The following is a 144,179-nucleotide window of genomic DNA, read 5'->3' as shown; positions in this document are numbered from 1 at the left end:
GCTCTTCACAACAGGTGGCCCAAGTATTGGAGCTTCAGTTTCAGCATCAGTCTTACCAATGAATATTCAGGATTGATTTTGTTTAGGATTGACTGGCTTGATCTGTTTGCAGTCCAAGTAATTCAAAAGCATCAGTTCTTCAGCGCTCAGCCTTCTTTATGGTCCAAATCTCACATCCATACATGACTACTGGAAAAAACATAGCTTGACTAGACGGACCTTTGTTGGCAAAGTAATGTCTCTGCTTTTTAATATGCTGTCAAAGTTTGTCATAGCTTTTCTTTCAAGAGCAAATGTCTTTTAATGACATGACTGCAGTCATCATTTGCAGTGATTTTGGAGCCCAAGAAAATAAAATCATCACTGCTTCCACTTTTTCCCCTTCTGTTTGCTATGAAGTGGTGGGATTTCATGCCATAATCTTAGTTTTTTGAATGTTGAGTTTAAGGACAGCTTTTTCACCCTCCTGTTTCCCCCTCATTAAGTGACTCTCTAGTTCCTCTTCATGTTCTCCCATTAGAGTGTTATCATCTGCATATATGAGGTTGTTGATATTTCTCCTGACAGTCTTGACTCCAGCTTTTGATTCACCAGCAAGGCATCTTGCAAAACATATGCTACATAAAAGTTTTAAATAAGCAGAATGACAATATATAGCCTTGTACACTTTTCTCAATTTTGAATCAGTCAGTTGTTCCATGTCTGGTTCTAACTGTTGCTTCTTATACCACATATTGGTTTCTCAGGAGACAGGTAAGGTGGTTTGGTAATCCAGTCACTTGGAGAACTTTCCACAGTTTGTTGTGATCCAAACAAAGGCTTCGGTATAGTCAATGAAGCAGAAGTACACGTTTTTGTGGAATCTCCTTGCTTTTTCCATGATCCGGTGAATGTCAGCAATTAGATCTCAGGTTTCTGTCTTTTCTAAACCCAGATTGTATATCTGGAAGTTTTTGGTGTATGTACTGCTAAAGTCTAACTTGAAGAATTTTGAACATTACCTTGCTTGCATGTGAAATGAGTTCAAGTGTATGGTAGTTTGAACAGTATTTGGCATTCCTGGCTTTGGGGTTGGAATGAAAATTGACATTTTCCAGTCCTGTGGCCACCACTGAGTTTTCCAAATTTGCTGACATATTGAGTGCAGTAAATTAACAGTATCAGCTTTTAGTATTTTAAACAGCTTAGCTGAATCCCATCCCTTCTACCAGCTTTGTTCATAGTTATGCTTCCTAAGGCCCAACTTGAGTTCACACTCCAAGACATCTGGTTCTAGGTGAGTAACCACATCATCATGATTATTTGGGTCATGAAGACCTTTTTTTGTACAGTTCTTTGTATTCTTGGCACCTGTTCTTAATCACCTTTGTTTCTATTAAATCACTATTATTTCTGTCCTTTAACATGTCTATCCTTGTATTCTTGCCCACAGTAGTAGATATAATGGTCATCTGAATTAAATTTGCCTTTTCTCATATATTTTAGTTCACTGATTCCTAAGATGGCAGTATTAAATCTTGCCATCTCCTGCTTGGCCATGTCTAATTTACTTTGATTCATGGACCTATGGATTCATGTTCCTATGCAATATTGTTCTTTACAGCATCAAACTTTACTTTCACTACCAGGTACATCCACAACTGAGCATAGTTTCAGTATTGATCCAGCCTCTTCATTTGTTTTTCTGGAGCTATGAATTACTGCCCTCAACTCTTCCCCAGTAACATGTTGGACATCTTCTGAACTGAGGGGGCTTATTTTCCACATTTTGTCATAACTCTCCACTATGACTCATTCATCTGGGGTGGCCCTGTATGAAATGTATCATAGATTCACTGAGTTATGCAATCCTCTTGGTGCAACAAATTTGTGAACTATGATCTGGAATCACCATGTAATGTCAATAAATATAGTTCTTTCTTTGTCATAACCCCTCTGGGCACCAAGGAATTGGTTCTCATTTGAAGGCAAAGGGATTCGGGATAGGGTTTTTCATAAGTTGACTGAGTATACAATTCATTGTTCAAACTGCATGCCATTTGAGAGTGCAATATAGCCAATAAACAGGAAGAAACTGAGACTGTAAATATAATGAGGACATATCCAAGTTATGAGCATCCCTCAACATTGAAAACGAAGACTTCCCTATAAGCGGGGTAGTTTGGGTTCAGGTGATCTAGGACATTGGTTCAGTGTTACTGTGTATTTCACTGTGTATACACAGTGTTACTGTGTATTACATTAACAGTGAGAAAACAGAAAGAGAAATTAAGGAAACAATACCATTCACCATGGCAACAAAAAGAATAAAATACTTAGGAGTATATCTACCTAAAGAAAGAAAAGACCTATACATAGAAAACTATAAATATACCTATAGAGGTAGAAAGGGAGAGGAGATTCCAAGAAAAGCATCTAACATGCCTCCTTATCACAGGTTAACTGTGATCAGAGATGACTTGTGTGTCTTTACTTCCCTTCCACAAGTTTATACTGGCAAATCAAAGATGCTGTGAGATAACTTTGTTGGATTTGACATGAACTTCAAGTGCCTAATTTGGAGGAACAAAACTGGACATTGTTTCTCTTTTTTCTATTCCTATTATACAGAATGTGTTTTATCTCAAGGTCATAAGCTTGTCTATGAGTAAATTGTCTAGGAAAGCATGTCGAGGAAAATTGTCTCAAAAAGGACTTTTAGAGAAGATAAAATTTCAAGAAAATATCTTGCTTTGTTAATGTATAAGAAAAAGTATTTAAAAATTGCAAAAGTGAAATCTTTTACTAAAGGTCCCTCAACTAATGTGAAGAATATTTAATAAATTATTTCTATGGAAAGCCTGTTAAAAATCAAAGCATTCTAACATTTCCACCATGATGTAAGGAATTTTGCTTGATTTCATCATAATTTGACAACACTTCTTTAGGGATTTAAGGCAAACTTAATGCCAACATAAAAATATCCATTCCATTCACACTGCTATTATGAATGAAAGGTCCTAGGCCTACCTCATTTTCATTATTTTTATCTGTAGAATATTCTTTGACTCTTATTACCAAAATTATAATTGCACCTCTTCTTTTTATGCCAAATGATAACATGGTACACTATAACATACCCATTTTATGCTAAACAATTCTACTTACAGCTTAAAGATTTTAAAATCCTGATTCTTTTGATCCTTGCCTCCACTGAAAGAAGTCATGTTCGGTTCTGCTTCCACTAAAATAAGTTTGTTCACTTTCCCAAGTTTTATATATAGGTGGTTCAGCATTCACCTAACTAGAGATTAAAGATGTAAACTGTTTACCTTCACAACTATGTAAATAACTCCCTTATTTGAGTTCATGGTATTTGGCTCAAGTACCCACTGATTTTTGTCATTGCTAAATCTACTGACTTTCATCAGCACTCACCAGAATTAACTGAAAACTTTGGCACCCAGATCATTATTAAATTAAATAATGATGCTTTAATGTTTGAATTAAATGCTTTAATTAACTGATTAATGCTTTAATTAAATAATGATGCTTTAATCATTTAATGCTTTAATTATTAATTAAATTAAATAGTAATGTTTTAATTAAAGTTATATCATTATATGTGTTGATGTCATTGGTTATATGATTGACCATAAAACACCAGAATCTCAGAATTTCTAATTATCTCAACCTCATATGTCTTACTCTGTATAGTTTTCTATAACCAAGTCACCATCTTAGATTTTGTCACTATCTGTATCTGCTCTGTGTTAGTAAAAATTTGATTTACCCCTAACATTTTTCTCTTTGGGTGTAGCAAATATAAATGTTATTATTTTTCCCATTATGTTTGTAATAATTGGAAGGTGATTTTTTTCTTCCTAATTACAGACTACCATTCTTTACCTCTTTACCTAACTCTCTACCATCTTTACCACCATCTTTACTTCCATCTTTACATCTTCTGCTACATCTGTCTGACACTCATGTTACTAAAGTCCTTTCATTTATCAAATTATTCTATTATCAAATCCCGTAAGCCCCATATAACTTTTTTTTTAACTCAGGAGGGAACTTGTGCTGGGTCTGCTTGCCTCCCATGAACACAATTCTACATCCTTTCTTCTATATTATTTTTTATAAAGTACTAATAAAGTATGAGGTCCCAGAGTTATATATATATAGTACTTTCCTAAACCCTGGACTGTATTAGATGATTTATTATAAAAGAAACTCAATTTCACTCCCAAAATTAAAGTAACTTGTTTTATTCTTCTTTACTCCTAACAAAGAAACCATGAAAAATATAAGTTTTTTTTACCTTTGTAATGGTTGTTCACAATTGGATGCTTTCATCTATACTTTATTAATTGAATTTAAGTTTTTGATTTGGGATGTGTGTGTAAGGGTTCATGTAAGCATGTACCATTGTGTGTGTCTGTATGTGCAACCACAGTGTGAAAACATTAACAGATTAAAATAAATAAAACTACTATAATTTAATATTATGGTCCTAAGTGGGCTTTATCCCAGGAATGCAAGGATTCTTTAATATCCACAAATCAATCAATGTAATATACCACATTAACAAATTGAAAGATAAAAACCATAAGATTATCTCAACAGATGCAGAAAAAGCCTTTGACAAAATTCAAAATATATTTATGATAAAAACTCTCCAGAGAGCAGCATTTCCCCTAAAATGAGGAACAAGACAAGGGTGCTCACTCTCACCACTACTATTCAACATAGTTTTGGAAGTGTTGGCCACAGCAATCAGAGCAGAAAAAGAAATAAAAGGCATCCAGATAGGAAAAGAAGAAGTAAAATTTTCACTGTTTGCAGATGACATGATCCTCTACATAGAAAACCCTAAAGACTCTACCAGAAAATTACTAGAGCCAATCAATGAACAGAGTAAAGTGGCAGGATATAAAATTAACACACAGAAATCCCTTGCATTCCTATACATTAACAGTGAGAAAACAGAAAGAGAAATTAAGGAAACAATACCATTCACCTTGGCAACAAAAAGAATAAAATACTTAGGAGTATATCTACCTAAAGAAAGAAAAGACCTATACATAGAAAACTATAAAATACTGATGAAAGAAATCAAAGAGTACACAAATAGATGGAGAAATATACAGTCTTCATGGATTGAAAGAATCAATACTGTGAAAATGAGTATACTATCCAAAGCGATCTATAGATTCGATGTAATCCCTATCAAGCTACCCACAGTATTCTTCACAGAACTGGAACAAATAATTTCACAATTTGTATGGAAACACAAAAAGTCTCGAATAGCTAAAGCAATCTTGAGAAAGAAGAATGGAACTGGAGGAATCAACCTGCCTGACTTCAGACTCTACTACAAAGCCACAGTCATCAAGACAGTATGGTACTGGCACAAAGACAGAAATATAGATCAATGGAACAGAATAGAAAGCCCAGAGATCAATCCACGAACCTATGGACACCTCATCTTTGACAAAGGAGGCAAGGATATACAATGGAAAAAAGACAACCTCTTTAACAAGTGGTGCTGAGGAAACTGGTCAACCACGTGTATAAGAATGAAACTAGAACACTTTCTAACACCATACACAAAAATAAGCTCAAAATGGATTAAAGATCGAAATGTAAGAACAAAAACTACAAAACTCCTAGAGAAGAACATAGGGAAAACACTCTCTGACATAAATCACAGCAGGATCCTCTATGACCTACCTCCCAGAATATTGGAAATAAAAGCAAAAATAAACAAATGGGACCTAATGAAAATTAAAAGCTTTTGCACAACAAAGGAAACTATAAGCAAGGTGAAAAGACAGCCTTCAGAATGGGAGGAAATAATAGCAAATGAAGCAACAGACAAAGGATTAATCTCAAAAATATACAAGCAACCCCTGAAGCTCAATGCCAGAAAAATAAATGGCCCAATCAAAAAATGGGCCAAAGATCTAAACAGACATTTCTCCAAAGAAGACATACAGATGGCTAACAAACACATGAAAAGATGCTCAACATCGCTCATTATCAGAGAAATGCAAATCAAAATCACAACGAGGTACCATTACATGCCAGTCAGAATGGCTGCTATCCAAAAGTCTATAAGCAATAAATGCTGGAGAGGGTGTGGAGGAAAGGGAACCCTCTTACACTGTTGGTGGGAATGCAAACTAGTACAGCCACTATGGAGAACAGTGTGGAGATTCCTTAAAAAACTGGAAATAGAACTGCCACATGACCCAGCAATCCCATTACTGGTCATACACACCGAGGAAATCAGAACTGAAAGAGACACGTGTACCCCAATGTTCATCACAGCATTGTTTATAATAGCCAGGACATGGAAGCAACCTAGATGCCCATCGGCAGACTAATGGATAAGGAAGCTATGGTACACATACACAATGGAATATTACTCAGCCATTAAAAAGAATATGTTTGAATAAGTTCTAATGAGATGGATGAAACTGGAGCCCATTATACAGAGTGAAGTAAGCCAGTAGATAAACACCAATCCAGTATACTAATGCATATATATGGAATTTAGAAAGATGGTAATGATAACCCTATATGCAAGACAGAAAAAGAGACACAGATGTATAGAACAAACTTTTGGACTCTAAGGGATAAGGCAAGGGTGGGATGATCTGAGAGAACAGCATTGAAGCTTGTATATTATCAAGTGTGAAACAGATCACCAGCCCAGGTTGGATGCATGAGACAAGTGCTCGGGGCTGGTGCACTGGGATGACCCAGAGGGATGGATGGGGAGGGAGGGGGGAGGGGATTTCAGGATGGGGAAAACATGTAAATCCATGGCTGATTCATGTCAATGTATGGCAAAAACCACTACAATATTGTAAAGTAATTAGCCTCCAACTAATAAAAATAAATGAAAAAAATAATAATAATATTATGGTCCTTTAAAAAAAAAACATATCTATAAGTTGCTATAGTAATGTTATAGCAGGAGGAATGGTCCTGTTTGGTACACTGGGGGAAATCTCAGAATAGGTACAATTTTAACCAGAACTTGTATGATGATAAAATAACTAATATCTATGTGAGAGAAAACTATAAACAAAATCAGGGAATGAGAGGACATCTGGCAGCCTCTTGTTATCCATTGAGTCTTTATTTTTATATATTTATTTTTAAATTAATTTATTTACTGTAATTGGAAGATAATACTTTACAACATTGTGATGGTTTTTGCCATACATCAACATGAATTTGCCATAGGTATACATGTGTCCCCCCAATCCTAAACCTCCTTCCCACCTCTCTCCCTACCCTTTTCCTCTAAGTTGTCCTGAGCACCAACTTTGGGTGCTTCATGCATCAAACTCACACTGGTCATATATTTTACATATGGTATTGTATATCTTTCAAAGCTATTCTCTCACCTTGAATCTTCACTCTTGTCATTCAGAATTCTCTCCCTTTTCACTTTCACACTAAACCCCTGTAGGCCTGAGTAAGAAAGCATTGAGGATATTTGCAGATAATTAAATGAAGGCAGTTGGCAGCTAAAGATGAGTTTCCAAATAACTGTTGGAGTTAAATTGGACAAAGACTTAAATGTGCCTTTAGATTTCATTCTAGAAGAAGTATAAGTATGTCTTTTAGAAGGAAAAACTAACATCTGGCATGTGGCATGTGGTATGCTAGATGTTCTCTGACCAATAACCAGAGAAATTTTCACCTTCTTGATCTGTGTACTATATTTATAATAATGAAATCTAAAATAGTATTAGTTGTCCAGGTTGGCATGTTACATACTTGTCTGACACAGAACACACAGGATGTAAGATTTCTGATATTTCTTATCTTAAAATCTTATCATTTTTATCACTATATATTTGCATAGTTTTTATTTATTGATATGGAAATTTAATTTACTTTGTTATATTTCATCTTTTGGTTTCCATTTTAACCAAGACAAAATAACTCAGGTTAATTACTTTATTCAATATTTTCATGCTGCTGCTGCTGCTAAGTCAATTCAGTCATGTCTGACTCCGTGCGACCCCATAGACAGCAGCCCACCAGGCTCCCCCGTCCCTGGGATTCTCAAGGCAAGAACACTGGAGTGGGTTGCCATTTCCTTCTCCAATTTGTGAAAGTGAAAAGAGAAAGGGAAGTCGCTCAGTCGTGTCCAACTCGTAGCCACCCGATGGACTGCAGCCTACCAGGCTCCTCTGTCCATAGGATTTTCCAGGCAAGAGTACTGGAGAGGGGTGCCATTGCCTTCTCTGCAATATTTTCATAGACATCTACTAATACTGAAGGACAGTCATAAACACTGGTCTTTTGGTATTATAGCTTTTCACCCTACCAATTTGTGACATTTGTCTCTTCCTATGAGACTGGCAGTAGACATTCCTCATCACTATAAGCTACACTTTCTAAACTCTTCTGCATATTTTTAATTCTAGAAAAATTAATTGATGGTGAACGTTAGGATCCAACTCAAAACTTTCCAACTGATTTTTAAGGTTGTAATGCCTTACAGTAGTTTTAAGGACAATGTGGCTTTGAACTATTTTCTATATACCCTCAGAGCTGCCTGTGTAATACTTTTGCTCCAAATTTCTCTTCTTTCCAATCATTGAATAGAAACATTTTCCTGTTGTTTTTTTTTCACCCTTGTTCTGCTGTTCATTTATAGTCATTGTCATTCTCTTCATATTTCAGTTATTATTTATAATCCATGGGGTCCATAATCCTCATGAAATTTCTACTTATCCTCCCGAATGAGAAGCAATTTCACTCACTTTTGAAATATATACTTGGTGGTGGTGGTGGTCTTAGTGACTTAGTCACTAAGTCGTGTCCCACTCTTGAGACCCCACAGACTGTAGCCCACCAGGTTCCTCTGCCCATGGGACTTTCCAGGCAAGAATACTGGAGTGGATTGCCATTTCCTTCTCCATACATACCTATTACATCTATGAAATTATAAATAGAATGAATATTATATATATATATAATTCTATACAAAGATTTTTCAATTTTAGGCAGGTTTGATTACATATAAATATAAAACAAAAATTTTCAAATCTATTGAATTAATACATTTTAAACCTCTTGAAAATCCAATATTTCCATGATCATCATGTGGTAATTATTACTCTTTAATAAGAGGGAAAAAATTTCTAATGTCATAATTAGAAAGCCTGACCTGGACTGTGTTATGTTTAATAACATAATCAATGATGTGGTCATATCATAGAAAACATCATATTTACAATTTTATATATTTAAATTTTATATTAAATATAATAGACAATGCTTTCAGTGAAAGTAAGAGTCTACAAAGGTAAAATAAAGTGAGATAATGAGAGTATTAAAAAACTACATAGTAGAATCTCTTTTTCCAGTCTCATTGCACTTACCAAACATCCTATTATTTTTCCCACCTAACTTGCTCACTCTTCACTGCCTTTGTACTTGTTTCCTTGCTTGATTCTATACTTTGAATCTCTACATGATTCTGTCATTCTCTTGAAGTCATTGACTAAATACTTCCTTATCATACTTCCTAAATACCACCTCTATCATTCTCCACTCATGTCTCTCATTTGTTTGTCCTATAGTAGTACTTTTCACTATCTAACACAGTACATTAGCAAACACCCTCTTCCAACAACACAAGAGAAAACTCTACACATGAATATCACCAGATGGTCAACACCAAAATCAGATTGATTATATTCTTTGCAGCCAAAGATGGAGAAGTTCTATACAGTCAGCAAAAAAAAAAAAAAAAAAGACTAGAAACTGACTGTGGCTCAGATCATGAACTCCTTATTGCCAAATTCAGACTTAAATTGAAGAAAGTAGGGAAAACCACTAACCCATTCAGGTATGACCTAAATCAAATCCCTTATGATTACACAGTGAAAGTGACAAATAGATTCAAAGGATTAGATCTGATAGACAAGAGTGCCTGAAGAACTATGGACAGAGGTTCGTGACATTGTAAAAGGGTCAGTGATCAAGACCATCTCCAAGAAAAAGAAATGCAAAAAGGCAAAATGGTTGTCTGATGAGGCCTTACAAATAACTGAGAAAAGAAGAAAAGCTAAGAGCAAAGGAGAAATGGAAAGACATACCCATTTGAATACAGAGTTCAAAAGATAGCAAGGAGAGAGAAGAAAGCCTTCAGGAGTGATCAATGCAAGGAAATAGAGAAAAATAATGCAATGGGAAAGACTAGAGATCTCCAAGAAAATTAGAGATACCAGGGGACTATTTCATGCAAAGATGAACACAATTAAGGACAGAAATGGTATGGACCGAATAGAAGCAGAAGATATTAAGAGGTGCAAAGAATACCAGAAGAACTATACAAAAAGGATCTTCATGACCCAGATAACCACGATGGTGTGATCACTCACCTAGAGGCAAACATCCTGGAATGCTAAGTCAAATGGCCCTTAGAAAGCATCACTATGAACAAAGCTGGTGGAGGTGATGCTATTTCAAACCCAAAAAGATGATGTTGTGAAAGTATTGCACTCAATATGCCAGCAAATTTGGAAAGCTCAGCAGTGGCCACAGCACTGGAAAAGGTCGGTTTTCATTCCAGTTCCAAAGAAAGGCAATGCCAGAGAATATTCAACAACTGCACACTTGCATACATCTCACATGCTAGCAAAGTAATTCTCAAAATTCTCCAAACCAGGCTTCAACAGTACGTGAACCGTGAACTTCCAGATAATCAAGCTGGATTTAGAAAAGACAGAGGAGCCAGACATCAAATTGCCAACATCTGTTGGATCATGGAGAAGCAAGAGAGTTCCAGAAAAACTTCTATTTCTGCTTTTTTGACTACAGTAAAAACCTTTGACTGTGTGGATCACAACAAACTCTGAAAAATTCTTCAAGAGGTGGGAATACCAGACCACCTTACCTGCCTCCTGAGAAATTTGTATGCAGGTCAAGAAGCAACAGAACTAGACATGGAACAAAAGACTGTTTCCAAATCGGGAAAGGAGTATGTCAAGGCTGTATATTGTCACCTGGCTTATTTAGCTTATATGCAGAGTATTTCATGTGAAATCCTGGGCTGGATGAAGAACAAGCTGGAATCAATATTGCTGGGAGAAATACTAATAACCTCAGATACGCAGGTGATAACACCCTTATGGCAGAAAATGAAGAAGAACTAAAGAGCCTCTTGATCAAAGTGAAAGAGGAGAGTGAAAAGGTTGGCTTAAAATTCAGTATTCAGAAAACGAAGATCATGGCATACGGTCCCACCACTTCATGGCAAATAGATGGGGAAACAATGGAAACAGTGACAGACTTTATTTTCTTGGGCTCCAAAATCACTGCATATGATGACTACAGCCATGAAACTAAAAGACACCTTGGAAAAAAAGCTATGACCAACGTAGACAGCATATTAAAAAGCAGAGACATTACTTTGCCAACAAAGGTTCATCTAGTCAAAACTACGGTTTTTCCAGTAGTTGAGTACAGATGTGAGAGTTGGGCTATAAAGAAAGCTGAGCACAAAAGAATTGATGCTTTTGAACTGTGGTGTTGGAGAAGACTCTTGAGAGTCCTTTGGACTGCAAGGAGATCCAACCAGCCCATCCTAAAGGAGATCAGTCCTGGGTGTTCATTGGAAGGACTGATGTGGAAGCTGAAACTCCAATACTTCGGTCACTGATGCGAAGAACTGACTCCTTGGAAAAGACCCTGATGCTGGGAAAGATTGAAGGTGGGAGGAAAAGGGAAAAACAGTAGATGAGATGGTTGGATGGGACCACCCACTCAATGGACCTGAGTTTGAGCAAGCTCCAGGAGTTGGTGATTAACAGGGAGGCCTGACATGCTGCAGTCCATGGGGTCGCAATGAGTCAGACACTACTGAGCACTGAACTGAACTGAAGCTTTGGGAGTTGGTAATGGGCAGGGAATCCATGGAGTCACAAAGAGCTGGACATGACTGAGCGACTGAACTGAACTGAACTGATTATCTTTACTGGAGAAAGAATCTGCTGCTAACAATATAATAGATATCTTCAAATAAAGATTCAGATTTGTTGTTCAGTCAATAAGTCGTGTATGACTATTTGTGACTTCATAGACGGCAGCAGACCAGGCTTCCCTGCCTTTCACTATCTCTCATAATTTGCTGAAATTCATGTCCATTAAGTCAGTAATGCTATCTAGTCATCTCATTCTCTGCTAACCTGTTCTCTTTTCTCCTTCAATCTTCCCCAGCATCAAGGCTTTTCCAGTGAGTTGACTCTTCATATCAGGTAGCCAAAATATTGGAATTTTCAGTGTTAGCAACAGTCCTTCCAATGAATATTCAGAGATAATTTCCTTTAGGGACGACTAGTTTGATCTCCTTGCAGTCCAGGGAATTACAAAGTCTTCAGCACCACTTTTGAAAGCTTCAGTTCTTAAGCATTCAATGTTCTTTATGGTCCAACTCTCACATCCATATTGACTACTGCTAAAACCATAGATTTGACTATACAGACTTTTTTCTGCAAACTAATGTCTCTGCTTTTTTAATATGCTGTCTAGGTTTGTCATAGCTTACCTTTCAAGGAGCAAGTGTCTCTTAATTTCATGGCTGCAGTCACCATCTGCAGTGATTTTGGAGCCCAAGAAAAAATCTGTCACTACTTCCACTTTTCCCCAATCTATTTGTCATGATATGATGAGACTGACTGCCGTGGTCTTAGTTTTTTGAGTGTTGAGTTTCAGGCTAGCCTTTTTACTCTCCTCTTTCACCCTCATCAAGAGGCTCTTTAGTTCCTCTTCACTTTCAGGCACTAGAGTGGTATCATCTGCATAAATAAGGTTGTTGATATTTCTCCCAGCAACCGTGTTTCCAATTTGTGATTCATCTAGCCTGGCATTTTGTATGATGTACTCTGCATGTGAGTTAAATAAACAGGGTGACAATATACAGCTTTGTCATACTCCTTTCCTGATTTTGAACCAGTCAGTTGTTTCATGTCCAGTTCTAACTGTTGCTTCTTGACTCACATATAGGTTTCTCAGGAGACAGATATTCTCATCTCTTTAAGAATTTTCCACAGTTTGTGGTGATCCACACAGTCAAAAGCTTTAGCATAATCAATGAAGTAGAAGTAGATAATTTTCTGAAATTCCCTTGCTTTCTCTATGATCCAACAAATGTTGACAATTTGAACTCTGATTCCTCTTTTAGAAATGTAGATTGTACATGTAGAAGTTCTCAGTTCATGTACTGGTAAAACCTATCTTGAAGATTTTTAGGCATAAGCTTAGTAGCATGTGAAATGAGCACAATTTTATGATAGTTTGAACATTCTTTGGCATTTCTGGCTTTGGAATTGACATGAAAACTGACTTTTTCTTGCTGATGTATTGAGTAAAGCACACTAACAGTGTCATCTTTTAGGATTTTAATAGCTCAACTTGAAATCCATTACCTCTTCTAGCTTTGTTCACAGCAATGCTTCCTATGGCCCACTTAACTTCGTAATCCAAAATGTCTTGCTCTAGGTGAGTGACCACATCATGGTTATCCAGGTCATGAAGCTCTTTTTCTGCATAGTTCTGCTTATTTTTGCCACCTCTTCTTAATCTCTTCTGCTTCTGTTTGATCTTTACCATTTCTATCCTTTATCATCCCTTTCTTTGCATGAAATGTTCTTTTGATCTCTCTAATTTTCTTAAAGAGATCTTTAGTCTTTCCCATTCTATTGTTTGTTACCACTTCTTTACATTGTTTACTTAATAAGACTTTCTTATCTCTCCTTGCTACTCTCTGGAACTCTGCATTCAGCTGGATATATCTTTCCCTTTCTTCCTTGCCTTTTACTTCTTTTCTTCCCTCATTTATTTGTAGCCTCCACATATAACCACTTAGACTTCTTGCATTTGTTTTTCTTTGAGATGGTTTTGGTTACTGCCTTCAGCATGATGTTACAAATCTCTGTCCATAATTCTTCAGGCACTCTGTTTACCATATCTAATCTCTTGAATCTATTCATCACCTCCACTGTATAATCATAAGAGGTTTGATTTAGGTCATACCTGAATGGCCTAGTGACTTTTCCTACTTTCTTCAGTTTAAGACTGAATTTTGTAAAAAGGTGCTGACGATCTGAGCTATAGTCAGCTCCAGGTCTTCTTTTTCTGACTGTATAGCTGTTCTCCATCTTTGGCTGCAAAGAACAAGACCAATCTGGTTTTGGTATTGACCATTTGTTGATGCCCATGTGTAGAGTCTTCTGTTGTCTTGTTGAAAAAGGGTATTTGCTATGAATAGAGTGTCCTCTTGATAAAACTCTCTTAGTCTTTATTCTACTTCGTTTTGCACTCCAAAGCCACATTTGCCTGTTATTGTAGGCACCTCTGGACCCCTACTTTTGCAGTCCAATACCTTATGTCCAAAAAATGGACATCTTTTCTGGCATTAGTTCCAGAAACTCTTGTAGGTTTTCATAGAACAGGTGAACTTCAGCTTCTTCAGCATCTGTGGTTGGGGCATAGACTGGGATTTCTGTGATGTTGAATGGTTTGCCTTGGTAATAAATTGAGATCATTCTATCACTTCTGAGACTATACACAAGTATCACATTTCAAACTTTTTTATTAACTATGAGGGCTACTCCATTTCTTCTAAAGGATTCTTGCCCACAGTAGTGGATATATGTATATATCTGGTTACTTGAAGATGTTGATGTTAACTACAAGATATGGATAAAGATGAATAAAATATTCTATGTATTTCCAAAGGTTGAAAGTATGAACAAATAAAAGTAAAATGAATAAATTTATTTTTGCTCAGAATAATAAAGAATATTTTAACATTCAGAGCTGACCAAAAATGAAAGGGTTTTCTCGAGTTAGAGAGTGGTATATTAACTGTTATCTGCACCATCTCTTCTCAGGGGTGTTATAAAAGTGATTAAACATGAAATAGAGATTATACTTGAAGACCCAAAACCTTCAATCTGGACTCCCTGTAAGTTCTATGAAAAATAAATTTTAAAATATTGAAGATATAAATCTGCACATGTAATATTTTTAGACTTAAACTCAAGAAAAAGGTTGAATTCTAAGTTTTTGTGATTTGACTTGCAGAATATCAGCAAATTTATAATTTTATTATTATTATTGAGATCAATTATAGCATATTAAGCAGAATGACTCAGACATTTTGTAATCATCCTTCCCAATCTGTAAATTTATATTATATAGTAATGACAGTTTATCCATTATTTCAGTTAAATTTATTTTATCTGTGTTCTTATGACTACTTTATAATAGATTGCTTTTCTTAACATTTTTTTAAAAGTTTATCAAGTAAATTTACTTTAGAAATAAGCAAAAACATTTAAATTAATTTTTTGTTAGGATATCCAAGTTATTTTAGAACATTATTCTCAAAGATTTGGATGATTTTTTATCAAAGTACAAACACTAATATACTTGATGTTTTTAAGCATTATTGTCAAGCTTTTGCAATAAAACTTTCAAAAATAGTCTGTTCTTCATGTTGTTTTCAGTTATGCTATTGACTGCATGAGTAGCTGAATCAATGATGCATAAATTCATCAAGTCAAGAAAGTCATAAATTCATCAAGTCAAAAAAAAAAACTCATTCATCAAAATCAATTGAAACCTGCTGACTCTATGAATGTTACTCTTATGAGAAGAAAACACATATCAAATTAAGCTGACTTTCTATAACATCTAGAAGAAAATTTAAGCAATTATTCACTCACTTAATCCTGTAGTATTGTTTTAGTCACAGTTTCACATAATTTTTGTTTCATTTTTATGTAAATTTATTTTAAAACATAAGCTCATATTTTGGATGCTTATATTTGGATGCATGGAGTAGTCAGAACTACTCTTCTGGTTTAGTTTGGAAAAAAGAAAAAAAAGTTTGACCAAGCAGCATCATTACTTCCTTGAAAAAATTCACATTTTCAGTGAAACTTTTATAAAACTGCTCAAATTACTTTAGGGGCATGCTGTTGAAATAGCTATTACTAGAATTCAAGATATTTCATTGATCTTATAGAGAGTAAATAAAGAGGTTAATTTAAAAATCCTATCTATGCCATAAAACAGAACACCCCCTAAGTTTGTTGTCTAAATCTTGCATCAGGATTGTAGATAAGATTTTAGAAGGCATTGCTTCTTTGTGTTGCTATGCTTAGAGTCATTCAAGCTATTCATTTGGTTTCTGAACTGGTCTAGAGATATAAGGACATCTTTATTCTTGCCTTGGCAAGGTCCTCTGGAAAACTAGCTTAAGTACAGCCTTCTTTTAGAACTTTCCCTCATGGACTCTCCATAGTGAACTAATTACTTTAATGACAGTTCAAGGTTCTAAAAATAATTCTTCCAAAATATGACACAAGACCCGCCAGTTGTTGTAAAGGCTAGAAATGGCATTACTTCTATGGTACTCTGATAGCTGGGAGTACTGCCCAGCTCATTTTGAATGGCAGGAGAAGTAGAACCGAGCTTTCAAAGAGAAGAGTATCAAGAATATTTGGTTATCTTTATTCTGATAGTGAACTGAGTTTTAATCCCTTGTTCAAATGTTCTTGAAGTTCCCTTTTATATTTAATCAGAAAATTAAGAAATACCTCTTTTTCTCTTTGCATGACTTTTAAAAATTCATACATATATATATATATGTATATATAGTCTCAGCAAATGTCAAAAGGAGATTTCATTTCAAATCCAATAGCTTGCAAACTCAGCAATTTCAGAAGAAAGTCAAGTTTGTCTAGAGCCTGCTTATGTTTCTAAATGACAAATTGCATTGTTTCTGGATTAGCTGAGACCTAGGTTCACTATTTCAATTTAACTTAGCCACCCAGCTTTCATAGTAAATTCTTGAGAATCCATAGAGTTTTATGATTCCTTTTGAATTCCTCACCAGGTTTCTTTGTAAAATATGACAAAACTTGTCAAACTTGTGAACCCAAAAGAATTGGCTGACTCTCAGCAGTTTTATGTTTAACTTGGAAGCTCACTTGGGCTTGGCTGAACATGAAATGTCAAGTTTAATGCGCTTGACTTAAAATGGTAAAGTTAAAGCAAATAAATCAATGCAAATTCAAGTAAGTTGGACACTGTGTGTTACTATTAAAGTCAATAACAGTTAAAATCAAGACCATCAGGAAATGAGGAACCAGCTCTAGAAAAATTTGTAAAATCAATGAAGTTCGTCCTCAAACTATATCTGAATGCTCTAAGTCTTGTTCTACTGTGATGCTGATTTGTTAAACAGTCATGCTTTCTCTCCTGTGGCTCTACAAGTCTCTTCACATCAACAACCTTTCCCTCAAATCTCTTCTGCTCTGTGAATATTCTGTACTTCTTTTCTATGCTGAAACTCACTTGAGTGTTGTTCCCCCCCCCACACACACACACTTAATTAATTGATTTACTTTTGGTTGCACTAAGTTTTCATTGCTGCTCATGGGCCTTCTCTAGTTGTGAAGAGTGGGGGCTACTCTTGGTTGCTTTTCTCAGACTTCTTATTGCAGTGACTTCTCTTGTTGCAGAGCACAGGCTCTAGACATATGTGCCTCAATAGTTGTGGCTTGTTGGCTTTAGGGCATACAGACTTCATTAGTTGCACAACAGGGTCTTCTTAGTTGTGCCTCGTGGGCCCTAGAGTATAGGTTAAGAAGTCATGCATGGATTTAGTTGCTCTGCAGCATATGCAAACTTCCCAGACCAGGAATTGAATCTATGTCCCCTGCATTGGTGGGATTCCTATCCACTGAACCACCAGGGAAGCCCTACTTGAGTTTTTATTATACCTATATATCTTTTATACATAAATATGCAAATACCATTAATTACATATATAATACTAACATATGTGATACATCATATATAGTACATAATAATATATAACAACATAGTACATGTTAATAACATGTAACATACATTCTATATGTTATATAGCATATTTAATATACTGTATATGCATTAAGTGATGTATGCTACTCTGATATACTGTCTGATATGTTGATTTTAATTTATGAAAAAGAAAAATAAACATACTTACTGAAAACAAAAATAACAGATTTTATACCAAGATATAAGATGAAAACAATAATGTGGTTGTTCATGGACCTCATAGTCAATTCCAAGAAAGAAACCATTCTATGTTTTTAGATAAGTATATATTATAAATTAATAATAAGAAACATTTTACATCTGTCTTGTTAAGGGAGAATGAAAGTGCCTTAAGCATGAAAAATAGAGAATTGCATTTGGTTACAATTTCTATTTGAGTAGGTCCAAGGTAAACCTGTCCCAAATTTGCACCTTTTGTATCATATGGCACATAAATGAATAGCTGAAGAAGTTGAAGATTAAAAAAAAAAAGACTAACCAGCAAGTTTTCCGAAGTAGGGAATTTTCAAATAGGAAAGAAGCATGGACTTTTGACAATGTTCTATGTTTGTTTGTTTGTTTAACACACTTTGTTCTCTTGTCTTCATAACCTCTCAACTTTGTTACCTCTGGAATTTCATCTTTGACCTAATTTATCTTTCTCAATGTAATTTTTTTTTAATTTTTTCTTTACAGCTATGCTAAAAAGTACTGTGTGGACAGATATAATCACAATATTACACTTGCCTCTAACTCAACCCAGAAAATAAAAACTGAGAGAAAATGTTTTCTTTTTTCATGATTTGAAAAATATTTAATGAAACAGTTACTCTCGATAAATGATTAAAAAATAAAAGTCCCTGGTCTGGTCAAATTCTCCTGTTTTATGAAGTCTCAGTAAGTAAAGCATAGAGTTTAGATTCATGCACAATATATCTTTGAACAAAATTATTTTACTTCTCTAACTCCTAGAAACAAATTATAAATCAGGAAATGTTATGTCTGTCAAAGAATAGCACAGCTTTCAATTGTTTAATCTAGATTAGAGAGGACCAGGGTGAGGATTAATATAAAATATAATTCAATCTTTCAAAAATACTACTAAAGTTACTCTTAATATTTATTTAACTCAATGTAGAATTAATACTACATCAGGAGAAAGAAAGTAAAATATGACATTTCAAAACCACAGTGAAACATCTAGATAGGTCATATTGTTATTGTCATACTGCAGATTCTCTTAGAATGATCATTCTAATTTTCTGAAGACAAAAACAAACAGAAAAACAGAAGCATAAGCATAATGGCACAGATTACACAATAATGGAAAATTGATATTTTAGGTACACCCTGGTGTGACAGTGAGAATGATGTATTCTAAAACCAAAGATAGATACAACCCTGCTTCTTATGTTATCCCTTCAAATACCTTATTTTTCTGCTTCCCATTTAGCCCACTCTGTTCCCATACATCATGAAGCTAAGTCAAATTCTTCTTATCATTGTAGATACAATATCTTTATTAGACAGAAGTATAAAAACATAAAATTAACTATAGCTTGGTACAAGAAATCATTGTTTGCTTTTTTATTTCATTGAGTTTTTATATCTTGATCCATCTTTCCTTATACCACAAAAATTAACAGAACTGCTTTTCAGCCCATATATCACTCACATTAGTGTTTCTTTAAATATCTTCTCTATTTATAGAAGTTCTGCTGAAAGACATAAAGGTTTGTCAGGAAGCATTTAACAAGAGGCTTCCTGTGTGCTGTTTTGGATCTGTCAGGAACCCTCTGGCCCTTATTAATTCCTAAGTATTCAGGAATTAAGAGGAGAGGCACACCTTTCCCAGGTCTTAGGAATCCAGGCATTTCTCATTACAGTGATTAAGTACCCTCTTCCTTCTTATGAAAAGGTGATTGTCTGCACCTCTCTTTTTGATAGGGATCATCTTATGTTTTGTAAGTCTGGAATTTTAATCTTTATCTTTGCTGAGAATAACCACCTTATAAGACAGTATATATGCCCACACCATGTTGATTAAAACACCTTTGCTCCATCAGAGCTTTGGTCCCCTTGTCTTTCATTCTTTCTTTCTATTCTTTCTTTCTCTATCTATTTCTGGCTAATTCCTTGGAGCGCGGAGGCCCACTGAGATCACTTTCTTGCCCAGACTTCTAAGACCCGCTCGAGAAGGCACACTGTGCCTTCACCCGCTGGAGAGGGCGCCTGGTACCTACGTGCAGCAGCGCGAGCCCTAAGAATAGGATTCTATTGGCTTTCTGCATAAACCAGGGGATAGCAGCCTCTTTCTCTCTCTTACTTTCTTATCGTCGACTCCAGACCACCAGGTTCCAGTCCATTAAAGGACCAACAAAGATTGAATTGCAAACACTTGTCATTGAAAGCCTTAAATATATAATATGATATGACTGATAATTAAGGTATTAACTATTCATATGCAAGCCATATATAAAAGGTTGAGTAAGGGTGTAATACAATTGCAGACCTTAACTCTCAATCAAGATGGACCCAGCACACCATCAAATTTTAAAACACGATAAAATTGCTTTATTTCATAAAATTATTGTGTATGTTTGGGTGTGCACATATTTATTGATGGAGAAAGCATCATCTTACAAATTTCTTCCTATTCTCTAAATAATTATTATCCTAAATACTCTTTTCCTCCTAGTGATGTGCATACAATATTTACTAACTTTAACCTATTGTTGACTATATGCTTATATAAAATTATGTATAATACCTCTTCCACATCTTAGTAAATGTATAGTTATAGTATGTAATGTATACTATAGCACACATAACTATAGTAAAGTATAGTTAACCACTATGTAACAACTGAGATGCATATATTAATATATATTATGCACACTTTGGCTTATCTTTATTGCACTCTGCACATGAAAATTGAAAGTAATTACTTTAGCAAATGACCATTGATATATTGAAGGGTTTATAAGTAGATTTAGTTTACTCCTAGGGGACGGGCCCAGGAGGCAGTTTTCAAAGGATGGGAGAGCAGTAAGAAACAGGATGATTCTAGGGACCATTCTTGTTGCTGTTGTTGTTTAGCTGCTAAGTCACATCTGACTCTTTATGACCCCATGGACTACAGCACCCCAGACTTTCTGACACTTGGCTATCTCCCAAAATTTACTCACACTCATGTCCATTGAGTCAGTGATGCTATCCAATCATCTCATCCTCTGTTGCCCCCTTCTCCTCCTGCCCTCAATATTTCCCAGCATTGGGGACTTTTCCAATGAGTCAGCTCTTCACATCAGGGGGCCAAAATATTAGAACTTCAGTATTTGTCATTCTAATGAAAATTCAGGGTTGAATTTCCTTTAGGATTGAATGGTTTGATCTCCTTGCAGTCCCAGGGATTCTCAAGAGTCTTCTCCAGAACCACAACTCAAAAGCATCAATTCTTCAGCACGCAGTCTTCTCTCTGGTCCAACTCTGACATCTGTACATGACTATTGGAAAAACCATAAGTTTGACTATACATACCTTTGTTGGCAAAGTGATGTCTCTGTTTTTAATGTGCTGTCTGGGATTTTAATAGTTTTTCTTCCAAGGTAAAGTATCTTTTAATTTCATAGCTGCAGTCATCAACCACAGTGATTTTGGAGACTAAGATGATAAAATCTGTCACTGTATCCACTTTCCACCCTTCTATTTGCCATAAAGTGATGGAACCAAATGCCATGATCTCAGTTGCTTTTTTTTTAACATTGAGTTTTAAGCAAGCTTTTTTACTCTCTTCTTTGACTTGCATATAGAGGCTAACTGTTAGTTCCTCTTCACTTTCTGCCATTAGAGTGTTATCATCTGCATTTCTGAGGTTGCTGATATTTCTTCCAGCAATCTTGATTCCAGTTTGTGACTCATCTGGCCTGGCATTTCACATTATATACTCTGCATGTAAGTTAAATAAGCAGGAAGACAATATACAGCTTTGACATACTTCTTTCCCAAATTTGAACCAGTCATTTGTTCTGTGTTGGATCTATTGCTTCTTGACTTGTGTACAAGTCTCTTAGGAGACAGGTAAGGAGGTCTGATAGTCACATCTCTAAGAATTTTCCACAGTTCGTTATGATTCACACAGTCAAAAACTTTAGCATAGACAATAAAGCAGAAGTAGATGTTTTTCTGGAATTCCCTGCCTTTCTCCATGATTCAACAAATGTTGGCAATTTGATCTCTGGTTCCTCCACCTTTTTGAAGCTCAACTTGTATACTTGGATGTTCTTAGTTCATGTACTGCTGAAACCTAGCTTGAATGATTTTGCACATTACCTTGGTAGCATGTGAAATGAGCACAATTTCAGGGAAGCTTGAACATTATTTGGCATTCCTTGCTTTGGGATTGGAACGGAAATTGACACTTTCCTGTCCTTTGGCCAATGCCAAGTTTTCTAAATTTCCTAAGTTTTAACAGCATCATATTTTAGAATTTTAATTAGCTCACCTGGAATTCCATCACCTCCACTAGCTTGTTTGAGGTAACACTTCCTAATGCTCATTTGACTTTAAACTCCATAATGTCTGGCTCTAAAAGAGTGACCACACCATCACGGTCATCCAAGTCATTATTGTTTTTGTATAGTTTTTCTTAATCTCTCTGTTTCTCTTAGATCCTTACCATTTCTGTCCTTTATTGTACCTATCCTTGCATTAAATTTTCTCTTGATACCTCCAATTTCTTGAAGAGACCTCTAGCCTTCCCCATTCTATTATTTTCCTCTATTTCTTTATATTGTTCACTTAAGGACTTATCTCTCCTTGCTCTTCTCTGGAATGCTGCATTCAGTTTGGTATATATTTCCTTTTCTCCCTTTCCATTTGCTTCTCTTCTTTCCTCAGCTATTTGGAAAGCCTCTTCAGGCAACTATTTTGCCTTCTTATATTTCCTTTTCTTTGAGATGATTTTGGTCACTGCCTCTTATAGAATGTTATGAACTACTATCCATCATTCTTCAGGCAGGATGTCTACCACATTTAATTCCTTGAATCATAGGCTAATGAACCATAACCTTATCATGGTGAAAGGTCTTGCATAGCTCAATGAAGCTCTGAGCCATGCCATGCAGGGCCACCCAAGATGGACGGGTCAGGTGGAGAGCTCTGACCAAACGTTGTCCACTGGAGGAGGGAATGACTTACCAGTCCAGTATTCTTGCCTCAGGAGCCCCATGAACAGTATGAAAAGGTAAAAAGATATGACACCGGGAGCCCCTCCAGGTTGGGAGGTGTCTAATATGCACCTGGGGAAGAGCAGAGAAATAACTCCAGAAAGAATGAAGAGGCTGGGTCAAAACTGAAGCTATACTCAGTTGTGGGTGTGTCTGGTGGTGATAGTAAAGTCTGATGCTGTGAAGAACAATATTGCACAGGAACCTGGAATGTTATATCAATGAATGAAGGTAAATTAGATGTGATCAAGGAGGAGATGGCAAGAGTGAACATCAGCATCTCAGGAATCAGTTAGCTAAAATGGACAGGAATGGACGAATTTAATTCAGATGACCATTATATCTACTACTATGGGCAAGAATCCCTTGGAAGAAATAAAGTAGCCCTCAAAGTCAGTAAAAGGGAAAAATTTAGTACTTGGATACAATCTCAAAAATAACAGAATGATCTTGGTTCATTTCCAAGGCAAAGTATTCAGTATCATACTAATTCAAATCTATGGCCCAACCACTAATGCTGAAGAAACTGAAGTTGAACCATACTGTGAAGACCTAGAAAACCTCCTAGAACTAACACCAAAAAAAAATAATAAATGAAGTCTTTTTTATCATTTCATATTACAATCCTCTCTTTTTATCACAGAGGATTGCAATCGCAAAGTAGGAAGTCAAGAGCTACCTACAATAATAGCCAAGCTTGGCCTTGGATTACAAAATGAAGCTGTGCAAAGGTTAACAGAGTTTTGCCAAGTGAACACACTGGTGATAGCAAACCCCTTCTTCCAATAACACATGTGATGACTCTACACAGGGACATCACCAGATGGTCAATACCAAAATCAGATTGGTTATATTTTTTGCAGCTAAAGATGGAGAAGCTTTTATATAGTCAGCAAAAACAAGACTTGGAGCTGACTATGGCTCAGATCATGAGCTCCTTACTGCAAAATTCAGTCTTAAATTGAAGAAACTAGGGAAAACCATTAGGCAATTCAGGTATGAAAGTGAAACTCACTCAGTAGTATCCAACTCTTTGCAACCACATGGACTATACAGTCCATGGAATTCTCCAGACCTACTGGAGTAGGTAGTTTTCCCTTCTCTAGGGGATCTTCCCAACCCAGAGGTCAACCCCAGATTTTCCACATTGCAAGCAAATTCTTTACCAGTTGAGCCACAAGGGAAGCCCATTCAGGTATGAGGTAATCAAATTGCAAATTTAAGCTTTCTTGATGTCATTGCTTCAAAGGGGCACTTTGTTTCTATTTACTGCCTGTCAGTACAGACTGTGGAGAAGGAAATGGCAACCCACTCCAGTACTCTTGCCTGGAAAATCCCATGGACAGAGGAGCCTGGTGGACTGCCATCTGTGGGTTCACACAGAGTCAGATACGACTGAAGCAACATAGCAGCAGCAGCAGCAGTACAGACTGTGCTTTTGAGCAAGGTTGAAGCATTTCCTTCACTACTAAACAGACAACCCTTGGTTTCAGGAAGTTTAGTGGAAAGTATTCATTCTAATGATGGGGAATTTTTTTAAAACCCTATGTACTTTGAATTTTTGTCTACCTAGACTCTATAATTCCATAATCCTTTTATACCTAAGAGCCCAAGTGGGAGCAAAATTACATATAAAGTCTCAGGACTGAATTCAGGATTCTGGGATTTTGAATTTACTATAATAACCAAGAATTTGGAATGACTAACTCCTGTTCAGCTTTTTTCCCCTATGTCTTCCACCCTCTATTGCTCAGCCTTTTTGTATTAAATTAGTTATTATCCATCAGCACTTTCCCTAGTCTGGATTACATAATGCAGAAGAATATTCATTCTATTATTACCAGCTTCAGGGACAAACATGAATATGGGATTTCCCTTCCAAGGGACCCATAAAATATTGCTTCTGTTATTATCTCTGTGTGGGCATTTGGATGTGAGGTATGCCATTTTCCCTCTATTTTATTCACAAGCACATTTCAAAATGCCAATCAAAATCACTAGAGAAATTGCTCCTATTTGGGGTGAAAATGATGGTCCCTGAAAGTACCTCAAATTTTTGGTCATGCTTCTCAATGACACATTTATATTTGTGTTTAATCAGGATAACAGTCTGTACTGCTGCTGCTGCTGCTATGTCGCTTCAGTCATATCCGACTCTGTGTGAACCCACAGACGGCAGCCCACCAGGCTCCTCCGTCCATGGGATTTTCCAGGCAAGAGTACTGGAGTGGGTTGCCATTTCCTTCTCCACAGTCTGTACTGACAGGCAGTAAATAGGATAACAACTGGTAGATCCAGTCTTTTTAGCAATTGAATTTAGGGTTTGTTCTGAAATACATCAGAAAATACATTTTAAAAGCTACATTAAATAATTGTTTTACATGTGATATGCCCCAATTACCTTATTGAAAATAGTTTTTTAATGTTTCAGATGGAAGTAGATTTTTCTGTTTGTTCCTATATTGTAAATTATTTAAAATAAAACTTTGGTACATTAATTATTAATAAAGAAAGCATTTCTTTTCCTTTACCAAAAACAATTTCCAATTATTTGAGATACAAGAATGGAATTAGAATTACATATGCATCCGAGATCCAATATCTTTTAGAGGAGGAAACAGAATAGCGGGTCTGAATGCTTAATTTTAACCAAAGAAAATTCTTCCTGATTTTTTTAATTTGCAGCCTTAGGAAAGTGTTGGACTTTCTTGGCTGTGTTTTTCTCTTGGGCAGAGAGAGCTTAAACCACACCAATTACTAAGTGTCAGGCACTGAATCAGCTCTCACTCAGTTAAAACTAGTTCCTTAACTCCCTTCCATCTCCTTCCACACACCCCGGTGTAATTGTGAAGATCATCCCAGGGACGGGGGAACCTGGTGGGCTGCCGTCTATAGGGTCGCACAGAGTCGGACATGACTGAAGCGAAGTAGCAGCAGCAGCAATGTTAACTATATTCAGACAAGAGTGTTTTATACTATCAGTGAAAGTGAAAATCGCTCAGTCATGTCCGACTCTTTGTGATCCCATGGACGTCCATGGAATTCTCTAGGCCAGAATACTAAAGTGTGCAGTCTTTTTCTTCTCCAGAGGATCTTCCCAACTCAGCAATCAAACCCAGGTCTCCCGCTTTGCAGACAGATTCTTTGCCAGCTGAGACACAAGGGAAGACCAAGAATACTAGAGGTGGTAGCCTATTCCTTCTCCAGTGGATTTTCCCCACACAGAAATCAAATTGGGGTCTCCTGAATTGCAGGCAGATTCTTTACCAACTGAGCTGTTAGGAAAGTCATTTATACTATCAGGTGCTATACAAATAAAAAAAGTTTATTCAATTCAAGCTTTTACATTAAATAGTTATCATATCCATTACAGAAACAGAATTAATTTTCAATTTACTAGCATGGATGTAAAAAGTATTCCATAACATTTATTAAATTAAAAACAAACAGCCTTTCTAATACAGAAGACACTTTTCCATTAGCCTTCACCATTTGTTATACATTTGAATGAATTTAATATCTGTATTAGTTAGTCTGTTTACATTTGAATACTTAATCTTAAGTGATTGAATCAAAATTGTTCATAAGAAGTTCTAAATACATAATTGTTCTTAGGTAAACTGTGGGAAATTCTTAAAGAGATGTGAATACCAGACCACCTGACTTGACTCCTGAGAAATGTGTATGCAGGTCAAGAAGCTAGCAGTTAGAACTGGACCTTGAAAGGTTGTTGCTGTACCATGAAAGACACTGGGATTCTTGGCCTCCAGAAGAGTTCAATCTGGGGCCAGAGATGAGGCTTGATCACTCAGAGCTTTTGTGTAATAAAGTTTTATTAAAGCATAAAAGAGATAGAGAAAGTTTCTGATGTAGACATCAGAAGGGGATAGAAAGAATACCTGCCTGCTAGTCTTCAGCTGGATGTTGTATAGTTACTAGCAGTCTGTTAATGAAAGAAAGGAATGTCTCAAAAACTCAGATAATGGCACCAGGTCCCTCACCCACAAGGTACATTTTGAGATAATCTTGGCACCAGGTGAATCATTCCAGGCCTTTAAACTATTGACTTGGATCTTGTATAAAGGCAGATTACCATACAAATAGTTTCATTTACATAGATTAGGAGAACAATGTATGAGAATAACATACTTGTTTGTCAAGTCAGTTCTGAGCCTTTAGGGAGAACAGACTTGAAGATAGAGTCTGGGGTAAATGCATAAGTACATTAACATAACTTAAGACAAACATTTCCATAAGAAAAATTTATTGGTTAGCTCAAAATTCCAGAAAAGTTAAGTTCAGGTGGAACCAGGTGTCATTATGGCAGCACTGTATTTTAAGAGAAACCTCTTTTTAAATTTGTATAGAGAAGGGGAGAAACTATGTCACTAATTTGTTTCCTACTGCCACTTTAGAGCGAGATAAAGAAAAAATGTCTGACTCTTGCAGCCTATTTCCTCCGTTTGGAGAGCCCTGGCCTTCCTGCCTTTTACCCTCTCAACATGGAACTAAAGACGGGTTCCAAATTGGGAAAGAAGTACATCAAGACTGTATGTTGTCAACCTGCTTATTTAACTTATATGCAGAGTACATCATGAGAAATGCTGGACTGGATGAAGCACAAGCTGGAATCAAGATTGCCAGCAGAAATATCAATAACCTCAGATATGCAGATGACACTATCCTTATGGCAGAAATCAAAGAACTAAAGAGCCTCTTGATGAAAGTAAAAGAAGAGAGTGAAAAAATTGGCTTAAAACTCAACATTCAGAAAACTAAGATCATGGCATCTGGTCCCATCACTTCATGGCAAATAGATGGGGGAACAATATAAACAGTGACAGACTTTATTTGGGGGGCTCCAAAATCACTGCAGATGGTGACTGCAGCCATGAAATTAAAAGACACTTGCTCCTTGGAAGAAAAGCTATGACCAACCTAGACAGCATATTAAAAAGCAGAGACATTACTTTGCCAACAAAGGTCCATCTAGTCAAAGCTTTGGTTTTTCTGGTAGTCATATATGGATGTGAGAGTTGGATGCACTGGGATGACCCAGAGGGATGGGATTGGGAAGGAGTTGGGAGGGGAGCTCAGGATGGGGAACACATGAACACCCGTGGTGGATTCATGCCAATGTATGGCAAAACCACTAAAATATTGTAAAGTAATCAGCCTCCAATTAAAATAAATAATTTTTTTTTAAAAACGGGAGACCTGAACACCAAAGAATTGATGCTTTTGAATTGTGGTGTTGGAGAAGACTCTTGAGAGTCCCTTAGACAGCAAGGAGATCCAACCAGACCATCCTAAAGGAAATCAGTCCTGAATATTCATCAGAAGGACTGATGTTGAAGCTGAAACTCCAATGCTTTGGCCACCTGATGTGAAGAACTGACTCATTTGAAAAGACCCTGATGCTGGGAAAGATTGAAGGCAGGAGGAAAAGGGGACGACAGAGGGTGAGATGTTTGGATAGCATCACCGACTCAATGGGCATGAGCTTGAGTACACTCCAGGAGTTGGTGATAGACAGAGAGGCCTGGCGTGCTTCTGTGCATGGCATCACAAAGAGTTGGACACAACAGCGACTGAACTGAACAGAACTGAAACTCACTATACCTATGAAAGAATCTGAAAAACACCATGAAATTCCCTGGCCTGTGTAAATTTTCCACTTGCGCAGAATTTTCCGTTTGCAAAATAAGGATAGAGAAATGTAAACGGAACGTCTATAGGTTTCCCAATAACTGCACAAACAAGCCTGCTGTTTTCCGGAACCAACTGACGTCAAGCACCTGTACTCACAGATAAGATGACCCCATATGATACACATTATGTTACTTTTATGTTACTCATTCACTGTACTGGATGTGCTAACGGTATACATTATGTTATTCATTCACTGTACTGGATGTGCTGACAATGTGACTTCTGCCTATAAAAGTCAGCTTACACTGCTATACGGTGCGACTCTGCCTCTGAGGAGACTAGAGTCGCCCGGCTTGCGCAAACCGACAATAAAGCCTCTTGCATATTGCATCTGCTGGACTGTTTATTGAGTCGCGGGAGCTCCTCTCCGGAACAGAGACCTGACGTTTGGGTCTTACACCTAGAAATGGTATGATTCACTAAAGTCATTTTGCACATAAGCTTTATAATTATCAAAGAGTAGAATGGAGTTCTACATTCAGAATAAAGCTATCAAGTGAATGTTTGTTAAGATTTTTCAGCTAGGGGTCAGCTGATTTGGGTCCAGAACCCAGACTATTGGCAATGAGCACAGTGCTTTTTCTCTCTTCCAATACTTCACAGAAGACATAGGCAAATAAAGTTATAAAATACTTTGAAAATCAAAACAAAATAAAAATGTCAAATAAAATAACACAATTGTGTATTTAGTTAACCTGAACTCATAACCCTACAATTCACATGTTATATGCGTTCACTTAGGATGTCTCAAAATGACCTCTAAAATGGGACATTAAAAACACATTTGAAATTCAGGTAAGACATACATTTTGTGCTTTTTTTTAATTTTATTTTATTTTTGATTGGAGGATAATTCTTTTATAATATTGTGATGTTTTCTTCCATACATCAATATGAATCAACTATAGGTATACATATTTTCCCTCCAAATATCTAGCCTACTTGGGGTTGAGAATTATTTAGATGTATAACAGGATATAAATATCATGAAAATGATAATTACTTAGAAAGACTTATGTGTAGAGCAGTAGTAAATTATTTTATGAAAGTTTGCTCTAGAGAGCTGAACTGTGAAGAACCATTCACAGAACTGAAGCCTCCTCAGATATCCACTTTGTCTTCTTGCATTTCTTTTTCTTTGGGATGCTTTTGGCCACTGCCTTCTGTAGAATGTGTCAAACTTCTATCCATAGTTTTTCAGGCACTCTTTCTACCAGACTACTTTTTGTTGTTCAGTTGTTGTTCAGTCATGTCCAAATCTTAGCCACCCCCATGAACTGCCGCATGCCAGGATTCCCTGTTCTTCACCATCTCCTGGAGCCTGCTCAAACTCATATCCATTGAGTTGGTGATGCCATCCAACCATCTTGTCCTCTCTTATCCCCTTCTCCTCCTGCCTTCAGTCTTTCCCAGCATCAGGGTCTTTACCAATGAGTTGGCTCTTCACATCAGGTGTCCCAAGTATTGGAGCTTCAGCCTCAGCATCAGTCTCTCCAGTGAATATTCAGGATTGATTCCTTTAGGATTGACTGTTTTGATCTCCTTGAAGTTCAAGTGTCTCTCAAGAGTCTTCTCCAACACCACAGTTCAAAGCATCAATTCTTCGGCCCTCAGGTTTCTTTATGGTCCAGCTCTCACATCCATACATGGACTACTGGGGAAAAAAAGATAGCTTTGATTATATGGACCTTTGTGAAGAATACAGCTATAGTTCATTCTGTGAAATGAGAAGCATATTTTTCTTATTAAAATGACAATTATTTGAAATGTTGTTGAAAACGAAGTAGTAATTATTTCTATTATGAATCAACAGTCCACAAAGGGTGTTCCTGATGATGCTTCCCACTGCCCATTTGGTCATCAATGCAAGATTCAAACAGGATCCTCTCTGGTGTACATAAGACCACTATACCAACATCATATTTTCTCTCATCTGTTGCTCAAGGCTCATTTGTTTTTGAAAGTCACATCACAGCCATCATAGAATCATTATGCCTAAGTATATTACAGAGGCACATGGAAAAATTATCACAAAAAGGCTTAAGGGATAAGATGAAATATTTTAAGCAGAGTTGGAAATAAGAGTTCAGGCAGAAAGGGTAGTGTGAGACATTTTAAGGACCAGAGAAGGACATGACTATCTTAAAATGGCAAATAAGGCAGTATTCTTATTACTTATATGACAGGAGGAAGCTTGAAGTTAAGTAGTTTGTCCACTGTTTCACAGACAGTAATTTGACATGTTCAGACTGAAGTTTGTTTTCTATAATACCTTATCTATTCTGTTTGAACCACTTCATCCTCTAAGATGTGTTATTGAAAGTTGCATCAAATCATTTGAGTATAATACTAAGGAGATTCATTAGGCATGTTACATTGACCTTTTAAATGAGGCTTATTTTACAAAATTTTATTTATTTATTTTTTTCTGGGGTTTTCTTTTTTTTTTTTTTTTTTAATATTATTTTATTAGTTGGAGGCCAATCACTTCACAAAATTTCAGTGGGTTTTGTCATACATTGACATGAATCAGTCATATAGTTACACGTATTCCCCATCCCGATCCCCCCTCCCACCTCCCTCTCCACCCGACTCCTCAGGGTCCTCCCAGTGCACCAGGCCCGAGCACTTGACTCATGCATCCCACCTGGGCTGGTGGTCTGTTTCACCATAGATAATATACATGCTGTTCTTTCAAAACATCTCACCCTCACGTTCTCCCCCAGAGTTCAAAATTCTGTTCTATACTTCTGTGTCTCTTTTTCTGTTTTGCATATAGGGTTATCGCTACCATCTATCTAAATTCCGTATATATGTGTTAGTATACTGTAATGTTCTTTATCTTCTGGCTTACTTCACTCTGTATAATGGGCTCCAGTTTCATCCATCTCATTAGAACTGATTCAAATGAATTCTTTTTAACGGCTGAGTAATATTCCATGGTGTATATGTACCACAGCTTCCTTATCCATTCATCTGCTGATGGGCATCTGGGTTGCTTCCATGTCCTGGCTATTATAAACAGTGCTGCGATGAACATTGGGGTGCACGTGTCTCTTTCAGATCTGGATTCCTCAGTGTGTATGCCCAGAAGTGGTATTGCTGGGTCATATGGCAGTTCTATTTCCAGTTTTTTAAGGAATCTCCACACTGTTTTCCATAGTGGCTGTACTAGTTTGCATTCCCACCAACAGTGTAAGAGGGTTCCCTTTCCTCCACACCCTCTCCAGCATTTATTGCTTGTAGACTTTTGGATAGCAGCCATCCTGACTGGCGTGTAATGGTACCTCATTGTGGTTTTGATTTGCATTTCTCTGATGATGAGTGATGTTGAGCATCTTTTCATGTGTTTGTTAGCCATCTGTATGTCTTCTTTGGAGAAATGTCTGTTTAGATTTTTGGCCCATTTTTTGATTGGGTCGTTTATTTTTCTGGAATTGAGCTTCAGGAGTTGCTTGTATATTTTTGAGATTAATCCTTTGTCTGTTTCCTCATTTGCTATTATTTTCTCCCAATCTGAGGGCTGTCTTTTCACCTTACTTATAGTTTCCTTTGTTGTGCAAAAGCTTTTAATTTTCATTAGGTCCCATTTGTTTATTTTTGCTTTTATTTCCAATATTCTGGGAGGTGGGTCATAGAAGATCTTGCTGTGATTTATGTCGGAGAGTGTTTTGCCTATGTTCTCCTCTAGGAGTTTTATAGTTTCTGGTCTTACATTTCGATCTTTAATCCATTTTGAGTTTATTTTTGTGTATGGTGTTAGGAAGTGTTCTAGTTTCATTCTTTTACAAGTGGTTGACCAGTTTTCCCAGCACCACTTGTTAAAGAGATTGTCTTTTTTCCATTGTATATCCTTGCCTCCTTTGTCAAAGATGAGGTGTCCATAGGTTCGTGGATTTATCTCTGGGCTTTCTATTCTGTTCCATTGATCTATATTTCTGTCTTTGTGCCAGTACCATACTGTCTTGATGACTGTGGCTTTGTAGTAGAGTCTGAAGTCAGGCAGGTTGATTCCTCCAGTTCCATTCTTCTTTCTCAAGATTACTTTGGCTATTCGAGGTTTTTTGTATTTCCATACAAATTGTGAAATTATTTGTTCTAGTTCTGTGAAAAATACCGTTGGTAGCTTGATAGGGATTGCATTGAATCTATAGATTGCTTTGGCTAGAATAGCCATTTTGACAATATTGATTCTTCCAATCCATGAACACGGTATGTTTCTCCATCTGTTTGTGTCCTCTTTGATTTTTTTCAGCAGTGTTTTATAGTTTTCTATGTATAGGTCTTTTGTTTCTTTAGGTAGATATACTCCTAAGTATTTTATTCTTTTTGTTGCAATGGTGAATGGTATTGTTTCCTTAATTTCTCTTTCTGTTTTTTCATTGTTAGTGTATAGGAATGCAAGGGATTTCTGTGTGTTAATTTTATATCCTGCAACTTTACTATATTCATTAATTAGCTCTAGTAATTTTCTGGAAGAGTCTTTAGGGTTTTCTATGTAGAGGATCATGTCATCTGCAAACAACGAGAGTTTCACTTCTTCTTTTCCTATCTGGATTCCTTTTATATCTTTTTCTGCTCTGATTGCTGTGGCCAAAACTTCCAACACTATGTTGAATAGTAGTGGTGAGAGTGGGCATCCTTGTCTTGTTCCTGATTTCAGAGGAAATGCTTTCAATTTTTCACCATTGAGGGTGATGCTTGCTGTGGGTTTGTCATATATAGCTTTTATTATGTTGAGGTATGTTCCTTCTATTCCTGCTTTCTGGAGAGTTTTAATCATAAATGAGTGTTGAATTTTGTCAAAGGCTTTCTCTGCATCTATTGAGATAATCATATGGTTTTTATCTTTCAATTTGTTAATGTGGTGTATTACATTGATTGATTTGCGGGAGACTTTAATACCCCACTCACAACTATGGATAGATCAACTAAACAGAAAATCAACAAGGAAACACAAACCTTAAATGATACAATGGACCAGCTAGACCTAATTGATATCTATAGGACATTTCACCCCAAAACAATCAACTTCACCTTTTTCTCAAGTGCACACGGAACCTTCTCCAGAATAGATCACATCCTGGGCCATAAATCTGGTCTTGGAAAATTCAAAAAAATTGAAATTATTCCAGTCATCTTTTCTGACCACAGTGCAGTAAGATTAGATCTCAATTACAGGAAAAAAATTGTTAAAAATTCCAACATGTGGAGGCTAAATAACACGCTTCTGAATAACCAACAAATCATAGAAGAAATCAAAAAAGAAATCAAAGTATGTATAGAAATAAATGAAAATGAAAACACAACAACCCAAAACCTATGGGACACTGTAAAAGCAGTGCTAAGGGGAAGGTTCATAGCATTACAGGCGCACATCAAGAAACAAGAAAAAAGCCAAATAAATAACCTAACTCTACACCTAAAGCAATTAGAGAAGGAAGAAATGAAGAACCCCAGGGTTAGCAGAAGGAAAGAAATCTTAAAAATTAGGGCAGAAATAAATGCAAACGAAACTAAAGAGACCATAGCAAAAATCAACAAAGCTAAAAGCTGGTTTTTTGAAAAAATAAACAAAATTGACAAACCATTAGCAAGACTCATTAAGAAACAAAGAGAGAAGAACCAAATTAACAAAATAAGAAATGAAAAGGGTGAGATCACAACAGACAACACTGAAATACAAAGGATCATAAGAGACTACTACCAGCAGCTCTATGCCAATAAAATGGACAACTTGGATGAAATGGACAAATTCTTAGAAAAGTATAACTTTCCAAAACTGAACCAGGAAGAAATAGAAGATCTTAACAGAGTCATCACAAGCAAGGAAATCGAAACTGTAATCAGAAATCTTCCAGCAAACAAAAGCCCAGGACCAGATGGCTTCACAGCTGAATTCTACCAAAAATTTAGAGAAGAGCTAACACCTATCTTACTCAAACTCTTCCAGAAAATTGCAGAAGAAGGTAAACTTCCAAACTCATTCTATGAGGCCACCATCACCCTAATTCCAAAACCAGACAAAGATGTCACAAAAAAAGAAAACTACAGGCCAATATCACTGATGAACATAGATGCAAAAATCCTTAACAAAATTCTAGCAAACAGAATCCAACAACATAATAAAAAAATCATACACCATGACCAAGTGGGCTTTATCCCAGGAATGCAAGGATTCTTTAATATCCGCAAATCAATCAACGTAATACACCACATTTACAAAACTTTAAAAGCAAAATCTGTCCTTTCTTTAGTTTCTCCAACTGCTTTATTTATTTATTTGAGTGGTAGTGGAGAAATATTTACCTACTTATTTTTTTATTTAATTAGGTAAACCATATACTGTGAAAACTATCATCTTAACTTTTGTATATGCATTCAATGGTATTATAAATTATATACACATATTGCACAGCAGAACTCTAAAAACATTTCAGGTCACATAACTGCAAATGTATGCCCATGAAGCATCATTTCCCTATTTCCCTTTCTCCCCAGCCCCTGGCAAACTGTCATTTGCTTTCTACAATTTCTATCAGTTTGTCTAGTTTAGATATCCCAATATAACTGGAATCATGCATTATTTGTTCTTCTGTGACTGGATTGTTTCTTTTTCATGTTCTCAAATTTCATCAATGTTTTAGTACATGAAAAGATTTTCTCCTTATTAAGTGATGAATAATATTCTGTTGTATATATACATATCTCATTTTCTTTATTTACTCATCTGCTGATGGACATTTAGTTTGTTTCAACATTTTCACTAATGTGAAGAATTGAAAAATGAGCACGAAAGTGTAAATAATTTTGACATCCTATTTTATTTATTTATGTATGTATTTATTTATTGTTAGTGGAGCATGATTATTTACAAAGTCGTGTTAGTTTCTGCTGTACAACAAAATGAATCAACTATATATATACATATATTCCCTCACCCTTGGAACTTCGTCCCAGCAAACCACCCATCCCATCCATCTAGGTCATCACAGAGCACCAAGCTGAACTGCTAGTGCTATACAGCAGGTGTCCACTAAATTCATCAAGGTTGTATATTTTCACCCTGTTTATTTAACTTATATGCCACATACATCATGAGAAATGCCAGGCTGGATGAAGCACAAGCTGGAATCAAGATTTCCAGGAGAAATATCAATAAACTCAGATATGCAGATGGCACCACCTTTATGGCACAAAGTGAAAAAAAACTGAAGAGCCTCTTGATTAAGGTGAAAGAGGAGAGTGAAAAAGATGGTTCAAAACTTGACATTCAAAAAGCAAAGATCATGACATTTGGTCCCGTCACTTCATGGCAAATTGATGGGGAAACAATGAAAATAGTGACAGATTTTATTTTCTTAAGCTCCCAAATCACTCCAGATGGTAACAGGAGCCATGAAATTAAAAGATGCTTGCTCCTTGGGAAAAAAAAACTATGACAAACCTAGATAGCATATTAAAAAGCAGAGAAATTATTTTGCAACAAAGGTCCATATACTCAAAGCTATGGTTTTACCAGTAGCCATGTATGGATGTGAGAGCTGGGACATAAAGAAAGCTGAGCACTGTAGAACTGATGCTTTTTAACTGTGGTGTTGGAGAAGACTCTTGAGAGACACTTGGACTTCAAGGAGACCAAACCAGTCAATCCTAAAAAAATAAACCTTGAATATTCATTGGAGGGACTGATGCTGAGACTGAAGCCCCAGTACTTTGGCCACCTGATGTGAAAAGCCAACTCATTGAACAAGATCCTGATACTGGGAAATACTGAAGGCAGGAGGAGAAGGGGATGACAGAGGACAAGATGGTTGAATGGCATCACCAACTCAAAGGATATGAGTTTGAGCAGGCTCCAGGAGATGGTGAACAGGGAAGCCTGGCATGCTACAATCCACGGGGTCACTAAGAGTTTGACACAACTGAGCAACTGAACAACAACAATTAGTCTGGTAGACAGAGTGCCTGAAAACCTATGGACAGAAGTTTGGAACATTGGACAGAAGTTTGAAACATTGTACAGAAGGTTGTGGCCAAAAACATCCCAAAGAAAAAGAAATGCAAGAAGACAAAGTGGGTATCTGAAGAGGCTAACAAACAGCTGAGGAAAGAAGAGAAGCAAAAGGAAAGGGATAAAGGAAAAAATATACCCAACTGAATGCAGATTTCCAGAGAATAGCAAGAAGAGATAAGATGGCCTTCTTAAAAGAACAATGTGAAGAAACAAACAGAACAGTATAATGGGAAAGACTAGAGATCTCTTCAGGAAAATTGGAGATATCAAGGGACTATTTCATGCAACAATGGGCATGGTAAAAGACAGAAATAGTAAGGGCCAAACAGAAGCAGAAAAGATTTAAAAGAAATGAATACCCAGCAGAACTATACAAGAAAGATCTTAATGACCTGAATAACCACAATGTTGTGGTCACTCACCTAGGGCCAGACATCCTAGAATGTGAACTCAGGTGTGATGTAGGGAACATTGCTAGGAACAAATGTAGTGGAAGTGAAGGAATTCCAGTTGAGCTTTTTACAATTTTAAAAGAAGTTGCTGTTAAAGTGCTGCACTCAATATGCCAGCAAATTTGGACTAGTCCATAGTGGCCACAGGATTGGAAAAGGTCAGTTTTCATGCAAATCCCAAAGAAGGGTAATGCCAAAGAGTTTTCAAACTACTGTATGTTCACACTCATTTCACATGCTATCAAAACTATTCTCAAAATTCTACAAGCTAGATTTTAGCAGTGTGTGAACTACAACTTCCAGATGTACACACTAATTTTCAAAAAGTCAGAGGAAACAGAACTCAAATTGCCAACATTTGTTAGATCATGAAAAAGACAAGAGAATACCAGAAAAACATGTATTTTTGCTTCATTGACTATACTGAAGCCTTTGACTGTGTTTATCATAACAAACTGTGGAAAATTCTTCAAGAGATGGGTGTATCAGACCGTATCTGCCTCTTGATAAACCTGTATGCAGGTTAAGAAACAATAGTTAGAACCATACATGGAACAACTGAATGGTTCAAAATTGGGAAAGGAGTACAAGGCTGCATACTGTCATCCAGTCTATTTAACTTATATGCAGAGTACATTATGTGAAACACTGTGTGAAGCATACGTTACGTGAATCATGAATCACAAGCTGGAATCAAGACTGCCAAGAGAAATATGAACAATCTCAGAGATGCAGTTGTTGGCAGAACATGAAGAGAAACTAAAGAGCCTCTTTATGGGGGTGAAAGACAGAATGAAAAAGCTGGCTTGAAGCTCAATATTAAGAAAACTAAGATCACAGCATCCAGTTCCATCACTTCAATGACAAATAGGAGAATAAATAGAAGAAGCAACAGATTTTATTTTCTTGAACTCCAAAATCACTGTGGACAGTGACTGCAGCCATGAAATAAAAGCCACTTGGTCCCTGGGAAAGAAAGTCATGACAAACTTAGACTTCATATTAAAAAGTAGAGACATCACTTTGATAACAAAATTTTACATAGTCAAGGCTATAGTTTTTCCAGGAGTCAAGTACGGATGTGAGATTTGTATCATAAAGACGGCTAAGCAACAAAGAACTGATGCCTTCAAATTACGGTGCTAGAGAAGACTCTTGAAAATTCTTTGGGCTGCAGGAGATCAAACCAACCAATCCTAAAGGAAATTAATGCTGTATATTCACTGGAAGGACTATTATTTATACTGAAGTTCCAATTCTTTGGCTGTCTGATACAAAGAACCAACTCATTGGAAAAATTCCTCATACTGTGAAAAATTTAAGGCAAATGAGTAGGCAGTGGCAGTGGAGGAGATGGCTAGAAAGCATCACTCACTCAATGGACATGAACTTGAACAAACTCTGGGAGATAGTGAAGGGCAGAGAAGCCTATCACGCTGCAGTACTAGATCGTAAAGAGTCAATCATGACTTAACAACTGAAGAACAACAATAATATGTAGAAATGTTTTGTAAGAAAAAAAGAAATTTGCTTTTTCATAATAGCAAAGAGTTGAATCAGAACTACATAACAAAACATGTACAAAATGTATTAAGTATTACAAGTTACACTTTTTATGAGTATAGATTAATAGCATGCTTATACAGTGATAATAATCCAGTTCTACTTGGTAACATGTTGTTCAGATTTGTAGTCTTTCTGTACTCACTCATCAAATTAGTTCATGGTTGTTTGTGTTAGGGCCTATATTAACTACCAAATAATTACCACCTACTCAATCACACTGAATTTCAGGCAGCCTGAAATCATCATTTAACCCAAGGAAATACAGTGAATAGATTCCTTGAGTTCTGATTATTTACATAATCTAGAAATTTGATGAGTTAATAATTTTACTTATTATATCATATTTGTTCATATTACTCTAATAAAAATCTTCCTAGTAATAAGAATAGAATTTCTACTTTTAGTAGAAATCAATCAATCACAAATCAAATGGCATTAGATATAGCTTCCAAAATCTGTTTCAAAAAGAAATAATTTTATATGTTGAAGAGATGAAGAAATCAAGTCTCAATAGTTCAATGTCTATTGTGATAATTTCCAGGCGATTTTAACACCAATATACTGACCTATTTTAACAAAATGGAGCCAGATAATTGAGACAATAATGAATAGAATGTCTCAGTTATTCCTATAATTGCTTCACCATTCACCCAGATCTCATTTTACAAAGGATAGGCTGGAAATAGAGTATTTTTTCTTTCAATATTACTTTTTCTATTTAGTGTTTTAACCACTTATAAAATTTGTTTATTAAAATTAAGAGAAAAAAATAAAATAAAATTAAGAGAACATAAAAAATGACAAGTATTCATAAAAGTATTAAGGGAATAATGTTGATATTTCCATTGTTTTTGTTTCTACTAAATGATATCACTGAGTGTCCTTCCAAAAAATTCTTTTTACCTACAAATGTTAGAGGGATTTATTAATGAAATCAGAGGGATATTAAAGCCTTAAAGTGTAACAGCAGAAAAATGTTCCTATACTTCTTTCCAAAGAAATATTTGGTTGAAACAACTGATGAAAATATTTAAAAGCAAATATGAGCAACATATTTAAGACCAAAATTCTCATTAATATGCAAACATCACATTGATGAAGCTGATGGAATATAGCCAAGATAGTAGATTCATGACTCATTTAAATGAATTAATATTGAATCAAATTTGCATTAGATTTGTCTTGGATATATTATGCCAAATGATGAATTATTGAATTTTTAATCTTTGAATATACTACTTCATTCCTGTCTAGGTGTAAACTTTAGAATTTCCTTAAGTGAGAGATTATCTAAAACATTAAATTTAAAGTTTACATTTTAGCTTAAGGTATGAGGTTATAGCTCAATTTACCTGTTTACTTTGACTGTCTTCCCAATAACAGTATTACCAGATAATTAGATCATACAACAGTCTGTAACTTTTGTTTAGTTCAGAACTGACCAAACTTTTTCAGTAAAAGACCAGATAGTACATATTTTAGGCTTTGAGGGTTATATTTTCTCTGTCTTTTGCTCTTACAAAAGCAGCTGTAGACAATGCTTAAACTAGTGAGCATGGAAATGTTCCAATAAAACTTTATTTCCAAACATTGTAGTTCAATTTTTTTGTGTAAATTTCTATGTATCTCAGTGGATGAAGAAACTGTCTTCAGTGTAGGGGATGGGGGAGTTGCAGGTTTGATCCCTGGGTCATGAAGATCCCCTAGAGGAGGACATGGCAATCCACTCCAGTATTCTTTTTTTTTTTTAATTGAAGGATAATTGCTTTACAGAATTTTGCTGTTTTCTGTCAAACTTCAATATGAATCAGCCATAGGCATACATATATCCCCTCCCTTTTGAAACTCCCTCCCATCTTACTCCCCATCCGACCCCTCTAGTTTGAATCAGAGTCCCTGTTTGAGTTTCCTGAGCCATACAGCAAATTCCTGTTGACTGTCTATTTTACACAAAGTAATGTAAGTTTCCATGTTACTCTTTCCATAAATTTCACCCTCTCCTCCCCTTTCCCCATGTCCATAATCTATTCTCTATGTCTGTTTCTCCATTGTTGCCCTATAAATAAATTCTTCAGTACCATTTTTCTAGATTCCATGTATATGTGTTAGAATACAGTATTTATCTTTCTCTTTCTGACTCATTTCACTCTGCATAATAAGTTCTAAGTTCATCCACCTCATTATAACTGATTCAAATGTGTTCCTTTTATGGCTAAGTAATATTCCATTGTGTATGTATACCACAACTTCTTTATCCATTCATCTGTCAATGGACATCCAAGTTGCTTCCATGTTCTAGCTACTGTAAATAGTGCTGCAGTAAACAATGGGATACATGTGTCTCTTTCAATTTTGGTTTCCTCAGGATATATGCCTAGGAGCACTCCAATATTCTTGACTGGAGAAGCCCATGGACAGAGAAGCCTGGCAGGCTATATACAGTCACAAAGAGTTGGATACAACTGAAGTGACTGAGCACACAGAATCCGAATGATTATCTTTTTTCAAAAAATAAAATAAAACTTTTCAAACCCATTCTTAACTCATGGAAGACATAAAAACAGGTAGAAGGCTGAATTTGGCTTTCAGACCATATTTTGCTAATCACTGATAGTTAATAAAACCATAGTTAGCTACTTTTAAGAACAGCACTCAAACATGGGCTTAATCACGTTGCAACACATACTTTTCTAGCATAAAGTGAAAGTTTCAAGAATTTTTTCTAACTTATCTAGTTATAAGATCACATTTTATTTTTCAGTTTTTGTTTCTTTTGCTTTTTATGCTGGTGTTAACATGACTGGCTGTATTGCAGGTCTAGAGCACCATCTAGAGATGAAAAGTTAAAATTGACATTAAAAAAATAAAGAGAATCAGTGTAGTTGGAGGATGACTTTGCAATTTACAATTAGTGTGCAAATTATATTTTCAAACGATCAGCTATAAGAAAGTCACACACTTTCCTAATTGAAAGCAAATACTGTTTAATGTTGATTCTCTGTGACTTTTCCAAAAATATATTGATTTGAACTGCTTCAGATTATAATTTTCATTCCATGAAAATAATTGTTAATGACTAGATTACTGTGTGTTTAATTATACACATAAAAACCTCTAACATTGAGTAGATATGTTTTTTTAAAAATCTCTTAAATACTATGCATATAAACATAAAAGTAAATCAAAATTAGCATGAACAATCTCTTCCCTTAGAACTTAAACCAGTTTATTCGTTATTCCCAATATACATTTTTCTTTCTTTTTTACACAAAACTAGAAGTATTTTCTATGTTCATGACTGCAGACACACTTCTGTCTCTCAGTTTGTGGCAGATGATGAAAGGATTGCAATCAGTCTATGGAGCTTAGTGCAATTTTCTTATTACATATATATCTTGATCCACATGATTTAGTAATACAGCTACAGTTCTATTGATTTATGTGAAAGTTAAGGAGCCAAGACTATTTTCCTAATTAAGTAGCTAATTAATAAAATGAATATTGCTATTTTAAAATAACATTTACAATGTATCAGACTGTAGTGAACCAAGAGCCTTTTCCAACTTTGACATTTCAATTTCATCATTTTTTTTAAAAACTATTCTGTGTCTCACAAAATTAGGGTAATAATAACTAATTTTTAGGAACATAGGTGACAGCATGAACACACCCTTTTTCTACAGTTATATTCTACAAGTGTGTGCTATTTTGTCTTAGTTATCGTCTTTAAAATTTTATATATATATCGTTTATTCTCCAACTAACCTCCAGAAAATCTACAAGTTAGAAAGTAGTGTTTTATCTCATACATGTGAAAATACATTATTGAGGTTATTTAAATAACAGAAATCCTGTGGACCTAATGGAAGCAGAAGATATTAAGAAGACGTGGAAATAATACACAGAAAAACTATGCAAAAAATATCTTCATGACCCAGATAACCACGATAGTGTGATCACTCACCTAGAGCCAGACATCTGGAATGTAAAGTCAAAGGGGCCTTAGGAAGCATCACTACGAACAAAGTTAGTGGATGTGATGGAATTCTAGATGAGCTATTTTAAATCCTAAAAGATGATGCTGTTAAAGTGCTGCACTCAAAATGCCAGCAAATTTGGAAAACTTCGCAGTGGCCAGGACAGTCAGTTGTCATTCCAGTTCCGAAGAAGGAAAATGCCACAGAATATACAAGCTGCCACACAATTGCACTCATCTCACACTCTAGCAAAGTAATGCTCAAAAGTCTCCAAGCCAGGCTTCAACAGTACATGAGCCATGACTTCCAAATGTTCAAACTGGACTTAGAAAAGGTAGAGGAACCAGAGATCAAGTTGCTGACATTCATCAGAACATGGAAAAAGGAAAGAAGTTCCAGAAAAACATCTACTTCTGCTTTATTGACTATGCTAAAGTCTTTGACTGTATGGATCATAACAAATTGTGGAAAATTTTTTAAAAGATGGGAATACCAGACCACCTTACCTGCCTCCTGAGAAACTGGTGTGCAGGCCAAAAAGCAATGGATAGAATCGCACATGGAACTATAGATTGGTTCCAAATTGGGAAAGGAGTACATCAAGGCTGTATATCGTCACCCTGCTTATTTAACTTATATGCAGAGTACAGGATGTGAAATGTCAGGCTGGATGAAGCACAAGCTGGAATCAAGATTGCTGGGAGAAATATAATAAGCTCAGATATGCAGATGACAACACCCTTATGTCAGAAAGCAAAGAGGAACTAAAGAGTCTCTTGATGAAGATGAAAGATGAAATATTTCTGTTGAAAATGTTGGCTTAAAACTCAACATCCAAAAAACTAAGATCACAGCATCAAGTCCCATCACTTCATGGCAAATAGATGGGGAAAGAGTGAAACTTCATTGTCTTGGGCTCCCAAATCACTGCAGATGATGACAGCAGCCATGAAATTAAAAAACACTTGCTCCTTGGAAGTAAAGCTATGACCAATCTAGACAGCATATTAAAAAGCAGAGACATTACTTTGACAACAAAGGTCCATCTAGTCAAAGCTATGGTTTTTCCAGTAGTCATGTATGCATGTGAAAGTTGAACTATAAGGAAAGCTGAGTGCTAAAAAAATGATGTCTTTGAACTGTGGTGTTGGAGAAGACTCTTGAGAGTCCTTTGGATTGCAAGGAGATCCAACCAGTCCATCCTAAAAGAAATCAGTCATGAGCATTCATTAGAAGGACTGATGCTGAAGCTGAAACTCCAATACTTTGGCCACCTGATGCAAAGAACTGATTAACTGGAAAACACCCTGATGCTGGGAAAGATTGAGGGCAGGAGGAGAAGGGGACAACAGAAGAGAAGATGGTTCGATGGCATCACTGACTCAATGAGCATGAGTTTGAGCAAGCTCTGGGAGTTGGTGATGGACAGGGAAACCTGGCATGCTGCAATCCATGAGGTCACAAAGAATTGGACTCAACCGAGTGACTAAACTGAACTGAACTGAACTGAAATATCAAACATGTAATTCAAACCCATATGTGTCTAGATTTGAAGCAAATTCTCTTTCCATTTTCAATTCTGGCTCCGCTGAGGTAAGATCAGAATCCTAATGAATGCATAGATAATAAATTGATTCTAGGAGAGTAAACACAAAAATTGGGAGTCAGACTTCTATCAATGAAAGCCCAGGAGATTATTACCATCAGCAAAATAAGTTTGGAAAAATTGCTAAAGCTTTCTAAAACATACATTACTTTTCTATAAAATAGGGATAGCAATTGTACATCAACTGTTTATTTTTAATATTAGTAGGGGAAATGTATGTAAAAGATTTATTATAATGCCTGGTACTTAAACAATATAACAATACTTTGAACTACTACTATGGAAAACAGAGTAGACCAGGGGTGATTTGATTATTTGGGCACAGTAAACCAAAGCTAGGATTGGTAGAGATGATTTATTTGATTGTATGACAGTTGATTTTATAAAGAAAGAAAACAGTTTTTTTCAGACAAAGACAATATTGAGATTATCCCACATTATTTGCTCCTGTCATTGATTAAAAATTTATACATAAATTTAAGAGGTAAGTTTTTTAAAAATCTTTTCAAATGACTGGATGTTTCTAATTTGACACATCAACAAGTTATCTTCATCTTCACCATGCTCTTCATTTTAACCTAAAACATACATGAAAATGTATACTTTTTACAGAATAAAATTTTCCTTTTTTTAGTATTTTTTTCTAAAAAACATACTGCAAGAGTTCTACCACTTGAAGACCTTTAAAACTTGAACCAGTGATGAGGTATGGCCAAGATGGTGGAGTAGGAAGACCCAGTCATCACCTCATTCCATGAGCACACAAAATGTTTACTTTGCACAGAGCAACTCTGTATGAGAACAAATTGATACTGGCATAAAATATTTTCCAAAGATATAAAGAAGGGACCACAGTGAGATTGTTAGGAAGAGCAAATATGAGTTATATTCAAGACTTGATCCCACAGGTGATAATCACAAATAAGAAGATAATTATTAGAGGACAGGTTCTATCCAAGGAGCAAAGGTTCTAAACCCACACTGTGCTTCCTAGCCTGGAAGTCCTTCAATGGCATGATAAACCCAGAACATCCAACTTTGAGTGACAGAGGGCCTTGTGGATGGGAGAGTTAAAAGACTTTAGGAAACAAACTCCATTATGAAAGGGCACTGACAAACTCTCATAAGATCTAAATCTTATCACACAGGCAGTACTTTGAAATAGGTCTAGTCATACCCACTTACTGATTGATTGAGGAGAGTCTCCCATAGATACGGGAGGCAACTGGAATTCACCAGGTACTTGAACATTGGTGGTAGCCATTTTGGGACATGGTGCTGACATATTTGATCATGACAGCACTGGTGCTGATGGTGAATTTTGGATTTCTTCTAGCCTATTAGTGCCAGGGGCTACTATGGACAACCAGTGGATGAGTACCAGGCCCAGGTCTCCCAGCCTGCATAGCCTGTCATCCTGGGATAAGCCATCAGGCTCAGAGAAAGATAGGGACTGGCATACAGCAGGACCAGGGCCAAGCCCTGCCTACCAGCATGCCCACTGCACTCAACCCTGCCATAACAGTAAGGCACATATAGCCTACAAAGGGAGTGTATAGCTCAGATGACCAGAGAGAGTGAGCTGCTGCACCTTCTAGGACATCTCCTACATAGTGCCACTTCTCCAAGATTAGGAAACCTAACCAACCAACCTAACGCATACAGATAAAAGCAGAGAACTAGGCAACATGAAGTGGAAGAATATGTTCCAAATAAAGGATAAGATAAAACCACAGATGATATAAGTGACATGGAGATAAGCTATCTAATCAATAAATAGTTAAAGGTAATGATCATAAGGATGCTCAGTGAACTCAGGAGAAGAATGAAGAAACACAATAAGGATTTTAACAAACAGAAAATATAAAGAAGAATCAAACAGAGCTGAAGAATATAGTAATTGAAATAAAAAATATGTTAGAAGGAATCAAAAGTAGATTCGATGATCAGACAAATACATTGACAAATGGGAATAAATAGTAGTGAAAATGACCCAAGATGGACAGAAGAAGGGGAAAAAAAATTTTTTTTATTTGAGGATAGATTAAGAGACCTATGTAAATACATCAATTGAGTTCTTATCATTTGAACTAACATTCAACTAGCATTCAAATGATAAGAATCCCAGAAGAAAAAGAAAAAAGAGGGAAGTGGGTAGATAATTTATTTGAAGAAATAACAGTTGCAAAATATCCTTACCTGGGAGGTTCATAAAAACAGATGACATCCAGGAAGCACAGAGTTCCAAGCAAGATAAATCCAAAGACATCCACACCAATTATATTATAATTAAAATGACAAAAATTAAAAATAGAGAACTGTAAAAATAACAAGGGAAAAGCAATTATCATTATACAAAAAACTCACATAAGACTCTCAGCTGACCTTTCAGCAGAAAATTTGCAGATCAGAAGGAATCAATATGATCAAAATTGTGAAAGGAAAAATCCTAAAATCAAGAATAATCTACCCAACAAGATTACCATTCAAATTTAAAGGTGAGATAAAAAGGTTAACAGACAAGCAAAGGATAAGAGTTTAGCACCTCTAAAGTGGGCTTGCAAGAAATATTAAAGGGATTTCTCTATGTAGGACAAAAGATCACAGCAACAAATATATAAAAATTACAAAAGGAAAAAAACTCATTTGCAAAAGCAAACAATAAAGGTAATTAATCTCCTGTATAATGATTAAAAATGTTAAAAGTAGTAAAATCATTTGTATGAAAAAGTAGTTAAATGATACACAAAACAAAAAGATATAAAATATGATATAAAAAATTAAATGTATGTGTGTGAAGTTAAAGTATAGGGATGTTAGCTTGTGTTCCAAAGGCATCCAAATAGGAAAGGAAGAAGTAAAACTGTCACTGTTTTCAGATGACATGATACTATACATAGCCACCAAAAATCTATTGAAATGATAAATGAAGAGCAAAATTGCAGGATACTAAATTAATATACATAATTTTTTTTTATATTTTTATATACTAAAAACAAACTAATGGAAAAAGAAATGAAGAAAACAATCTAATTTGCAACTGTATCTAAAAGAATGAAATTGCTAAGAATAGATTTAGCAAAGGAAATAAAAGACTTGCCTGAACTAGGAAAACAGTAAAACATTGTTGAAGGAAATTGAAGATAAAAACAAATGAAAAAATATACAGTGCTCCTTCATTGGAAGTTAATATTGTTAAAAGGACCTTTTTTCCTAAGGTAATCTACAAAGTCCATGTAATTTCTGTCAAAATATCCGTAGCATTTTCTTTCACTAAGAACAAACAATTCTAAAATTTATATGGAAAAACAAAGATATTGAGAAGTCAAAACATTCTTGTGAAAAAAGAATAAAGCTGAAGATGTCACACCTTGATTTATACTACAAAGCTACAGTAATCAAAATATCATGGTACTGCCAAAAAAAGTAGACACATAGATGACTGGAATAAAACAGATATCCCAGAAATAAACCCACAATTATATGATCAATCATTTTCTGGCACAAAAGGAAAGAATATACATGGAGGAAATAAATGGTGTTGGGAAAACCAGACAGCTACATACCTAAAAATAAACCTGAGTTACTTTCTGCTGTCATATGCAAAAACAAATTTTAAATGGGTTGAAGACTTAAATGTTAAGACCTGAAACTATAAAACTTCTAGAGAAAAACTTATGCAGTAATCTCTTTGAGATTGCTCTTAGAAATGATGCTTAGATTGATCTCCTCAGAAAAGGGTAACAAAACCCATAAAAACAAATGGGCCTACATCAAACTAAAAACTTTTTTCATAGTGAAGAAAACTATCAACAAAATGAAATTGTTGCCTACCAAATGGGAGAAGAGATTTGTAAACAGTGTATATGACAAAGGCTTGTTGTGGTTGTTCAGTTGCTAAGTCAAGTCTGACACTTTGTGACCCCATGGACTGCAGAATGCTGGGCTTCCCTGTACTTCATTATTTCCCAGAGTTTGCTAATATCCAAAATATACGACGAAGTCATACAACTCGATGTCAAAAAACCCACAAACACACTGATTGAAAACTGGCCAGAGGATTTGAATAGATATTTTCCTCCATGGAGAAATGCAGCTGGCCAAAAGACACACGAGAAGATGTCAACATCTCTAACCACAAGAAAAATGAAAATTAGAACTACATTGAGATATCACACCACATCTGTCAGAAATATTGTTGTTCAGTTGTTAAGCAGTACCCAACTCTTTGAGACCCCCATGAACAGCATCACCAGGCTTACTTGTCCCACACTGTCTCCCAGAGTGTGCCCAAGGTCATATCCATTGAGTCAGTGATGCTATCCAACTGTCTCATCCTCTGCCACCCTCATCTCCTTTTTCCTTCAACCTTTCCCAAATCAGTGTCTTTTCCAATGAGTCAAATGTTCACATCATGTGGCCAAAGTTTTGGAGCTTCAGCATCAGTCCTTCCAATGAATATTCAGAGTTGATTTCTTTAGAATTGACTGATTTTATCTCCTTGCTGTCCAAGAGACTCTCAAGAGTCTTCTCCAGCACCACACCATGAAAGTGTCAGTTCTTCAGCACTCAGCCTTCTTTATGGTTCAACGCTCACATCTGTACATGACTAATGGAAAGGCCAGAGATTTGACCATAGGGACGTTTGTCCACAAAGTGATGTCTCTGCTTTTTAATATGCTGTCTGGGTTTGCCCATAGATTTCTTCCAAGGAGCAAGGGTCTTCTAATTTCATGGCTGAAGTAACTATCCACAGTGATTTGGGATCCAAAGAAGAGAAAATCTGTTACTTCATCCACATTTCCTCCTTCTATTTGCCATGATGTGATGGGATTGGATGCCATGATCTTAGTTTTTTTAATTTTGAATTTTAAGCCAACTTTTTCACTCTCCTCTTTCAGTCTCACCAAGAGGCTCTTTAGTTCCTCTTTGCTTTCTGCCATTAGAGTAGTATCATCTGAACATTTGTGGTTGTTGATTTTTCTCCTGGCAATCTTGATTCCAGCTTGTACTTCATCTAGTCTGGCATTTCACATGATGTACCCTGCATAGAAGTTAAATAAACATGGTGACAATATACCGCCTTGCTATACTCCTTCCCAATTTTGACCCAGTCAGCTGTTCTATGTAAGGTTCTAATTATTGCTTCTTAATCTGCATTCAAGTTTCTGAGGAGATAGGTAAAATAATCTGGTATTCCCAATTCTTTAAAAATTTTCCACAGTTTGTTGTGATTCACACAGTCAAAGGCTTTAACATAGTTAATGAAGCAGAAGTGGATTATTTTTCTGGAATTCTCTTGCTTTTTCTATGATACAATGAATATTGGCAATTTGATCTCTGGTTCCTGAACCTTTTCTAAACCCAGCTTATACATCTGGAAGTTCTCGATTCAAGTACCACTGAAAGAAGGTAGCTTGAAGGATTTTGAGTATAACCTTACTAGCATGGGAAATGAGTGCAATTGTATTGCAGTTTGAACACTGTTTAGCACTATTCTTCTTTGGGATTGGGATGAACACTGACATTTTCCAGCCCTGCAGCAACTTCTGGGTTTTCCAAATTTGCTACCATATTGAGTGCAGCACTTTCACAGCATCATCCTTTAGGATTTGAAATAACTCAGCTGGAATTCCATCACCTCCACTACCTTTGCTCATAGTAATGCTTCCTAAGGCCCTCTTGACTTCACACTCCAGGATGTCTGTCTAGGTGAGTGACCCCACCATCATGGCTATCCTGGTTATAGGACCTTTTTTGTATAGATTTATTAATTCTTTTCACCTCTTTTTAATTTCTTTTGCCTCTGTGAGGTTCTTACCATTTCTGTTCCTTATTGTGTCTATCCTTGTATGAAATGTTCCTTTGATAGCTCTAATTTTCTCAAAGAGATCTCTAGTCTTTCCCATTCTATTGTTTTCCTCTATTTCCTTGCATTTTTCATTGAAGAAAACCTTGTTAACTCTCCTTGCCATTCTCTGGAACTCTGCATACAGTTGGGTATATCTTTCCCTTTCTCCTTTGCCTTTTCTTTCTCTTCTTTCTTCTGCTATTTATAAAGCCTACTTAGACAACCACTTTGCCTTCTTGCATTTCTTTTTCTTTAGGATGATTTTGGTCACTGCTTCCTGTCCAATGTTATGATTTTCTGCCCAGAGTTCTTCAGGCATTCCATCTACCAAATCTAATCCCTTGAATCTACTCATCACCTTCTTTGTATAATCATAAATGATTTGATTTAGGTCATATCTTAATGGCCTAGTGATTTTCCTTACTTTCTTAAGTTTATGACTGAATTTTGTAATAAGAAGTTCATGATTTGAGCCACAGTCTGCTCCACATCTTGTTTTTGGTGACTGTATAGAGTGTCTCCATCTTCAGTTGCAAATAATATATTCAATCTGATTTTGGTATTGACTATTGAAGATTTCCATGTGTAGAGTCATCTCTTGTGTTGTTGGAAAAGGGTTAGGAAAAAGGTTGTTGGAAGAGTGTGTTCCCTTGGCAAAACTTTGTTAGACTTTGCCCTGCTTCATGTTGAACTTCAAGGCCAATCTTGCCTGTTGCTCCAGTTATGTCTTGAATTCCTACTTTTGCATTCCAATCCCCTATGATGAAAATTGCATTTCTTTTTTGGCTTTGGTTCTAGAAAGTCTTATAGGTCTTCGAAGAACTGGTAACATCAGCTTCTTTGGAATCATTGGTTGGGGCACAGAGTTGAATTACTGTGATGTTGAATTGTGTATATACATATATATATTACATAAATTGTTTGCAGATAACATGATATATACATCAAATATTCTAAAGATGCTACCAAAAATCTACTAGAACTACTAAATGCATAGTATATATACATACACAATGAAATGTATTCAGCCATAAAATAATTGAAATCTTACCATTTGTGACAACATCAATGACCTAGAGACTATTACGGTAAGAGAAATAATTCAGGCAGAAAAAAACATATACCATATGATTTCCCTTACATATGGAATCAAACAACAAAAGAAAGAAACAAAAATAATGTAACAAAAGCAGACACAAAGAAAAGAGCAAATGGTACAGCACCACAGGGGAGAGCTGTTGGGGGGGGTGTATAAAATATGTAAAGTGGATGAAGAGGTAAAACTACCTCATATACAAATATACAATAAAGATATGAGTCACAGTGATAAAATTTACAGTACAGAAAATATAGTCAACAACATTAAAACAACTTTATATGGTAACAAATGGTAAGTTGACTTATGACAATGATACTTTTGTAATACATACAACTATGAAATTTCTATGTTGAGCACTTAAAACTAATATATTATTGCGAATCAGTTATTCTTAAATTTGAAAATGTAAATATTCTGAACCAGCATTTTAAACAGTGCCTTTCTTTTTTTTTGCCTTTTTTGCCCTTTTGTCTTTTTTGCCTTTCAACTACATTCATTAAATGCCCAGAATCCACATAGCAAGTGAGTAAGGGCTTTCAATTTCAGCAGTTCATTCTACCTTCTTGGTTTACAGAAGTTTTTCTAAATATGTAGATCACACAAATCATAATAAAAATTTTCTGTGTAATTTTATACTTACATATGCACAATCATATTAGTTATATAATCTGTAACCTTGGAGCAAATGTCTGAATTATATATAAAATTAGTTTAAAAAATATTTTTATAATCACAAAATAAATGACTCATAAAAAAATTAAATGAACAGCTAATTTTGTATTAGAGCTGGAAATTTCATGAGTATTTTTTTTTTTTTTTGGACAAATTTATTTCTGGCTATGTTATTGAATAGATGTGTGTTATTGAGATGGTAGAAGTAGGAAATCAGAAAGACATCATTTTAAATTCCTGATTTCTCACTTTTGAAGTTTATGGCCTTAAGTTAATCACAGTATATCTGAATCTCAGTTTTTGCACTTATATCTTGTATATATCTCATTTATTTAAATTTCTAATGTCAAATTGGAAGGCAAATTTAAATATTAAATTAGATATACTTAATGTTGAACAACAGAATGGGAAAGACTAGACATCTTTTCAAGAAAATTAGAGATACCAAGAGAACATTTCATGCAAAAATGGGCTCAATAAAGGACAGAAATGGTATGGACCTAACAGAAGCAGAAGATATTAAGAAGAGGTGGCAAGAACACACAGAAGAACTGTACAAAAAAGATCTTCATGACCCATATAATCACGATGGTGTGATCACTCACCTAGAGCCAGACATCCTGGAATGTGAAGTCAAGTGGGCCTTAGAAAGCATCACTATGAATAAAGCTAGTGGAGGTGATGGAATCCCAGTTGAGCTATTTCAAATTCTGAAAGATGATGCTGTGAAAGTGCTGCACTCAATATGCCAGCAAATTTGGAAAACTCAGCAGTGGCCACAGGACTGGAAAAGGCCCATTTTCATTCCAATCCCTAAGAAAGGCAATCTCAAAGAATGTTCAAACTACTGCACAATTGCACTCATCTCACAGGCTAGTAAAGTAATGCTCAAAACTCTCCAAGCTAGGCTTCAGCAATACATGAACCGAGAACGTCCAGATGTTCAAGCTTGTTTTAGAAAAGGCAGAGGAACCAGAGATCAAATTGCCAACATCCACTGGATCATCAAAAAAGCAAGAGAGTTCCAGAAAAACATCTCCTTCTGCTTTATTGACTATGTCAAAGCCTTTGACTGTGTGGATCACAATAAACTATGGAAAATTCTGAAAGATATGGGAATAACAGACCACCTGACCTGCCTCTTGAGAAACCTGTATCCAGGTCAGGAAGCAACAGTTAGAACTGGACATGGAACAACAGACTGGTTCCAAATAGGAAAAGGAGTATGTCAAGGGTGTATATTGTCACCCTGCTTATTTAACTTATATGCAGAGTACAGCATGAGAAACGCTGGGCTGGAAGAAGCACAAGCTGGAATCAAGATTGCTGGGAGAAATATCAATAACCTCAGATGTGCAGATGACAGCACCCTTAGGGCAGAAAGTAAATAGGGACTAAAAATTCTCTTGATGAAAGTGAAAGAGAAGAGTGAAAAAATTGGCTTAAAGGTCAGCATTCAGAAAACTAAGATCATGGCATCTGGTCCCATTACCTCATGGGAAATAGATGGGGAGACAGTGGAAACAGTGTCAGATTTTATTTTAGGGGGCTCCAAAATCACTGCGGATGGTGACTGCAGCCATGAAATTAAAAGACGCTTACTCCTTGGAAGGAAAGTTATGACCAACCTAGATAGCATATTAAAAAGCAGAGACATTACTTTGCCAACAAAGGTCTGTTTGGTCAAGGCTATGGTTTTTCCAGTGGTCATGTATGGATGTGAGACTTGGACTGTGAAGAAAGCTGAGCGCCGAAAAATTGATGCTTTTGAACTGTGGTGTTCGAGAAGACTCTTGAGAGTCCCTTGGACTGTGAGGAGATTCAACCAGTCCATCCTAAAGATCAGTCCTGGGTGTTCGTTGAAAGGACTGATACTGAAGCTGAAACTCCATTACTTTGGCCACCTCATGCGAAGAGTTGAGTCATTGGAAAAAACCCTGATGCTGGGAGGGATTGGGGGCAGGAGGAGAAGGGGACGACAGAGGATGAGATGGCTGGATGGCATCACCGACTCGCTGGACATGAGTTTGAATAAACTCCGGGAGTTGGTGAAGGACAGGGAGGTCTGGTGTGCTGCGATTCATGGGGTCGCAAAGAGTCAGACACGACTGAGCAACTGAATTGAACCGAACTGAATGTTTTTAAGGTCTACAGTTGTTCACCACTTAATTGAAGAATTTAAAAATAGCATCTGTTGATATAGAAAAGAGAAGAAATAATGATATGAAATAGTACTATGATAGGGAGAGTCAAAATAGATTCATAATATATCCTCGAATTTCTCTTAAAATACAATAAAGCTCTGAGGTTACAGTAGCAGTAAGAGATCGTGTGTGAGCAGAAGGGGGGGTATCTGGTGTACAAATCCTTAGAGATTGTGATTTAAATTAGGATTTTGAGAATTAAGACACAGTATCAAGAAAACTGGATTTTTTGTTGTTGTTGTTGTTAGCTACAAAATTTAAATACTTCAAGCAGAATATTCCTTAAAGTTTATAACAATGAATAAGACTGAAACTCTAAATGTTTATCATTTTTGTTTAATTACCACTGTAGAATATGGAAAAGGGATAAATCAATAAGAAAGAAATATTCTCCTATGAAACTTCTTATTTCTCTATTGCAAGCAAAGAGTAAAGGATCAGTTAACCATCTTTCCTTGCAAAATACAAATGGTTGAAGGATTCTTGACTTAGTGGTTACCAGGAGAATTCTATAGTTTTTTCTCCTAATAATTTGCAATTAATACATTAGAACTTCCTAATACTTAAAATATAAACCAGTGTCCAATGGATTAAAGATACACAAAGCCACCAGAAACTGATTCTTTAGTCTTTAAAATTGTAATTGGAATATAAATTGATTTAATATACCTATATTAAATAACTAAAAATAATTTATCTGTGATGGATATTTAGGAAATGGAAAATCACAGTCACACATGTCTGTAGTACTGACTGACAATTTCTAAGGATACAAGGTTTTTATCCAAAGCTTGGATACTGCTAATTCCAAATATATCACTTTTATGAAGAAATGAATATCAATCTAGATTATACAGTTGAAAATAAAATGGTCAAACCATGCTTTCTCTCAAGAAAATCAGTATAACGTATTGTATAAAAGCACTGATTCCTCTATCTGTTTACTTGAATTAAAACTCTGGCTCTTCCAACTTACCAACTATTTTACTAAGAATCACTTGACCTCGCTGCCTTCAGTTTCCTCATCTGTGAAATGAGGTTACCAATAGCTTCCTCATAGGATTACTAGGGGGGGTCAAATTAGATACTGCAAGTAAAGCATTTAAAATAGTGTTGTGTATGTAAATGTGCTTCCATATTAAGTATAGTTTGACTTTCCTATAGAATTCCTTTTGTTAATATTTATTTTACATTGGACTATAGCTGAATTTGGTATAGAAAATGGCAACCCACTCTAGCATTCTTACCTGGGAAATCCCACAGACAGAGGAGTTTAGAAGGCTACAGTCCATGGTGTCACAAAGAGTAGGACATGAATGAACACACCCACCCACGTAGTAGAATTATAATATTGTGTTAGTTTCAATTGCACAGCAAAAAGATTCAGTTTTACACTTATGTACATCTATTTTTTGTCAAATTTCTTTCCCATTTAGGTTATTACAGAATATTGAGCAGAGTCCCCTGTGCTGTGTAGTAGGTCCTTATTGGTTATCTATGTTAAATACAGTAGCGTGTATCCATCTCTGGAGGAGGGCATGGCAACACAATCCAGTATTCTTGCCTGCAGAATCCCCATGGACAAAGGAGCTTGGTGGATTACAGTCCATGGGGTCATAAAGAGTAGGACACAGCTGAGTGACTAAGCACAGCATAGCACAGTATATATTTGTCAAACTCAACTCCCAATTTATCCTTTCCTCCCCAGCCTATCTTTCTCCTTTTGAAACTTCAATTTTTCACAGCATCAGGGTCTTTTCCAATGAGTCAGTTCTTCACATCAGGTGGCCAAAGTATTGGAGTTTCAGCTTGAACATCAGTCCTTCCAATGAATAATCAGGACTAATTTCCTTTAGAATTGACTGGTCTGATCTCCTTGCACTCCAAGGTACTCTCAAGAGTTTTCTCCAACACCACAGCTCAAAAGCATCAGTTCTTTGACACTCAACCTTCTTTATGGTCCAACTCTCACATTCATACGTGACTACTGCAAAATCCATAGCTTTTTCTTGTCAACAAAGTAATGTCTCTGCTTTTTAATATGCTGCCTAGATTTGTCATAGCTTTTCTTCCAAGGAGCAACCATATTTAATTTCACAGCCGCAGTCACCATCTACAGTGATTTAGGAGCCCAAGAAAATAAACTCTGTCACTGTTTCCCCATCTATTTGCCATGAAGTGACAGGACTGGATGCCACGATCTTGGTTTTCTGAATGCTGAGTTTTGGGTTTTTTTTTTTTTTTTAATGCTGAATTTTAAGCTGGACTTCACTGGTGGTTCAGACAGTAAAGAATCTGCCTGCAATGCAGGAGACCTGTGCTTGATCCCTGGGTTGGGAAGATTGAGCAACTGAGCAACTTTCACTTTCAGTTTTAAGTCAGTTTTTTCACTCTCCTCTTTCATCTTCATCAAGAGGCTCTCTCATTCCTCTTCACTTTCTTCCATAAGGGTGGTGTCATCTTCATATCTGAGGTTATTGATATTTCTCCTGGCTATCTTGATTCGAGCTTGTGCTTCAATCCAGCCTGGCATTTTTCATATAATCTGCATAGAAGTTAAATAAGAAAAATGACAATTTTCAGCCTTGACTTACTCTTTTCAATTTTGCACCAGTCTGTTGCTCCATGTCTGGTTCTAACTGTTGCTTTTTGGCCTGCATACAGGTTTCTTAGGAGGCAGGTAACGTGGTTTGGTATTCCCATCTCTTTAAGAATTTTCCACAGTTTGTTGTGATCCACAGAGTCAAAGGCTTTAGCATAGTCAAAGAAGCAGAAGTAGATGTTTTTCTGAAATTCTCTTGCATTTTCTATGATCCAACAGATAGATATTGGCAATTTGATCTCTGGTTCTTTCTTTTTTAAGTCCAGCTAGAATATCAGGAAGTTCTCTATTCACGTACTATTGAAGCCTGACTTGGAGAATTTTGAGCATTACTTTGCTAGTGTGTGAAATGAGTGCAATTGTGTGGTATTTGAACATTCTTTGGCATTGCCCTTCTTTGGGATTGGAATGAAAACTGACCATTTCCAGTGCTGTGGCCACTGTTGAGTTTTCCAAATTTTATTGAGTGCAACACATTAACAGCATCATATTTTAGGATTTGAAATTGCTCAACTGGAATTCCATCACCCCCACTAACTTTGTTCATAGTGATGCTTCCTCAGGCCCTCTTGACTTTGCACTCCAAGATGTGTGGCTCTAGATGAGTAATTACATCATCCTGGTTATCTGGGTCATTCAAATACCTCTTTTTTTTTTTTTTTTCTTCTATTTTTTCTGTGTATTCTTGCCACCTCTTCTTAATATCTTCTGCTTCTGTTAGGTCCATACCTTTTCTGTCCTTTTTTGGATCTATCTTTGCATTACATGTTTCCTTTGTATCTCTGCTTTTCTTGAAGTGATCTCTAGTATTCCCCATTCTATTTTTTTCCTCTATTTCTTTGCATTGTTCTTTTATTTTTTATATTTAAATTAATTTATTTCTTTAAATTGAAGGTTAATTACTTTAAATATTGTGGTGGCTTAAGAAGGCTTTCCAAAAAATGTGAGGAAAATTCTTAAAGAAATGGGAAGAATGTGATCACCTTGTCTGTCTCTTGAGTAACCTGTATGCAGGCCAAAAAGCAACAGTTAGAACCGGACATGGAACAAAAGATTGGTTCCAAATTGGGAAACGAGTACATCAAGGCTGTATATTGTCACCCTGCTTATTTAACTTATATGCAGAGTACATCATGTGAAATACCAAGCTGGATGAAGCACAAGTTGGAATCAAGGTTGCTGGGAGAAATATCAATAATCTCAAATATGCAGATGACACCACCCTTATGTCAGAAAACAAAGAGGAAGTAAAGAGCCTCTTGATGAAAATGAAAGAGGACAGTGAATAAAATGGCTTAAAACTCAACATTCAAAACTCAACATTCAGAACAGACTTTGGGACTCTGTGGGAGAAGGTAAGGGTGGGATGTTCTGGGAGAATAGTATTGAAAAAAGTATACTATCAAGGGTGAAACAGATCACCAGCCCAGGTTGGATGCATGAGACAAGTGTTCAGGGCTGGTGCACTGGGAAGACCCAAAGGGATCGGATGGGGAGGGAGGAGGAAGGGGGGATCGGAAAGTGGAACACATGTAAATCCATGGCTGATTCATGTCAATGTATAGCAAAAAAAACACTACAATATTGTAAAGTAATTAGCCTCCAACTATTAAAAATAAATGGAAAAAAAAAAAAAAAAAAACTCAACATTCAAAAATGCCAGAAGATCACGGCATCCAGTCCCATCACTTCAGGGCAAATAGATGGTGAAACAATGGAAACAGTGGCAGACTTTATTTTCTTGAGCTCCAAAATCACTGCAGATGGTGAGTGAAGCCATGAAATTAAAAGATGCTTGCTCCTTAGAAGAAAAGCTATGACCAACCTAAACAGCATATTAAAGAGCGGAGACATTCAGTTCAGTTCAGTCACTCAGTTGTGTCTGACTCTTTGCAACCCCATGAACCGCAGCACGCAAGGCCTCCCTGTCCATCACCAACTTCCAGAGTTAACCCAAACCCATGTCCATTGATTCGGTGATGCCATTCAACCATCTCATCCTCTGTCGTCCCCTTCTCCTCCTGCCCTCAATCTTTCCCAGGGTCTTTTCCAATGAGTCAGCTGTTTGCATGAGGTGGCCAAAGTATTGGAATTTCAGCTTCAGCATCAGTCCTTCCTATGAATGTTCAGGACTGATTTCCTTTAGGATGGACTGGTTGGATCTCCTTGCAGTCCAAGGGACTTTCAAGAGTCTTCTCCAACACCACAGTTCAAAAGCATCAATTCTTTGGCACTCAACTTTCTTTATAGTCCAACTCTCACATCCATACATGACCACTGGAAAAACCATAGCCTTGACTAGATGGACCTTTGCTGACAAAGTAATGTCTCTGCTTTCAATATGCTGTCCAGGTTGGTCATAACTTTCCTTCCAAGGTGTAAGCATCTTTTAATTTCATGGCAGAGACATTATTTGCTGACAAAGGTAATTATAGTCAAAGCTATGTTTTTTCCAGTAGTCATGTATGCATGTGACAGTTGGACTATAAAGAAAGCTGAACACCAAAGAATTGATGCTTTGAACTGTAGTGTTGGAGAAAACTCTTCAGAGTCCCTTAGACTGAAAGGGGATCAAGCCAGTCAATCCTAAAGGAATTCAGTTCTGAATATTCTTTGGAAGGACTGATATTGAAACTCCAGTACTTTGGCCACCTGATGCAAAGACCTGACTCATTGGAAAATACCCTGACGCTGGGAAAGATTGAAGGCAGAAAGAGAAGGGGATGACAGAGAATGAGATGGTTGGGTGGCACCACCAACTCTATGGACATGAGTTTGAGCAATCTCCAAGAGTTGGTGATGGACAGGGAAGCCTGATGTGCTGCAGTCCATGGGGTCGCAAAGAGTCACACACAACTGAGTAACTGAACTGAATTTTAATAAAAAGTTTTTAGCAAATTCTCATTTATTTTTTCCTATTCTTAAGTCCTCCAGCAAATAGTGATTGCCTGTTAATTATGTTACGGAAGTTGAGCATATACAGATGAATAAATCATAGCCTCCATCTTAAAATGTTCCAATTCCAATAGGAAAAATAGACATGTAATAACAAGGTCAATTGAAAATCAATTATGTAAGTATGTATAATTGTATAAATCTGTATTTACTACAGGCATATAAAAGATCAATTACTTTTCTGGTGAGATTCAAACCAAGTTAATAGATGACAGAATGCTTTTTTGATCAAGATGAAGTATAATGTATTTTTGAGTTCTGTTTTCACCATACTTCAACAAAATATGTCCATATGTCCCCTATTAACCTTTCATCCAAATAACGACATTTTCTCTCTTATGGCTTACTGTTTTTTTGTTCACTGTCTCAATATACCCTCTTCTCTATGCTGATTTTTTTTCCGAATGGTAGCTGTCTTTTTGGTTGTAGTAATTCCAAAATGCTTTTTTTCCCAAGATTATATTCAGAATAAATCTGTAGTCTGATGTTCTCTTAGAATGAGTTGGCTTCTTTCCACCAAAGGTCTCATGTGATATGTTTATGATTTGAGTCATTGTTTTCTGAAACTATTTAGAAACTATTTATTTTGTAAGTGAAATACCATACCTGGATACAGAGTGAGTGAGATTAGCTCTGTCAGATTAGCATAATCATAGATCATTTCGGTCGCTAAATTGGGGACCATACTCCACATAGACCTGAAGTTATTGAAGCAATATTGGAAAGACAGTTGTAATATCCACCAAAGAGATCAGTTAGGTTAAACCCAGAATATTTCACTGCTTACTGGTAATTGATGAGGCACATGGTGATTTTAGGAAGCATTTCTACGAGCTTGGGTGGGCTCTTTAAAGAAAAATAAGGTGAGAAATTAGACATAATTATGAAGCTCAGATGTAAAGAGAGAAAGGAAAATAAATAAACAGTCATGAGCATAAATAAATGTTAAAAATGGGCTAAAGAAAAAGGTTTTGTTAAGTGAATAAATATATAGAAAATAAATAGAAAAGTCTTCATTGCCTGACATTACATATGATGAACAAGAAAAAGTATAAAATTGACATGAAATAGTAACAAATGAATCAGAAAGTTTTATTTTTAAAAGATTCCAATAGCTATTTATAAGAAGAACATTTTATTGCATAATTTTGAAAACACCTGTAATCTATAATTCTGATTTAAGATATTGTGAAAGATCATGATGGACAAGTGAGATAAATCCATCCTTGCATGAAATTAATTTCAGTTAATGATGATTTTGCTTCTGAGAATATTCACTGAATATGAACTTAAATTTTAGGCCACCTTCAGACTAAAATGATAGATATTGGATTGGTCTTTAAAATATGAAAGCTTTCAAAGACCTGAGAACAAGATTAGGTACTTATAAATTATTAATAAGATATACTTTAAATTAATAACTATAAAATTAAATATTCATACATTTTAAGAATATATATAAAATATGTATATGTATTTTATGTTACAAACACACTTAGTTTCTGCTTCAGGAAGAAAAGTGTTAGTAGCTCAGTTGTGTCTGACTCTACAACACCCTGGACTGTAGCCCAGGTAGCTAGACCTCTCTTATCCATGGAATTCCCCAGGCAAGAACACTGGAGCGGGTTGCCATTTCCTTTTACAGGGAGTTTTCCCAACCCAGGGATTGAACCTGGTTATCCTGCATTGCAGGCAGATTCTTTACTTTCTGAGTCACCAGACAAGCTTATTTCAGGAAGAAGGCCCACTTAATTAATGCTGTGAAAGTGATTAAAGTTAATTCAATACTTTATTTATACTTTTAAATATATACTTTCCCAGGATCGGGGTCTTTTCTAATGAGTCACTTTGCACCCAGTGGCCAAAGGATTGCAGCTTCAGCTTCAGCATTAGTCTTTCCAATGAATATTCAGGACCGATTTCCCTTAAGATTGACTGGTTTGATCTTCCTTCAGTCCAAGGGACTCTCAAAAGATTCTCCTCCAACATCATTCAAAAGCATCATTCCTTAGGCACTCAGCTTTCTTTATGACCCAACTCTTACATCCATACATGACTACTGGAAAAACCATAGCTTTGTTTTAGATGGACCTTTGTCAGCAAAGTAATGTCTCTGCTTTTTAATACGCTGTCTAGGTTGGTCATAGCTTTTCTTCATAGCTGACATTAAAGTTAAATATATAGATCAATGGAATAGAATTGAGAGTCCAGAAAATAGCCCTCATATTTATAGCCAATGGTTTTTGACAAGAGTGCCAAGACAAGTCAAAGGGGAAATAATTTTCTTTCAACAAATATTGAGTGGAGATTACCTTCTGTATTGTCATCACTGCCCTATTAGGGCAGTGTTCCTCCCACTGGAGTCTGCTCTAGGTTTTGCTAGAGCACATGACCACATCACACAAGAGGAATAGTGATGGCTATCAGGGAGAGAAACCTGTCCAGGCAGGAGGAAGCTAGGGTAGCAACTGGAATGCATGAGCCCTTCAGGCAGCAATCAGGGCAAGTATGTTATCCAGGCAGAGGGTGGTGGAGGTGCAGAGGAGGTAATGACAATGTTGCATGAGCTGGATCTAGTTGGAGCCCTCCCTAGTGCCCATGGAGTCAAGGGCCAGTGTGAGTGAGGACAGAAGCTGCAATGGAGGCCCCACCATATGCCTATCAGTGAACAATGGCACTTCTATGGTAGTCCAGGCTCCCTCCAGACACATTCCCTTTGGAATAACTCTTCACTGGGAGATGCAAATAAAGCATAATTTGATATCACTTCACAACCATCTAGAAGATTTTGAATAAAAAATAATAACTATTGAAAATGATATGAAGAAATCAAAACCCTCATATTTGTTGCTGATAAGGAATTGAAATTGTGAATAACATTTTAAATTAATTTACTTATTTTAATTGGAGGCTAATTACTTTACAATGTTGTGGTGGTTTTTGCCATACATCAACATGAATCAGCCATAGATGCACGTGTGTCCCATCATCCTGAGCCCCCTTCCCACTTCCCTCTCCACCCCATCCTTCTGGGTTGTGCCAGAGCACCATCTTTGGGTGCCCTACTTCATGCACCAAATTTGCCCTAGTCATCTATTTTACATATGGTAATATACATGTTTAAATGCTATTCTCTCACATCATCCCACCCTCACCTTCTCCTACATAGTCCAAAAGTCTGTTCTTTCAATCTGGGTCTCTTTTGCTGTCTTGTATATAGGGTCGTCTTTATCATCTTTCTAAATTCCATACATATGTGTTAATATACAGTATTGGTATTTCTCTTTCTGGTTTACTTCACTCTGTATAACAGGCTCCAGTTTCATCTACCTCATTAGAACTAATTCAGATGCATTCTTTTTAATAGCTGCATAATATTTCATTGTGTACATGTGCCACAACTTCCTTATCCATTCATCTGCTGATGGACATCTAGGTTGCTTCCATGTCCTAGCTATGATAAACAATGCTGCAATGAACATTGGGATATATGTGTCTCTTTCAATTCAGGTTTACCAGCAGTGGGATTGCTGGGTCATATAGCAGTTCTATTTCCACTTTTTTAAGGAATCTCCACACTGTTCTCTATAGTGGCTGTACTAGTTTGCACTCACAAACACCATAAGAGGGTTCCCTTTTCTCCAGATTCTCTTCAGCATTTAATGTTTGTAGACTTTGATGGCAGCCACTCTGACTGGTGTGAGATGATACCTTATTGTGGTTTTGATTTGCATTTCTCTGATAATGAGTGGTGTTGAGCATCTTTTCGTGTGTTTGTTAGCCATCTGTATGTCTTCTTTGGAGAAATGTCTGTTTAGTTCTTTGGCTCATTTTTTGATTGGGTTGTTTATTTTTTCTGTTATTGAGCTGCATGAGCTGCTTGTGTATTTTGGAGATTAATTCTTTGTCAGTTGCTTCATTTACTATTATTCTCACCCATTCTGAAGGCTGCCTTTTCCCCTTGCTTATAGCTTCCTTCACTGTGCAAAAGCTTTTAAAGCCACAGCAATCAGAGAAGAAAAAGAAATAAGAAGAATCCAGATTGGAAAAGAAGAAGTAAAACTTTCACTGTTTCCAGATGACATGATTCTCCACATAGAAAACCCTAAAGACACCACCAGAAAATTACTAAAACTAATCAATGAATATAGTAAAGTTGCAGCATACAAAATTAATACAATTAAAAAGAAATCCCTTGCTTTCCTACATACTAACAATGAGAAAACAGAAAGAGAAATTAAGGAAACAATCCCATTCACCATTGCAACAACAAGCATAAAATACTTAGGAATAAATTTACCCAAAGAGACAAAAGACCTATTTATAGAAAAATATAAAACACTGATGAAAGAAACAAAAAATGACACAAATAGATGGAGAAATATACAGTGTTTGTGGACTGAAAGAATCAATATAGTGAAAATGAGTATTCTACCCAAAGCAATCTATAGATTCAATGCAATCACTATCAAACTACCAATGGTATTTTTCACATAACTAGAACAAATAATTTCAAAATTCATATGGAAACATGACAAACCTCGAAATAGCCAAAGCAATCTTTGGACAGAAGCATGGAACTGGAGGAATCAACCTGCCTGACTTCAGACTATACTACAAAGCTACAGTCATCAAGAGAGTATGGCACTGGCACAATGACAGAATATAGACCAATGAAACAAAATAGAAAGCACAGAGATAAATCCACACAGTGCCAGACTTTATTTTTTGTGGGCTCCAAAATCACTGCAGATGGTGACTGCAGCCAGGAAATTAAAAAACACTTACTCCTTGGAAGGAAAGTTATGACCAACCTACATAGCATATTAAAAAGCAGAGACATTACTTTGCCAACAAAGTTCTGTCTAGTCAAGGCTATGGTTTTTCCAGTGGTCATGTATGGATGTGAGTTGGACTGTGAAGAAAGCTGAGCACTGAAAAATTGATGCTTTTGAACTGTGGTGTTGGAGAAGACTCTTGAGAGTCCCTTGGACTGCAAGGAGATTCAACCAGTCCATCCTAAAGGAGATCAGTCCTGGGTGTTCATTGGAAGGACTGATGCTGAAGCTGAAACTCCAATACTTTGGCCATCTCGTGCAAAGAGTTGACTCATTGGGAAAGATCCTGAGGCTGGGAGGGTTTGGGGGCAGGAGGAGAAGGGGACAACAGAAGATGAGATGGCTGGATGGCATTACCAACTCGATGGACTTGAGTTTGAGTAAACTCCGGGAGTTTGTGATGGACAGGGAGGCCTTGCAGGCTGCGATTCATGGGGTCGCAAAGAGTCAGACACGACTGAGCGACTAAACTGAACTGAACTGAACTGATGGGCACCTTATCTTCAACAAAGGAGAAAAAAAATATACAATGGAGAAAAGACAATCTCTTTAACAAGTGGTGTTGGGAAAACTGATCAACCACCTGTAAAGGAATGAAACTAGAACACTTTCTAACGCCATACAGAAAAATAAACTCAAAATGGATTAATGAACTTAATTTTAAACCAGAAACTATAAAACTCTTAGAGGAAAACATAGGTATAACACTCTCTGACATAAATTACAGCAAGATCCTCTATGATCCACCTCCAAGAGTAATGGAAATAAAAACAAAAATAAACAAATGGGACCTAATTAAACAAAAGCTTTTGTAGCAACTTTTTATACAAGCATTTTTTGTGATACAATTGACAAAACTTGTATACATATTTCACAGAAATTGATCATTTCATATTAATATATATTGTGAAGTGATCATCACTGTCAAGCTATTAAAATTTATTAGCACACATACTCTCTCTCCAGCCCTCTCCCCTCTGCAACAATATGTTTATTCTCTATATCTATGAACCTGTTTCTGTTTTTTAGGCTGTTTTTATTTTGCTTTGCTTTTAAATTCCACACATGATTAGAATTATGGAGTATTTTTCTTTTATTTCACTTAGTATAATACCTTCTAGATTTATCCCTGTTTTCACTGATACCAAGAGTTCATTCTTTTTAAAGACTGAACAATACTCCATAATATATGGGCATATAGGCTGCTTCCATATCTTGGCTTTGGTAAATAATATTGAATGAACACAGGACTACATATTTCTCTTCAAATTAAGTTTTTTGTTTCTTTGGAAAAATATGCAGAAATGGAATTACTGGATCAAGTAAAAGTTCAATTTTTCATTTTATGAGGAAGCTTGATGCTGTTTCCCATAGTGGCTGCACTAATTTACATTCTTATCAAGAGTGCACAAGATTTACCTTTTCCCACAACCTCATGAACACTTATCTTTTTCTTTTTAATGATAGTCATTCTGAGAGATGTGAGATGATATCTCATTGTGGTTTTGAGTTGCATTTTTCTAATTATTAGGGGGATGATGATTAGCATCCTTTCATGTGTCCATTGGCCATTTGTATGCCTTCTTTGGAAAAATGTCTATTAAGGTGAAAGTAAGAGTGTTAGTCACTTGGTCAAGTCCAACTCTTTGGACCCAAAGGGCTATAGACCTCCAGGCTCCTCTGTCCATGGAATTCTCTGTAAGGCAAGAATACTGGAGTGGGTTGCCATTCCCTTCTCCAGGAAATCTTCCTGACCCAGGAATCAAACCCAGGTCTCTTGTATTGCAAGTGGATAATTTACCATATGAGCTTAATAGACAGGAGATCTCCTGTCTATTAAGGTATCAATTTTTTTTTTGGAGGGGGGTGTTTATTTCCTTGATGCTGAGTTGTAAGAGTTTTTGTATATTTTATATATTAATCCCTTATCAGATACATAACTTGCAAATATTTTCTGCCATTCAGTGGGTGACCATTTGTTGATAATTTCATTTGTTGTGCAATATTTTTTTTAGGTTGATTTACTCCTATTTGTTTAAATTTGCTTTTGTTTTCCTTATCCGAGGCAACAGATTCAATAGATAGTACTAAGTTTACTATCAAAGAGCACACTGCCTATGTTTTCTTCTGGGATTTTTATGGTTTCACACCTTATTGTTCAGGCTTTAATCCAGTTTTAGTCTATTTGTGCATATGATTTGAGAAAGTAGTCCTGTTTCATTCATTTTCATGTAGCCGTCCTGCTTTCCCCAGCAATGTTTCTTTAAGAGTCGGTCATTTCCCCGTCATATATACTTTCTTCCTTTGTCATAGATTGACTATATAAGTGTGGGTTTATTTTTGGTCTCCCGATTCTGCTCCATTGATCTGTGTATCTGATTTAGCTTTCTGTTTAGCTTTCACATGTTTGTATAATTTGCAGCTTTGTTTTTTCTTGTAGTTGGATTTTATTCTCTTGCTTTTGTGGTCAGAAATGATGCTTGAGGATCGGGATGGGGAATACATGCAACTCCATGGCTGATTCATGTCAATGTATGACAAAACCCACTGAAATGTTGTGAAGTAGTTAGCCTCCAACTAATAAAAAATAAAATTAAAAAAAAGAAGAAATGATGCTTGATATGATTTAAGTCTTCTAAAATGTATTGAGTGTTGTTTTGTGACATAGCTTGGATCTATCTTGGAGTATGTTCCAAGTGTACTTGACAAGAATGTCCAATCTGCTGCTTTTGAATGTATCATCCAACTGATCTAATGTGTCATGTAAGACCAGCATTTCTTTATTGATTTTCTGTCTGAATAATTTATTTAAGTGATTGAAGTGGGAGACTAATTTTTTTCTACTATCGTATTAAATTTATAGCAGTAATTTTCTTAATTTTTGTCTACTAACATTTGCTTTATGTATTTAGCTCCTCCTTTGTTGGGTTCACATATGTTTACAATTGTTTTATCTTCTTGTTTGACTGACCCCTTAATCTTTGTCCTTTATTGTCTCTTTGTTTTAAAGTCTGTTTTTCTGCCATAAGAATTGCTACCTCAACTTTCTTTTCCTTGTTATTTGCATGAAATACCTTTCTCCATTCCTCTCTTTCAGTCTCACTTTATCTTGAAATCTGAAATGAGTCCACACTTAATTTTTATCCATTCAGTCACAGTATGTTTTTTGATTGGAGCATTTAGTCCACTTGAATTTAATGTAATTATTGAAAAGCACGTACTTACTATAATTTAAGAATTCTTTTCTGGTTGTTTTTGAAGTTGTTCTTTGTTCATTTCTTCTTTTGCTTTCTTCCCTTGATCTGATCATTATCTCTACTGATATGTTTGTAATTCTTCCTCTTTGTGTGTGCACACCTATTACAGATTTTTGATTAGCAGTTTCCATGAAGTTTATACATTACGTATGGTCATATATATGGTTATTCAAAGTGGATGATCTCTTAACTTCTAAAGCATTCTAAAAATGAAGTATTTTATCACTTCCAAAGTTTAATGTTTTGACATCATATTTTATATATTTTAGTTTTGTATACACACACACAAATACCAATTTTGAGAAATCTTTATACATTTGGCATTTTGGAGCCTCATATCTTATGAAATAGCTTACATAAAGAAAAGATGTCAATAGACGAATGTCTTTGAAAACCTCTAAATTTAATATATATATACATAAAATAACATGAAATTTCAAAGATGAAGAAGCAGTCATGTAGAAATAAAATGAATTAAGTATTGCAGCACTAATGCCTAGAAAAGACTATGCTTCATAAAAGGAGAGGCTAAGAAATTTCCAATGCTACTAAAGTCCTTAAGAGCAGGAATGCAGCAATTCCATTAGATTTAAGAACATAAAATGTATTTGTGACTTTAGTAATTTCAGGCTTGTATTTCAATATGGACAGGGTTGTAAAGTGAGTAAGAAAAATAATTGTAGACAACTTTTTTGAATATTTAAGGTGATAAAAATCTATTGGTAGTACAGGTCTAATTTTGGAAATACAACCTATTCTCCTATAAGATTTGTTTCTTCAGTACACATTGACTCTTGTCTTACTGGAATAATATGTGTATAACACATAACTTAATGATTTGTATGCAGTTTTTCCAAGATATAATATTTTGTATTGATTAGGGGTGATTTTTTCCTCACAATTAAAGTTCTTATGAATTTTACAAATAATGTAACAACCTTTGGAAAAAAGGAATGAAAATCTCATAAGACTGTAATTTTATAGCATAACTTTGATTTAGTGGCTTTAAGATAAACTAGTTTCCACTTAAACTCTTTGCTTCCACTTAAACTCTTTCAACCTTAAACTCTCTGCTCTATGAGAGTGACTATATATTACATTTTTATGTATGCATGTCTAACTTTAAATTGATAGATGAAATTTTTAATTTTATTTAAAATTTTATTTGTCTTAATATAAGAAACAAATGTATTCATTGACCATTTTTAAAGCAAGTACTCCATTTTTATCAAGGATGCAAAGATCCACTGATTGGGATGCTGGATGCAAATGCAGTAGAGATTTTAGCTTCTGCTACTGTTTTATTATCATAGTATTGTTTTATTACTAAATCCATAAGTATAGAGTTGTTCTATGCTAATCCTATTTTTCTTATCATCTCTGTTGCTTTTTGCAGTTAATCATGCAGAATTTATTTCAGGAATTCATGAGATGTTGTAGCAATATCTGTATTCAGGTGATCTGACAACACAAAAGCTAAAAATTATTTAGTTTTTATCATGCACTCATCATTGTTCTGAGTAGTTTGCATATAATACATTGTTTAATCTTCATGGCAACAATACTATATATTATCATAACTTGTTTTACAGATGAGGTGCTGCTTTTCTTTTTTTAATGTTTTCAATAAATTCATCTTTTAAAGACCAAGACTCATTGTAATTTCTATTTCTATATTTTTGTTTAAGCTGTATTCTCTACCTTTAATATGTATTGCATTTCACTATCTAATATCCCCTTATCTTTTAAAGTTCAGTTTGAATATCTAGAAACCTTCTAAAGAAACCCTTTTCTTGCCTCTTGCAACTGGTTCAGTAGTCTCTAAATATCTATTACAAAAAAATTGCTAAATAACAGTCTTTATGTTTTGTAAAATTTAAGAATATAAATACAATTAATAAAAATATAACTGTGGGCCGTGAATTCAATCTCAATGAGATTGTTACACTGTTTTATTGTTTATTTAAATATTGCTTCTTGATGTGGCATTTATGTGAAAATTTCATTTTTGACATTTCTGAGATAGCATTTTCAGGAACTGTAATTCTTTTTTCAAGGACAAAACCAACCACATGAGAGCTGAGGAAACAATTAAATGTCACAACTTTGAAAAAACTAATAGAGGGTATAGGGACAGTAAACAATATGCTGTAATGCTAAACTAAATACAATTTTTGAAATTGAAATAGTGAAATTAACTACTGAGGCATAAAAATGAATTTCCATAGCCCATCAGTCAGAAAAATACAGATACTGCACATATCCATTATGCCAGGATTATACAGACAAATTGACCAAAGTTTGCAAAAAAGGATAAGGGACTAGCTTTCTAAAGAAAATAATGTAAACTTATAATTAAAAGATAAAAGAAAGTATAACTAACATTTATAAAATAGATTTGAAATTCAAAGTTATTTATTTCATTTTTAGAATGCTTTGAATATTTAAAACTCTGAAATAAATTTAGAAAAATGTTATTTCTATCACATTATGAAAATGGTACTTTGATGGAAATAACACCATTCTTGCCATCCAGAAATCTTGGTTTTGCTTTTATTCTAGGTCTTGATCAGTATTTGACCTTGGGCAACAAGTTATTAGTGTAAGTTATCCCATGTGGTCATTTGAGAATGCTTGTTCTGACATTCCCCTACAGTTAGGATTAAGTAAGCATTGTTATATAAATTTGAAAGAGTTCTACTGAGGTCAGGAGTTGCTGTTAGCAATCTCAGGTCTCTTCTGCACATTATGCATACACCATTTTTCAACTTCAGATAAGGTAATCTTGTCCTGATTATATTTTTATTGTGAAAACATCATTTGTTTGCTCAAGTCAATCTCTAGCCTCTGTTGAATTGCAAAGTGGAAAAAAACAGAAGACTACTTTCTGTGATATACAAGATAACCAGATTCAAATGAATTGTGGTGGTTCAAAGCTAGCACCAAGTTGTGAATGGCTATGGGTTGCTGTCCACATTTTCCTGGGAGCCTCAGTGGCTTGACTCTGCCAATTATGTCAAAATACTGGGTCAACTCCCATGGGGAAGTGGATGATCCACTTCAGACCTCAGTGACGTCCCACAGGTCCCTGTCATGGCAGGCATTCTTCACAAACACCAGTTGCATGTACTTTACCCATCTCTCTCCAGCACAATGGAGCAAGTGAACCCCAATAAGCAGCTACTTTTGACCACTCGGTGTTTGGGTGGAGAACAGACCCCAGAGCCACTTACTTACAAGCAGAGGTGGGCCCACACCACAGTGGAACACCAGGAGCTGTGTGAGCAAAGGAAAGAAGGGGTAAATGCCCCTGCAACTGCAAGGACACAACTAAATCCCCACAATAAGCCTAAGACTGTGAACTTTAGGTGCACTTATAGACTTTGACAGAAAGTACAAGCTGGAGTAAGTAAGGCAAGATCTGAGTTTGAGCTGACCAACACTGCCCATAACAGTTCCAGAGATGCTCATAAAAATACTGGAGCACTTTTTGATAAGCAGATTCACTGGAGCAGGAAAAGGGTGGAATCACAGATTTTCTTCTCACTACCATTCTATACATATATATAGATACATATATGTGTATACATATATACATATGCATATATACATATACATATATATACATGTGTGTACACATATGTGTATATGTATACATATGTGTGTATGTATATATATACATACATATAACCTCTCTCCTTTTTAAAATATCATTCCAAATTTTTTCTTTATTACTCCTTTAGCTTTTATTTTTATAACCTACATTTTACCTCTTTTAGAAAGCAGCATTTTTTTTTTTTTAGTTGGAGGCTAATTACTTCACAACATTTCAGTGGGTTTTGTCATACATTGACATGAATCAGCCATGGAGTTACATGTATTCCCCATCCCTATCCCCCCTCCCACCTCCCTCTCCACCCGATTCCTCTGGGTCTTCCTAGTGCACCAGGCCCGAGCACTTGTCTCATGCATCCCACCTGGGCTGGTGATCTGTTTCACTATAGATAATATACATGTTGTTCTTTCGAAACATCCCACCCTCACCTTCTCCCACAGAGTCCAAAAGTCTGTTCTGTACTTCTGTGTCTCTTTTTCTGTTTTGCATATAGGGTTATCATTACCATCTTTCTAAGTCCCATATATATGTGTTAGTATGCTGTAATGTTCTTTATCTTTCTGGCTTACTTCACTCTGTATAATGGGCTCCAGTTTCATCCATCTCATTAGAACTGATTCAAATGAATTCTTTTTAATGGCTGAGTAATATTCCATGGTGTATATGTACCACAGCTTCCTTATCCATTCGTCTGCTGATGGGCATCTAGGAGAAAGCAACATATTTTTAAATAAATTCATTTCTCCCCCTATTTTTTACTACTTAGTTCTACTTGGTTCTGCTGCAATATTTTCCATGTTTTCCATTTTTGTGTCTGATGTTTGTTTTTCATTTTGTATTTTTGAGAACCTAATTTTTCCAATTTTTTTTAAATTTTTGTTCTGGATGTTTTGTTTTTGATTTTGTGTTTGTCAGAGTCTAATTTTTAGTATCCATTTAGGGTTTTGATTCTTGGCTCGATTGCTTTCATTTGTTTGTTTTTCTCTTTATTCTTTGTAAGTGTATGAATCTCTTTGGGTGTTCTTGGCTCTTGAGTGTTGTTTCACCAATAGTCTTCAGGATTTGTCTTCTGTGCTATGTGGCCTGTGTAGTCTTGTTGCTACAGTAAGGGGTTGGGCCTGAACCTCAAAGGTGGGAGACCTGCATCCAGCACTTTGGACCACCAGAGAACTCCCAACTCCATGGAACATTAAGAGGCAAGAGTCCTCCTAAAGGCCTATATCTGAAAACTAAGACCAATCACCACCCAAAGACCTGCAAACTCCAGTGTCAGTGCCTCGTGCCAAATCTTTAGCAAAACAGGAATATAAAACTGCCCATTTGCAGAAAATCTGCCCAAAGCCACATCAAGCTCATAGACATCCCCAAACACACTATTGGACATGGCCCTGCCTTTTGGAGAGACAAGATTAAGCTCCATCCACCAGAACACAGGCACAAATCCAACAAATAAGGAAATTTTCCCTAGGCAATGGACCAACCTTAGCCAGAGAGGGTGGACACCACAATTAAGAACTATGGCCTTCCAGGCAGCAGACAGGAGAACAAAGACAGTAAATTAAAAAAGAAAGAAAAGGTATACAAACATGTAAGACCAAGCAAATTAAGAGAAAATAGGCAGTATACCTGAAAAAAAAATTACAGTAATCTTGGAATAAAATGCAGGCATAGAAAAATAGACTGGAGGCATGTATCAAGAAGAAACAACAACGACTTAGAAGAAATAAAGAATAGACAATTAGCAATCAAAAATGAGGGGATCAGTAGCAGAATAACTGAAGCAAAAGAACAGATAAGTGAGTTGGAATATAGAATGGTAGAAATAACTGAGACAGAACAGAATAGAGAAAAACAAATAAAAGGAAATGAGGATAGTCTCCGGGACATTAAGTGCCCCAACACTCAAATCATACAGGTCCCAGAAGACAAGGATAAAAAGAAAAGTTATGAGAAAATATTTGAGATTATAGCCAGAAACTTCCCTAATAGGAAAGGAAACAGCAACCCAATTCCAGAAAGCCCAGAGTCCCATACAAGATATAAGCAAGGAAAACACACCAATATACATATTAGTCAAACTAAAAAATAAATAAATAAAAAACGGAAAGAAAAGGTGTCAATAGCAGCAAGGGAAAAGCTACAAATAACATACAAGGAGATCCCCAGAAGACTAACAAGTGATCTTTCAACAGAAACTCTGCAGGAAAGAAGGAAGTGGCAAGATATGCTTAATGTGATGAAGGGGAAAAAACCTACAAGCATGATTACCATATCTAGCAAGGATCTCATTTAAATTTGAAGGAGAAATTAAAACCTTTACAGACAAGAAAAATTAAAAGAATTCGACACCACCAAGCCAGCTTTACAACAAATACTAAAGGAGATTCTCTGTACAGGAAACACAAGAGAAGGAAAAGCCCTACAAGAACAAACCCAAAACAATAAAGTTAATGATATGATAATGTGCTGTGCTGTGCGTGGTCGCTCAGTCATGTCCAATTCTTTGTGACCCCATGGACTGTAGTCCACGGGGTTCCTCTGTCTATGGGGTTTCTCCAGGCAAGAATACCAGAGTGAGTTGTCATGCCCTCTTCCAGAATATGATAATACATATCAGTAATTACCTTATATATAAATGGGCTAAATGCTCCAACCAAAAGACACAGATTGGCAGAATGGACACAAAACAGTACTAGTAGTAGCGTAGTCACTCAGTTGTGTCTGACTCTATGCGACCCCATGGACTATAGGCTGCCAGGCTCCTATATACATCGGATTCTCCAGGAAAGGATACTGGAGTGGGTTTCCAGTCCCTTCTCCAGGGGATCTTCCCGACCCAAGGATTGTAAAAGAGTCTCCCTCATTGGAGGCAGATTCTTTACACTGAGTCACCAGAGAAGCTCCTATACAAAAACAAGACACTTTTATACGCTGTCTACAATAGACCAACCTCAGACGTTTGGACACGTAAAGAGTGAAAATGAGGGGCTAGGAAAAGTACTTCATGCAAGTGGAAATCAAAAGAAAGCAGGGTTTGCATTATTTGCATTGAATAAAATGGACTTTAAAATAAAGACCATTACAAGAGACAATAAAAGACACAGCATAATGATCAAAGGATCAATCCAAGAAGAATATATAGCAATTATAAATATATATGCACCCAATCTAAGAGCTCCTCAATACATAAGACAAATGTTGACAACTATTAAAGGGGAAATCAACAGTGGCATTATAAAGGTTGGTAACTTTAACACTTTACACACACCAATGAACAAATCATCCAGATAGAAATTTTAAAAAGAAGCACAAGCTTTAAATGATACTTGGGATCAAATGGACCTAATTGATATCTACAAAGCATTTCATCCAAAACAATAGATTTCATTTTTTTCTCAAGTGTACATGGAACATTCTCCAGACTTAATCATATTTGGGGTCAAAAATCAAGCTTTGCTATCTTTTTTTTTAATTGAAATTATTTCAAACCTTTCTGACAGTAACACTATAAAGTTAGATATCAACTACAGGGAAAAAACGTAAAATACACAATCACATGAAGACTAAAGAATAAGCTTCTGAATAACTGACAGATCACTGAAGAAATCAAAAAAGAAATCAAAATATGCCTAGAAATAAATTACAATGAAAACATGACAACTCAAAACCTGCGTGGTTGTTCAGTCACTAAATCATGTCTGATTCTTTGCAACTCCATGGATAGCCGCATGCCAGGTTCACCTGTCCATCATAATCTCCTGGAATTTGCTCAAATTCATGTTCATCGAGATGGTGATCCTATCTAACTATCTCATTCTCTGCCACCCCCTTTTCCTTTTGTCTTCAATCTTTCTTGGCATCAAGGTCCTTTCCAGGAATCAACTCTTCCTATCAGATGGCCAAAGTATTGGAGCAAAACCTATGGGGTGCACTAAATGCAGGGTTAAGAGGAAGTTTATAGCATTAAAAGCCTACTTCAAGAAATAAGATAAACAACAAATATATGACCTAAACTTACACTTAAAGCACTTAGAAGAAAAAAAAAAAAACCTAAAGTCAGTAGAAGGAAAGAAATCATAACTTCAGAGCAGAAATAAATAAAAAAGAAATGAAGGAGACTATAGCAAAGACAAATAAAACTAAAAGCTGGTTCTTTGAGATGATAAACAAAAGTGACAAACCATTAGCCAAACTCATCAAGTAAAATATGGAAAAGATTCAAATCAATAAAATTAGAATCCAAAAAAAGAAGTTACAACACAGAAATACAAAGGATCACAAGAGACAAAGGCAGGAGGAGAAGGGGATGACAGCAGATGAGATGGTTGGATGGCATCACCGACTTGATGGACATGAGTTAGAGCAAGCTCCAGGAGTTGGTGATGGACAGGGAAGCCTGGCGTGCTGCAGTCAATGGGGTCACAAAGAGTTGGACACGACTGAGCGACTGAACTGACTGATGAGCAACTATATGCCAATAAAATAGACAACCTGGAAAAAAATGAGCATATTCTTATAAAAGTATAATCTTCCAAAATTGAGCCAGGAAGAAGCAGAAAAAATGAACAGACTAATCACAAAACACATAAATAAAAGCTGTAATAAAAATATCTTCCAACAAACAAAAGCTGAGGGCCAGATGGTTTTACAGGTGAATTTTACCAGAAGTTTAGAGAAGAGCTAACACTTGTCCTGTTCAAACTCTTCCAGCAAATTGCAGAGGAAGGCAAATTCCTGAAGTCATACTACAAGGCCACCATCACTCTAATCCCAAATTCAGACAAAGATGCTACATGAAAACAAACTTACAAGCCAATATCACTGATAAACATAGATGCAAAAATCTTCAAAAATTCTAACAAACAGAATCCAACAACACATTAAAAATACCATACATCATGGTCAAGTGGGTTTTATCTCTGGGATGCAAAGATTATTCAATATACTAATCAACCAGTGAGATAGGTCATATTATTAAAAACAAATTAAAGGTTAAATCTGTATGATCATCACAATGGACGCAGAGAAAACTAAGGACAAAATTTGGTAACCATTTATGATAAAAATTCCCTATAAAGTAGGCATAAAAGAAACATGTGAGTGTGAAAGTTGCTCAGTCATGTCCAATTCTTTGCAACCCCATGGACTGTCCATGGAATGCTCTAGGCCAGAATAATGGAATGGGTAGCCTTTCCCTTCTCCAGTGGATCTTCCCCACCCAGGGATCAAACCCAGGTCTTCTGCATTGCAGGTGCATTCTTTACTAGCTGAGCCACAAGGGAGGCCCAAAAGAAACATATCTCAACATACTAAAGACTATATATGACAAACCCACAGCAAACTTCATTCCTTGTGGTGAAAAATTGAAAACATTTCCTCTAAGATCAGGAACAAGACAAGGGTACCCACTCTCACCACTATTACCCAGCATAGTTTTGGAATTCTTAGCCCAAGCAGAGAAGAAAATGAATAAAAAGAATCTAGATTGGAAAAGAAGTAAAACTCTCACTGTTTCCAGAAGACATGATACTATTCATAGAAAACCCTAAAGATGGCACCAGAAAGGGCTTCCCTCTGTGTCTCAGCAGTAAACTATCTGTCTGCAATGCAGGCAATGCTTCCTTGATGCTTGGATTGGGAAATTCCCCTGGAGGAGGAAATGGCAGCCCACTCCAGTATTCTTGCTGGGAAAATCCCATGGACAGAGGAACCTGGCAGGCTACAGTTCATGGGGTCACAAAGAGTCAGACACAAGTTAAGCAACAGGGTGCACAGGCCACCAGAAAACTAGTATAAGAATAAAATACTTGGGAATAAATTTGCCTAAAGAAAGAAAAGACCAGTTTGCAGAAAACTAAGACACTGATGAAAGAAATCAAAGATGACACAATCAGATCTCCATTTACCATGTTCTCCAATTGGAAGAATCAATATTGTGAAAATGACTATACTACCCAAAACAATCTATAGATTCAATGCAATCCCTATCAAACTACCAATTGTATTGTTCACAGAACTAGAACAAGTAATTTCACAATTTGTGTGGAAACACAAAAGACCCCAAGTAGCCATAGCAATCTTGAGAAAGAAGAATGGAGCTGGAAGAATCAACCTTCCTGACTTCAGACTATACTACAAAGCTCAGTCATCAAAACAGTATGGTGCTGGCAGAAATATAGACCATTAGAACAAGATAGAAAGCTTGGAGATAAATTCACACACCTGTGGGCACCTTATCTTTGACAAAGGAGGCAAAAATACATGTTGGAGTAAAGACAGTCTCTTCAATAAGTGGTGCTGGGCAAACTGGTCAGCTATATGTGAAAGATTAAATTATTAATAGAACAGTTCCTAGCACCATACACAAAAATAAACTCAAAATGGATTAAAGACTCAAAGGTAAGACCAGAAACTATAAAACTCTTAGAGGAAAATATAGCCAGAACACTCTTCGATATAAATCACAGCAAGATCCCTTATGATCCATCTCCTAGAGTAATGGAAATAAAATAAAAAATAAACAAATGAAACCTAATTAAACTTAAAAGATTTTGCACAATGAAGGAAATTATAAACAAGGTGAAAAGAGAACCCCCAGAATGGGAGAAAATAGTAGCAAATAAAGCAACTGACAAAGGATTAATTTCCAAAATATATAAGCAGCCCATACAAATCAATATCAGAAAAACAAACAACCCAATTATAGAGTAGACATAAGACCTAAACAGACATTTCTCCACAGAAGACATACAGATGACTAGTAAACACATGAAAATGTGCTCAATATCACTCAATATTAGAGAAATGCAAATAAAAATTACAATGAACTATCACACAGGTCAAAATGACCATCATCAAAAAAATCTACAAACAATAAATGCTGGCGAGGGTGTGGAGAAAAGGGAACACTCTTGCACTGTTGGTGGGAATACAAATTGATACAGCCACTATGGAGAACAGTATGGAGAAAAATTACCACATGACCCAGCAACCCCACTGCTGCACAATACTCTGAGGAAACCATAATTGGAAAGGACAAACATACCCCAGGGTTCTTTGCAGCACTAGACAGGACAAAGAAGAAACCTAGATGTCCATCTACAGATGAATGGATAAAGAAGCAGTGGAATATTACAGTGTAATATTAATATTACAATGGAATATTACTCAGCCATAAAAAGGAACACAAATGAGTCAACTTCTAATAAGGTAGATGAATGTAGAGCCTATTATACAGAGTGAAGTAAGTCAGAAAGAGAAAAACAAATATTGTATATTAACTCACATATGTGGAATCTAGAAAGATGGTATTGATGACCCTCTTTGCAGTGCAGCAAAGGAGATGCACAGATAAATAACAGATTTTTGGACATAGTGAGGGAAGGAAAATGTGAGATGATTTGATGCAGTGTCATTGAAATATATACATTACCATTTGTAAAATAGATAACCAGGGGGAATTTGCTGTATGATGCAGGGAGCTCAAACTTGGTGCTCTGTGACAACCTAGCGAGGTGGGATGAGGTGGTAGGTGGGAGGGGACATAGGCACATATATGGCTGATTCATGCTGATGTATGGCAGAAAACATCATAATAATTAAAAATTAAGTAAATTTTTTAGAAAAATAAATGGATCCTTTAATTTCTGTGCCTTTTAATGTTTCAGTTCAGTTCAATTCAGTCACTCAGCCATGTCTGACTCTGCATCCCCATGAACTGCAGCATGCCAGGCCTCCCTGTCCATCACTAACTCCTGGAGTTTACCCAAACTCATGTCCATTGAGTCAGCAATGCCATCCAGCCATCTGATCCTCTGTCGTCCCCTGCTCCTCCTGCCCCCAACCACTCCCAGCACCAGGGCCTGTTCAAACGAGTCAGCTCTTTGCATCAGGTGGTCAAAGTATCTGAGTTTCAGCTTCAACATCAGTCCTTCCAATGAATACCCAGGACTGATCTCCTTTAGGATGGACTGGTTGGATATCCTTGCAGTCCAAGGGACTCTCAAGAGTCTTCTCCAACACAACAGTTCAAAGCATCAATTTTTTGGCCCTCAGCTTTCTTCACCGTCCAACTCTTACATCCATACATGACTACTGGAAAAACCATAGCCTTGACTAGACAGACCTTTGTTGGCAAAGTAATGTCTCTGCTTTTTAATATGCTGTCTAGGTGGGTCATAACTTTTCTTCCAAGGAATAAGCGTCTTTTAATTCCATGGCTGCAATCACCATCTGCAGTGATTTTGGAGCCAAAAAAAAATAAAGTCAGCCACTGTTTCCACTGTTTCTCCATCTATTTATCATGAAGTGATGGAACCAGATGCCATGATCTTAGTATTCTGAATGTTGACCTTTAAGCCAACTTTTTCACTCTCCTCTTTCACTTTCATCAAGAGGCTCTTTAGTTCTTCTTCACTTTCTGCCATAAGGGTGGGATCATCTGCATATCTGAGGTTACTGATATTTCTCCTGGCAATCTTGATTCTAGCTTGTGCTTCATCCTGCCCAAATTTTCTCATGATGCACTCTGCATATAAGTTAAATAAGCAAGGTAACAATATACAGCCTTGACATACTCCTTTTCCTATTTGGAACCAGTCTGTTGTTTCATGTCCAGCTCTAACTGTTGCTTCCTGACCTGGATACAGGTTTCTCAAGAGGCAGGTCAGGTGCTCTTGTATTCCCATCTCTTTCAGAATTTTAATGTTTACTTACCATTTTTCCTGTACTTCTTTGATGCTGACTAAAAGCTACATATTAATGCATTAAAATTAATGCCTTTGTACTCCTTAAAGAAGCTTATATTCTGGTAACATTTTTTTCAGTGGGAATTAAATAATAGCTGTTATAAATCACCCTATTGTTACATCATAGATTATAATTTTTGAGACTTATTTTTCCTTTAAAAGATTTAAACATATGCAAAAATTAGAAGTAGATGCACTTTTTCACCATTCTTAATCACTTTTCCTAATTTTCCAAAATTACTGCACTGTTTTAATTATATTAAATCATAAATTGCAGGCATCCAGACTAATAAAGTATAATAGAAATTGTGGAAATGAGATAAATATATGACACTTTGAATTCAACATACTTTGCTCAGTGACAGAATGGCACAAAATGTATAAATCTAAATATAAACCATTATGAATAAAAATTTGAAATTATTTTAAATAATCAAGTAGTTCTGGATAAGCAACTGAACTTGAGAAATCTGAGTATAAATGTCATTCTAAAAACAAATTCTGCCCAAAGCAATAGGAATCAGCATTAGGAAGCTCCAACTTGATGTCTATGTGAATATATGGATATATGTATGAAGTATATGTTCATGCTGTGCTGTGCTTAGTCGATCAGTCATGTCTGATTCTTTGTGACCCCATGGACTGTAGCCCACCAGCCTCCTCTGTCCATGGAGATTCTTCAGGCAAGGATACTGGAGTGGGTTGCCATGCCCTCCTTCAGGGGATCTTCCCAACTCAGGGATCGAACTGAGGTCACCTGCATTGCAGGCAGACTCTTTACCATTTGAGCCACCAGTTCAGCCTATGAATACTGGAGTGGGTAGCCTATCCCTTCTCCAGGGGGTCTTCCTGACCCAGGAGTCTAACTGGGGTCTCCTGCATTGCAGGTGAATTCTTTACCAGCTGAGCTACCAGGGAAGCCCCAAAATATACATATATTTTCAAGCAAAAGAATACATAGCAAAGCTAATAAACAAAAATTTTTGTTGGTGGTCATATTGGTTGACCTGGATCTCTGAATCATTAAAATAACCTCAGCAATTTGTATTAAGGAATTTGAATTTGCTATGTTACATTCGTTGAATTTGCATTGAATTTGTTCTGTTGCATTCCCTACAAGCTCAGCAAGTTCTTATGTTTCTTATGCAAATATGAGAAAAATCCATAGTTCACTTTCACACAACCACCATTCAAAAAGTAAATTTTTATTGTAAAAAGGAGACAAAGGACACATAGAGAAGTTAGTCTGGATGGTCATTATTTTTGGAAGAAATAAACTTTTATGAATGTAAATTTAAATGTCTGTTTATATTTTCAGCAGAAAGAACAAACTCAAAAATATTTGGAAAATCTGTGATTAAAAAATCAATAAATATTAATCTTTCAGAATAAGTGAGCCAATCTTGCATGTAAATGATGACTATGGCCTGATACTAGAATAATAAGATAAAAACCTGATCAGTAAATTGAGATTTTATTGTAAAGAATCTTGAATATCATAAAGAAAAATTTGTATCTAGTTTTGTATACAAATGTGGGTCATTGAATGTACTGAATTTAGGTTTCTTTGGCAGATTAATCAATCAACATTACCTAGTTTGGATTGAAGAAGAAAAGGAGTAAAAGTAGAGCAGTCACTACAAAGTTTTTAACATAGGTTGTAGGTAAATAGAACTTTTATTAAGACAGTTGCAAAAGAGTGAGACTGAGAATTTTCAGCAGATCACATAGATTAAAAAAGTCAAAAGATTCTGAATATTTTCTCATTACAAGAAGAAATGATTCATATCTCATTCTTAGAAAGATGAGTTTGAGTAAACTCCGGGTATTGGCAATGGACAGGGAAGCCTTGAGTGCTGCAGTCCATGGGGTCACAAAGAGTTGCACAGGACTGAGTGACTGAACTGACTGAACTGAATGTCTTTAGAACCCACATTAAGTCAGATTTTGCTCAGAGCACCAGCATCAGTACTGGGTACCTCATCGTCAGTACTGGGCTAACTGTTATCAGTCCTGTTAGACTCTGGACACGTGACCTTCTTTCTCTACCAAAAATTGGGGCTCTGATACCTGAGGCCTTATCTTTTTTGATGTCTACTGTTACTACAAGACCTTCTAGAATTAGCACAAAAAAGATGTCCTTTTCATTATAGGGGACTGGAATATAAAAGGAGGAAGTCAAGAAACACCTGTAGTAAAAGGCAAATTTGGCCTTGGAGTACAGAATGAAGCAGGGCAAAGTTCATAGAGTTCTGCCAAGAATATGCACTGGTCATAGCATACAACCTTTCCCAAAAACACAAGAGAAGACTACACATGTACATCACCAGATAGTCAACGCTGAAAACAGATTGATTATATTCTTTGCAGTCAAAGATGGAGAAGCTCTATACAGTCAACAAAAACAAGACCAGGAGCTGACTGTGGCATAGATATTGAATACCTCATTGCCAAATTCAGACTTAAATTGAAGTAGGAAAAACCACTAGGCCATCCAGGTATGAGCTAAATGAAATCCCTAATGATTGATTATACAGTGGAAGTGAGAAATAGATTTAAGGGACTAGATTTGATAGACAAGGTGCCTGATGAACTATGGACAGAGGTTCATGACACTGGTACAGGAGACAGGGAGCAAGACCATCCCCAAGAAAAAGAAATGAAAAAAGCAAAATGGCTGCCTGAGGAGACCTTACAAATAGCTATGAAAAGAAGAGAAGCCAAAAGCAAAGGAGAAAAGGAAAGATATACCCATTTGAATGCAGAGTTCCAAAGAATAGCAAGGAGAGATAAGAAAGTCTTCCTCGGTGATCAATGAAAAGAAATAGAGGAAAACAATAGACTGGGAAAGACTAGAGATATCTTCAAAACAATTAGAGATACCAAGGGAATATTTCATGCAAAGATGGGCTCAATAAAGGACAGAAATGGTATGGACCTAACAGAAACAAAAGAGATTAAGGAGTGGTGGCAAGAATACACAGAAGAACTGTACAAAAAAGATCTTCATGACCCAGATGATCACGACGGTGTGATCACTCACCTAGAGCCAGACATCCTGGAGTGTGAATTCAAGGGCGCCTTAAGAAGCATCACTACAAACAAAGCTAGTGGAGGTGATGGAATTTCAGTTGAGTGATTTCAAATCCTGAAAGATGATGCTGTCAAAGTGCTAGCAAATTTGAAAAACTCAGCAGTGGTCACAAGACTGGAAAATGTCAGTTTTCATTCCAGTCCCTAAGAAATGCAATGTCAAAGAATGCTCAAACTACTGCACAATTGCACTCATCTCACACATTAGTAAAAATTCAAAAATTCAAAAAAAATTTAAAATTCTCCAAGCCAGACTTCAGCAATACATGTACCGTGAACTTCCAGATGTTCAAGCTGGTTTTAGAAAAGGCAGAGAAACCAGAAATCAAATTGCCAACATCCACTGGATCATCAAAAAAGCAAGAGAGTTCCAGAAAAATATCTATTTCTGCTTTATTGACTATTCCAAAGCCTTTACTGTGTGGATCACAACAAACTGTGGAAAATTCTGAAAGAGATGGGAATACCAGACCACCTGACCTGCCTCTTGAGAAACCTGTATGCAGGTCAGGAACCAATAGTTAGAACTGGACATGGAACAATAGACTGGTTCCAAATCGGGAAAGGAGTACCTCAAGGCTGTGTATTGTCACCCTGTTTATTTAACTTATATGCAGAGTGCATCATGAGAAATGCTGGGCTGGATGAAGCACAAGCTGGAATCAAAATTGCCAGGAGAAATATCAATAACCTCAGATATACAGATGATGCCACCCTTATGGCAGAAAGTGAAGAGGAACTAAAAAGCCTCTTGATGAAAGTGAAAGAGGAGAGTGAAAAAGTTGACTTAAAGCTCAATATTCAGGAAACAAAGATCATAGCATCTGGCCCCATCACTTCATGGAAAATAGATGGGGAAACAGTGGAAACAGTGGCTGACTTTATTTTTTTATTTATTTATTTTTTTTTTTTTTTTTTGGCTCCAAAATCACTGCAGATGGTGACTGCAGCCATGAAATTAAAAGATGCTTATTCCTTGGAAGGAAAGTTATGACCAACCTAGACAGCATATTAAAAAACAGAGACATTACTTTGCCAACAAAGGTCTGTCTAGTCAAGGCTATGGTTTTTCCAGTAGTCATGTATGGATGTGAGAGTTGGACAGTGAAGAAAGCTGAGAGCCAAAGAATTGATGCTTTTGAACTGTTGTGTTGGAGAAGACTCTTGAGAGTCCCTTGGACTGCAAGGAGATCCAACCAGTTCATCCTAAAGGAGATTAGTCCTGGGTGTTCATTGGAAGGACTGATGCTGAAGCTGAAAATCCAATATTTTGGCCACCTGATGTGAAGAGCTGACTCATTTGAAAAGACTCTGATGCTGGGAAAGATTGAAGGCAGGAGGAGAAGGGGACGACAGAGGATGAGATGGTTGGATGGCATCAACATCCAACCAATGGACTTGAGTTTGAATTGGTGATGGATGGACAGCCTGGCGTGCTGTAGTCCATGGGGTTGCAAAGAGTTGGACACGACTGAGCAACTGAACCAAACTGAACTGAACTGTCTCTAAGTGCTTGTTTTAATTGGGGTCCCAGTACTCCCTACTTTGAAGCCGCCTGCTGTAATGCACCTGCCTGCTGAAAATCATATGAACTTGTCGGATACATCCTGCACCCGCCTTGACTAGCACTGTATCCTAAAGAACTGGCTGGGGTCCTCTCATCTCTTTAACTACAACTAGATCTTTCCAGTGTACTTAGTATAATATCCACTTCCTGGATATTTGCTGACTGTTTCTCTGTCAAGCCTACCACACTTTATGTCACTGTTTCATAACCTTCTTTGATACTACAGAGATATATGCTATGTGGGCTTTTGACTCCGTAAATAGTCGCTTTAAATTTGAGTTTGCTTACTTACAATTTTTCTTCCTTTGCTACGGTAATTATGTGGATCCTGTGAAGTTGCTGTCCCAAATATTTCAGTTTTATAAGATAAATATTTAAATATTAAATAATTTCTTACAGTTATTTTAAAAAATAATACACTTGCTTTTGATCTACCAATCAGTGCTTCTTATTTATATAGGAATTTATATAATTATTTCTAATTAATTGCTTTAAGGGAAATCACAGTTCAGAACAGTTCAATTCACTGTGCTTTACTAGACTCCTACCCTTCTAATGCAGGTGACTTAACTGACCCATTTAAACCCTTCCCATACAACAATAATTCGGCTTTCACTGAAGTAGATTTAAATGACCAGAGCATTACAAAAATTCTGGGAAACACATACAAACACTTTTCAAAATGATATTAAAAGTCTTTCTATTATAATGTCTAAATTAAATGAAGGCTGTAATAATTTCAACAAACATTCACAGTTGCCACCATAAAATATCTTAAATTCTGACATTTCCTCTAACAAACGTTTGTTAAGGTTATTCAAACACTAGATATAAAACAATGACTGGATTTATTCTTCTATATATTGTCTCAGATCTATTCCACTTTATGTAATCAGAAACCATGTTTAAACAGTTTCAAATCTACATAACTACTTCCTCCTAAAGCTTAATGCCTCACAAAATAATAATTTTGAACACAATTTTCTTAAGCAGCACAAAATACAGAAAAATGATCACAATATTAATACCATGCTGTCTGTCAATTGTAAATTTTTCAAATTTCAGACAAGATTTTGTGAAAATTTTCTTTTAAGCCATAATTGAAAATGGACTCCAAGCCCTCCATCTGAACATATAACTCTAAAGTGTAACAAAAGATCCCTTCACATCTCTTCTTAATACAGATAGTTGCCAAATAATTTAAAAAGTAATTTTAAGAACAATTCAAAAAGAATAATGGAAAAGATTTTATATGTTGACATACAGAGAAACATAAAGAATGACAAGTACATATTGCAATCATTGCTCAAAATCTGGAACAACAATTAAAATTACTTAGAAAATGTTTTTCATATTGCAATAAAAATGTTATAGTATTATTTGTTCTCAACCTGTCATGAAATGCTTTTGCTCTAATTATAATTTTATTTAACTAATACTTACCACATTCTATGCTATAGAAATAATTTACTTAGATTTAGAAGATTAAAATAATATAAATATTTCTAATAATAGAAATAAAATATTTAGATTTCAAAGATTTTTGCATGACATATGATCTAATAACTGAAAGATCTAAAAAATGAAAGACAGTGTGATATTATAGTGGAAATGAACATTAACAGCTATGATCGCTCAAAGGGAAAGGAACACTCATTTGAGGTTCTGAAAAAGTTCACACAGAGGAGGAAAATGTATGAAATAAGTGTAAAATACTTTATTGGAGAGATCGTCACATAAAATAAGTATTTCTTATTTTTTAAATAATCATAATCATAACTAGATTGAGGCCTTACTGGACAAGATTAATTTTTTTTTTTTTCTGTCACAGGAAATGTGAAGGATTGTAACAGTAGGCAATTCTTTGGGGAACTAAAGTCTAAAGATATAAAACTCTTTTTGAATTAAGCTGTTCTGCTGAATTTTGATCACATATAGATTTTCACCTGTGCATTAGAATTTATTAATGTTGTCTTTCTTCACAGAGTGTGTGTGTGTGTGTGTGTGTGTGTGTGTGTGTGTGAATGCTCAGTCATGTATAACTCTCTGTGACTCCACGGACTGTAGCCTGGCAGGCTGCAGGGTTTTCCAGGCAAGAATACTGGAGCGGGTTGCCATTTCCTATTCCAGGGGATCTTCCTGACTCAGTGGTTGAACCTGTGTCTCTCTTTTTTTTTTTTTTTTTTTTTTTTCCATTTATTTTTACTAGATGGAGGCTAATCACTTTATAATATTGTAGTGGTTTTTGCCATACATTGACATGAATCAGCCATGGATTTACATGTGTTCCACATCCCGATACCCCCTCCCACCTCCCTCCATATCCCATCAGCTGGGTCTTCCCAGTGCACCAGCCCTGAACACTTGTCTCATGCGTCCAACCTGGACTGGTGACCTGTTTCACCCTTGATAATATATATGTTTTGATGCTGTTCTCTCTAAACATCCCACCCTCGCCTTCTCCCACAGAGTCCAGAAGTCTGTTCTGTACATCTGTGTCTCTTTTTCTGTTTTGCATATAGGATTATTGTTACCATCTTTTTAAATTCCATATATATGTGTGAGTATACTGTATTGGTGTTTATCTTTCTGGCTTACTTCACTCTGTATGATGGGCTCCAGTTTCATCCATCTCATTAGAACTGATTCAAATGCATTCTTTTTAATGGCTGAGTAATATTCCATTGTGTATATGTACCATAGCTTCCTTATCCATTCTGCTGATGGAGATCTAGGTTGCTTCCATGTCCTGGCTATTATAAACAGTGCTGCGATGAACATTGGGGTGCACGTGTCGCTTTCAGATCTGGTTTCCTCAGTGTGTATGCCCAGCAGTGGGATTGCTGGGTCATATGGCAGTGCTATTTCCAGTTTTTTAAGAAATCTCCACACTGTTCTCCATAGTGGCTGTACTAGTTTGCATTCCCACCAACAGTGTAAGAGGGTTCCCTTTTCTCCACACCCTCTCCAGCATTTATTTCTTATAGACTTTTGAATAGCAGCCATCCTGACTGTCGTGTAGTGGTACCTCATTGTGGTTTTGATTTGCATTTCTCTGATGATGAGTGATGTTGAGCATCTTTTCATGTGTTTGTTAGCCATTTGTATGTCTTCTTTGGAGAAATGTCTGTTTAGTTCTTTGGCCCATTTTTTGATTGGGTCATTTATTTTTCTGGAATTGAGCTGCAGGAGTTGCTTGTATATTTTTGAGGTTAATCCTTTGTCTGTTGCTTCATTTGCTATTATTTTCTCCCATTCTGAAGGCCGTCTTTTCACCTTGCATATAGTTTCCTTTGTTGTGCAAAAGCTTTTAATTTTCATTAGGTCCCATCTGTTTATTTTTGCTTTTATTTCCAATATTCTGGGAGGTGGGTCATAGAGGATTCTGCTGTTATTTATGTCGGAGAGTGTTTTGCCTATGTTCTCCTCTAGTTTTATAGTTTCTGGTCTTACATTTAGATTTAATCCATTTTGAGTTTATTTTTGTGTATGGTGTTAGAAAGGGTTCTAGTTTCATTCTTTTACATGTGGTTGACCAGTTTTCCCAGCACCACTTGTTAAAGAGGTTGTCTTTTTTCCACTGTATATTCTTGCCTCCTTTGTCAAAGATAAGGAGTCCATAGGTACCTGGATGTATCTCTGGGCTTTCTATTTTGTTCCATTGATCTATATTTCTGTCTTTGTGCCAGTACCATACTGTCTTGATGACTGTGGCTTTGTAGAAGAGCCTGAAGTCAGGCAGGTTGATTCCTCCAGTTCCATTCTTTTTTCTCAAGATTGCTTTGGCTATTCGAAGTTTTTTGTATTTCCATACAAATTGTGAAATTTTTTGTTCTAGTTCTGTGAAAAATACTGTTGATAGCCTGATTGCTACAAACAGTAGCAATCTATATATTGCTTTGGGTAGTATAGTCATTTTCACAATATTAATTCTTCCAATCCATGAACACGGTATATTTCTCCATCTGTTTGTGTCCTCTTTGATTTCTTTCATCAGTGTTTTATCGTTTTCTATGTATAGGTCTTTTGTTTCTTTAGGTAGATATACTCCTAAGTATTTTATTCTTTTTGTTGCAATGGTGAATGGCATTGTTTCCTTAATTTCTCTTTCTGTTTTTTCATTGTTAGTATATAGGAATGCAAGGGATTTCTGTGTGTTAATTTTATATCCTGCAACTTTACTATATTCACTGATTAGCTAATCTAACTCTACACCTAAAGCAATTAGAGAAGGAAGAAATGAAGAACCCCAGGGTTAGTAGAAGGAAAGAAATCTTAAAAACTAGGGCAGAAATAAATGCAAAAGAAACAAAAGAGACCATATCAAAAATCAACAAAGCCAAAAGCTTGTTTTTTGAAAAGGTAAATAAAATTGACAAACTGTTAGCCAGACTCATCAAGAAACAAAGGGAGAAGAACCAAATCAATAAAATTGGAAATGAAAATGGAGAGATCACAACAGACAACACTGAAATACAAAGGATCATAAGAGACTACTATCAGCAGCTATATGCCAATAAAATTAACAACTTGGAAGAAATTGACAAATTCTTAGAAAAATATAACTTTCCAAAACTGAACCAGGAAGAAATAGAAGATCTTAACCCATCACAAGCATGGAAATCAAAACTGTAGTCAGAAATCTTCCAGCAAACAAAAGCCCAGGACCAGATGGCTTCACAGCTGAATTCTACCAAAAATTTAGTGAAGTGCTAACACCTATGTTACTCAAACTCTTCCAGAAAATTGCAGAAGGAGGCAAACTTGCAAACTCATTCTATGAGGCCACTATCACCCTAATATCAAAACCAGACAAGGATGCCACAATAAAAGAAAACTACAGGCCAATATCACTGATGAACATAAATGCAACAATCCTTAACAAAATTCTAGCAAACAGAATCCAACAACATATTAAAAAGGTCATACATCATGACCAAGTGGGCTTTATCCCAGGGATGCAAGGATTCTTTAATATCCACAAATCAATCAATGTAATACACAACATTAACAAATTGAAAGATAAAAACCATACCGTTATCTCAATAGATGCAGAAAAAGCCTTTGACAAAATTCAACATCCATTTATGATAAAAATTCTCCAGAAAGCAGGAATAGAAGGAACATACCTCAACATAATAAAAGCTATATATGACAAACCCACAGCAAACGTTATCCTCAATGGTGAAAAATTGAAAGCATTTCCCTTAAAGTCAGGAATAAGACAAGGGTGCTCACTTTCACCACTACTATCCAACATAGTTTTGGAAGTGTTGGCCACAGCAATCAGAGCAGAAAGAGAAATAAAAGGAATCTAGATAGGAAAAGAAGAAGTAAAACTCTCACTCTGCAGACGACATGATCCTCTACATAGAAAACCCTAATGAACCTGTGTCTCTTGAGTGTCCTGTATTGAAATATGGATTCTTTACAACTAGCACCACTAGTTTCTCCAGTAAAAATGTAACCTATAAAATTAATCTATAAAAGTCATCACAAGGAATCAAAATAGTTCATCTAAAAGAGTTTTCTACCTCAGAAAAGAGTTATGGCATTCTGCTTCCAAAGAAAAAACCTTTTTTTCCCATTTATTTTTTTTCCCATTTATTTTTTTAATGGAAGGATAATTGCTTTTCAGAATTTTGTTGTTTTCTGTGAAACCTCAACATGAATTTGCCATAGGTATACATATATCCCCTCCCTTCTGAACATTCCTCCCAGCTTCCTCCCCATCCCACCGCTCTAGGTTGATACAGAGCCCCTGTTTGAGTTTCCTGAGCCATTCAGGAAAAACCTCGCCAACTGATCAAATATAAGGTATTACCTAGCCTGGGTTACATGATACAGGACAGTTTTGAAATGGAACTTTTCACATCACTGTTTAATCAACAATAAGTATCAAGAAACTCAGTAAGAAATTCATGGGAATATTTCAAACTAAAACAATAACAGATATGGCACATTTGATATTGTCTGCCTAGATATGTATATCTATATGTGGAGAAGTTTTTTTTTTTTGTTTATTCCATTTTATTTTGTGTGTACTGGCTACTTCAAAAATAAAAGTTAAAAATACACACTGCATGGGAATAACATGGTAACTTGTTGTGATGCATTTTTTATGCAGTCACAACTAAAATATTATGTTACTTTAACTTAGGAAACAACTATTCAAATGTTATTCTTTTTTGACCTTTATAATTTAGTGCAAAGATTCCAGTGTATCTGCTATAAATTTTTCAACCAGTTTTTATCAAAAGCAATACAATTTTGACTCCTTTATGATCCAAAGTTATTGAGGCACTGATCACATTTGTAACTCTACAAACCTATTCATCATGCTGCTGCTGCTGCTAAGTTGCTTCAGTCGGTTATACACTTATGCAATAAAATTTAAATTTATGCACAAATTAATTAAATTCTGTTTAGCAAAAGAAAACACTAAGTAAAACTTTGAAACTGCAGGTCTAGTGTGACAGGGAGAAAAGAAAAAGTTCATCTAAACATGTGTATCTCTGTGTGTTTACATAAAAAGCTGCTTTTATAATACAATCCCTTCCTCAAATCTATTCTCTCCTCTCTCCGTATGTTTCCATTCTCATTTTTACAAAATCATGTTTCTATCAAAAGTTCTCTTGCCTAAAAAATGTTTCTCATTTCTAACTTGTTTCTTCACATTTAAATCTGAGCTAAGATAGAATAAGCAGGTATGGTGATGATAACTACTAGAGTTACTTTTCACAAAACCATTGTGATTTTAAACAAGAGTAGATATTTAGGGAAATTGAGTCTCAAGACAAAATTGGTTGAATTAGCAAACCAGAGATAAGTTAACTATTTCACAACTAATAACATATATCAAAATGGAACCCCAAAGAAACTAAGTCTATGCAGCTCTGTATTCAACTTTTAATAAAAATAAATCAACCCATAAATTTTAATCACTATAATGTGATTATCTATAGATTTGATTTTTTTCAAAAAATTTTTATTGCTATTTAGAAGTGATATAACTGGAAGGGCCCTTAACTGATAATGTTGTTTGGCCACCACATGAGGTAACTGAGTCCCACAGGAATCATTTGGTTTGCAAATGTTAAGAAGCTTTCTCATGGCATAATCTGGCTTAAAATCCATGTAACCCAACCGTCAAGGCCAATGTTTTTTCACTTTATCACTAAATGCAATTAAGGATACTCAACGTTTTTATAATAGTGAATCAAATAGCCAATATTTTAATATAATTTATAAGTTTTGAACTGAAGTGTAAAACTGTCAGATTAATAAATTAGTATTGTTTCAAACCTCTAAATTTGTGGTATTTACCACATCAATTAAAAATAAAACTATCAAATTCCATTCAATTTAAATAGGGTATCACACATTGTATATGCTTGATTCACTTGTTATGTGCTCATTTAGAAGTCATATTATGCTAATGGTTTCAGAGAAAAATTCAGTTTGACGTTTTGAAGTTTCTGTCCAGCACAAGATACTTCCTTCTTCCTTCTGAAAATAACCTTAATTTTATTCAGATATCCACCTCTTCCTCATACATGTGACACAAGAGAACTCTTTTCTGTTAACTCAAGGAATACTTATTATTGGTCTAAAAGTAATTTCATTTTGATTCTAGTTACTCTATCAGTAATATGAATGTTACCCAATGGAGCTCAGGGAAATGTTCTTATGTTAAATATTCTCTTGAGTCCTTAAGTAAGCTGAACTTCTTCTTTTGATCATTATCATAATTTCATATGATGTCATGAAATGCTAATATTTTGAGCATTAATTTAAGGGCAATAAAGTAACTTATTGACAAGATGACAAGACATAAAAAAAGATACCTGGGTTTAATAATTGTGGTAATAAAAAAATAAATCCCATATTTTGCTTCACTTTTGAACTTTTTTCTTAATGTCTTGTTACTATTTAAGCCATGTTGACTTCTGATTCTTATTCCTTGCAGTCGAAGAATATAACCAGTATTGCACTGGACTTGACTATAAAAATACATGCACTGTGGTCCTGAATTCTCAATTTACTAGATGTATAGCTTTATTTGAAAATAGTTTCACATTTTTAAGGCTCAATTAGTAAAAAAAAAAAAAAAAATCATTTGACAATTAATTGACATACTATATGTGAGTGTACTTTGACTGCAAAGTTACACACACTGAACTAGTAACAATAATAAATCCACAAGTAACATATATCACTATATTTCCTTTCTTCAACAATCTGCCTCTAACTAGTTTATTTAACTTTATATTTTGCTATTGGTTGAGAAAATATCTTATGAAAAAATCCAGTCTTGTCACTGCCTGTAAATAAACCATTATCACAGTTGTTTGAATTATGCTATTTTCTTTGCATGAAACAATCTTGGATCACACTGTACCTATGTAAATATCAACTGATTCAGTTAAGAAGATACCATGAAGATACAATTGGCTACCACGACCTACTCCAGATTATTCCTCTCCCAAAGGAACAAATCTCAACAGTGATACATTTGATCCTTATCATTTATTTTCTTATGGCATTGTAGCTATATTATTAAATCATTAAATGCATTATATAAAGGCATTTTAATAAATTGCCATTCCTTAGTCTTTTGCTTATATTGTAAAGAAATTAGCCTACAATTAAAGTAAATGAATTTATATTAAAATAAAAAATAAAGGTAAAACACTTTAAATATTGAATTTATTAATGCTGTTTGCATATTTATATTACATATGTACCTTATAATCATGTTTATTTAGAGTATCACTTTTGGAAGTGTTCTCACTTTTATTATTTTTGAAATATCCATCAAAGACATAAATATTCGACTCCTTTGAATGACCATCCATTTTACACATTTTTGTTGATGTTGTATTTTAATATAAGGCTTGCATTTTTATAAATGCTATATTTCCAACTTGATTGTGGATCCTATGAGTATAAATACAATAGATTGCATCTTTTACAAATCGCATTTCCTCATTCTGCAACTTGTATAAAGATTAATTTCTGAAAACACTCATGATATGATAAAATTGAGAAGTTAAAAACCTCTCTGAGGTTTTAAAAAGAATTGCTATGCTAAGATTGGAAGTGAATTCACAAGTCTTATAAATATGTAAAATGATTATAATGTGTAAAATGAATGAATTTTTATTGGTAATACTGAATACTGTATCTCATTTGTTAATATTATTTGCTCTATAGTTGCAATGAAATTTTCTTTCTTGTATATATTGCATGATCTAAGAAATATATTTTGTCTTAGTTCTGGATGCGCATACACATAAAAGAAATGCCTTTTTGGCTGTATGATAATTAGCTGTTGATTTTTGTAAACCAGGTGCCCACAAAGTCCTAGATACAAAATAACTTGTGTGACTCAGTTCAGTTCAGTTCAGTCGCTCAGTCCTCTCCGACTCTTTGTGACCCCATGAACCGCAGCACACCAGGCCTCCCTGTCCATCACTAACTGCCAGAGTTTACCCAAAGTCATGCCCATTGAGTCAGTGATATCATCTAAACATCTCATCCTCTGTCGTCCCCTTCTCCTCCTGCCTTCAATCTTTCCCAGCATCAGGGTCTTTTCAAATGAGTCACTCTTCACATCAGGTGGCAAAAATATTGGAGTTGCAGCTTCAACATCAGCCCTTCCAATGAATATTCAAGACTGATTTCCTTTAGAATGGACTGGTTGGATCTCCTTGCTGTCCAAGGGACTCTCAAGAGTCTTCTCCAACACTACAGTTCAAAAACATCAATTTTTCGGCCCTCAACTATCTTTATAGTCCAATTCTCACATCCATATGTGATTACTGGAAAACCATAGCCTTGACTAGACGGACATTTGTTGGCACAGTAATGTCTCTGCTTTTTATTTTTTTTTTTTCTCTTTTTTATTTTTTTTTTAATTTTTTTTTATTAGTTAGAGGCTAATTACATGTCTTTGCTTTTTAATATGCTGTCTATGTTGGTCATAACTTTCCTTCCAAGGAATAAGCATCTTTTAATTTCAAGGCTGCAATCACCATCTGCAGTAATTTTGGAGCCCAGAAAAATAAAGTCAGCCACTGTTTCCACTGTTTCCCCATCTATTTGCCATAAAGTGATGAGACCAGATGCCATGATCTTAGTTTTCTGAATGTTAGGCTTTAAGCCAACTTTTTCACTCTCCTCTTTCACTTTCATCAAGAGACTCTTTAGTTCCTCTTCACTTTCTGCCATAAGGGTGGTGTCATCTGCATATCTGAGTTTATTGATATTTCTCCTGGCAATCTTAATTCTAGCTTGTGCTTCATCCAACCCAGCGTTTCTCATGATGTACTCTGCATATAAGTTAAATAAGCAGGGTGATAATATACAGCCTTGATGTATTCCTTTTCCTATTTGGAACCAGTCTGTTGTCCCATGTCCAGTTCTAACTATTGCTTCCTGACCTGCATACAGGTTTCTCAAGAGGCAGGTCAAGTGCTCTGGTATTCCCATCTCTTTCAGAATTTTCCACAGTTTATTGTGATCCACCCAGTCAGAAGCTTTGGCATAGTCAATAAAGCAGAAATAGATATTTTTATGGAACTCTCTTGCTTTTTCAATGATCCATTGAATGTTGGCAATTTGATCTCTGGTTCCTCTGCCTTTTCTAAAACCAGTTTGAACATCTGAAAGTTCACAATTCACGTATTGTTGAAGCCTGGCTTGGAGAATTTTGAGCATTACTTTACTAGCATGTGAGATGAGTGCAATTGTGTGGTAGTTTGAGCATTCTTTGGCATTGCCTTTCTTTAGGATTGGACTGAAAACTGACCTTTTCCAGTCTTGTGGCCACTGTAGAGTCTTCCAAATTTGCTGACATATTGAGTACAGCACTTTCACAGCATCACCCCTTAGGATTTGAAATAGCTCAACTGGAATTCCATCACCTCCACTAGCTTTGTTCATAGTGATGCTTCCTAAGGCCCACTTGACTTCACATGACACAGAGAAGAAGATATTTCTCAGATCCTCTCACAAAAATATGAGTACTTAAATATTTTCTGTGAATCAGAAGACATACATTTTATTATTTTAATCAAGTCCTACTTGCCTTCTTTCCTCCTCTCAGATAAGAATGTCCTACGGTTCAGTATTACTTTATTTCAGCTTTACTTGTTCTGGAAGAGCAAGAATTTATTTTTCCCCTGTTATATGTTTTTCTTTTCTTTTTCTCTGTTTTTCTCTTAATAACACATTTTTCAGTTACTGTAAAACAAAGCAAAATAAACAAAAACCCCAAAACCTACATGCACAGACAAGTGCATGTAGTCACTTGTCTGCATATATACAAGTCAAGCTTCATATATACAAATAATATAATTAAGAAGAATAAGACTATATGTATTTTCAAATATTTTTATGAAATTTTTTTTTAAAAAATAGTATGGAGAATCAAATAGATATTTCTCAGTTGAATTTAGAGAAAGAAGTTGAAAGATTATCAAGCAGTTGAGTTAGTTAAGTGGGCTTTTGAAGATACTGATTAGCAAATAGTACAGATGTCTCAGAATGATCATGTCTCTATAATATTATACTCATATGTATGTCATATGACCAATGTGACATTGGCTTTTAGTAATTCAGCTTTCTAAGTGATCTATTCATGCAAATTATTTCACTTGTAAGAGAAAAAAGTAGAGCATATTGTCATAAATATAACATTTTCTAGCTCAAAATAAAGTCACAACTATCAAATATGAGGCAAGCTTAATATTTTAAATGAGAAGAAATAAGTTGATATTATTTATTTCATTGCCATTGATTTTATTGTTTGTTTTAAAAAGACAAAAACATGCATCAGTAATATCTATGAGAAAACTATTGACAGATAACCAAAGTGGAACGTAGCAAGTGCATTTAGAGTACTCTGAGACTTCCCTGAGTAACGGATATTTGAGCTGGGATTTTAAGGATGACAAATAAAAGGAAATAATTGGATATTAATGTTTTTCAGGTTTTTGAAAATACATGGAATTTAGGAAATTATGACCTAAGCAGTGTTACATCCTGGCAGAAACAGGTTGAAATGGTTGGAATTAATTTAAGGAGTCCTGTGTGTTAGTCATTCAGTCATGTCTGACTCTTTTTGACTCCACGGACTAAAGCTCATCAGGCTCCTCTGTCCATGGAATTCTCCAGGCAAGAATACTGAAGTGGATAGCCATTCCCTTCTTCAGGGGATTTTCCCAATCCAGGGATCAAACCCAAGTCTCTTGCATTGCAGGCAGATTCTTTACCATCTCAGCCACCAGGGAAGCCCATAGTCTTGTATATACTAAATTTGGGGCTTCAAAGTTGCTGATTTTTTTGTTTTAATTAATATTGCTACATTATTATAAGGACACATCTTTCAGAGCACTAACTCTGACAGCCTTAAGAAAAACAGAAATTTGGTGTAGTAAAGTTCTTATTTAATTGATAGGTCAAATATTCCATAAATAAGATAGTGGTTTTTAAAACTTTAAATGTGACTGAGAGTATAAAAATATTCATGTACCCACACACATATAAATTAAAAAATCCTTGCTGTATTTAATGTGAGGTGATATTTTATACTAATTCTATTTTATTAATATTTTAATAGATAATACAATTATAATCAAATAAATTGATTTAACAGCCAATTAATGACCTATAACCCACAGTTTTAAAAATATTGGCAAATTGGTGAGATTCTGAATTTAAATATACTGATAGAAGGGAAGATTTCTAAGTACAATTGACATAAGAATAGTAATATTCAAAAAAAAAAGAATAGTAACGTTCATTGAGCACTTATTAGTTGCCAAGTTTATTTTATAAATTAGCTATTTCAAACTTACAAAATTCCCAGCAGATAGTTGAAATTTACATCCAGTTTTACAGATGTTATGCTGGTTATGTGAAAATGGTTACAACCTTTAAGGTTCAACTTAAATTTCATGTGTCCCATAAAACATGTTCTGAGTAATTCAGCCCTTTAAGTTTTCCTCTGAATTTCTATATGTTTTTACTTATAAAAGTGAACCATATCTTCCTTCTTTGTGCCCTGTAGTATCTAATACATATATGATCATAGAGTAAGTACTTTGCATTTTTAAACTAATTTCTTTCATAGTTAATAATGTGATTCCTTGTAATATTTATCCACTAGACAAAAGATTTCATGTTTTTGCATTACTGTCCAAGATTTTCATTTGCCTTTTCCAATCAGTTGAAAATAGAATCATGAAATACTTTTTGAGCATAAAATCATTTTTTGAATATAAAATTAAATCACAGTAGAATATAAATATAGATAAAATATATGACCAAGACAAATATATTAACATGCACCCCCATATAAGACATGCTTTTCCTAACTCCAGAAAAAGATCAGCAATACTCAACCCCCATTGTACATTTTGCTTCTTTAGCAGCTTTCTTTCAGGTAAAAATCAATTTTCTTTCCTGTCCTTTCACTCTGAGGTAGTTTTGCATATATAAACTCATCCAATATTTTGTAATTTGATTTATCCAGTTTTCTCTTTATCTGTTGTTATCTCTTCTTTTTGAGGGAGAGAGATCCTGGGTTTTGTGGAAATACCTCAGTATGCCTCTCTCTAAAATTAAAGTAAATACATGAATTATAAAAATGCTTTATTTTTGGTTGGTAGCATGGCATGGAGTTAAATATCAGAACATAAAGACAAAGACATCCTATGGCTCTTCTTAAGTTTAACCTTGACTATGACTACATATTTTGGTTTGAAGTACATATAGTCCTGCTCATTTAGTATAATTTCAAATAAAAAAAGATATCACTTTTAAAATACAACAGAAATGCCTTAGGTTTTTATTCTTACAGATTACTTATCTTATGTTTCTTCCCTGAAAGAATACATAGTTAAGAAATAATCACATATTTGATTTAAGTGAAATGTACAAGAAAAGTTTAATTAGACAAAAAATAAACTGTATTTGTGTTTAAAACATATACACAGGAGGGAATGCTGTAAGAAAGAGGTAGAGGTTACAACTATCTAAAGTCCAGATAAGATTTTTGTAGAGAGCTTAAAGCAGATACAGTTGAATTCCAGTGAGCCCAGGTCCTTTTTTTTTTTTAGCCCAGGTCCTTAAATGTATAAAATTGCTTCTGACAATTAAGGTCTCCAAGACTGCCAACATCTTCAGCAAAATGCTGGCTTAGTTTCAAGGGAACTGTATACTGAAAGTATCCTTTCTGGCACTGCTTTTTTAATCTGTATGGGTTTTGAAGAAGGCAGTCACTTTGGATATAGGTCTAACAGTTTCAGGTTACCAAAAAGGAAATCTCAAGAAAATCAATTCAAGGACTCAGAGCCCTTGTTATTTACTGGGCAACCCCAAGGAAGGTTCAGAAGATTGTGTAATTAACTACAAATTGTCCAAAGGTTTTCTCTTGAGTAATTCTGTATTGCCTTAATGCTTTTATTCATCATACTTGCTTAAAATGTATTTAGATAGAATTATATACACATTATATTTAGTATGGGTGTGAAGAATATTATTCTTTCAATTTCAACTTAACTCAAAATGGAGGATTTGTGAAGTCCATTACCAAACACACTTTATTAAAAGTTATTCCAGGGTAACACCACATGGTCAATATTATACAGAGAATAGTATGAAATGCATAAGCATTATTATTAATAGAACCATATTGGGCTTTCAAAACCTAGCATCTAGTAAGATCCTCTAAGAGTAGTTTCAGGCCCATAGCTATTTAACATATTTATTAACAATCTGGATAGAATGTTAAGATACATATGATTCAAAATTAAAAGGAGAAGAAAGTAATACGCTTGAAGATTTAAGATTCAGTAAGATCTGGAGAGATTAAAAGAACAAGCAGAGGGTACTAAGCTTCACTATATGCATTAGTAAAGGGACAAGAAAACATTTTAAATTATGTTAGAGAAATTTGCATTAAGATGTTCTAGCTAAGCAATATTCAATATGATATAATTGAATTATGTATTTATGCACATTATTAAGGCAGCATTTACATACCAGTGCAAAAATGAGGGAGCTTTCCTGGTGACTCAGAGAGCAAACAAAATCTGCCTGTAATGCAGGAGACCCAGGTTCAATCCCTGGACCAGGAAGATGCCCTGGAGAAGGGAATGGCTACCCACTCAGTATTTTTGCCTGGAAAGGCACTATGCATTCAGATTTAAAACAATATTAGACTCATTGCCAAAAAGAACTACAGACAAAAGGCACATTGAAAATTATACAAGAATTGTATCTACAACCAGAGTCACAAACATAAATCATAGAGCAGAATTAAACCATAGCTGGGGCACTGTTCTCTTGTTCTCTACCAAGAACATATACACAGTCTGGAAAACATATATAGATAATAACCAAAGAGAATTCATAAAATAAATCATACAGTAATAAGTTCAATGGTGAAATGAGAATGATGAAAAAATGAGAGATTGTGATGAATAAAAAGTAGTTATTAAGAAAAAAATGCCTTTAATAAATACACATAATTTTCTGAACTACTTAATGTAGATAAAACAACGAAATTACAAACAATTGTTGATGTATTTTGAAATCAATAATATCTTAAATGTTCTAGACTTCAAGAAATGTTTGTGTATAGTTATTCAGATAGATTATTTCCAGTTATTCAGATAGATTATTTCCTATTAATTCTTTGATATCTTGTGTTAGCTACTCCTCAGGTTGTTGCAGTGAACTCACTGTAGGAATTTTAATTTTGAAATTTTCATTTAGGAATCCCCATTAATATATTTAATTTGGGTTTTTTCATAATTTTGCCACAATTGCACATGGTTTTATTTTGTCAAAGAAATTTAAGAAAGAGAATAGAAAAACCAAGGCTGGAAAATAAGGACAATTCATTATAAACTCACAGGAATAGAATTCTACATTAATTTCACATATAAGATGATATAAACAGCGAACACGTACACAACTTACAGAAAATAATGAATGTTGCTATTTAATGATGTCTAATAGAACTGGTCCACTTCAGTTCTGTTCAGTCGCTCAGTCGTGTCTGACTCTTTGTGACCCCAAGAATCGCAGCACGCCAGGCCTCCCTGTCCATCACCAACTCCTGGAGTTTACTCAAACCCATGTCCATCCAGTCAGTGATGCCATCCAGCCTTCTCATCCTCTGTCGTCCCCTTCTCCACCTGCCCCCAATCCCTCCCAGCATCAGGGTCTTTTCCAATGAGTCAACGCTTCTCATGAGGTGGCCAAAGTATTGGAGTTTCAGCTTCAGCATCAGTCCTTCCAATGAACACCCAGGACTCATCTCCTTTAGGATGGACTGGTTGGATCTCCTTGCAGTCCAAGGGACTCTCAAGAGTCTTTTCCAACACCATAGTTCAAAAACATCAGTTTTTCAGCGCTCAACTTTCTTCACAGCCCAACTCTCACATCCATACATGACCACTGGAAAAACTATAGCCTTGACTAGAGGGACCTTTGTTGGCAAAGTAATGTCTCTGCTTTTTAATATGCTATCTAGGTTGGTCATAACTTTCCTTCCAAGGAGTGTCTTTTAATTTCATTGCTGCAATCCCCATCTGCAGTGAGTTTGAAGCCCAAAAAAATAAAGTCTGACACTGTTTCCACTGTCTCCCCATCTATTTGCCATGAAGTGATGGAACCAGATGCCACGATCTTAGTTTTCTGAATGTTGAGCTTTAAGTCAACTTTTTCACTCTCTTCTTTCACTTTCATCAAGAGGCTTTTTAGTTCCTCTTCACTGGTTAAGATTCACTGAATGTCAGGAATTGTATAAGCATGCAATGAGAATATTCAGGGCTAATTAGGCACAGAGAATCTTAGTGGGTGATTAGAAAGTCAATCTGAGGTATAAATTATTTTAACACAATGAAGAGTGATATAACTGAAATTAATATAAATAGAGATTTCTAGTCAATGGAAAAATTTGGTAGGTATGGTCATATTGAAGTGTAATTACAAGATTTTACTTAAAAAAAAAGATTTTACTAACCATATTTTCCATGTTTTCTGTTTACCATCTATAAAAAATGAGAAAGAATAAAACATGGTGTTTTAGTTATTTGTTGAGTTTTAAATAGCAGCCATTTTTTTAAAAGGACTGCTATAATCAGGATGACTGAAATGCTTCCCAGGTGGCTAAAGGTCTTCCCAGGCTCCTTCCCAATACAGGAGCCACAAGAGACACAGGCTTGATCCTGAGACCGAGAAGTTCCCCCTGGAGTAAGAAATGGCAACCCACCCAGTTTTCTTGCCTGGAAAATTCCATAGGCAGAGCAGCCTGGCAGGGTACACTCCATAGCGTTGTGAAAGACTCGGACACAACTTGGTGACTGAGCACACACAGAGAACCTTTTCTTTTTTTCATAATCATGTACTCAACAACTTTTATTGTGTTGTTTAAAAAGTTTTTTAAGTTCTTTTGTACACAGTGGAATACATTGGCATGCAGAAAATGAGAGACATTTAAGATGAAACAGTTAACACAGACCTGAGAATGGCTTGGGGATTAGTGAGGAGGTTCTGTTTCATGTTAGTGATGCGTTACAGTCTCCAACTTAAGTGGGTTAGTTGTATTGAGTGATGCTTCTATAGAAAGGCTATAATAACCTGCGACAACAGGTGAAACTCAGGAATTTATCTGTAATTGAAAAATGAGGAGTAAAGGCAAGCATTTCATTTGGAAATTAACTCAATGGCTGAAATTTTAAGTGAAATATGTTTACAAAGTTACACTGGATTTATCATCTGATGATATGAATACAGCCACATAGCACTCAGGACAATTTCTGATGCTTCACATCCAATCTCCAATAAATTATCTTATGTAATAATTACAATTTTTATTAATTACCTTAAGAGCTGTAATTTTTACCTTTTCTTTGCAGAGTTTTCTAATGTGTGTTCTCTCATTCTGTGACAATTATATTTCCTTGAAACCCAATCATTTATACTTTTTCTGTCATAATGTAACTTTTTCTCCACTTATCACTGTATTTCCTCCTTTTCTGGGTGCTTGTTAGAATTGATGCATTAATTTGCAATTTATTAAAATAACTTTTAAATTTATTCTACCTAAGCTCCTACCTACCTATTAAATTTGAGAGAAATATTATTACCAAATACAAAAATCCTGCCTGCTCCATGGTATCTGATTTCAGTTAAGTTCAGTCGCTCAGACTCTTTGCAACCCCATGGACTGCAGCATGCCAGGCATTCCTGTCTATCACCACCTTCTAGAGTTTACTCAAACTCATGTCCATTGAGTCAGTGATGCCATCCAACCATCTCATGCTCTGTCTTCCTCTTCTCCTCCCACCTTCAATCTTTGCCAGCATCAGGGTCTTTTCAAACGAGTCAGTTCTTCACATCAGGTGACCAAACCATTGGAGTTTCAGCTTCAGCATCAGTCCTTCCAATGAATATCAGGACTGACTTCCTTTAGGATGGACTGTTTGGATCTCCTTGCAGGTATCTGATTTTTAAAGTTGTAATTATGCTTCTTATAATACCACTAAAATGGAACAAAATAATATGTCCTAATCTTATTAAAATCTAAGTAATTTTTTTAGTGATATTTTAATTTTTAAAAACTTTTTTTTTTCTTCACACATTATGTGAGGTGTTAGTTCACCCATCCATAATCAAACCTGCATCCCTTGCAGTGGAAGTGCAGAGTCTTAATTACTGGACTGCCAGGGAAGTCCCTAGTGACATTTTCTTACCTCATATTATTTGTGGCTATTATTCAACAAAACAGAACTTGGCTTTACTGCTATTTTTATTGCTTAAGCAAAGAACATATCATTATATATGATATTATGTATTCTAAAAGAAAATTTCTTTTTTAAATTTATTTTAATTGGAGGATAATTGCTTTACAATATTGTGGTGGTTTTTGCCATACATCAACATAAGAAAATTTCTGTTAAACTAGACATGTTCTCAGGTGGCTCAGTGGTAAAGCATCTGCCTGCCAATGCAGAAGACACAGGAGATGCCAGTTCGATCCTTGGGTCAGGAAGATCACTTGGAGAAGGGATAGCAACCCACTCCAATGTTCTTACCTGGAATGGTCCATGGACAGAAGAGCCTGGTGAGCTATAGTCCATGGGATCTCAAAGAATCAGCCAGGACTGAGTGACTAAGCATGCATGCATATTTTATACATATTTTGAATTAAGATTTTTTTAATTAAGGCTCTATATAATTACATTGCTATAGCAATGATACTTGATTTTTCAAAATTCCAAATTTATAAGATACTGAACGCTAATTTTAAAAATTCCAATAGTCATGTATGGGTGTGAGAGATGGACCATAAAGAAGCCTGAGTGCCAAAGAATTGATGCTTTTGAACTGTGGTGTTGGAGAAGACTCTTGAGAGTCCCTTAGACTGCTAGGAGATTGAACCAGTCAATCCTAAAAGAAATCAATCCTGAATATTCATTGGATGGACTAATGCTGAAGCTGAAACTCCAATCCTTTGGCCACCTGATGTGAAGCACTGACTCATTAGAGAAGACCCTGATGCTGGGAAAGATTGAAGGCAAAGGGGAAGGAGGAAGCAAAGAATGAGATGATTAGATAGCCGCATCAATGACTCAAAGGACATCATTTGAGCAAACTCCAGGAGATAGTGGAGGACAAAGGAAGCTGGTTTGTTGCAATCCATCTGGTTTGTCAGGGTTGCAGAGTATTGGACGTGACCTAACAACTGAACTACAACAATATTAATATATTTAATTCATTCGAGTTTATTTACATATATGGTATGAGAAAGTAATCCAGTCTGATGTCTCGAATGTAGCTATACAGTTTCCCAACACCATTTATTGAAGAACCTTTTATTTTTTCTTCATTGTATAATCTTGTCTCCTTTGTCCTAGATATGTTGTTGTTCAGTTGCTCAGTTGTGTCTTACTCTTTGTGGACTCATGGACTACCGCACACCAGGTCTCCCTATCCCTCACGATCTTCTGGAGTTTGCTCAAACTCATGTCCATTGAGCTCTGGTTTTGTTTATGGGCTCTCTATTTTATTTCATTGATCTACATGTTTGTTTTTGTGCTGATTGTAGTGCTATTTTGATTATTATCCTTTGTAGTATACTTTGAAATCAGAGGGCATAATACTTCCAACTTTATTCTTCCTTATCCAGATTGTTTGGATATGTAGGATCTTTTGTGGTTCCATGCACATTTTATAATGATTTCTTTCAGTTCTGTGATAAATACCTTCAGTATTTGGGAAAGTATTGCATTTAATCTATAGATTGCCAGGTTAGTATGGTCATTTCAATAATAATTTTTCCATTCTGTTAGAGTTATATGTTTTTCAATTTGTTTTTATCATCTTCAATTCTTTTCATGTAAGTCTCAGAGTTTTCCGAATTCAAATCTTCTACTTCCTTGCTTAGATTTATTCCTTGGTTAGATTTATTTATTTATTTATTCATTCCTTGCTTAGATTTATTCTTTTTGATGCAATTATAAATGGGATTTTTTCTTCATTTTTCATTTTTATATTTTTATTAGTGTATGAAAAGGCAACAGAGTCTAATTAATAATTTTTTATTTTGCAAAATTATTGAAATTGCATATGACTCAAATTATTTTTGATGGAATCTTTGGAATTTTCATGTATCAGTTCAGTTCAGTTAATTTCAGTCACTCAGTCATGTACAACTTTTTGTGACCCCATGTACTGCAGCATGCCAGGCTTCCCTGTCCATCACCAACTCCCAGAGCTTGCTCAAACTCACATCCATCAAGTCAGTGATGACATCCAGCCATCTCACACTCTGTCATGCCCTTCTCTTCCTGCCTTCAATCTTTCCCAGAATCAGAGTCTTTTCTAATGAGTTAATTCTTCGCATCAGGTAGCCAAAGGATTGGAGCTTCAGCATCAACATCAGTCCTTCCAATGAGCACTCAGGACTGAATTCCTTTAGAATGGACTGGTTGGATCTTCATGCAGTCCAAGGGACTCTCAAGAGTCTTCTCCAACACCACAGTTCAAAAGCATCAATTATTCAGTGTTCAGCTTTCTTTATGATCCAACTTTCACATCCATACATGCCTACTGGAGAAACCAGAGCTTTGACTAGATGGACTTTTGTCAGCAAAGTAATGTCTCTGCTTTTTAATATGCTGTCTAGGTTTGTCATATTTTTTCCTTCAAGGAGGAAGTGTCTTTTAAATTCATGTCTGCAGTCAAAGTTCACAGTGATTTTGGAGCCCAAGTAAATAAAATCTGCCACTGTTTACACCTCATCCCCATAATTTTGCCATGAAGTGATGGGACCAAATGCCATGATCTTAGTTTTTTGAATGTTGGGTTTTAAGCCAGCTTTTTCAGTTTCCTCTTTCACCCTCACTGAGAGACTCTTTATTTCCTCTTTGCTTTCTACTATTAAAGTGGTATCATCTGTGTATCTGAGGTTGTTGATGATTCATTCAGCCTGGCCTTTCACATCATGTACTCTGCACAGAAATTAAATAAACATGGTGACAATATACAGCCTTGATATACAACTTTCCAAATTATGAACCAATCTGTTTTTCTATATCTGGTTCTGTTGCTTCTTGACCCACATGCAATTTTCTCAGGAGACAGGTAAATTGGTATGATATTCCCAATCCCTTAAGAATTTTCCACAATTTATTGTGATCCACACAAAGTCTGTAGTATAGCCAATGAAAGAGATAGATTTTTGTGGAGGAATTCCTTTGCTTTTCCTATCATCCAATGGTTGTTGGCAATTTGATCTCTGGTTCCTCTGCCTTTTCTGAACCTAGTTTGTACATCTGGAAGTTCTTAGTTTATATATTGTTGAAGCCTAACTTGAAGTATTTTGAACATTACCTTGCTAGCAATGAGATGAGTGCAACTGTGTGGTAGTTTAAACAACCTTTGGTTTTGCCTTTCTTTCAGATTGTAATGAAAACTGAAATTTTCCTGTCCTGTGGTCACTGCTGAGTTTTCCAAATTTGTTGACATATTGAGTGCAGCACTTTAAAAGCATCATCTTTTAGAATTTTAAATAGCTTAGATGGAATTCCATCACCTTCACCAGCTTTGTTCATAGTAATGCTTCCTAAGGCCCACTTAATTTCACTCTTCAAGATGTCTGACTGTAGGTGAGTGACTATTACATTGTGGTTGTCCTAGTTATTAAGATATTTTTTGTACAGGTCTGGTGTTTATAAGGCCTTTATTATGTTGAGATATCTTCTCTCTATGCCCTCTTGTTTGAGAGTTTTTAATCACATGCTGATGTTAAATCACATCCATAGATTTTTCTCCATCAATTTAGGTAATGATATGATTTTTATTTTTCACTTTTTACTATCATTTATCACATTGATTGATTTACAGATATTGAGCCATTTTGTATATTAGAAAAAAGTCTCATTTGATCATGGTGTATTTTATTGTACTTTTGAATTTGGTTTGCTAATATTTTGTTGAGAACAGTTTATCCATGTTCCTTAGTTATGTCAGCCTATAACTTCCCTTATTGTGGTGTTTTTGCCTGATTTTGTTGTCAACATGATGCCAGACTAATAGAATGAGTTCAGAAGCCTTCTTTCCTTGTGAAGTATTTGAAATACTTTGATAAAAATAGTTGTTAACTGTTCTATAAATTGTTTGGTAGAATTTATCTATGATGCCTACTTGTCCTGTATTTTTCCCTTTGGGAACCTTTAAATTATTGAATCAGTTTTTTTTTTAATAGTGATTTCTCTAGTCACATATTTTATTTCTTCTTAATTAAGTCTGAGAGATTGTACATTTCTAGAACTTTATTCACTGTTCTAGCTTGCCCAACTTTGTGTGTATAATGGTTTGCACTTTTCTTATGATCTTTTGTATTTTTAAGGTGTTGTTGGTAACTTCTCTGTTTCATTTCTGATTTTATTTATTTAGGCACTCTCTCTTTTTTCTGGTTTACTCTCTGAAGGTTTATCAATTTTCTTTATCCTTTCAAAGATATAGATCTTAATTACATTGATCTTTGCTATTGTTACACAAAAAACTTTTTTTATTTTATATTTTATTACTTTCCACTAGATCTTTGTCAGTTGTTTCCTTCCACGCATTTGGGTTTTCTTCCCAAAGAAAAAATTTCTATTTTTTTTTTTAATGTAAGTTTATTTGAACTTTTTTCTTTCTTCTGGAGTTTAACTTGTATAGTCACAAACTTCCCTCTTTGAAATGTTTTTGTTATGTCCCATATATATCATTGTGTGAATCCCAAGCAGATATAGCTTTAAAATGTTAAAGCATTTGGTAAAGTGTTGCTGAGGTTTTCTGTTGCCAGTACCAAACTGCTTTTCCATTTATGAAGAATTCATGCCTTTCAAGCATTTAAAATATGACAATATTTATAAATGTTTGGTTTGGAGGAATTGTTTAAATCCTTTTTCCTAATTTCCTTTCTCTTCAGAATAGGTTCTTTCAACAAATAATTTGTAGTAATGACTGTGTTGACTTCAATTTTGGGGTTTAGTAGCTATGTCAATGCTTTGTTAATAAGTGTTAATACTATGTTAATACTTTTTAACCACTTGATGCAAAGAGCTGGCTCATTGGAATAAACCTGGATGCTAGGAAAGATTGAGGGCAGGAGGAGAAGGGGATAGAGGGTAGAGGATGAGATGGCTGGATAGCATTAGTGACTCAATGGACATGAGTTTGAGCAATTCGAGGAGATAGTTAAGGCCAGGGAAGCCTGATGTGCTTCATCTCAGTCCATGGGATCTCAGAGAGTTGGACATAACTTAGTGCCTTAACAATAACAGCAGCTATGTTGAAGATTATTTGGTCTTATTGAAGCCAACAGAGAATTTGCTGCTATGTTTTTCCTTCAGTGATAAATAAATTACTTACAGGAAAAAATGAAAATTATGGGCTATATTTGATGAAATAGAAGTAAAAATCCTCAAGAAAAGATTAGCAAATGTGGCTAAGTTCATAAGACCTACATGGCATGGTGAACTGAAACATAGTTAAAGGCATAAGCATGTGGACCCACCCCAAGACTCAGCAGGAAATTGAAAGTGAAAAGTGAAAGTGAAGTCACTCAGTCATGTCCACCTCTTTGCAACCCCATGGACTGTAGCCTACCAGTCTCCTCCATCCATGGGCTTTTCCAGGCAAGAATACTGGAGTGGGTTGCCATTTCCTTCTCCAGGACATCTTCCCCAACCAGGGATTGAATCCGGGTCTCCCGCATTGCAGGCAGATGCTTAACCATCTGAGCCCCCAGGGAAGTCATAGGGAAGCTAACTGAAAAATGCCCAGACTTTCTGTGAAAGAGGCTTGTTATCTTAAAGTATCGGCCTGAGAGTTCTACTGAAATGCTCTCTAGGGACAAAGGCTTCCAGCACTATCTCTGTGCTCTTCAGAGTCATCTTGCTCTATCTGAGAGGCACCATCTTTGTACTTTCCCTGTGCTGATCTCCAGGGCACTAATATCTCCTAGAGGAGAGCTTTTAGAGGAATCTGGTGAAAGTTTTTTTTTTTACAACTGACACCTAAAGGATGCCCCTTGCTTGGCCTGGCCCTGTTGGCCAAAAGGGATTGTGATCCTCTATCCTTACCAAACTGTAACATTTTGAGACAGTTTTTGACCAGATATCATCCTTAGGTTTCTGTACAGACAATAGACTGAAACATACTCCCGGTCTGTGAATCAGGCCTATTTCCTTTTCCTGGAGCTTCAGTATGAAGGACAGGCTTCAGGTATAATATATAACTAGATATTTACTGAGCTGCTCTCAGGGAATGGAAGATGGTCAGTGTCATTTTAGCAACCTCCTTCTACCTCATTTCATCTCACTAATATTTCCCCAAAAGGAGGCATCTTCAATGAGCATCTAATTTTTCTTTTTACTGCTGCCTGTGGTTACCTCTAGATTATCTGGCTCTGGTGACCAGTGGGGCCTGTGTTCATGTAGCCCAAGAAACTGTGACAGAGAGAGAGAGTTCTTAGTTGGCTACCATCCCCAAGGCACAAAAAGAGGTAATGTACTCTTTCTCTGAAAGAGGTTTATTAGCTTGTTTTCATATCTGAAATCTGAGGGGAAGGCTTTTATTGAAGCACACAACCACTATCCACTATAATCCTATCTAGGGACCTTATATGTCAGGCACAATATTAACATTATTCTTCTACTGCAATGCAAGTTCCACTATCTTCAAGAGGGAAGTATGTGCATATATCTAGTGCCCAGATTTTTACATCTTATGCCCTGATGTAGCTTATGGGGCTGCATCCTAAGAAATGGCCTTTATATAATTGGCTCTGGTGGCCAGTGGGGCTTGTATCCCTAGGTCCCATGGAATTATAAAAATGCAGAAATTGATTTTGACTGACAACAACCCACAGGGAACAGCACAAACAGCAGATGGAAACATACCCCAATCCTTTTCTGAAAGAGGCCTATTTTATTTTTCTATCACTTTGCCCTTAAGGGAAGTTATCAGGTTTGGCAGACATCTAGAGGTCTACTGAAGGTTTTCCGAGGATGCATGCTGGTAAACACCATTTTTGTGGTCTCCCTCTGACTCATTCCAGGTTGCTGGAGCAATCATTTGGCATACCAAGCACTGCAGATATTTTTCAGGGAACAAGCCTACAGCATTTGATTCTAGGAGGCTGTGGGACTTAGCTTTATGACTCCACAATACTGTATATGTTTACATATTTTAAGAATTGCTGGCTGATTGGATGCTGTCATCCAGTCAGCCTGAATCTAGGTCTTGACCAAGATTCTCCCCTTTTGTGCACTGAGAGGTCTTGGCACATCCTCAAAAACTGGAAGCCACTAAAAATAAAAGCATCTGCTTTGCCAATAACAAAATATTGGGAAAAAAGCTAAGAGCAGGTTCATCTCACACATTATGTCATCTCTAAAGACTGAGAGGTGACTACATTATATTAACATATATATCCAACAGAGAGAATTTTTAAAAAAATAAGAAAAAGAGGAATGGATTTCCCCCAAACAAGGATAAAATCTCAAAAGAATTCCTCTATGAAATGAAAAAAAGTGATTTACCTGATAGTCAAAATTAATGGTCATAAAAATGACTGACAGTCTTGGAAGAAGATATAAACATCAGCAAAGAGAAAGAGACATAAGAAATTTACAAAAAGGAAATCACATAGCTCAACAATACAAAAAATGCACTGAAAAGTACACTAGACGTATTCAACAGAAGATTAAACAGAGAAAAGTTCTGTGAAATCAAAGACAAGGCAGCGAAAACCCCAAACAATAGCAAAATAAATAAATAAAAAGGGAAGATCCTTTAAAGAACTTATGGGACAACAGTAAGCAGATCAAAATTTGCATTACAGAAGTCCTAGAAGAGAGAGAGAGAAAGTAGCAAAATAATTGCATTTTTATGTAATGGCTAAAAACTTCTCCAATCAGGCTTGAAAATTGAAATCCTGTTCCAGATTCTCATGGACATCCAAACAAGAGAAACACAAAGAAATTCATGCTAAGACACATTTTTTACTAAAATGTTATGAAGCTAAAGACAAGAAAGGCATATTTAAAGCAGCAAGAGAAAAAACATATTAGACACCCACAAAATCCCCATATGACTATCAGTAGATTATTTAGCAGTTATTTTGCAGCCATAAGGGAGTGTCATTTATATTCAAAGTGCTGAAAGAAAATTACAAGCAAGAATATTTTACCCAGAAAAGATGTTATTCAGAATTGAAATAGGGATAAAGATTTTCCAGAATGAAAGAATGCTAAATTGTAGTAGAAAAACATATGAAAAAATTTCACTGTTAAAGGTGAATATGTAATATTCAGAAAAATCAAATGTGTAAAAGTGGTGATAATCACTTATAAAGCTAATATTTTAAAAAGTAGCAAAAGCAGGTACAAAAACAACAATCAGTTAAGGGATTCACAAGACAAAAACTTTTAATGTGTACAATCAAAACCACAAAATCAGGATTGAAATAAAAATAAAGAACTTACAATGCATTCAAGCTGAGGTTATCAAATTTAAAAGACTGTTTTGAATATAAGTTGTTGGATGTAAGCCTCATAGTAACAGATAATAAAAACCTTTTGTAGATTTTTTTTTTAAAGAAATCTAAGCATACTATTAGGGAAGAACATCAAATCACAAAGGAGAACAAAAAAGGAAGAAGGAAAAAGGAACTATAAAACAAACTGAAAACAAATTACAAAATGGCAATAAATACACAACGACCAATAACTACTTTAAATGCAAATAGAATAAATTCTCCAGCCAAAAACATACAGTGACAAAATGAATTATTAAAAACAAAGAAACATGACCCAACCATGTGCTGCCTACAAGAAACTCATTTCAGATATAAAGACACACAGACTGTAAGTGAAGATGTGAAAAGTGATATTTTATACAAATGAAACTGAAAGAATGTGGGTCTTGCTGTACCTATATTAGACAAAAATAGATTTTAAAACAAAAACTCTAATAAGAGACAAATAAGGGTATGACATCATGATTAAGGGGTCAATCCATCAAAGCAATATATATGATTTGTAAATGTTTATGTACCCATTTAGGAGCGTCTAAATACATAAAGGAAATATTAACAGACCTAAAAAATATATAGCAACATAATAATAGTAGAAAAATTTAATACCCTATTTTCCAATGGATAGATCATCCAGATAATCAATAGGGAAACATCAGCCTTAAATAAAACATTAGACTAAATTTACTTAGCAGACATATATTGAATAGTCTAACCAAATGCAGCAGAATTCACATTCTACTAAAGAACATATAACATTCTCCAGGATAAGTCATTAAACAGGTCTTAAATTTGGTCATATTAAATATGTTAAACATCCTTTTCAAACATTGGTTGTTATTGTTGTTGCTCTGTTGTGTCTGACTCCCTGTGAACCTATGGACTGTAGCACTCCAGGCTTCCCTGTCCATCACTGCTGGAGCTTGCTCAAATTCACATCCATTAAGTTGACGCCATCCAACCACTTCATCCTCTGTTGCCCCCTTCTCATCCTGCCCTCAACCTTTCCCAGTTTCAGGGTTTTTTCCAATGAGTCCACTCTTCTCATCAGGTGGCCAAAGTACTGGAGCTTCAGCATCAGAACTTCCAATGAATATTTAGGACTGATTTCCATTAAGATTTATTGGTTCTATCTCCTTGCTGTCCAAGGAACTATCAAGAATCTTCTCTGATGCCACAAATTATTAAAAAAAAAAAAAAAAAAAAAAAACAGGAAAATTCACAAATATGTGGCTTTTAAGCAACATGCTACTGAACAACAAACAGGTCAAAGAACAATTCAAAAGTCAAGTCAAAAAACACTCTGCAACAAGTGAAAATAAAATACAACTGCCAAAACTTATGGGATATAGCAAAAGAAGTCTTATGAAATTTTATAGCAATAAATGCCTACATAAAGAAAAAAGAAAAGTCTCAAATAAACAACCTAACTCTACATCTCAAGTAACAAAAATAGAAAACCAAAAATGTTAGTCACTCAGTCATATCTGATTCCTTACGAGTAACAAGTAACAAAAAAAGAAAAGCAAACAAAGCCCAGAATTAGTAGAAGAAAAAAAATATAGAAGAAATTAATAAAATTGTGACTAAAAAAAATTTCTAAAAATCAATAAAACTAAGAACTAGCTTTCGAAAAGATAAAATTGAAAAATTTTTAGCTAAACTCACAAAGAATAAAGCTGAGAACACAAAATCATAAATGAAACTAAGCCATGCCGTGTGGGGCCACCCAAGACGGTGATGGCCCCGTCATGGTGGAGAGGTCTGACAGAATGTGGTCCACTGAAGAAGGGAATGGCAAACCACTTCAGTATTCTTGCCTTGAGAACCCCATGAACAGTATGAGAAGGCAAAATGATAGGATACTGAAAGAAGAACTCCCGAGGTCAGTAGGCCCAATATGCTACTGGAAATTAGTGGAGAAATAACTCCAGGAAGAATGAAGGGATGGAGCCAAAGCAAAACCAATACCCAGCTGTGGATGGGACTGGTAATAGAAGCAGGGTCCGATGCTGTAAAGAGCAATACTGCATAGGACCTGGAATGCTAGGTCCATGAACCAAGGCAAATTGGAAGTGGTCAAACAGGAGATGGCAAGAGTGAATGTCGACATTCTAAGAATCAGCGAACTAAAATGGACTGGATTGGGTGAATTTAACTCAGATTACCATTATATCTACTACTGTGGGTGGGAATCCCTTAGAAGAAATGGAATAGCCATCATAGTCAACAAAAGAGTCTGAAATGCAGTACTTGGATGCAATCTCAAAAACAACAGAATGATCTCTATTCGTTTCCAAGGCAAACCATTCAATATCACGGTAATCCAAGCCTATGCCCCAACCAGTAATGCTGAAGAAGCTGAAGTTGAACGGTTCTATGAAGACCTACAAGACCATTTAGAACTAACATCCAAAAAAAATGTCTTTTTCATTATAGGGGACTGGAATGCAAAAGTAAGAAGTCAAGAAACACCTGGAGTAACAGGCAAATTTGGCCTTGGAGTACGGAATGAAGCAGGCTAATGGAGTTTTGCCAAGAAAACGCACTGGTCATAGCAAACACCCTCTTCCAACAACACAAGAGATGACTCTACACATGGACATCATCAGATGGTCAACACTGAAATCAAATTGATTATATTCTTTGCAGCCAAAGATGGAGAAGCTCTATACAGTCAGCAAAAACAAGACCAGGAGCTGACTGTGGCTCAGATCATGAACCCCTTATTGCCAAATTCAGACTTAAACTGAAGAAAGTAGGGATAACCACTAGACCATTCAGGTATGACCTAAATCAAATCCCTTATGACTATACAGTAGAAGTGAGAAATAGGTTTAAGGGACTAGATCTGACAGACAGAGAGCCTGATGAACTATGGACAGAGGTTTGTGGCATTGTACAGGAGACAGGGATCAAGACCATCCCCATGGGAAAGAACAGCAAAAAGGCAAAATGGTTGTCTGAGGAGGCCTTACAAATAGCTATGAAATGAAGAGAAGTGAAAAGCAAAGGAAAAAAGGAAAGATATTCCCATTTGAATGCAGAGTTCCAAAGAATAGCCAGGAGAGATAAGAAAGCCTTCCTCAGTGATCAATGCAAAGAAATAGAGGAAAACAACAGAATGGGAAAGACTAGACATCTCTTCAAGAAAATTAGAAATACCAAGGGAACATTTAATGCAAAAACGGGCTCAATAAAGGACAGAAATGGTATGGACCTAACAGAAGCAGAAGATATTAAGGAGAGGTGGCAAGAATGCATAGAACTGTACAAAAAAAAATCTTCATGAGCCAGATAATCACAATGGTGTGATCACTCACCTAGAGCCAGACATCCTGGAATGTGAAGTCAAGTGGGCCTGAGAAAGCATCACTATGAACAAAGCTAGTGAAGGTGATGGAATTCCAGTTGAGCCTTTTCAAATCCTGAAAGATGATGCTGTGAAAGTGCTACACTCAATATGCCAGCAAATTTGGAAAACTCAGCAGTGGCCACAGGACTGGGAAATGTCAGCTTTCATTCCAATCCCTAAGAAAGGCAATCCCAAAGAATGCTCAAACTACCACACAATTGCACTCATCTCACATGCTAGTAAGGTAATGCTCAAAATTCTCCAAGCCAGACTTCAGCAATACATGAACCGAGAACTTCCAGATGTTCAAGCTGGTTTTAGAAAAGGCAGAGGAACCAGAGATCAAATTGCCAATATCTGCTGGATCATCAAAAAAGCAAGAGAGTTCCAGAAAAACATCTGCTTTATTGACTATGCCAAAGCCTTTGACTGTGTGGATCACAATAAACTGTGGAAAATTCTGAAGGAGATGGGAATACCAGAGCACCTGACCTGCCTCTTGAGAAACCTGTATGCAGGTCGGGAAGCAACAGTTAGAATGGGACATGGAACAACAGACTGTTTCCAAATAAGAAAAGGAGTACGTCAAGGCTGTATATTGTCACCCTGCTTATTTAACGTATTTGCAGAGTACATCATGAGAAACGCTGGGCCGGAAGAAGCACAAGCTGGAATCAAGACTGCTGGGAGAAATATCAATAACCTCAGATATACAGATGACACCACCCTTATAGCAGAAAGTGCAGAGGAACTAAAAAGTCTCTTGATGAAAATGAAAGAGGAGAGTGAAAAAGTTGGCTTAAAGCTTAACATTCAGAAAACTAAGATCATGGCATCTGATCCCATCACCTCATGGGAAATAGATGGGGAGACAGTGGAAACAGTATCAGACTTTATTTTTGTGGGCTCCAAAATCACTGCAGATGCTGACTGCAGCCATGATATTAAAAGACACTTACTCCTTGGAAGGAAAGTTATGACCAACCTAGATAGCATATTAAAAAGCAGAGACATTACTTTGCCAACAAAGGTCCATCTAGTCAAGGCTATGGTTTTTCCAGTGGTCGTGTATGGCTGTGAGAGCTGGATTGTGAAGAAAGCTGAGCGCCAAAAAAATTGATGCTTTTGAACTGTGGTGTTGGAGAAGAGTCTTGAGAGTCCCTTGGACCGCAAGGAGATCCAACCAGTCCATCCTGAAGGAGATAAGTCCTAGATGTTCATTGGAAGGACAGATGCTGAAGCTGAAACTCCAATACTTTGGCCACCTCATGCGAAGAGTTGAGTCATTGGAAAAGACACTGAAGCTGGGAGGGATTGGGGGCAGGAGGAGAAGGGGACAACAGAGGATGAGATGGCTGGATGGCATCACTGACTCGATGGGCATGAGTTTGAGTAAACTCCGGGAGTTGGTGAAGGACAGGGAGGCTTGGGGTGCTGTGATTCATGGGGTCGCAAAGAGTCAGACACGACTGAGCGACTGAACTGAAATGAACTGAACTGAACTGAAGGGACTTGGACGATATTGAGGCAACCAGAATTTGCATTACAGAAATCCCAGAAAAAGAATAGATAGAGGAAATGGTAGAAAACTTATTTGAAGAAATAATGGTGAAAAACTTCCTTAAACAGGTGCAAGAATCAGGTAGATCTAGGAAGTCCACAAAGTTCCAAAAAGATGAAGCCAAAAAGACCAATTAGAACCCAAAAAGAGCAATTATAATGAAAATGTCAAAAGTTAAAAAAAAAGAAGAAGAAAAGCAGAAAGATCTCACTGGTACAGCTATATTTATACCAAAAATCAAAATAATCTAACATTGTAAAATCTTATAAAGTTAGTATGAAGGTTAAAGACAACAGTAGTGAAGATAAGAATAGCTACAATAATTATAAGGGATGTGCAGTGCTGTGCCAAGTTGCTTCAGTCGTGTGTGATTCGTTGAGATGTTATGGACTATAGCCTTCCAGGTTCCTCTCTCCATGGGATTCTCCAGGCAAGAATACTGAAGTGGGTTGCCATGACCTCCTCCAGGGAATCTTCCCAACCCAGGGACTGAACTAACATCTCTTTACCTCCCCTGCATTGGCAGGCATGTTCTTTATCTCTAGCACAACCTGGGAAGTCCTAATTAGTTAAGGGATACATGAGATAAAAATATGGAATATGAGCCATCAAAACTATAAAACATGCAGAAGGGAATAAAAATGAAGATATTTAGAACTTTTTCAAATTTAAATTGTAATCAACTTAAACTGTTATAAACAAAAGTTATTTTATGTACGTCTCATGGTAACCACAAAGAAAAACCTATAGTAGGTACACAAAAAGCAAAGGGAAGGTTAGAAGAACAAGATGGTGGAGGAGTAGGTGGACATGGAGTACATCTCTCTCCAAGGATACATCAGGAATACACCTTCAGTCACAGAAGTGCATATAGAACAGCAGCTGAGGGCAGAAAGGAGTACCTGACCAGTGGAAAAGAATATATAGAGTCAGGCAAAACTCGGTAGAACAAAGGAACTAGGGGGGAAAACAGGAGTGTTAGTAGGACTGGACCTGCCCTCAGAGGGTGGGGAAACGGAAGCAGGGGTCTGATCACCACATTGGAGCAATTGTCTGAGTCACAGAAGGAACATTTAAGGCTAAGAGTGAAAGAGCTGATCTGTGGCAGCCTAAATGGAATGAGAATCAGGCAGTCCTTAGTACAGTCATACATACCCCGAATGGGGATGCAGGTCTTCTAGAAGGTGCAGCAGTTGGTAGCTGGAGTTTAGGGATTGTGGAGAAATCCCAGGGTGAGGGCTGCTATTGACTGCAGAGAGACAGATCAAGGGGATGTGAGTGAGGAGACTGTGGTGGGAAATGCCTGTGGAGGAAAGATAGGCAGCCAAGGAAGCAAGGCAATACTGCTGAGTCGTGTGTAGGAGATGGAGCCATTACAATAACCTCTCTCTCCCCACAGCCAGCATCGGCAACTGAACAATAGAGAGGCTGGCCCATCAAATGCTGACACACTGAACTACAGAGTAGGATCCCACCCAGGGTGCCCCTTTAAGTGCCTGATGTGCCAATACACACTAGGACCCAGCCAGGGGGCCCTTCTTTGTGTCTGATATGCCAAACAACAGAGAAGGACTCGAGACAAGGGAGCTCTAAATGCCTGAATGGGCAGAGCTACAAAGAAAGACTAGCCAAAGAGGCCTTCTGATCACCAGCTACTAGAGGCTAAAAAAGACTCTGATAGAGCCATAACTCCTACGATGGAGACAATCCATGTACCTGCACACTTGGCACCACCAGGGGCCCCACAAGCCAAGTAGCTGCACCACCTTCGCACTCAACCCTCACTGGGGCAGAGCTGTCACAGAATAGAAACAACTTGCGTCTGTTGGGGGAATTTGTAATTTCCTCAGTTCTGTCTCACTGCAGCAAAATTTCAAGCAATGGACGGATCAGTGTTACTACCCAGGTTTATTTGGCAAGCAAAGAAAAATATATGCTTGAGGCGTGAGGGCAGGCCAACCCAAAAGAAGTGTAGAGAAGCCCAAAGTTCAATTTTGGCTCCTCTTTTTATGTGCTTTTCTCCTCCCCCTGAGCCTGCCCTAGCCAGGAGCGCTATTTGTTTCACCTGAGGTTCTCACTCCAGTCCTCAGACCTTCCTTTGTTCTATTTTCATAGGCTTTTCACTTCTTTGTCTTTTAGCCACCAGAGCTCTGGACTTCTTTTTCCTATCCTAACTACCTAATATTCCCCCCTCAAAAGATGGGAGGCTAAATTCTTTGGGAATATGGGCGTCAAGGTCTCTCTGGATACTTCCTGCTGAACTGGGCCAGTGAGAGGCATTGGGCTCCCCCTACTACTAGTTGCAAGCCTCAGAGTCTTACAGTGGTATCCATCTAAGGGTGAGTGATACATTCCATGATTGGCTGTAGTTTTATATATCCTTGTTGAACTGGCGCTGCACATTGTAGCCTGTTGATGTGGACAGAGACAAAACAGCTTAGACAATTGATAATACATGGAACAACCATAAGCAGCATCTATATGGTAGTAACAGGGATTAGTGGGGACATTAGCTAACTCAAATTCTCCCTCGCCAGGAGGAGGATGCCCCAAGAAAAGATTGTAGCCACCCTGAGAACTCTCCAGCTCATTTTTTGAGATTTTGTAGGATCTGAATGTTTTTCTTGAGGACTGTGACTTTCTTTAACTTAGTTGGAGATATTTACATAGAAACAACATGGCTCATTCAAGATGACTCAAGTCCCTCCTTGTTCAGGAATCAAGAGATGTGTTTTTGGAGTACAAACCCTGCCAAGCTGTGTTGGCTCTTTAGAGCTATCCTGAGAAATCTTATCCCCAGAAACATAATTTTGGGAGTGTTCATTAGAATGGCACTTATTTGTAGTCCTGAATACATATCTGAGATCTCCCAGAGACTCACAGGTGTATTGAGTGTCCTATTCTGTTTTCTTAAACAGCTTGACTCATGAGTAGTGAATCCAGGAGTCGTGTCCTAGTATCTTACTGCTGTGGGGGTAGAAAGTATTACAGGGTAGGGGCCCTTCCATGTGGGTTGGAGTTGAGCCTTTGGGGACCCATCTTTCCAGACTTTAATTAGGATTTGAGTCCCTGGAGCATATAGTGGTGGCTCTTTAGAATCTTTTGGGTCCTGGTTGACACCCCACAAACATATATCTTGTTGGAATTGCCCAATGGCCATGGTATAAGACTGGAAGGCTGAGCCTCTGGATCTAGGAAGAGGCCATTGATGTAAACAGAAGGTCTCCCACATAGCATCTCATAAGGATGAAGACCAACTTGTTCCTTAGGGGCAATACGGGTGCAGAGGAGAGCTGTTGGTAAAGCCTCCTTCCACCCCAGGGAGGTGTCCTGGATTATCTTTTCATCACTGATTTTAAGAATTGGTTGGCTCTTTCTAATTCTCCTGAAGACTGAGGCCTTCGGGCACAATGGAGATAATAAGTAATGCCCAATGCTTTAGAGATCCCTCGGGTGATCTTAGAAGTAAATGATGTCCCATTGTCACTTTGTAATGACCTTGGCAGACCAAATCTCAGAATGATTTCATGGAACAGTTTATTTACCACCTCCTCAGTCTTCTCAGTCTGGGAAGGAAAGCCTTCAATCTATCCTGGGAATGTATCTATCATGACTAGTATGTATTATATCCTTGAGAAACTGGCATCTGGGTGAAGCCCATCTGCCAATCCTCTCCTGGGTAGATCCCAGGTCATTGGATGGGCTGAGCCAGCTGGGGTCTTCAAGCTCCTTGAGGGTTGTTTAATTGGCAAGTGGGACAAGAGGAGACCACTTGCCTTATACTCATTTGGTGGACTGTTTCACTAAAGGACCTTTCTAGTAATCTTTGGGGGTCCTTGTCTCCTAAATGAGTGGTGGAATGTAAGGAGTTAACCAACACATTGTTAGGCAGATAGGAGTTTCTGCCTGGTTCTCAGGCAGAAAAAGGAGTCCCTCCTTTTGGAACAACCCTATATGATCTTCTTGAAAGCCCTCATTCTTAGCTGTAAGAGTCTCACCTTCAATATATGAAGGAGTTTCTGACAAATTAGTCTGTGGAACTGAGGTGGCAACCCCTATTACGTCATTGTTCTATAATGCTGCTCTCTTAGCTACCTAATTGGCTGCTTGGTTCCCTCATGCCACTTCCATGCTCCCTTTATGTGACCTTTACAATGGGAGACTGAAACGAAACTTCAGCGGGCAGATGGATTGCTGCCAAGAGCCTAAGAATTTGATCACCATGTTTAACTGGGCACCCTCAGGTGGTCAAGTGGCCTCTTTCTTTCCAAATAGCAACATGTGCATGTAGCACCAGAAAGGCATACTTGGAGTCAGTGTAAATGGCTACTCTATTTCTCTTTCCCAGCTCCAAAGCTGGAGTCAGGGCTATGGGCTCCGCTAACTGGGCTGAAGTACCTGGTGGGAAAGGTTTAGCCTCTATGGTCTCAAAATTGGAGACTACTGCATATCTGGCTCTTCTTTTTCCATCCAAGAGAAAACAGCTTCCAATCAGTGTACCAGATTTCCTCATGATTGGTCAAAGGATCTTCTGACAATCCCTCTCAGGGTTTTGTCCAGTGGTCCAAGGTTTCTAGGCAAGAGTGAAAGGGGAGAGAACCCTCAAGGGTAGGCAGGAGGGTAGCTGGGTTAAGAATCTCACAAGGGGATATATTCAGGCCTGTATTTTCCATCAGCACTTTTTGATATTTGAGGACCCTTTGATCAGACATCCATAAATGGCCTCTCCCATTCAGGAGTTGTTTCACTTGGTGGCTGGTAAATAGTTAATTTGCCCCCACACCCCATCCCCCACACCCCCACACCCCCACACCCCTAACCCCCCCCCCCCCCCCCGAGAGAGTTTTATGGCATCTTCTATCAGGACTGCAATAGCTGCAAGATTTCAAAGGCAGGGAAAGGGAAAGATCTCTTCCCAATAAGGGAGTAGGACACTCAGGGACCACCAAAACCTAGAGGGAAAACATTTGTCCACCCCAGCAACAAAGAAGTGCTCATGTGAATCTTTTTGTAATTGTTTTTCCTGTAGCACCCAAAATGGTACAGATTTGGGGGTAGGAGGCTCTGAAGCAGGAAGTCAGGATAGAGTAGTTAGCCCCTGGGTCAACCAAAAAATTCTCGAACCTATCTGCCACATCCAGTTGCATCCTTGGCTCCAGCCCCTTGATGGTTACCTGTGACAGGCAGGCTGGCTGGAGTGGGCTGCTTCAGTCCTATTGAACCATCATGAGGGAAGGCTTGACACTTTACCTTGAGGTTCTTGGGTCCCCAGGGCAGAGTGCTGCCCAATGTCCCAATTGATGGCATTTTTAGCAAGTCATTTTAGGAGATTTGTCATGGTTTGGACCCTCTTTGGCCCAATGTCCCACCTGTCAACAGGTTAGGCATTTTCCTTGTGCCTTGTCCTTCAAGGATTTGGGATTTGCCATAGGGCTTCCCTGGAAGGTAACCAGCATTTGGGCATGCCTTGTCTCTTTCCTTTTCTCCCTTTCCTGGGCCTTGACTTCCCTTTCTGGGCCTTGAATTCCCTCTCCTGTTCTCTGTTATAAAATGTATTGGTGGCTGTCTGAACCATCTCATCTAGAGAGGCAGCAGAGTCCTGCTGTTGTGGCTGTTGTAACTTTATCCTGATGTCTGATACACACTGGGACATGAATTTGTCCTTTAAAGTGACCTATCCCTTGTAAAAGTCCAGATTTGTAAACTTTTGGAGGGCATTTTTTAGCCTTTCCAGAAAGGCAATCGGGTTCTCATTGGGTTCCTGAGTTATTGCTGAGACCAGGCATAGTCCCACAGCTAATAGGCTTCCTTCTATTTTCATGGGTAGACTTCCTTAGGGGTGAGTCTTTTTGAAGTTTATCCTACCCAGTACTGCTGCAACCTGAAAGCCAGGCATCCCCAGGTCAGGGTGCAAATCCCCAGGAAGATTGAGGCATGACAACTTCCTGGAGATTGAATCCCCAGGCAGGCTGAGGCATGTCAGCCTCTTGAGAATTGGGTCCCTGGGCAAGTTGAGGCATGTCAACCTCCTGGGACCCATGGACTGATGGGTCCCTGAGCAGGTTGAGGCATGGCAATCTCCTGAGAACCAGATCCCTAGGCAGGTTGAGGCAGGTTGACTTCCCGGGACCTCCGGACAGGAGAGGGATTGTAATCTTAACTCTATATAGTCATAAGGGATTTGATTTAGGTCATACCTAAATGGTCTAGTGGTTTTCCCTACTTTCTACAATTTAAGTCTGAATTTGGCAATAAGGAGTTCATGATCTGAGCCACAGTCAGCTCCCAGTCTTGTTTTTGCATGACTGCATAGAGCTTCTCCATCTTTGGCTGCAAGAATAAAATCAATCTGATTTCAGTGTTGACCATCTGGTGATGTCCATGTGTAGAGTCTTCTCTTGTGTTTTTGGAAGAGGGTGTTTGCTATGACCAGTGCATTCTCTTGGCAGAACTCTATTAGCTTTTGCCCTGCTTCATTCCGTACTCCAAGACCAAATTTGTCTTTACTCCAGGTGTTTCTTGACTTCCTACTTTTGCATTCCAGTCCCCTATAATGAAAAAGACATCTTTTTTGGGTATTAGTTCTAAAAGATCTTGTAGGTCTTCATAGAAACGTTCAACTTTGGCTTCTTCAGCATTACTGGTTAGGGCATAGGCTTGGATTACCATGATATTGAAGGGTTTGCCTTGGAAACGAACAGAGATCATTCTGTTGTTTTTGAGATTGCATCCAAGTACTGAATTTCGGACTCTTTTGTTGACCATGATGGCTATTCCATTTCTTCTAAGTGATTCCTGCCCACAGTAGTAGATGTAATGGCCATCTGAGTTAAACTCATCCACTCCAGTTCATTTTAGTTTGCTGATTCCTAGAATGTCGACATTCACTCTTGCCATCTCCTGTTTGACCACTTCCAATTTGCCTTGATTCATGGACCTAACAGGGCATCTGGTCCCATCACTTCATGGCAAATAGATGGGGAAAGAATGGAATTAGTGTCAGACTTTATTTTGGGGGGCTCCAAAATCACTGCAGATGCTGACTGCAGCCATGAAATTAAAAGACGCTTACTCCTTGGAAGGAAAGCTATGACCAACCTAGATAGCATATTAAAAAGCAGAAACATTACTTTGCCAACAAAGGTCTGTCTAGTCAAGGCTATAGTTTTCCCAGTGGTCATGTATGGATGTGAGCTGGACTGTGAAGAAAGCTGAGCGCCAAAAAATTGATGCTTTTGAACTGTGGTGTTGGAGAAAACTCCTGGGAGTCCCTTGGGCTGCAAGATCCAACCAGTCCATCCTAAAGGAGATCAGTCCTGGGTGCTCATTGGAAGGACTGATGCTGAAACTGAAACTGCAATACTTCATGGGAAGAGTTGACTCATTGGAAAAGACCCTGATGCTGGGAGGAATTGGGTTCAGGAGGAGAAGGGGACGACAGAGGATAAGATGGCTGGATGGCATCACCAACTCGGTGCACATGAGTTTGAGTAAACTCCGAATGTTGGTGATGGACAGGAAGGCCTGGCTTGCTGCGATTCATGGGGTCGCAAAGAGTCAGACACAACTGAGCGACTGAAATGAACTGAACTGAACTGAATCTTAACTCATTGCTGATTTGTCCACCACGGATGGGAATAGAGACCATGATGTAAAGCAATCCAAGCCTGTGCCCTGAGACTGGGAACCTGGGAAATAGCCATAGGCCTTATCCTCTTATTGCTCTGAGGAAGTTTAAGTCATTGATTTCATCCCCTAGTCCTTCATAAGAGCAGTTTAGAGTGTTTCCAATGGTAAACATTTCATTGTCATAGACCCACTTTAGGTAATAACAGAAGTAATGACAAAGGAGTCATTATGGTCAAAATGGTCATGTTAGGGGCATTAGGAGTATTTTAATAATTAGTGGGGTGGAGCGATGTTGCTTACAAGGGGGCAGGGTCCTGGTTGTAGGAGTCAGTAAGTTTCTTAAGAACAAATTGATAAGAGGCAACAGAGCAGATGTTTCATAAAAGTGGAATGGGGTATGTTTGTAACTTTAGAAGAAAGGTGGTAAGGGTTTGGGCCCAAACAGCTTACAGGGCTTAACTCCCAAAGTGGCAAACATTATCCCTGGAAGTTCAGTTGCCCTTGAAGGGATGCCACAAACAGATGTACTTCTAGCAGGCATTGTGTGCCTGTCACCCACCTGAGCAGGTCCACTGAGAGGTACTGTTGTCACACTTGTTGTAGGAAACATGGAATATGAAGGGCTGATTATCTACAGAGATTGGATATTACACAGTATTTCCCTCCCTTGGGCCAGCTACTTTCTGATTGCCCCTCCTAAAGATTATAGATGCAACATTGTGGGCCTGGACAGGGCTCAGGAAAAGAGCATGAAACAGGAGGGAAGCGGGCAGGGCACCACTTTTGAAAGAATTGTATAGCCCAAGGGCATAACATAAACCAATTAAAATCAAATGGGTCCAAGATGACAAGTCAAATTCAACTAAACCTTGATCCTCACTCTGCAAGCTAAATGACACACCCAGAGATGCCAGGACAGTTCCAAAGTGAAGTGAAGTGAAGTGAAGTGAAGTTGCTCAGTCGTGTCCAGCTCTTTTCAACCCTGTGAACTGTAGCGTGCCAGGCTGCTTTGTCCATGGGATTCTCCAAGCAAGAATACTGGAGTGGATTGCCATTTCCTTCTCCAGGGGATCTTCCCAACCCAGGGATCAAACTCGGGTCTCCAACACTGCAGGCAGATGCTTCACCCTCTGAGCCACCAGGGAAGCCCAAGGACAGTTCCAAGTCACTGTCAAAAAACTGAGGAATGGGTGGTTCCTCAATTGTTGGAATGATCCTCCCACTCATTAGCATATGAAATCACCCAGCTCACAAAAACTAACCACGCAACATTCCATGGCTGCTGCGCTGGCCCTCTGCAATGGCCCACACCCTGTAAAATGTGCTTCTCTCTGAATCTGAACAAATCCACCTCTTACCTATTACTGCCTCTCACTGAATTTTTTTGCAATGAGAAATCAAAAGCCTGAGTTTCATTCGGTCCTAAAACCAGGCACTGTGGGTTTTGGCCAGGCTCAAGTCCCAATCGGATATGACTGAGTGACTAAGCATAGCACAGAGTCCCTGCCATGTGGGTCTGAGTCCCAATCTTAGGTAAAGGTTTCAAGTACAACTTTCAGAAATGGAAAGATGATGACCTGCCCAATACTTTGTAAGCAGTGGCATAGGTGAAGAGAGGAGCTGAAGGACAAGAGGAAAAAGCAGTGGGGAAAAACGTGTCGAGTAATTCCGTTCATAGCCTGCCGGAAAATCTGCTAAATACCTGACCTGTGCTCACAGTTTTCATTGGCCTTATCCTTGGCACAAAGAAGATTAAAGACAGAAGAACCCACACACACATGGGCAACAGCTACTAAGGCACAGCAGATAGTAGAGCCTTTGGGACACCCAGTAGCACCCACTACTGCTCACCTGTTCGTAGGAGTTTCAAGAAAACAAGATTGTAAAGGAATTAAGGTTTTGTTAGCCATATGTCCTTCCAGCCATAGATAGGAGCAAGGACTTCCTATCCCAACCAGAGGATTTCTGGATTCTGAGACTGAGCTGCATGAGCTTTCTGCCAAGTTTGTTTTTGCTGTCCTGGTTTCCAGTACACTGGGGTTATTGTCACTTCCCTTGCACTGGGTTTTCTTTGTATTCAGCTTCCACCATGGGAACTTTCACCCAGTTGGCTTCTGTGTGCTTGGCCTCCACCTCACAGGGGCCAAGCTGAGGTTGTTTCAGCAAGGTTAAACCTGAGTCATGGCACCATAGATGTCAGGGCAGTTTGTAATTTCCTCGGTTCTGTCTTGCCACAGCAAAAATTTGAAGCAATGGATGGATTGGTGTTACACCTTGGTTTTATTTGTCAACCAAAGGAAAATACATCCTCAAGGTGTGAGGGTGGGCTGAACCAAAAGAAGCAAAGAGAAGACTGGGGCTCAATTTTGGCTCCTCTTTTGTATGTTTTTCCTCCTCCCTCTAAACCTGTCCAATGTAAATTGGGCAAGCCAAGAGAGCTGTTTGTTTCACATGAGGTTCTCAATAGGTCCTTGGACCTTCCTTTGTTCTATTTTTGAAGGATTTTCACTTCTTTGTCTTTTAGCCACCACAATTTTGGGCTCCTTTTTCCTATTCTACCTACCTAACATGTCTAAGTGTGCAGGGTCGCTTTGGTTGTCTCTGGCTCTGTGCGACCTTGTGGACTGTGGTCTGCCAGGCTTCTCTGTCTGGGGGGTTCTCCAGGCAAGAACTGGAGCATATTGACCAATACCGGCTGCCATACCATTCTAGAGCACTGTATTTCCTGGCGTCCTAGTCACAAACTCTCCTCAGTAACTGGTGCTGCCAGAACCCCTGCAGCTGCACCACCTCCACACCTGGCACTCACTGGGACAGACCGAAGTCCTTCAGGGCAGCCTCAGGAGTGGATGACCCACATGCAGTGGATGACCCACATGCAGAGATGAAAGGAAATAAGACCACAATTGAAACCCAGTGGATGACCCACATGCAGAGATGGAAATAAGACCACAATTGAAACCCAGGGGCAGTGTGGCTAAGGAAGAAAACCCCAAACATTCCCACCAGTTGTACAAGCTGCAGATTAAATCCACATGATCAACTAGGCAGACTCTGTGCCTATGGAATATATAAAAGGACAATGAGAGTTCTCACAAAAGAAAATGCATTAGTTCTGATACCTGTGAACGTTGGAGGCAAGAACACACAGGAGTAGGTCCAGATTAGAATCTGAGCTTCTGCCACAGCAGGTCCAGAGATCAGCACAGTGTTGGAGAGCATCCTAGGGAGGTGAGGTGGACTGTGACTCCCAGCGAGGGAAAGGACTCTGACAGCAGAGACTCAAGAAGAACATTTATTATTCTTATGCTTTGACTTGTTCTGTAGATTCTTTTGGATTGTTTTGTTCTTTATTTTTTCCTTTTTCCACCCTCTGCTGTAGTTGTTGATTTATTAGCACTATGAAATCTAATTAAGATTTTGAGCTTTTTTTCCCCTCAGTCACATTTTTTACTGTTATTATAAACCTCTGCCTCTACGTTGGACTTTAGCAGTTCTGTGGAGTTGTTTTCCTTTTTCTTTTTTTTTCTTTTTTCTCTCTCCTTCCTTTTTTTAAAATTCCTTTTTAATTTAAATTTTTAATGCTTTAAAACCTATTATTATTTTTCTGCATTTATTTCTTTGTTTGCTTTTCCTGCTGTTCTTTTCCCTTTGCAGTGAATCTTTAATGTATATAAACCGTCATCTACTTCTGTTTAACTTTGCATATCTATTCTTTCTTCCTTTGTTTCCTTTCCTCTTAAAATATTTGTTAGTTTTATTTTCATTGCTTTATCTCCCTCCTGGCACCTTGCTTTAGTTTTATCTTCCAGTTTGTGCCTTAGTTAGTTTTGTTCTTAACTGGTAGATATAATTTTTTATTTCCTTTGTTCACTAGGCCAATCTACTGTACTTTAATTTTGTTGGACTATTCTGATTTTGCTTGTGGGTGTATATGTATCTGTGTATATTCCATTATTCTAATTTTTATTTGCCTGATTTTGTAATTGCCACTTGTCTGGGGTAAATCTTTGGTTTCTCATTTTGGGGTATTTGTTTTAATCTCACATATTGTCACCCTGCTTATTTAACTTATATGGAGAGTACATCATGAGAAACACTGGCCTGGAAGAAGCACAAGCTGGAATCAAGATTGCTGGGAGAAATATCAATAACCTCAGATGTGCAGATGACACCACCCTTATGGCAGAAAGTGAAGAGGAACTAAAGAGCCTCTTGATGAAAGTGAAAGAGGAGACTGAAAAAGTTGGCTTAAAGCTTAACATTCAGAAAACTAAGATCATGGCATCTGGTTCCATCACTTCATGGGAAATAGATGGGGAAACTGTGTCAGTGTCAGACTTTATTTTGGGGGGCTCCAAAATCACTGCAGATGCTGACTGCAGCCATGAAATTAAAAGACGCTTACTCCTTGGAAGGAAAGCTATGACCAACCTAGATAGCATATTAAAAAGCAGAGACATTACTTTACCAACAAAGGTCCGTCTAATCAAGGCTATGGTTTTTCCAGTGGTCATGTACGGATGTGAGAGTTGGACTGTGAAGAAAGCTGAGCGCTGAAAAATTGATGCTTTTGAACTGTGGTGTTCGAGAAGACTCTTGAGAATCCCCTGGACTGCAAGGAGATCCAACCAGTCTATCCTAGAGGAGATCAGTCCTGGATGTTCACTGGAAAGACTGATGCTGAAGCTGAAACTCCGTACTTTGGTCACCTCATGCGAAGAGTTGACTCATTCGAAAAGACCCTGATGCTGGGAGGGATTGGGGGCAAGAGGAGAAGGGGACAACAGAGGATGAGAGGGCTGGACGGCATCACCGACTCGATGGACATGAATTTGAGTAGACTCCGGGGGTTGGTGATGAACAGGGAGGCCTGGCAAACTGCGATTCATGAGGTCGCAAAGAGTTGGACACAACTGAGCAACTGAACTGAACTGAACTGAGTGCTATAATGAACCACTTGTGGAATCTTCATTTCTGACCAGAGATCAAGCTAAGCTCTGAGCCTTTGGAGTGGGAACACTGACTCCAAGACCCTAGACCACCAGAGAACTAACCCTAGGGAGTATCAAATACTGAGAACTCACACAAAGGAAACCACTTGAATACAAGACCCGGAATCACCAACCCACCCTGTGCAGGATGCCTCATCTAAACAACAAACAAAACAAAAATACAAACCCAATCATCAGCAGACAGGATTAGCACCTCACTCAACCTTGCCCATCAGAGGAGAAACAAATAAAAACAAAAACAACTCAGCACAAAACTTACCCTATATGAAGCTTACACAAACCACTGAAATAACATTGGGGAGCAGGGGGGCAGAAACAAAACGGAAGAAAGAATTCAACCTTGAAGCCCGTGAAAAGGAGACCTCAAACACAATAAGTTTAAAAATAATAATAATTAAAACGCAGAGAAATACTACACAAATGAAGGAACAAACTAGAAACACAGAAGTCCAAATAAATGAAGAGGAAATTGGCAAACTACCTGAAAAAGAATACAGAATAATGACAGTAAAAATGATCAGAAACCTTGAAAACAAAATGGGGGAAATACAAGAATCAATTAAACAAGACTTAGCATTAAAGAAGAAACATACAGAGACAAACAACACAATTACTGAAACTAAAAATACGCTAGAAGGAATCAATAGCAGAGTATCTGAAGCAGAAGAACAAATCAGTGAGCTGGAAGGTACAATAGTGCAAATAGCTTCTGAAGAACAGAATAAAGTAAAAAGAATGGAAAGAACTGAGGATAGTCCCAGAGACCTCTGGGACAATATCAAATGCACCAACATTCAAATTATAGGGGTCCCAGAAGAAGAAGAGAAAAAGAAAGGGTATGAGAAACGTTTTGATTATAGTTGAAAATTTCCCCAACATGGAACAGGAAATAGCCAATCAAATCCAAGAGGTGCAAAGAGCCCCATACAGGATAAACTCAAGGAGAAACATGCCAAGGTACATAATAATCAAACTAACAAAGACTAAACACAAAGAAGCAATATTAAAAGCAGCAAGGGAAAAGCAACAAGTAACATACAAGGGAAACCCCATACACTTAACAGCTGATCTTTCAGCAGAAACTCTGCAGGTCAGAAGGGAATGGCAGGATATATTTAAAGTACTGAACGGGAGCAATCTACAACCAAACTTACTGTACCTAGCAAGAATCTCATTCAAAACTGATAGGGAAATAAAAGCTTTTCATACAAGCAAAAGTCAAGAGAATTCAGTACCACCAAACCAGCTTTACAACAAACATTAAAGGGACTTGTATAGGCAAGAAACACAAGAGAAGAAAATGATCTACAAGATCAACCAGAAACAATTAAGTAAATGGCAATAGGAACATATATATGAATAATTACTCTAAATGTAAATGGACTAAATGCTCCAACCAAAAGACACAGACTGGATAATGGATATAAAAACAAGACCCATATGTATGCTGTCTACAAGAAAGCCATTTCAGATCTAAAGACACATATAGACTGAAAGGGAGAGGATAGAAAAAATATATTCCACACAAATGGGAAGCAAAAGAAAGCTGAAGTAGCAATCCTCATATCAGAAAAAATAGACCTAAAATGAAGATTACAAGAGATAAGGAAGGACACTACAGAATGAACAAGGGATCAATCCAAGAGGAAGATGTAACAATTGTAAATATCTATGCACCCAACATAGGAGCACCTTAATACATTAGACAGACACTAGCAGACATAAAAGGAGAAATTGACAGTAACACAATAATAGTATGACACTTTAACACCCCACTCACACCACTAGTGAGATCATCAAAACATAAAATTAATAAGGAAAAACAAGTCTTAAATGATACACTAGATGAGATGGAGCTCATTGATATTTTCAGGACATTCCATCCAAATGCAGAACACACCTTCTTCTCAAGTGCACATGGAACATTCTTCAGGACAGATGACATCTTGGGTCACAAATCAAACCTCAGTAAATTTAAGAAAATTGAAATCATATCAAACATCTTCTCCAACCACAACGTTATGAGACTAGATATCAACTACAAGAGAAAAACTGTAAGAAACACTGTTATGGTCTTCGTGACAGACCAGAACCTGGGGACAGGAGTCAACGAAAAGAAGGCAAAGAAAAGAAGGAAGCAGGGGACCCAAGTCTCTAGTGGAACAAGGGTGTTCTATTCATGGCAACCTGTGTTTATATATTGTTATACAAGGAAGCTTTAGGCAGAAAAATAAAGTTGAGTAAGAAACACCGAAACCAGACGCATAACAACAGTAACTGAGGAAATAACAATAATCATAGGTCCATAACAATAGTAACTAGGGGAATAACAATCATCACAGGGTCAAAAGACAATCCATGTATTGGAAATAGGAACATGACTAAGTAGTTTAACAGAAAAGTAAAAAGGTTATTGAAAGGAATCCATGTATGTGTTCCGCCTCATGGCCTCAGTCCTGAGAACTACGTGCAACTCTGCTCGTTCCTGTTTTCCAGGAACTGAAACAGGAACAGAGGGCTCTTGAAAAACAGAAAACAACATATAGGAGTCCTTAAACGTTCCCTGACAAAACACAAACACGTGGAGATTAAACTAAATGTTTCTAAATAAACAATAGGTTACTGAAGAAATCAAAGGGAAATCAAAAAAAAAATCTAGAAAGAAATAATTATGAAAACATGACAACTCAAAACCTATGGGATGAAGCAAAAGCAGTTTTAAGAGGGAAATTTAGATCAACACAATCCTACCTCAAGAAACAAGAAAAATATCAAATAGACAACCTAACTTTACACCTAAAACAACTGAAAAAAGAAGAACAAGAAAAAAAAGTAGAAGGAAAGAAATCATAAAGATCCAAGCAGAAATAAATGAAAAAGACACGAAAGAAACAATAGCAAAGATTAATATTAGTTCTTTGAGAAGATAAACAAAATTGACAAGCCATTAGTCAGACTCATCAAGAATAAAAGAGAGAAGAATCAAATCAACAAAATTAGAAATGAAAAATGAGTGGTTACAACAGACAATGAAGAAATACAACGGATTATAAGAGATTATCATGAACAACTATATGGCAATAAAATGGATAACCTGGAAGAAATTGACAGATTCTTAGAAAAGTTCAATCTCCCAATACTGAACCAGAAAGAAATAGAAATTATGAACAACCAAATTACAAGCCTGAAAATGAAACTGTGATCAAAAATCTCCCACAAAACAAAAGTCCAGGAAGAGACAGCTTCACAGGAGAATTCTATCAAACATTTAGAGAAGAGCTAATGCCTACCCTTCCAAAGCTCGTTCAAAAAATTGCAGTGTAAGGAATAATTACAAACTCATTCTACAAGGCAACCATTACCCTGATCCAAAACCAGACAAAGACAACACAAAAAATGAAAACTACAAGCCAATATAACTGATGAACATAGATGAAAAAATCTGCAACAAATTTTAGCAAACAGAATTCAGCAACACATCAAAAAGCTCATACAACATGATCAAGATGGGTTTATTCCAGGGATGCAAGGATTCTTCAACATACGCAAATCAATCAATGTGATACACCATATTCACAAACTGTAAGATAAAAACCATATGATAATAGATGCAGAAAAAGCCTTTGACAAAATTCAGCACCCATTTATTATTAAAACTCTTTTTGTTCCAACTATTTTATTTTATTTTATTTTATTTATTATTTTTATTCTTATTTTATTAGTTGGAGGCTAATTATTTCACAATATTTCAGTGGGTTTTGTCATACATTGACATGAATCAGTCATAGAGTTACACGTATTCCCCATCCCGATCCCCCCTCCCACCTCCCTCTCCACACGACTACTCTGGGTCCTCCCAGTGCACCAGGCCCGAGCACTTGTCTCATGCATCTCACCTGGGCTACTGATCTGTTTCACCATAGATAATATACATGCTGTTCTTTCGAAACATCCCACCCTCACCTTCTCCCACAGAGTTCAAAAGTCTGTTCTGTACTTCTGTGTCTCTTTTTCTGTTTTGTATATAGGGTTATCGTTACCATCTTTCTAAATTCCATATATATGTGTTAGTATGCTGTAATGTTCTTTATCTTTCTGGCTTACTTCACTCTGTATAATGGGCTCCAGTTTCATCCATCTCATTAGAACTGATTCAAATGAATTCTTTTTAATGGCTGAGTAATATTCCATGGTGTATATGTACCAGAGCTTCCTCATCCATTCATCTGCTGATGGGCATCTAGGTTGCTTCCATGTCCTGGCTATTATAAACAGTGCTGCGATGAACATTGGGGTGCACATGTCTCTTTCAGATCTGGTTTCCTCAGTGTGTATGCCCAGAAGTGGTATTGCTGGGTCATATGGCAGTTCTATTTCCACTTTTTTAAGAAATCTCCACACTGTTTTCCATAGTGGCTGTATTAGTTTGCATTCCCACCAACAGTGTAAGAGGGTTCCCTTTTCTCCACACCCTCTCCAACATTTATTGCTTGTAGACTTTTGGATAGCAGCCATCCGGACTGGCGTGTAATGGTGCCTCATTGTGGTTTTGATTTGCATTTCTCTAATAATGAGTGATGTTGAGCATCTTTTCATGTGTTTGTTAGCCATCTGTATGTCTTCTTTGGAGAAATGTCTGTTTAGTTCTTTAGTCCATCTTTTCATTGGGTCATTTATTTTTCTGGAATTGAGCTTCAGGAGTTGCTTGTATATTTTTGAGATTAATCCTTTGTTGCTTCCTTTGCTATTCTTTTCTCCCATTCTGAAGACTGTCTTTTCACCTTGCATATAGTTTCCTTTGTTGTGCAAAAGCTTTTAAGTTTCATTAGGTCCCATTTGTTTAGTTTTGCTTTTATTTCCAATATTCTGGGAGGTGGGTCATAGAGGATCTTGCTGAGATTTATGTCGCAAAGTGTTTTGCCTATGTTCTCCTCTAGTTTTATAGTTTCTGGTCTTACATTTAGATCTTTAATCCATTTTGAGTTTATTTTTGTGTATAGTGTTAGAAAGTGTTCTAGTTTCATTCTTTTACACGTGGTTGACCAGTTTTCCCAGCACCACTTGTTAAAGAGGTTGTCTTTTTTCCATTGTATATCCTTGCCTCCTTTGTCAAAGATAAGGTGTCCATAGGTTCGTGGATTGATCTCTGGGCTTTCTATTCTGTTCCATTGATCTATATTTCTGTCTTTGTGCCAGTACCATACTGTCTTGATGACTGTGGCTTTGTAGTAGAGTCTGAAGTCAGGCAGGTTGATTCCTCCAGTTCCATTCTTCTTTCTCAAGATTACTTTGGCTATTCGAGGTTTTTTGTATTTCCATACAAATTGTGAAATTATTTGTTCTAGTTCTGTGAAAAATACTGTTGGTAGCTTGATAGGGATTGCATTGAATCTATAGATTGCTTTGGGTAGAATAGCCATTTTGACTATATTGATTCTTCCAATCCATGAACACGGTATGTTTCTCCATCTGTTTGTGTCCTCTTTGATTTCTTTCATCAGTGTTTTATAGTGTTCTATGTATAGGTCTTTTGTTTCTTTAGGTAGATATACTCCTAAGTATTTTATTCTTTTTGTTGCAATGGTGAATGGTATTGTTTCCTTAATTTCTCTTTCTGTTTTTTCATTGTTAGTATATAGGAATGCAAGGGATTTCTGTGTGTTAATTTTATATCCTGCAACTTTACTATATTCATTGATTAGCTCTAGTAATTTTCTGGAAGAATCTCTAGGGTTTTCTATGTAGAGGATCATGTCATCTGCAAACAGCAAGAGTTTCACTTCTTCTTTTCCTATCTGGATTCCTTTTACTTCTTTTTCTGCTCTGATTGCTGCGGCCAAAACTTCCAACACTATGTTGAATAGTAGCGGTGAGAGTGGGCACCCTTGTCTTGTTCCTGATTTCAGGGGAAATGCTTTCAATTTTTCACCATTGAGGGTGATGCTTGCTGTGGGTTTGTCATATATAGTTTTTATTATGTTGAGGTATGTTGAGGTTGAAAAAATAAACAAAATTGACAAACCATTAGCAAGACTCATTAAGAAACAAAGAGAGAAGAACCAAATTAACAAAATAAGAAATGAAAAGGGTGAGATCACAACAGACAACACTGAAATACAAAGGATCATAAGAGACTACTACCAGCAGCTATATGCCAATAAAATGGACAACTTGGATGAAATGGACAAATTCTTAGAAAAGTGTAACTTTCTAAAACTGAACCAGGAAGAAATAGAAGATCTTAACAGATCCATCACAAGCAAGGAAATCGAAACTGTAATCAAAAATCTTCCAGAAAACAAAAGCCCAGGGCCAGATGGCTTCACAGCTGAATTCTACCAAAAATTTAGAGAAGAGCTAACACCCATCTTACTCAAACTCTTCCAGAAAATTGCACATGAAGGTAAACTTCCAAACTCATTCTATGAGGCCACCATCACCCTAATTCCAAAACCAGACAAAGATGCCACAAAAAAAGAAAACTACACGCCAATATCACTGATGAACATAGATGCAAAAATCCTTAACAAAATTCTAGCAAACAGAATCCAACAACATATTAAAAAAAATCATACACCATGACCAAGTGGGCTTTATCCCAGGAATGCAAGGATTCTTTAATATCCGCAAATCAATCAATGTAATACACCACATTAACAAATTGAAAGATAAAAACCATATGATTATCTCAATAGATGCAGAGAAAGCCTTTGACAAAATTCAACACTCATTTATGATTAAAACTCTCCAGAAACCAGGAATAGAAGGAACATACCTCAACATAATAAAACTCTTTTAAAAAATGGGCATAGAAAAAGTCTTCCTCAACCTAGTAAAGGCCGTATATTACAAGCCTACAGCAAATATCATTCTCCATGGTGAAAAACTGTAAACATTCTCCCTAAGTTCAGGAACAAGACTATGGTGTCCACTTTCACCACTATTATTCAACATAGATCTGGAAGTCCTGGCTGCAGCAATCATAGAAGAAAATAAAATAAAAGGAATCCACATCAGAAAAGAAGAAGTAAAGCTCTCACTGCTTGCAGGTGACATAATACCAAACATAGAAAACCCTAAAGACAATATCACAAAATTACTAGAGCTAATCAATGAATTTAGCAAAGTTGCAGGATACAAAATCAATATGCAGAAATCTCTTGCATTTCTATATACTAACAACCAAAAATCTGAAAGAGAAATTAAGGGAATCAACCCCATTCACCACTGCAACAAAATGAATCAAATATCTAGGAATAAACTTACCTAAGGAGACAAAAGGACTGTAAAAAGAAAATTACAAGACACTAATGACAGAAATCAAAGACAACATAAACAAATAGAGAGAGATTCCATGTTCCTGGGTAGGAAGAATCAATATTGTGAAAATGACTATACTAACAAATGCAGTCTACAGATTTAATGCAATCCCTATCAAATTACCAATGGCATTCTTCACAGAACTAGAACAAAAAATTTCACAATTCATATGGAAACACAAAACACCCCAAATAGCCAAAGCAGTCTTGAGAAAGAAGAATGGAGCTAGAGGAATCAACCTTCCTGACTTCAGATTAAACTACAAAGCTACAGTTATCAAAAGAGTATGGTACTGGCACTAAAACAGAAATATAGACCAATGGAACAAGATAGAAAGCCCAGAAATAAACCCATGCGCCTATGGGTACCTTATTTTTGACAAAGGAGGCAAGAAGATACAATGGAGCAAAAACAGCCTCTTCAATCAATGGTGCTGGGAAAACTGGACAGTTCCAATGAAAAAATGAAATTAGAACACTTCCTAGCACCATACAAAAAGATAACTTCAAAATGGATTGAAGACCTAAATGTAAGACCAGAAACTACAAAACTAGGAGGAAAACATAGGCAGAACACTCGATAACATAAATCAAAGTAAGATTCTCTATGACCCACCTCCTAGAGTAATGGAAATAAAAACAAAAGTAAACAAGTGAGACCTGATTAAACTTAAAAGCTTTCTAACAGCAAAGGAAACTATAAGCAAGGTGAAAAGACAACCCTCGGAGTGGGAGAAAATAAGAGCAAATGAAACAACTGACAAAGGATTAATTCTCAAAATATACAAGCAGCTCATACAACTCAATACCAGAAAAACAAACAACCCAGAAAAACAAACAAGCCAATCAAAATGTGGGGAAATGACCTAAACAGACTTTTCTTGAAAGAAGACACACTGATGGCTAACAAACACATGAAAAGATGCTCAACACTGCTCATTATTAGATAAATGCAAATCAAAACTGCAGTGAGATATCACCTCACACTGGTCAAAATGGCCCTCATCAAAAAGTCTACAAACAATAAATGCTGGAGAGGGTGTGGAGAAAAGGGAATGTTCTTCCACTGTTGGTCAGAATGTAAATTGATACAGCCACTATGGAGGATGATATCAAGATTTTTTAAAAACTAGGAATAAAGCCACCATATAATCCAGCAATCCCACTTCTAGGCATATACCCCAAGGAAACTAAAATTGAAAAAGACACATGTATCCCATTGTTCACTGCAGCACTATTTACAACAGCTAGAACATGGAAGCAACCTACATGTCTATCAACAGATGAATGAATAAAGTTGTGGTACATATACACAATGGAATATTACTCGACCATAAAAAGGAACGCTTTTGAGTCAGTTCTGATGAGGTGGGTGAACCTAGAACCTATAATACAGAGTGAAGTAAGTCATAAAAAAATTTTTTAATTCATATTCTAATGAGGAATTTAGAAAAATGAATATTGAACAATTTATTTACAGGGCAGCAGTGGAGAAACAGACATAGAGAATAGACTTATGGGCATGGAGAGAGGGGAGGAGAGGGTGACAAAGAGTAACATGGAAACTTAGATTACCACATATAAAATAGATAGCCAATGGGAATTGACTGTATGGCTGTATGACTCTGGAAACTCAAACAGCAGCTCTGCATCAAATTAGAGGGGTAGGATAGGGAGGGGTTTAGGAGGGAGGTTCAAAACGTAGGAAATATATGTCTACATATGGCTGATTCGTGCTGAGGTTTGAAAGAAAAAACTAAAATTTTGTAAAACAATTAACAGCCTTCAGAATGGGAGAAAATAATAACAAATGAAGAAACAGACAAAGGATTAATCTCAAAAATATACAAGCAACTCCTGCAGCTCAATGCCAGAAAAATAAATGACCCAATCAAAAAATGGGCCAAAGATCTAAACAGACATTTCTCCAAAGAAGACATACAGATGGCTAACAAACACATGAAAAGATGCTCAACATCACTCATTATCAGAGAAATGCAAATCAAAACCACAATGAGGCACCATTACACGCCAGTCAGGATGGCTGCTATCCAAAAGTCTATAAGCAATAAATGCTGGAGAGGGTGTGGAGAAAAGGGAACCCTCTTACACTGTTGGTGGGAATGCAAACTAGTACAGCCACTGTGGAGAACAGTGTGGAGATTTCTTAAAAAACTGAAAATAGAACTACCATATGACCCAGCAATACCACTTCTGGGCATACACACTGAGGAATCCAGATCTGAAAGAGACACGTGCACCCCAATGTTCATCACAGCACTGTTTATAATAGCCAGGACATGGAAGCAACCTAGATGCCCATAAGCAGACGAATGGATAAGGAAGCTGTGGTACATATACACCATGGAATATTACTCAGCCATTAAAAAGAATTCATTTGAATCAGTTCTAATGAGATGGATGAACTGGAGCCCATCATACAGAGTGAAGTAAGCCAGAAAGACAAAGACCAATACAGTATACTAATGCATATATATGGAATTTTAAAAGATGGTAACAATAATCCTATATGCAAAACAGAAAAAGAGACACAGATGTACAGAACAGACTTTTAGACTCTGTGTGAGAAGGCGAGAGTGGGATGTTCAGAGACAACAGCATTGAAACAAGTATACTATCAAGGGTGAAACAGATCACCAGCCCAGGTTGGATGCATGAGACTAGTGCTTAGGGCTGGTGCACTGGGAAGACCCAGAGGGATGGGATGGAGAGGGAGGCGGGAGGGGGGATCAGGATGGGGAACACATGTAAATCCATGGCTGATTCATGTCAATGTATGGCAAAAACCACTACAATATTGTAAAGTAATTAGCCTCCAACTAATAAAAATAAATGGAAAAAAATGGCAAGCAAGAGAACAATTATCCTTCAAATAAAAAATAAATAAATTTTAAAAAATAAAGCAAAGGAACCTAAACATCAGTTCTGACACTCTTTGTGATGCCATGTACTGCAGCACACCAGGCTTCCCTGTCCATCACCAACTCCCAGAGTTTGCTCAAACTCATGTCCACCGTGTCGGTGATGCCATTATCCATTGTCCCCTTCTCTTTCTGCCTTCAACTTTTCCAAGAATTCGGGTTTTTCCAATGAGTCAGTTCTTCGCATCAGGTGGCTAAAGTATTGGAGCTTCAGCTTCAGCATCAGCCCTTCCAATGAATATTCAGGACTGACTTCCCTTAGGATTGACGGGTTTGATCTTCTTGTAGTCCAAGGGACTCTCAAGAGTCTTCTCCAACACCACAGTTCGAAAGCATCAATACTTCAGCACTCAGTCCTCTTTATGGTCCAACTCTCACACTCATACATGACTACTGGAAAAACCATAGCTTTGACTAGACAGACCTTTGTCGGTACAGTAATGTCTCTGTTTTTTAATATGCTGTCTAGCTGGGTCATAGCTTTTCTTCCAAGGAGCAAGCATCTTTTTATTTCATGGCTGCAGTCACCATCTGCAGTGATTTTGGAGCCCAAGAAAATAAAGTCTGCCACTGTTCTGTTTCCTCATCTATTTGCCACAAAGTGACGGGACCAGATGCCATAATTGTCATTTTTTAATGTTGAATTTTAAACCAGCTTTTTCACTCTCCTCTTTCACTTTCATCAAGAAGCTCTTTAGTTCCTCTTCATTTTCTGCACTATGAGAGGTGTTATCTGTATATTGGAGGTTATTGATATTTCTCCCAGCAATCCTGATTTCAGCTTGTTCTTTACCATCCTGGAATTTCACATAATGTGCTCTGCATATAAGTTAAATTAGCAGGTGACAATATACAGCCTGGACATACTCCTTTCCTGATTTGGAACCACTCTATTGTTCCATGTCCAGTTCTAACTGTTGCTTCTGGATCTGCATACCAATTTCTCAAGAGGCAGGTCAGGTGGTCTAGTATTCCCATCTCTTTCAGAATTTTCTGAAGTTTGCTGTGACCCACACAGTCAATGGCTTTAATGTAGTCAATAAAGCAAAATAGATGTTTCTCCAGAATTCTCTTGCTTTTCCCATGATCCAAAGGATGTTGGCAATTTGATCTCTTATTTCTCTGCCTTTTCTAAAACCAGCTTGAACATCTGGAAGTTCTCATTTCATGTACTGTTGAAGCCTAGCTTGGAGAATATTGAGCATTACTTTGCTAGCATGTGAGATGAGTGCAACTGTGCAGTAGTTTGACCATTCTTTCCAATTGACTTTCTATGGGATTGGAATGAAAACTGATCTTTCCCAGTCCTGTGGCCACTGCTGAGTTTTCCAAATTTGCTGATATATTGAGTGCAGCACTTTCACAGCATCATCTTTTAGGATTTGAAATAGCTCAGCTGGAATCCCATCACTTCCATTAGCTTTGTTCCTAGTGATGCTTCCAAAGGCCCACTTGACTTTGCACTCCAGGATATCTGTCTCTAGGTGAGTGATCACACCATCATAGTTATCTGGGTCATTAAGATCTGTTTTTTATAGGTTTTCTGGGTATTCTTGCCACCTCTTCATAATCTCTTCTGCTTCTGTTAGGGCCATACAATTTCTGTCCTTCACTGTGCCCATCTTTGCATGAAATGTTCCTTTGGTATCTCTAATCTTCTTGAAGTGATCTCTAGTTTTTCCCATTCTATTGTTTCCTTCTATTTCTTTGTATTGGTCACTTATGAAGGCTTTATTATCTCTCCTTGTTGTTCTTTAGAACTCTGCATTCAGATGGGTATATGTTTCTTTTCCTCCTTTGCCTTTAATTTCTCTTCCTTTCTCAACTTTTTCTGAGGATTCTTCAGACAACCATTTTGCCATTTTTTTCATTTCTTTTCCTTAGGGATGCTTTTGATTACCACCTCCTGTACAATGTTAGAAACCTCTGTCCATAGTTCTTCAGGCACTCTGTCTACCAGATCTAATTCATTGAATCTATTTGTCAGTTCCAGTGTATAATCATAAGGGATTTGATTTAGGTCATACCTGAATGGATTTTTTGCCTTTTCATACTGTAAAAAAGACCAAATAAAAGTGTATGTGTATATATATATACACACAATATATCAATATACATACACAATATATATACACAATATATCAAGGCTGTATATTGTCACCCTGATTATTTAATTATATGCAGACTACATCATGAAAAATGCTAGACTGGATGAAGCAAAAGCTAGAATCAAGATTGCAGGGAGAAATATCAATAACCTCAGATATTCATATAACACGACCCTTATTGCAGAAAGCAAAGAAGATCTAGAGTCTCCAGATGAAAGTGAAAGAGAAGAGTGAAAAGGCTGGCTTAAAATTCAACATTCTGAAAACTAGGATTATGGCATCTGGTCCCACCACTTCATGGGAAATAGATGGGGAAACACTGCAAACAGTGAGAGCCTTTATTTGGGGGGAGGGGGGGCGGCGGACTCCAAAATCACTGCAGATGACTGCAGGCATGAAAGTAAATGACGTTTTTTCCTTGGAGGAAAAGCCATGACCAACCTAGACAGCATAATAGAAAGCAGAGACACTACTTTGCCAAAAAAAAAGGTCCCTCCAGTCAAAGCTATGGTTTCTCCAGTAGTCATGTATTGATGTGAGAGTTGGACCATAAAGTAAGCTGAGAGCCAAAGAATTGGTGCTTTTGAACTATGGTGTTTGAGAAGACTCTTGAGATTCCCTTGGATTGCAAGGAGATCAAACCAGTCCATCCTAAAGGAAACCAGTCCTGAATGTTCATTGGAAAGACTGATGCTGAAGCTGAAACTCCAATACGGCAGTCACATGATGTGAATAACTGACTCATTGAAAAAGACCCTAATGCTGGGAAAGGCTGAAGGCAAAAGAAGGGAACAATGGATAATGGCATCACTGACATGATGGACATGAGTTTGAACAAGCTCCAGGAGTTTTTGATGGACAGGGAAGCCTAGTGTGCTGCAGTCCATGGGGTCACAAAGAGTCAGACATGACTGAGTATATGAACTGAACTGAGTTGTCTAGTGCTTTTCTCTCCTTCCTTCAATTTAACTCTGAATTTTGAAATAAGGATAGGTGAAGGCACATAGAGGTGACCTTGGTCACCCAGAACCCAGCCTCACGGGACCTGGTGGGGACATTGGATGGAAGAGAGAATCTGGAGATGACTCATGGGAAGCGGTATGTGGGGACTGCCTCAACCCACCAGGCAGGTGGGGGCCCCAGTGCAGGTGGGGAAGCATGGAGTGTGCAATGCGGCAAGAAGGCAAGAAGCCACCTTCCTACCCCTTTCATGCTGCCCAGCCTTCTCGCTCTCTTTCCTCGCCACTGGAAATACCACTGGACCTGACCACCAGCCACCCATGCTCTTGCATGGACAAATGGGCTTCTGGATGTCTCCCACCCCTCCCCACACCCCCGCTCCCACTCCCGGCATGCCAGACCTGTGGAAGAGGCTCCTAAGCCAGTGGACGAGGCCACTGCACTCTCAGAACCGAGCTGATGATTCTTAAGTTCACCTACAGAAACCTTGTTTCACCTACAAAACCTCAGTTATCACCAACAACATTTATCAAACTGCAAAGGAAAAGGGCAAGAGAGAATAAAAGGATGACAAAAGAACTAAAAAACAGCCATAAAACAAATACAAAGTGGTCACAAATATACACCTATCAATAGTTTCACTGTAAATGAACTGAATTCTTCAACCAAAAGACAGAGTGGTGAATAAAAAACAAAACAAAACCAACACCCATCTATATGCTGCCTACATGGGACTCATTTCAGAGGTAAAAAGACACACAGGCTGAAAGTGAAAATATGGAAAAAGATATTTCATACAAATGAAAGTAAAAGAAAGCAGGTGTTGCTCTTCTGATAGCAGACAAAATCAACTTTAAAACAAGACTATAATAAGAACCAAAGAGGATCACTACATAATGATTAAGGGGTCAATCCAACAAGACAATGTTTATCATTCATAAATAGCATTTGTAAATCTCTGAACCTATTTAAGAGCATCTAAGTTTACAAAGAAAATCTTAATAGACTAAAGGAAGAAATAAACAGCCACACAGGAATAGTAGAGCATTTTAATATATCACTTCATCAATGGATAGCTCATCCAGACAGAAACTCAATTAGAGAACATTTTCCACAAAAGACACATTTGACCAGAGGGATTAACAGATACATGCAAAATGTTCAGTTCAACTGCAGCAGAATGCATATTTTATTCAGTAGCACATGGAACATTCTGTAGAATAG

Source organism: Muntiacus reevesi, chromosome 11 (genome assembly GCF_963930625.1).
Source record: "Muntiacus reevesi chromosome 11, mMunRee1.1, whole genome shotgun sequence".
NCBI classification, from domain to species: domain Eukaryota; kingdom Metazoa; phylum Chordata; class Mammalia; order Artiodactyla; family Cervidae; genus Muntiacus; species Muntiacus reevesi.
The sequence above is the reverse complement of the archived record's forward strand: the minus strand, read 5'-3'. Positions refer to the sequence as shown.